The following is a 122,263-nucleotide window of genomic DNA, read 5'->3' on the forward strand; positions in this document are numbered from 1 at the left end:
TGTGCTTCTGCTGTTGGGTTAGGAGTCAGCAGGGAAGTCCTAAATGATGGGTGTTCTGAAAGACGGACATGAAGTGGTGGAGGGCAAGGTCAAGCTGGCACCCATGAAGATGAACTGGAATCTATGAAGACAAACTAGACCTCCACCCCCGCATTTCTCTCTCCCCACCTCTAAGCCTCCAATTTTGATGATGACCGGCAAGAGAATCTGGTGCCTTTCATCAACACACACCTACCCTGGAGCTGGAGAAGCTGGGGCGGGGAGGGGGTGCTGGAGGAGCTACGGCCCAGCCGCTGCCTTACACCGACAAGGGGAGCCAACAGATCAGTGAAAACATGTATGAACTGCAGCAGCACTTGACCCTGTACTAGCCTTCCAAGCGTAAGCATGTCTACAGCTTCACTTCCACCTCCTAAATCCTGCCTAAATTTCCCTCTGTGGTCAATTCTCATCCAAAACTATACAAGAAAAGGAACTCTGGGAAACATAGTTGCAGCTTGGTTGAGTTGACGTAATACAAAGCCCACCACACCAGATGAGAAATTGAAATGGCTTGGACCAGAGTATTGGCAACAGGGGTGTAAGAAGTGCTTGAATTCTGGAAGTATCCTGACTATCCCTCACTATCTGAATCTATGTGGTTTCTGAGCTTGGATGGTGAGCTCTGATGTAAGAGTGGTCATGTCACCTTGAGTTTGATGAGGGAGAAGCAAACAGGCCCACCACTCACTTCTACAGGGCCTGGGACAATGGTATAAATGGATGCTCACCTACCAGATGTCTAAATATTTAAAAACTCTAAATCAAGACAAAAACCTATTATTTAAGGTATATTCTATCTTCATACCTTAACAAATATAGTTTCATAACAACAAAATGAAAAATATGTATAGAAACCTATGGTTTTTATATGACTGAAAGTCTGTTAAAATGACTGAATATTAGTACATACCTGGGTGTTCTATTGGTGGACTGGAAATACTTGGATGAGGAGTAAGAAAATATGTACACAATTAATAAATTATGTATTTATTCCATTTAAGAAAGAAAAAAAAAAGGAGGCTGGCCTGGCACTCCGAGCTAGGTCATGTTATTGAACATAAATGACCACACAGAATACCAGTCTTAGACAAGATTGCTCTGACACCATGATAAAATGAGACAAAACAAGGCCACTTTATATTTTGTCTAAGCATAGACAACAAGTCAAAATATCAAACAACCCCACCTTAGCTAAAATGAGTGACTGCTACTTCTTACCAATTAGTTTTACCCTTGGGCTAGTCTCTTCCTTCTATAGATCAAACTTGCATCCCCAATCATAGCATTGTCCTTGCTTTCTATCTTTTTTTCTTTTTTAAAATATTTATTTATTTATTTGGCTGCGCCAGTTCTTAGTTGCAGCATGTGGGATCTTAGTTGTGGCAAGTGGATTCTTTAGTTGTGGCCTGTGAACTCTTAGTTGTGGCATGCAGGATCTAGTTCCCTGACCAGGGATGGAACCTGGGCCCCCTGCATTGGGAGTGCAGCATCCTAGCCACTGGACCACCAGGGAAGTCCCTGCCCTTGCTTTCTGACATCCAATCTAGAGCAATCCCTCACTTTCTTAGACCTTCCCCCAAGTCACTCAACCTTAGCCCAGATCCTATAATAGGTTCTTCCTAACACCCTCTGAGACATCCTATGATTCCCAGTGATGTGTATTCTCCCTCACTGCTGGGAGTTATAAATCCAATTCATTTAACTACAGGTGTGTTTCTGCTGGTCTTTGGCTGAAGGGTACTGACACACCTACAATGTATTTTTCTTGATTTTGTTTCAGCAAAATTACTAATATTTTTTCATAATTAAAAATTTCACATAATTTGTGTTCTCTTGACAGCACTGGAAAACTATAACCTGTGGACCAAATCAGGCCTTTTGCCCGTTTTTGTAAATAAAGTTTTATTAGAACACAGCCACATTAATTCATTTATGTATTGTCTATGGCTGCTTTCATGCTACAATGGCAGAGTAGTTACAACAGAGAATGCAATGACCAACAAAGCCTAAAATATTTAGTATCCCTCCCTTTACAGAAAAGTTTACCAACCTCTGATTTAAAGAATTAAAATTAAAATGTAGGGCTTCCCTGGTGGTGCAGTGGTTGGGAGTCCGCCTGACGATGCAGGGGACACGGGTTCGTGCCCCCGGTCCGGGAGGATCCCACGTGCCGCAGAGCGGCTGCACCCGTGAGCCATGGCCGCTGAGCCTGCGCGTCCGGAGCCTGTGCTCCGCAACGGGAGAGGCCACAGCGGTGAGAGGTCCGCGTACTACGAAAGAAAAAAAAAAAAAAATTAAAATGTAATTGTTTTCAGAATACACAAAATTTGAATATATTTTCATCAAAAGATTAGCTAAAAATTAATATTTTATTATATATTTTAAAATTTAAAAAATTACTTCAAAAGATTTAAATCATATATTACAAATAAAAAAGCAAGCTATACATATTAATATAACATTTTTTTTTTGCGGTACGTGGGCCTCTCACTGTTGTGGCCTCTCCCTCTGTGGAGCGCAGGCTCAGCGGCCATGGCTCACAGGCCCAGCCGCTCCGCAGCACGTGGGATCCTCTCGGACCAGGGCATGAACCCCTGTCCCCTACATCGGCAGGCAGACTCTCAACCACTGCGCCACTAGGGAAGCCCCTAATATAACATTTTAAATCAAAATTTGAAGCTGATATATTTTGTTTTGGTAAAGTTTATCAAATCTTATTTTTTTAAAATAAAACTTTCTACCATTTTAGTATTCAATATCTATCTAAATGCTAATAGAAAGAATTTGCTTCACATATAATCTAGAGCTATACATACCCAGGTGAGTAATAATTGTTTAATTGGAAAACATCCCTTTGCTGCCATGTGCAGCTGTTGTGAATGTTGAGGTAATTTATGGGTACGTCTCATTTGGAATTGAAACTGGAAGAGAAGCAAGAAAATGGATATTGGGCACTACCGGCAAATGATGCTTTGTCATGCAAGGATTTATAACTACATTCATGCTATCGGAGAGGAAGGATTTGGCAGGTCAACCAGTTTGTTGTTTCTCTTACCTAAGCTCTTCCATCTCTCAATCTTCCCCAGACACTGTAGCCGTGTCTGTCCCTGATGTTGGCAGCAACGCAACCTGTAAACTTTTACAGCAATCGACACAGTCAACTTTTGTTTTGAGGACATAGGGCAAGAGATTTTAGAAGCATTCCCCAGGGTCTGAATGGTGCTAGTCCTAGAGCGGATGTTTATGATTACGAGCTGTGCTGTGCCAGTGCTGGGCTTCGGATCCTGGGAGTCAGAGGCACTTGTGTGTTCTTTATTTGATGTGTGTTTGTGATATGCAGGGTCCCCTAAAACACAGGCCCTAGGTGGAAGGCTGGTTGTAGTAGTAAGGGCTCAGATACTGAAGGACTTTTCAAAATAGTTATCTGTGTCTTTTTGGTTTCTGAGTTTGGATAACAGGAGTTCAACTAGTGAGGGATACGTAGCCTTTACTGACTGTCCAGATGTGAGATATGAGAGAAAGAGAGGAGTAAAGGATGACACCAAGATTTTTGGCCCAAACAACTGGAAAAATGGAACTGTTGTTAAAAGAAAGGGGGAGGACTCCAGGACTTTTTCTTCCAGTTCAACTCTACATGAACTAGCCTGTGGAAGGAATCTGGGTGCCTGGATGACAACAGAGAGCACAGCCACCAGACGACTTGAATGTTAGTCCTTAGACCGTGATTGTCAGTTCAGGCTGCTATAGCAGAAGACCATAGACTGGGTGGCTAATCAACAACAGAAATTTATTTCTTACTGTTCTCTAGGCTGTGAAGTCCAAGAGCACGGTGCTGGCAGATTCAGTGTCTGATGAAGACACCTGTTTCCTGGTTCCTGTCTTCTGTGTCCTCACATGGTGGAGGGAGAAAGGGAGCTCTCTAGGGCCTCTTTCGTAAGGGCACTAATCCCACTTGTGAGGGCTTAGCCCTCTTGACCTAATCACCTCTCAAAGGCTCCACCTCCAAATACTATCACACTCAGGATTAGGTTTCAACATATGAATTTTGGGAGGACATATTCAGTCCATTGCAATTATACAAGAGAAAAAGAAGCTTCTATTTCGTTCAAGCCACTGAGTGATTGTTCATTCTCTTTGTAACAGCAGCCTAGCCTTAGGTCCTCACACCCAACCCAGTCCAGGAGCAGTGGAAAAGGAATGGTTGGAGAACGTGACTCCTCATGTTTGAGGGTGGCACCGGGAGCAGTGGAACATTTTCTCCAGTGGCCTTGAGCAGAGTAGGTGTGGCACATATTGCTGGCAGGCATGAAGAGGAGGACACAGTAGCAAGCCACATGGGCAGATGACTTCACACCAGGTAGGAAGGAAGATGTCAGTAAGGACAGATGACCAAGACTAGATATTCCTTACCCTGCTCCATTCCACCTGTGTTTGTGGTTCAGAAGACTCCTAGAACTTAGATGCAGGCCCTGGGAAGTGTGTGGGGAAAACTCTAAATTATTCCTCCTGCTATGCCTATAGGCAACTTTCAACTTATACACTGGATCCCATCCCCACTCACCTACTCAAAGACTTTGCTCCTGCAAGTTTCTCCTCCTTCTCCTGTATCACTAATTTCCCCTTTACTGTCATAACCCCTATTTGAGAGAAAGAGGTCAAACTTCCCTTGACCCCCAGGCCCCCCTTCAATTATTATCCTGTTTTTGTTTTCCACTTTTTCTAAATGCTTCTCTATACTCCCTGACTCCACTGCCTCACCTCTCATTCTCTCTCTTTCTCCTCTTCTCCCCCCATTCTGTCTTTAACCCATCCCAAGTAGGCTTTTCTTCCTGCCAACCCAGTGAAACTGGTCATGTCAGGCTCACCAAACACCCTTTACCACAGGTGATCACTTCTTTCTTGAAGCCATTTCTTCACTTGGCTTCTGAGACTCAAAACTCTCCTGGTTTATGGGGCTTTCCTGGTGGCGCAGTGGTTGAGAGTCCGCCTGCTGATGTAGGGGACACGGGTTCATGCCCGGGTCCGAGAAGATCCCACATGCCGCGGAGCGGCTGGGCCTGTGAGCCATGGCCGCTGAGCCTGCGCGTCCGGAGCCTGTGCTCCGCAACGGGAGAGGCCACAACAGTAAGAGGCCCGCGTACCACACCAAAAAAAACCAAAACAAAACAACTCTCCTGGTTTTCTTTCTTCCTAACTGGTTGTACCTTCTCAGTCTCATTTGCTTATTACCACTCTCTCCTTCCTTCATCCCATCCTCAGTTCCCAATCTATTGTTTGGAGCTCCAGGCCTGTCTTTGGAATTCTTTCTTCACTCTTCCCAGATGATCTCACGGCTTTTGAAACCATCTACATGTTCATGACTTCCAAGTTACACTTGCAGCCCTCACTGATACTCTACACCCCAGGTCTGTATCTCTAACTGCCTATTCATCTTATAATCATCTCAAAATTATGGCCAAAATGGAAGCTTTGATTTTCCCTTCCAAATTAGCACCTCCATGACTCTTCCCATCTCAGTAAATGCCATCACTTTTTACCCAGTTGCTCAAGCCAAAAACATAGGACACACATCCTTCATTCCTCTCTATTGTTCACACCAATGTCCAATTCCTTGGCTGGCCATTTAAGTTCTAGTCTCGAAACTTATCCCATCTTCATGATCTTGGATTTGGTAATAGTTTCTTAAGTGTCACAACAAAAGCACGGGCAACAAAAGGAAAAAATAGACAAATTGGATTGCACCAAAATTAAAAACTTTTATGCATCAAAAGACATTATCTTATTACTCAGCCATAAAAGAGAATGAAATAATGCCATTTGCAGCAACATAGGTGGACCTAGAGATTACCATATTAAGTGAAGTAAGTCAGACAAAGGCAAATATCATATGATATCACTTATATGTAGAATCTAAAAAAATGATACAAATGGACTTGTTTACAAAACAGAAGTAGACTCACAGACATAGCAAACAAACTTATGGTTACCAAAGGGAAATGGGGGGAGGGATAAATCAGGAGTTTTGGATTAACATATACACACTACTATATATAAAATAAACAATGACTTACTGTATAGCACAGGGGACTATGCTCAATATCTTGTAATAACTTATAATGGAAAAGAATCTGAAAAAGAATATACATATATACATATATATTATATATATATATATAACTGGATCACTTTGCTGTACACTTGAAACTAACACAATATTGTAAATTAACAATACTTCGATTTTTAAAAATGTTTTAAAAAGACACTATCCAGAGAGTGAGGAAAAAAACCCCACAGAATGGGAGAAAATATTTGTAAATTATATATCTGGGGCTTCCCTGGTGGCGCAGTGGTTGAGAATCTGCCTGCCAATGCAGGGGACACGGGTTCGAGCCCTGGTCTGGGAAGATCCCACATGCCATGGAGCAGCTGGGCCCGTGAGCCACAACTACTGAGCCTGCGCGTCTGGAACCTGTGCTCCACAACAAGGGAGGCTGCGATAGTGAGAGGCCTGCGTACCGCAATGAAGAGTGGCCCCCGCTTGCCGCAAGTTGAGAAAGCCCTCGCGCAGAAACGAAGACCCAACGCAGCCAAAAAATAAGTAAATAAATAAATTTAAAAAAAAAAAAGAACTACTACACGTTAACAACAAAAAACAATCCAATTTAAAATTGGGCAAAGGATTTGAACAGACATTTCTCCAAAGAAGATGTACAAATGACCAATAAGCACATGCAAAGATACCCATCATTAATCATTAGGGAAATACAAATCAAAACCACAATGAGAAGAGCTCTTCAGACCCACTAGAATGACTATTAAGAAAAATAATAGGAAATAAGTGTTGGCAAGGATGTGGAGAAGCTGGAACCCTTATTCATTGCTAGTGGGAATGTACAATGGTGTAGCTATTGTGGAAAACAATTTGGAGGTTCCTCAAAAAGTTAAACATAGAATTGCCATATGATCCAGCAATTCCACTCCTAGGTATGTATCGCAAATAATTGAAAGCGAGGACTCGAACAGGTACTTGAACATCGATATTCATAGCAGCATTATTCACAGTAGCCAAAAGGTGGACAAAACCCAAATGTCCAACAATAGATGAAAGGATAAACAAAATGTGATATAGACATACAATGGAATATTATTCAGCCATTGAAAGGAATGAGGTTCTGATACATTCTTCAATATGGATGAACCTTGAAAATAAGCCAGACACAAAGGGACAAATTTGTATGATTTCACTTATTTGAGATATCTTGAATAGGCAAATTCATGCAGACAGGGGTTAGAATAAAGGTTACTGGGGCTGGAGGGAGGGGGAATTGGGGAGTTATTGCTTAACGGGTACAGAGTTTCTGTTTGGGATGATGAAAATGTTCTGGATATAAATATATAGATGGGTGGATATAAATAGTGATAGTTGCATAACACTGTGAATATATTTAATGCCACTGAATTATAGATCTAAAACTGGTTAAACTGGCAAATTATACATATTTTACCACAATGAAAGAAAAAAAACTTATCCCAAATCTGGCCACCTTTCACCATCTCTACCTTTTTCTCCTGAGTCCCAGGCATCATCACCTCTGGTCATCTAACTGGTCTCCCTGCTGCCATTCTCATCTCAGATCAGCCAGAGTGATCTTTTAAAATGTAAATCAGATCGCACACTCTGCAGTTCAAAACCGTCCAATGACTTAGCATAACCCTCGAACAACATCCAAACTCCTTATCATGGCCCATAAACCCTGGAGGATATGGCTGCTGGCTGCCTCTCTAATCTATCTCCTACCATTCTCCCTTTCACTGGTCTTGTTACTTGGACATGCCCAGCGCTCCTAGCCTCAGGCCCTTTGCACTTACTGTCCCCTTCCTCTGGAATTCTTTCCCCCAGATCTTCACATGCTTGACACCTTCACTTCATTTAGGTGTCTGCTCATGTGCCACCTCCTCAGGGAAGCCTTCTTGACCATTCTATCTAAAATAGAGCCTTTCCCATCATTCTCTGTCCCTTTCTCCCACTTTATTTTATTTATTTTATTATTTCCCCCACTTTATTTTTTATCAGAGCACTTAGCATCACTTGAAATTATGTTATACGTTTGTTTACTCGTATTATCGCCTGTCTCTCCCCTCTCTGGAATGGAAGCTTCACAAGAGCAGGGACTTTGTCATATTCATTGCTGTCCTTCCAAGGCCTAGCACTAGATACTAGATGTGCAATTCATGTTTACTGGATAAATAATATAGAAATTAAATTCAGTTATATGTCAATTATATCTCAATAAAGCTGGGGAAATAATTAACTTTAAAAAAATTAATTAATTTATTTTTGGCTGCATTGCATCTTCAATGCTGCACGCGGGCTTTCCCTAGTTGCGCTGAGTGGGAGCTACTCTTTGTTGAGGTGCGCGGGCTTCTCACTGTGGTGGCTTCTCTTGTTGTGGAGCACGGGCTCTAGGTGTGTGGGCTTCAGTAGTTGTGGCACGCAGGCTCAGTAGTTATGGTGCATGGGCTTAGTTGCTCTGCAGCGTGTGAGATCTTCCCGGGCTGGGGCTCGACCCCGTGTCCCCTGCATTGGCAGGTGGATTCTTAACCACTGCGCCACCAGGGAAGTCCAATAATTAACTTTTTTAAAAAGAAATTGAATTCAGTTTTTTTTTAAGTGTGTTGGTATTTGTTTTCACACACACACTGTATTTTATTTTTACAAGAGATAAATAAACTGACACCAAGCATTGTAAATGGATGACCACAACAAAAGCAACAATGATTGCAATTACCAAACACGAAACACACTCATACTATGTCTTAATATTGACATTCACTCCAGTAATCCTCCACTGTAACAGGTCCTTTACTTTGCAGTGAAAATTGATTTGAATATTTTTTTGCCTCTGAGCCCTTGTAGGATTTTTCTTTTATTCAAAAAGAAAGTCACAAAAATTATAATCATCCTCATCAGTTTGCTCAGACCCATGTAATTAATTTTTTTTATCTTGATCTTTTGTTAGCACTTTTATGAATTCATCAGTTTTCCATTAGAGTTCTGAAAATGCTTATTCATTCAGTTCAGCAGTATAGTCAGTTACCAGAAACCTGTTCTTGTCAGAGTCTTTTCCATGAATTCCTTGAAGATGAAACCCTTTTATAGGAACATTTTTGCAAAAGCATCAGAGTACACCCAGAACTGTCTGTAAATGACAAAAGACTTTAAAATGACCACGTTAAAGATTTGATGAAAGTTCATAATAATGCAATTGACAAGGAAATTTAGTTATTTCTTAGATATACATTTTAAAGTAATAACTAGAATTATGACATAACATTATACCAGAACATATAAGATTTTTAGAAATTTCATGTAATGTCTGAAACATTTACATTAACATATTTCCATACAAATAACCCAAGGAAAGTTTAGTATGTTTTTTTGTTTGTTTTTTTATACTGCAGGTTCTTATTAGTCATCAATTTTATACACATCAGTGTGTACATGTCAACCTCAATCACCCAATTCAGCACACCACCATCCCCACCCCACTGCAGTTATCCCCCCTTGGTGTCCATACGTTTGTTCCCTACATCTGTGTCTCAACTTCTGCCCTGCAAACCGGTTCATCTGTACCATTTTTCTAGGTTCCACATACATGCGTTAATACATGATATTTGTTTTTCTCTTTCTGACTTACTTCACTCTGTATGACAGTCTCTAGATCCATCCACGTCTCAACAAATGACTCAATTTTGTTCCTTTTAGGTCTGAGTAATATTCCATTGTATATATATATCACATCTTCTTTATCCATTCGTCTGTCGAAGGGCATTTAGGTTGCTTCCATGACCTGGCTATTGTAAATGGTGCTGCAATGAACATTGGGGTGCATGTGTCTTTTTGAATTATGGTTTTCTCTGGGTATATGCCCAGTAGTGGGATTGCTGGATCATATGGTAATTCTATTTTTAGTTTTTTAAGGAACCTCTGTACTGTTCTCCATAGTGGCTGTATCAATTTACATTCCCAGCAACAGTGCAAGAGAGTTCCCTTTTCTCCACACCCTCTCCAGCATTTGTGGTTTGTAGATTTCTGATGATGCCCATTCTAACTGGTGTGAGGTGATACCTCATTGTACTTTTGATTTGCATTTCTCTAATAATTAGTGATGTTGAGCAGCTTTTCATGTGCTTCTTGGCCATCTATATGTCATCTTTGGAGAAATGACTATTTAGGTCTTCTGCCCATTTTTGGATTGGGTTGTTTATTTCTTTAATATTGAGCTGTATGAGCTGTTTATATGTTTTGGAAATTAATCCTTTGTCCATTGATTCGTTTGCAAATATTTTCTCCCATTCTGAGGGTTGTCTTTTCGTCTTGTTTATGGTTTCCTTTGCTGTGCAAAAGCTCTGAAGTTTCATTAGGTCGCATTTGTTTATTTTTGTTTTTATTTCCATTACTCTAGGAGGTGGATCAAAAAAGATCTTGCTGTGATTTATGTCAAAGAGTGTTCTTCCTATGTTTTCCTCTAAGAGTTTTATAGTGTCTGGCCTTACATTTAGGTCTTTAATCCATTTTGAGTTTATTTTTGTGTATGGTGTTAGGGAGTGTTCTAATTTCATTCTTTTACATGTAGCTGTCCAGTTTTCCCAGCACCACTTATTGAACAGACTGTCTTTTCTCCATTGTATATCTTTGTCTCCTTTGTCATAGATTAGTTGACCATAGGTGTGTGGGTTTATCTCTGGGCTTTCTTGTTCCATTGATCTATGTTTCTGTTTTTGTGTCAGTACCATATTGTCTTGATTACTGTAGCTTTGTAGTATAGTCTGAAGTCAGGGAGTCTGATTCCTCCAGCTCCATTTTTTCCCCTCAAGACTGCTTTGGCTATTCAGGGTCTTTTGTGTCTCCATACAAATTTTAAGATGATTTGTTCTAGTCCCATAAAAAATGCCATTGGTAATTTGATAGGGATTGCATTGAATCTGTAGATTGCTTTGGGTAGTATAGTCATTTTCACAATATTGATTCTTCCAATCCAAGAACATGGTATATCTCTTCATCTGTTGGTATCATCTTTAATTTCTTTCATCAGTGTCTTGTAGTTTTCTGTATACAGGTCTTTTGTCTCCCTAGACAGGTTTATTCTTAGGTGTTTTATTATTTTTGTTGCAACGGTAAATGGGAGTGTTTCCATAAGTTCTCTTTCAGATTTTTCATCATTAGTGTATAGGAATGCAAGAGATTTCTGTGCATTAATTTTGTATCCTGCAACTTTACCAAATTCATTGGTTAGCGCTAGTAGTTTTCTGGTGGCATCTTTAGGATTCTGTCTATATAGTATCATGTCATCTGCAAACAGTGACAGTTTTACTTCTTCTTTTGTAATTTGTATACCTTTTTCTTCTCAGATTGCCATGGCTAGGACTTCCAAAACTATGTTGAATAATAGTGGTGAGAGTGGACATCCTTGTCTTGTTCCTGATCTTAGAGGAAACGCTTTCAGTTTTTCACCATTGAGAATGATGTTTGCTGTGGGTTTGTCGTATATGGCCTTTATTATGTTGAGGTAGGTTCCCTCTATGCCCACTTTCTGGAGAGATTTTATCATAAATGGGTGTTGAATTTTGTCAAAAGCTTTTTCTGCATCTATTGAGATGATCATATGGTTTTTATTCTTCAATTTGTTAATATGGTGTATCACATTGATTGATTTGGGTATTTTGAAGAATCCTTCCATCCCTGGGATAAATCCCACCTGATCATGGTGTATGATCCTTTTAATGTGTTGTTGGATTCTGTTTGCTAGTATTTTGTTGAGGATTTTTGCATCTCTATTCATGAGTGATATTGGTCTGTAATTTTCTTTTTTTGTAGTATCTTTGTCTGGTTTGGGTATCAGGGTGATGGTAGCCTCATAGAATGAGTTTGGGAGTGTTCCTTCCTCTGCAATTTTTTGGTAGAGTTTGAGAAGGATGGGTGTCAGCTCTTCTCTAAATGTTTGATAGAATTCACCTGTGAAGCCATCTGGTCCTGGACTTTTGTTTGTTGGAAGATTTTTAATCACAGTTTCAATTTCATTACTTGTGATTGATCTGTTCATATTTTCTATTTCTTCCTGGTTCAGTCTTGGAAGGTTATACCTTTCTAAGAATTTGTCCATTTCTTCCAGGTTGTCCATTTTGTTGGCATAGAGTTGCTTGTAGTAGTCTCTTAGGATGCTTTGTATTTCTGCGGTGTCTGTTGTAACTTCTCCTTTTTCATTTCTAATTTTATTGATTTGAGTCCTCTCCCTCTTTTTCTTGATGAGTCTGGCTAATGGTTTATCAATTGTGTTTATCTTCTCAAAGAACCAGCTTTTAGTTTTATTGATCTTTGTGATTGTTTTCTTTGTTTCTATTTCATTTATTTCTGCTCTGATCTTGATTTCTTTCCTTCTGCTAACTTTGGGTTTTGTTTGTTCTTCTTTCTCTAGTTCCTATAGGTGTAAGGTTAGATTGTTTACTTGAGTTTTTTCTTGTTTCTTGAGGTAGGCTTGTAGAGCTATAAACTTCCCTCTTAGAACTGCTTTTGCTGCATCCCATAGGTTTTGGATCATCGTGTTTTCATTGTCATTTGTCTCTAGGTATTTTTTGATTTCCTGTTTGATTTTTTCAGTGATCTCTTGGTTGTTTTGTAACGTATTGTTTAGCCTCCATGTGTTTGTGTTTTTTACGTTTATTTCCCTGTAATTCATTTCTAATTTCATAGCGTTGTGGTCAGAAAAGAAGCTTGATATGATTTCAATATTCTTAAATTTACTGAGGCTTGATTTGTGACCCAAGATGTGATCTATCCTGGAGAATGTTCCATGCGCACTTGAGAAGAAAGTGTAATCTGCTGTTTTTGGATGGAATGTCCTATAAATATCAATTAAACCTATCTGGTGTATTGTGTCATTTAAAATTCGTGTTTCCTTATTTATTTTCATTTTGGATGATCTGTCCATTGGTGTAAGTGAGGTGTTAAATCCCCCACTATTATTGTGTTACTGTCGATTTCCTCCTTTTTAGCTGTTAGCAGTTGCCTTATGTATTGAGGTGCTCTTATGTTGGGTGCATATAGATTTATAATTGTTATATCTTCTTCTTTGATTGATCCCTTGATTATGTAGTGTCCTTCCTTGTCTCTTGTAATATTCTTTATTTTAAAGTCTATTTTATCTGATATGAGTATTGCTACTCCAGCTTTCTTTTGATTTCCATTTGCATGGAATATCTTTTTCCATCACCTCACTTTCAGTATGTATGTGTCCCTAGGTCTGAAGTGGGTCTCTTGTAGACGGAATATATATGGGTCTTGTTTTTGTATCCATTCAGCAAGCCTGTGTCTTTTGGTTGGAGCATTTAATCCATTCACGTTTAAGGTAATTATCGATATGTATGTTCCTATAACCATTTTCTTAATTGTTTGGGTTTGTTTTTGTAGATCCTTTTCTTCTCTTGTGTTTCCCACTTAGAGAAGTTCCTTTAGCATTTGTTATAGAGCTGGTTTGGTCGTGCTGAATTCTCTTAGCTTTTGCTTGTCTGTAAAGCTTTTGATTTCTCCATCAAATCTGAATGAGACCCTTGCCGGGTAGAGTAATCTTGGTTGTAAGTTCTTCCCTTTCATCACTTTAAGTATATCATGCCACTCCCTTCTGGCTTGTCGAGTTTCTGCTGAGAAATCAGCTGTTAACCTTATGGGAGTTTCCTTATACATTATTTTTCATTTTTCCTTTTCTGCTTTCAATAATTTTTCTTAGTCTTTAATTTTTGCCAGTTTGATTACTATGTGTCTTGGCGTGTTTCTCCTTGGATTTATCCTGTATGAGACTCGCTGTGCTTCCTGGATTTGGGTGGCTACTTCCTTTCCCATGTTAGGGAAGTTTTTCACTATAATGTCTTCAAATATTTTCTCTGGTCCTTTCTCTCTCTCTTCTCCTTCTGGGACCCCTATGTGAATGATGTTGCATTTAATGTTGTCCCAGAGGTCTCTTAGGCTGTCTTCATTTCTTTTCATTCTTTTTTCTTTATTCTGTTCCACAGCAGTGAATTCCACCATTCTGACTTCCAGGTCACTTATCCGTTCTCCTCCTCAGTTATTCTGCTATTGATTCCTTCTAGTGTAGTTTTCATTTCAATTATTGTATTGTTCATCTCTGTTTGTTTGTTCTTTAATTCTACTAGGTCTTTGTTAAACATTTCTGGCATTTTCTCGATCTTTGCCCCAATTCTTTTTCCAAGGTCCTGGATCATCTTCACTATCATTATTCTGAATTATTTTTCTGTAAGGTTGCCTATCTCCACTTCATTTAGTTGTTTTTCTGGGGTTTTTATCTTGTTCCTTCATCTGGTACATAGCCCTCTGCCTTTTCATCTTGTCTATCTTTCTGTGACTGTGGTTTTTGTTCCACAGGCTGCAGGACTGTCTGAATTCAGTTTTTTAAAGTTTTATTTCTGAGTTTGCAGATCAAGAATTTACACCTGCCAATAGAAGGCAGTTTCGATTTTTATCAACTCCCCCCTTCCACCCTGGACCTATACCATCCTCCTTAGCATGAAGATTTTTCTGGAGATTGTGAACAGGAGGCAAGCAGTGACACTCTGGGAGAGCTGACCCCGTTGAAGCTAAGTGTCCCCTCCGTGTACTTCCATGGTACTCTAAGCACAGCACAATTCAGTCATCCATTATTCTGTCCATGGTTATTCCCTTTTTGTCCCCCTTTTCTTTTGCTACCATGAACAATCCTGCTAGAAATACCCTTTTTTCCTACTGTTCCCACAGGGACACACCCAACTGCTGTTGCCGAAGACACATGGAAGGAAACTTGATAAAGGGAAGGAGGGATAAGGTTTGACAGGCTAGACATTCAGCAAACAGGTGTGTGTTCAGATCAGTTCAGGAAACATCAGTCACTGTCATCACTTTAGTCTCCCAGTAGCTGATGCCACTGTTGACTGATGTCTCCTGCTCTTCTCTTGGCTTCTGTGAAACTACTCTCCTCTCTGAACTCTCTTGCTCACGGCTCCTTTGCAGGCATCTCCGCATGACAAGATCTCTGTTGGATGGACTTTCTCTTGACTCAGGAAGGGGCACTGCTACCTTCTCTCTCTAGGCTTCCAAGGTAATATCATCCAGTCTCAGGGCATATATGCTGATCATTTCCCCAGAAACTCTCTTCATCCCAGACCTCTCCTCTAAGAGATATACAGACTAGAGCCGCCACCTACATAATGTCTCCCTCTGGAGGTCCCATAGGCATTTAGAACTTACTATGTCAAAAATAAAACTCTTGGGGATTCCCTGGTTGTCCAGTGGTTAGGACTTCATGCTTCTACTGCCAAGGGCCCAGGTTTGATCCCTGATCGGAGAACTAAGATCCCACAAGCCATGTGGCGTGGCCAAAAAAAAAAGCAAAGAAATAAAACTCTTGGTTTTGTCTCTGAAACCCATCCTTCTAGTCTTCCCTTTTGCTGGAAATGATACCATCATCTGCACACAGCTGGGCACATAGACCATAATTTCTTTCTTTCCCTCACCACTCCCTAAATCCACTCCACCCCTAAGTCCTGTTGACTCTATCTTCAAAATATATCCTGACTCTTTCCACTTCTCTCCACTGCAAACTTGTCATCATCACCTCTCACCTGGATGACTGCAATAGCCTCCTCACTGATCTCTGTGCATTTATGCTGGCCCCCTACAGTCTATTCTCCTCGTAGCAGCCAAGTAAATTGTTAAAAAAATTTATATCTGTCACTTGACTGCTTAAAAACTGCCTATGGCTTCTTTCCCATTATACTTCATACGCTGTACTTTGAAAAAAAAATCATATGCGCATCAGGGTCTACAGGCTTTGCACATCTGGGCCCTGCTGACTCCTGCCAACCTCTCCACTTGCCCTCTGTCCAACTAAGCCCCAGCTATACTGGCCTCTCCTCCATTTCTTGAAGATGCCAAGAAATATTCCACCTCAAGGTCATCACCTTTCCTCTGCCCAGAACATTCTTGGATAAGTCATATGTCTAAGTCCTTCTCAACCTTCAGGCCTTGGCATCCCCTGGCCTTCTCTCTACCCAAGTGACTCCCCCTACCTTCTCCCTATCCCAACTTTGTTGTTTATCCCTGCAGCATGTTTATTCATTCATAGTCTTTGCTATTTAACTGTCTTTGCCACTAGACTGTTGGCTTCACAAGGGCAGGGATCACATCTGTTTTACACACCAGCGTATGCCCAGCGCCTAAGCCAGAGCCTGGCACATAGTAAATATGTAAATATTTGTTGAATGAATGGGTTAATTAGCCCTGCACTGGATGAATAGGATACAGAGGACCCAGATATGGTCTTTCTGTTCCATAATGCCATAATCTGATGCATGAAAAAGAAGTAGATAGGTAATTGCAAAACTGGTAAATAATAGAGACCAGAACTGGAGGCAGTAGAAACATAGAGGGGCCCATACCCCAGTGTGGAGTATGCATGTGAGCAGAGAGGAGGCTGTGTTTCCACGATCGATGGCACCAGCATCTCCCTAGAAGAAATTCAGTTTCTCCTAATAGCATTTATTTAGTGTACCAAGTTCCATGTACTGTTTCTTGTTTGTTTGTTTTTAATAGGCCCAAAGTCATACAACTTCTAAGTGATAGAATTGGGATTCAAAGCCAGGCAGTCTGGTTCCCAAACCTGCATCTTTTAAAAATTTTTTTAAATTAAATTGTTTATTTATTTATTTTGGCTGAGCCACGTGGCGGCTTGCAGGATCTTAGCTCCCCAACCAGGGATCGAACCCAGACCCCCCTGCAGTGGAAGCGCAGAATTCAAACCACTGGACTGCCAGGGAATTCCCTGCATCCTTTTTTTTAAAAAAATAATTTGAGGTGAAATTCACATAATATAAAATTCATCATTTTAAAGTGAACAATTCAGTGGCAGTTAGTACATTCACAATGTTGTGCAACCATCTATCTAGTTCCAAAACATTTCCATCATTCCAAAGTAAAACCCCTTATCCAGGAAGCAGTTTCCCATTACCCTCCATGTACTGTTTCTGATCCCCACAATGACCCAATTGTACAATTGAGGAAAGAGGCTCTGAGAAGTTCAGCTATAGTGAGAAGTTCAGAAGTTCAAGGTTACCTAGCTAGTAGAAATGGAGAAGTGATTTTTGAACCTTTGTTTTCTGACCCCAGAGTCTAAATCTTTGATTAATACGGGTCTTTGGGCAAAGTCACAAGTAGCGGGCTGGATTTGGGTATCAAAGAGAGTAAATTGGGGGGGGGCACGGATTTATAAGCCATAAATGCGCCCTCGGTTGTTAAAAAACGCACGTTTAGGTAAAACTGCAATTAGCATCGCTCAGGCGAGCACAGTCAAAAGTAAGAGCAGGGTCTTCCCTGGTGGCGCAGTGGTTGAGAGTCCGCCTGCTGATGCAGGGGACACGGGTTCGTGCCCCGGTCTGGGAGGATCCCACATGCCGCGGAGCTGCTGGGCCCGCGAGCCGCGCGGGCCGCTGAGCCTGCGCGTCCGGAGCCTGTGCTCCGCAACGGGAGAGGTCACAACAGTGAGAGGTCCGCGTACCGCAAAAAAAAAAAAAAAAAAGTAAGAGCGGCTATAGGGCAGAGACCTGGAAAGGTCAGCACTGCCGGAAGCTTTGCCAAAGCCTCAACAAGTTTGTAATTCCTTGGGCAGCCCCTAGATGCACCACGCTGGGACCTGAAAAGAGGCAGAGTAGCTGGGAGGGTGTGGCTTGCCTTCCTGTGGCCGGACCTAACCAGGAAATGCCAGGGAGTTGTTCGACAGAGAAGCTGAGGGTGCAACTGGATTAGGCACAGTAGGAAGCAGTCCTCAGGCCAATTGCATCCCACTCAGAGTGGGCCTCCTGGGCACGAGTACTCTCAGGGGTGGAGGGCCTCGCCTTAGTACCCGTCTTCTCCTTCCGGGAGGAGCTGTCATCACTCTAGCACCCCTCTTCCACAAAATAGGGGTGCTCTCTCTGGGGCTTCTTTCTTTCTCTCGGGAAGTCAGGGACCCTGGAGGTCCCTCTTTTTTAGGGATCTCAGACAGAGGGCATCCCTCTAAGTTGCCTCTCACGTTTCCTCTCCTCCCTCGAGTGAGAGGGCTGTGCGGGCCCCTCCTACTCCGACGTTGGAGGCGTTTTCTCAGAAGCCCCCATCTCCTTCAGGCTCGGGGTGGCGGCCGAGTTCTAGTTCAACAATGCACCGCGCTCGGCTCAACCAGCTGCGAGAGGGCAACTCCATGGAAACCAAAACATCACAACTCCGTGGAGATATCGCGAGAAGCACGGTGGCTCCAGCTGCTGAGAGAGGAGGAGCGAGGGCGGGAACAGAGAGCGAAGTGGGAGGAGCCTAGGCACTTCAGAGTCCCCCGCGGGAGACCTTCCCTCCCAGCGGCGCCACCTCGTGACTGCGCTTTACATAATCGAGGCCGCGCGCGTCATAAGTGGCGTACTCCAGTCCAGACCGAATCAGAGTCGTAAGAAGCTCCGTGTTCCGCCCCTTCCTCCTTGATAGACGTCAAAATGAACCAGTGAACGGGCGTCCAGCGCCGCCGCGCCAGCCCTGGTCCGCTCGCACACGAGAACCCGCCCGCCTGCCGCAGCCCGCAGCCTGCCGCCGCCAGGTTGTGCTTCAGACTGTCAGATAAAGCGGCGGGCCGGGCCGGTAGGGTTGTGAGCACGGCCCGGGCCGGACATGGCGGCGCTCTACGCCTGCACCAAGTGCCACCAGCGCTTCCCCTTCGAGGCGCTGTCTCAGGGGCAGCAGCTGTGCAAGGTGCGCGGGCTGGGGCGGCAGCCGGGAACTGGGACGCTGGAGGCGCGGCCCAGAGCTCCCGGTTCTGTGGGAACGCCCGGCGGGGTCCCCCGGGCAGGGCGTGGCAGGCCCGCCTAGCTGCGGAACCGCACCCGCTCCGCCGGGGGCTGGCGGGGCACGTGGGGGAGACCCGGGCCGTGTCCAGGCCCCAGCGGCCGGCGTGTCCGGGTGCTTAGCAACAGCGAGGGATTGTTCTCGGACCCCGTGAGGTCGGGGGAGGGGACAGCTGGTCCCCCGCTCGCCCTCGACCAGCCGCGGCGGAGATCCCTTTTGGGCTGGCTTCCTCCCGCGTCGGGGTCTGCCGGGTTTCAAGCTTAGGAACCTCCTGCCCCGCCTGGGACAGAACTCCAGAGTTGGGTGCTGTCTGGGACGATCGTGTCGAACTGGGCGCTTCACGGGCACTTTTCAGCCAGTTCCAGAGTCGGAGGTAGCCAGGCTTTATAATAAAGCCCCACAGTCAAACGCACGAAGCAAAAGGATGATATTTCAGCTTCTAGTTAGTGACCTTCTGTCGTCGCAGTAACCAGCTGCTGATCAGTTTTTACCCCTGAAGGTCCAAGTTCTCTTTTTTTCTTTTAAGTTGTTTCATCTTGCTTTGCCTATATAAATGAATAGAGGGGCTGTGAAGCGACAGTTAAAAGTCACCAAGCCGGCTGGAGAGTGATGTTGAGATATCTCCAGATAATCCAGAGTTTGTGTCTCTGGTATGGCTAACTCATAATTGTGTGTCATCAATGCTTTCAGTGGCCATGACTTTGTCTCTTTTGTTTACTAGGTATGAGAGAACTCAAAAAGTCAAATGTCTGAATGCCTTTTTGGCCTTAAAAAATACATATTTGATTATATGTTTGTATATGTATATATTTATTGATTTTAAGGGAGTTTTATATATGTAAGCAATAATGATTTTAATTCAGTACTTTGATTTCACAAGTGAACCTGCTCAAAAATCACACAGTGGTGGAGGCAGAACTGGACTAGAATCCAGGGCTTCTCATTCCCTAGGTCTGAGGCTTATTCATACCTTTGTTTTACAATTTATGACTAGTTCCATATAAATTCTTACTTAACTCCCACATCAATGCAGGGTGGTGGTGCCAGTTTTACAGACAAAAAAAATTAGTCCCAGAAAGTTTAAGTGACTCACTCAAGCACAGTGGCTATGCTTGGAATAGTACCCAGGTCTTCTGCCTCCTACTGAAGACTTTCCATTTCTGACTGCCTTTTAAAATTATATCCTCATTTCATTTCAGGAATGTCGGATTGCACACCCTGTTGTGAAGTGTACCTACTGTAGGACTGAGTACCAGCAGGAGAGGTACAGTTTTCGTTGACCATGAGCTTTTCCTTTGAAAATCTGTAATCGATTGCATTTCAATATACAGATTTGTAATCAGTTGCATTGTAATATATAGATTTGTAATCAATTGCATTATACACAGATTCTGCCATTTCCTGTTATAACACAATGGAAGTAAAATACACATATTTTTCCCTAGTTATTCATTAATTGCTTAAATTATTAGTTACTTATTTTTCACATCCTTGATAATTTTATATTGTGGGGTTTTTAAAATAAATAAATTTATTTATCTATTTATTTTTGGCTGCATCGGGTCTTCGTTGCTGTGTGCGGGCTTCTCATTGTGGTGGCTTCTCTTGTTGTGGAGCACGGTCTCTGGGCACGCGGGCTTCAGTAGTTGGGGCTCGCTGGCTTCAGTAGTTGGGGCTCACTGGCTTCAGTAGTTGGGGCTCGCGGGCTCTAGAGCGCAGGCTCAGTAGTTGTGGCCCATGGGCTTAGTTGCTCCGCGGCATGTGGCATCTTCCTGGACCAGGGATCAAACCCGTGTCCCAGGGAAGCCCTGTATTATGGTTTTGACATTTTTGACACTAAGAAACCAATCCCACAACAGTAAAACATGAGCCTTGTGCTCTAGTATATTTATATGCAGAGTTTGGAGAACTTATAAGCCAAAAGAAGATACTTTTGAAAATGTGACAATCTGATAAAGAGTTTGTTAGCCCTAGTCACATTTGAAAAAACTCACTTGCCTTTACACTTGCCTTGTGTGAATCTCATTTTGAAAAGTGTGAAAAATATTCAGGTGTGAATGAACACACATCTTTGGGGGACTTTTTAATAGCAGCAAAGTGGTTTATTGGTATAGTAAGTTAAACTTTTGGGGAACCGTGGCTCTACGTAGGTAATATTGCCTTAAGCAGGATGGGGTCTGTTTGCCAGCTCACACATGGACCCAGAAGCCTAATTTTGGTCAGCTTCATTTCAATTCTAGGAATATTTTCCCTGATATTTCGTTATGTATATTTTCAAAGAAAAAAAAGCTAAAAAAACTAGATAGTAAACACTCATCTACCCACTACTTAGATTCTACAATTTACACTTACTACTTTTGCATCTATCCATCTCTCTATCCATCAGTGTATTAATCCATCTTATTTGTGATGCAGTTTAAAGTTGGGGACATCAGTGTACTTGACCCTAAACACTTCAGCATGCATATCATTAACTTAGAGTTCAATATTTGTTTATGGTTTTTAAATTTTTTTAGAGGTAAAATTTGCACACATTGAAATGCTCAAATCTTAAGTGCATCATTCAATGAGTTTTACAAACAGTATATATCTGTGTAACCCTAAACCCCATCAAAATATAAAACATTTCTATCACCCCAGAGATTCTAACCCCAACCCAGTCAGTCCCCACCCTCCTTGCTTTTTCCAAGCAACTACTGTTCTGATTTTCCTTTCCACCATAGATTAGTTTTACCTGTTCTAGAACTTCATGTAAATGGAGACACACAGAATATACTCTGGAAGGTTTATATTTTAGCTTTTACATTTAGGCCTATGATCCCTTTCAAATTTATTTCTGTGTGTAGGGTGAGCTTTGAAGTATAACCCTTAATTCACACCATACATAAAAATTAATTCAAGATGGATTATAGAAATAGGTTTTTTTGCATTTTTTTCTAAAATGTCAAGAGCATTTGTATATATTGATATATATGTCCCACTCCTTGAGTAATAAATCTAAAATAAACCCAAATGTTCAACATCACAGAATCACTGATGCTAATCCTCTTTCTAGAGGTCTCTTTCAATGTACTTCACTTCCTGAACTGCCTTTTTTTTTTCTTTTTGGCCACCCCGTGGCTTGTTGGATCTTAGTTCCCCACTAGGGATTGAACCCGGGCCACGGCAGTGGAAGTGCTGAGACCTAACCACTAGACCCCACTGGACCACCAGGGAAGTCCCTGAACTGCCTTTTTAAAATGGCAGAAAATTGCCCTGGGAAATATTTTGTTTGAATATCTCATTTTAATTTAATGATTTTTACTTTGAGGTTTTTCTTTTGTCTTTTAAGTTTGTAGTCACTTTGATAGGAACTGTATGGGAAAAAAATCACAAAGTAACAATATACTGGATTTTTATGTGATTTTGTTTTTAGCCCCCAAATATTGTTTAAACTGTTGTTAAACATGAAGCATTCGTTTGTACCTCCCTTTGTGAAGGGTTAGACTTTATTTGAAGATAATATTTTTTCCCCAAGGCAGTTTATCAGTTTAGGCATGTAGGTAATATTATGACTTGGATCTTCACAAGGGAAAGGGCGTGTTTATTTTTGTCAGTGCTTAGCTCTTAGAGAAATTGGAAATATTGAAAAAATATTTGGTGTTAGCATCTATTTCCCCACATCAGGGATTTTCACATACTTTTACTTATAGAGGAGAACATAGAGTAAGGTCAACATGGATAGAGTCTCTGAGCTTATATCCCAAACACAAATACTTTACTCCTCATCTCGAATTTCTCAGCTGCTCATCTGAATTGAGGAGAATTAATTTCTTTTTTGCTAGTCCATTTTGGTCTAACATAATATTCTTTTCAGGGTCCTTTGCATATCTGATAATTTTACTTAGTGGTACTTGGAGATGTCATAATCATAAATAACTCACTCTTCATTTTAACCAAAGCCTCCTTGTATTTGAGCTAATAAAATTTATAACTACAGAATAATTAAAAGAGTTACTGGCCAGATACTCACCCTTCAGTTAATCAAATGTCCAAACCATATTCCACCTTGGCACTTAGTAAGGAACAAATTCCTTGGACTTAAGGAAGAATCAGTTTTCAAATGTTGTAGGTAAAACGATTTTTTTCTTATAAAGCCTTGTGTCTCTTTCTTCCTTAACAGTAAAACCAATACAATATGCAAGAAATGTGCTCAGAATGTGCAGTTGTATGGAACGGTAAGTAGGGTTTCTCTGTACCTAACAGTCAGGTCTCTTGGGACCGTACATTCTGTGGACTATTAATATAATTACAATATTTTTATTAGAAGACCTAGTTATGTGTAAAAATGTTCTCAGAAAAATTTATGTAGTGTTTTAGCTTTCAAACTTAGCTAATACTTAGTATTAAGGAGTTCTGTGTTTATAGTCACTGTGGCAGGATTGTGATTATAATTTTCCTTGAGAAGCTTCAGTAACCAGTATGTAAAGAGAAGGGGAATGATGAATCCTATGACGTGACCTCTTTGTTTGGTAACAGTTGACTATTCATTTTGATGAATGATTTTTTTTCTTTCAGTGTTAGGGTTCAGCATACTGTGTCCTTGCAGGCATTCTCCCTACATGTTTATACACTGATAATGTCAAAGAGGCCTTTTCAGAAATTTGGACGCACTTGCTCATTTCTCCAAGAGCTGGTTCTGTTGAATTGGTTAGAGAAGTCCCAGCATATATGCTAATGGGTTTTTGTTATTTGTTTATTTATTTAAAAATCAATAGTCCTGTGCAGAAAAACACTTTACATGGTGTTAGGAATTGGGCTTTATTGGATCAGTGTAAAAGGAAATTTATGAAGTTGGGAATGCATTTTTACCATGACTAATGAACTGTGTATAATAGAAATCATTGCTTTAAAAAATGCACTGGAAAAAAAATTGCACTGGTATTTTACAACATACTTACTTGACACTTTTTTTTTTCTCTTTAAGCCCAAACCTTGTCAGTATTGCAACATAATTGCAGCATTTATTGGCAACAAATGCCAACGCTGCACAAATTCAGAGAAGAAGTATGGACCACCATATTCTTGTGAACAGTGCAAGCAGCAGTGTGCATTTGACAGGAAAGATGATAGAAAGAAGGTAAATCTCTGTGTTTTTCTGGATATTTTTTTCTTTCAGAGAAATTCAGGTGGGCCAATTGTGTTAAAAAGACATATAACCAAGATTGATTTCTCAGTTCCTCTCCAAATTCTGTTATTGACTTTGAAGAAGATATTCAGCCTTTGTTTTCTTCATTTATCAAATGTGGACCATTATATTATACATTTCATAGGTTAGTATTTCATGAGAATTTGAATTACAGTGTTCAACATCCCTATAAGTGAAGTGGTGATTGGCAAAATTCTACAAAACTCTTTAAAGGAGAGATTGTGACTTAAGCAGGATATAGTCTGTTACCAGTTTTACTGTCTGGCTCTTTAAATGTTTCTATCTGTTGAAGTTAAAGACCACAAGAAGATGATATAGATAAACCTCTATGTGGAATGATGGTACCTTGGTGGAATTAAAATGATTTAGATTTGGTCTGTTTAAAACCCTCAACTGGCTTCCAGTTGCACATAGAATGAAACCCAAACTCCTTCCATAGCCTGCAAGGCCCATACCTGACTCTCAGTCTCATCTTCCATCACACTCCCCTCCTCCTCCCTTGGTCCAGCCACACTGGCCACCTTTCAGTCCTGCAGATATACCAGTCTCATTTCCACCTTTGTGCCGGCTGGATTTGCCTGATACACAGCCTTCTCCAGAGTGTCATAACTTGTTCCTTGCGTCAAGTCTCAGCTCAATTGCCAGCTTCTCACAGAGACCTTCTTTACTAACTCCCCCGATCACTCTATCATAGTACCCTGTTTATTGTCTTCATAGCATGTAATGTTATGAGAAATTATCTTGTTTGTTTACATGTTTGTCCACCCCCACTAAAGTATGAGTTCTTTGTCCATCTGTTTTCATGCTGTATTACCAGCAGCCTGGCACATAGTAGGTACTCGATAAATTTTTTTTGAATGAAAGAATATAGTACAGAAACTCTCAGTTTCCAGAGATGCTTTTCAGAGATGCTTAGGCTCTCAAAAGCTGATTCGTGGTAACCAAATTCATTAATTTACAATGGGAGGAAGTAACTTTCCAGTGACCAGAATACTCCTGCCTGCCAACCAGGGCACCTCTTCCCTGAATCAAGATACTAGAGAAGCTGAATTAGTAATCAGAAGGTAACATATAATAATAGTTGGAGCACAAGCTTTTTAGTCCCATAGATCTGGGTTCCAGCCCACTTCTGGCTTAGCTGAATGATCCTGGGCAAATTATTTACTCCTGTTATGCATCAGTTTTGTCATCTTTACTGTGGGAATAACAGTAGCTACTTCACAAGGGCATAGGGAGATTTAATTGAGATAGGTATATAAAACAATTTTGAGCCTAGCATATACTATACTTCATTAAATGGTACCTATATTATTATTATTTGGATTACACTAGAATTCATTGTTTCTACTTTCTAGTTACAATCCTATCATAAGAGTTTGCGTATTTGTAGGCATCCTCAATCATCTATTTATAAACTTTAGGAGGACCAAGCTTAGGGATTGAGAGTGGATGATCTGGACTCAGAGTGCCTGGATTGAAATCTTTGTCTGTCACTTATTTGTTGTGTGACTTCAGGTGAGTTAATCTATCAGTGCCTCAGTTTCCTCATCCGTAAATGAGGCTGCTCAGACCTCATCGTTGTTATGAAGGTCAAGTGTAAACCCCTTCAGAAGGAATCTGGCACATGATAAGTACTCAGTGTTATCTATGATTATTTCTTTATGATAGTTTAATTCTGAGAGGGTGATTTTATATTTTTAAAGTTTGTGAAGGAGAGATCTGAAATAAAGTGTCCTGTGGTTCAGTGTGTGATTTTCATGTTTAATGTTGGCTCTCTTTCAGTGCAGTTGCTTTGTTTTCAAACCCTTCTTCAGTGAAAGCTCTTTCGTGGAGAAGGTCTCCTATTTTTTTTTTTTGGCTGCATTGGGTCTTTGTTGCTGGGCGCAGGCTTTCTCTAGTTGCGGCGAGTGGGGGCTACTCTTTGTTGCAGTGTGTGGGCTTCTCATTGCGGTGGCTTCTCATTGCAGAGCGTGGGCTCTAGGCATGCGGGCTCAGTAGTTGTGGCTTGCGAGCTCTAGAGCGCAGGCTCAGTAGCTGTGGCGTACGGGGCTTAGTTGCTCTGCAGCATGTGGGATCTTCCCGGACCAGGGATCAAACCCATGTCTCCTGCATTGGCAGGTGGATTCTTAACCATTACGCCACCAGGGAAGTCCTCCTAAAGTCAGACCTTCAGGCCATATCCCATAACCATGAAATGCAGCAAATTGAAGTTTGGTTTCAAAATTCATTTATACATTCGTTAACAAATAATTAGATGCTTATCATGTCTCAGACACTGCTCTGGGTGTTGGAAATACACTGATGAACTAAGCAGAAGAGACCTTATTCTCTCAGAGCTTTTATTTATGTGTGTAAGAGATGGATGAGAACAAACAAGGAAATAAATGAACACAGATTTTAGGTGTAAGTGCTATAAGGAAATAGGGTATATGGTAGAGAGTGACTGGGGAGGCCAGTTTTGATTGGGCAATCAGGAGGACCTGCATGGAGATAAAATCTGAGCTGAAACAGGAAAGATGAGAAGGAAGCAGCCATGGGAAGCCCTGGAGGGCAAAGATCCTGGAAAGAGAGACCAGCTATGAAAAGACCCAGAGGCAAGAATGAGCTTGGCAGATGGGAAGAGCAGAAAGAAGGCAGAGTGAACAGAGAATGAGATTATAAAGGCAGGCAGAGGCTACATTTAAGTCAACATAGGCTATGGTAAAAAGTTTAGATTTTATATTTTAAGGCGAGGAGAGACATAATCAGATTTACATTTAAGGAGCCCTCTTTGGCAGCTATGTGGAAATGGTTGATCTGGAGAAAAATAGTGAGATCATTTGGGTGGGTCTTGCAGTTGTGACAAGTAAGAATGGCTTTGCTTGGGTGGAAGCAGTGGAGTTGGAAAGAAGTGGGTAGATTCGGACGGATGACTTGCTAATAGGTTAGGAGAATAAGGTGCAAAGAAGCTTTTGCTAACAAGACAAATACTTTAGGTAAATGATGGTCTGGCTTACCCATGTTCAAGATGGGGCAGAAGATGTAATTTAGAGGCAAGACATGAAAACTAAGATTCCATGAAATATCAGCACACTCCCTCCTCAACCTGAGTAACTGCAACCAGCTCTGCTGCCCTGCCACTTGTACCAGGCCACCCCACAAACTTACTTTTGCCATCTGAGTGCTGTACAGAGGCACCCCAGCTTCAGAGGATTGTGGAAGCCCCATTCTGCTTTCCTAGCCCTGTGCCCTGCACCCTGGTACAGAGCTGCTTCTGCCCAAAGTGATCAACTTTTTCTAAATCAAACAAAGTGCCATGGTAGGCCACGACCAGGGATTGGGGCCCTGGAAGCTACTTGCCCATCAGTCTTTTTCTGGAGACATTTTTTTTTTTTTTAACAGAAGATATTGGGGGTAGGAGTTTATTAATTAATTAATTGATTTTTGCTGTGTTGCGTCTTTGTTTCTGTGCGAGGGCTTTCTCTAGTTGTGGCAAGCGGGGGCCACTCTTCATCGCGGTGTGCGGGCGTCTCACTATCGCGGCCTCTCGTTGCGGAGCACAGGTTCCAGACACGCAGGCTCAGTAGTTGTCGCTCACGGGCCTAGTTGCTCCACGGCATGTGGGATCCTCCCAGACCAGGGCTTGAACTCGTGTCCCCTGCATTAGCAGACAGATTCTCAACCACTGCGCCACCAGGGAAGCCCTCTGGAGACATTTATTTCCATCTGAGAAAAGATATCCAGCATACCATTTTATGAGCCATTTATAAGGTATTAAAGCTAAAGTATAGGGCTTCCCTGGTGGCACAGTGGTTAAGAATCCGCCTGCCAAGGCAGGGGACACAGGTTCGAGCCCTGGCCTGGGAAGATCCCACATGCTGCGGAGCAACTAAGCCCATGCACCACAACTACTGAGCCTACGCTCTAGAGTCTGCGAGCCACAACTACTGAGCCCATGTGCCACAACTACTGAAGCCTGCGCGCCTAGAGCCCGTGCTCCACAACAAGAGAAGCCACCGCAATAAGAAGCCCATGCACCGCAACAAAGAGTAGCCCTCACTCACCACAACTAAAGACAGCCCATGCACAGCAACAAAGACCCAATGCAGCCAAAGATAAATAAATAAAATAAATTTTAAAAAAAAGGAAAAGGAAAAGCTAAATTAGAAATTTTATGTTTCATCTTCTGTCTTCTCTTTTCCCTGCTGTGTTTTCCTTGATGAGCACCATAGAGATATTTGTGTCTTTTGAAATTCTTATGGGAACTTTGCTCTGGTCTGTGTTAAGTTGAAGAAAAACAAAATTAAAAAATATATATAATTAGCAGCTCATTTTTATTTTATTTATTTATTTAAAAAATTTTTTGGCCATACCACACAGCATGTGGGATCTTAGTTCCCCACCAGGAATCAAACATGTGCCCCCTGCAGTGGAAGTGTGGAGCCCTAACCACTGGACCGCCAGGGAAATCCCCAGCTCCTATTTTATTGAGCAATTTTTATGTACCTTGCACCATGCTTTACCTACATTATGTCACTAGATCCTTGCACCAGCCCTCTGAAGTAGGTTCTATTATCCTTCATTTTATAGATGAAGAAATTGACCCCATGAGTACCCAGCTGACTTCCGTAAGGTCACACAGCTTGTAAGTGGCAGATCTGGACTTAACCAGAGGTTCTAGCTCCTAATACCCATGTTCTCAGCCACTGCACTAGCACATTCCTTCTTTATCTTTGTCTCCTCATCTTCCAGGTAGATGGGAAATTGCTATGCTGGCTGTGCACACTTTCATACAAACGGGTCCTTCAGAAGACCAAAGAGCAGAGGAAGCACCTGAGCAGTTCTTCCCGTGCCAGCCACCAGGAGAAGGAGCAGTACAGTCGACTGAGTGGTGGCAGCCATTATAACAGGTAACCCCGAGATGCATGAGATAGGACTAGAGGTGCTGGGAGGTCAGATGTAATACTCACACAATTAGCCGTGGAAGATACCATTTTGTCTAAATTTTCCTATTTTCTCTCTAGTTATTAGTCTATAGAGGGAATCTCCTTTGTCGTAGTTTGTAATTCATGTATCATCCAAGGGCCAGAGAGACTTCCATAAGGCATCAGGATTTTCTGACTTGGTTTCTGTTGTGTCTTAAAAGTTTGTGGAACTTACTCCACTTCAACATGTAACGTTTTCCCCTCCGTTAGAGTGGGTTATCTCCCTAGAAGATTGGACATTTCGCAGTCTGAGGGATGCAGCTTTTTTATGCATATTGGCTAGGAGATTGATAGATATTCTAGGTTTGTCCTTGTGAGATCCAGTCAAAATGATGTCCTTTCATTATTGTCTTAAGCTTCTTTTCAGAGTATCTGTAGAATTGTTAAGAGTTCTGGCTTTGGATTGAATCCTGGGTCTGCCAAGTTTTCTGTATGGGATATTGGGCAAGTTTTTTCATCTGTGAAATGAGGGAAATAATAATATTACCTCATGGAGTTGTTGCAGAAATAAATTATATAGTATGTACATAGTGATTAGTTTTATAACCGGCATATAGGAAGCTTCAATACATTTTAGTTATTCGTTGTTATTATTACCATTGTGACTTTCTTTGTTCATTGTTAAGTACTTTCATGAGCCAGGTTCTCTGCAAGGAATGCAGAGATAAGTAAAAGACTCACGCTGCTATCCAAGAGTATGCAGTCTGGTAGGGAAGACAGACCTGTAATCAAATCATTGCAGGATAATTCGATGGGCATCACAGTGGAAACATGTCAAAATACAGGCATAAGAGGCAGTGGTAATTAACTGCCTCGGGAGGTTAGGGAACGAAAGATCAGAGAAATGCTGGTGTTGGAGCTAGATCTTAGGATGGGTCAGAATCATCAGATAAGGAATGGGCAGAGACATTCTAGGCTGAGGGAATAGCATTTGCAAAGACATGGAGGGCATGAGACCACACGGAACTTGGAAACAGCAAGTCCTTTTATTTTGCTGGAGCTTATGATTGGGAGCTGGAAAATGGGAGGAAAAGGAATCCAGCAGACCTGGTAAGGAGCATGAACTTGATCTTAGTGATCTTAACGGGAAGCCACTGAAAGGATCTATGCAGGGGAGGGGCCAAATCTGCATTTAAAAAAAAATTAACCCAGACTACTGGGGAGAATGCATTGGAGGAAAAAGAGGCTGGGGCCTAGTTAAGAAGCTTTTTTGGTAAGAGTCCAGATAAGAGATGTTAATAGAGAACCTCAACTTGAGGCAGTGACACTGAAGAGGCAGATTCAGGAAGATACTTTAGAAGGAGATTTTTGAGTAAATTAGATAATGTGATGAACAGATAGATGGGCAGGAGCTGGGTGAGTAAAGGACAATTCTCAAATTTCTTACTTGGGTGAATGGGTAGATCCTTATCTGAGAGAGAGTATAGGAAGGGGGAAAAAGAAGTTCAGTTTTGGAAAGTTGAGTTTAAAGCATCAAGAAGAATTATTTAGCTCTTTTCCGTAGCACCTTGGAGGTGAATGGCTGCTTCAGGATGAAGCTGAACATCTTTCCCAGCCACTGTCTGCCAGAAACTCACTGAAGTGAACTATGAACGCAAACTTTGTAACATCTGTGAGAAGTTTATGGCCATGGAAATTGCTGCTGATGCTCCAGGTGAAGAATGGACGGGTTATGTGGTCCAAATCAGTGGTGAGAGTGACAAACAAGGGACCATGAAGCCGGGTGGCACGACCCACAGCCGCGTCTGCTTGCTACTGAGTAAACAGCATTCCTGTCACAGGCCAAGGAGGACTGGAGAAAGAAAGTGCAGATCTGTACAGGGTTGCATTGTGGATGCCAATCTGAGTGTCCTGAATTTGGTCATTTTGAAAAAAGGTGAGAAGGATATTTCTAGATTTGCTGATACAACTGTGCTGCATTGCCTGGGGCCCAAGAGCTAGAATCCGCAAACTTTTTAAGCTCTCTAAAGAGGATGATGGGGCTTCCCTGGTGGCTCAGTGGTTAAGAATCTGCCTGCTAATGCAGGGGACACGGGTTCGAGCCCTGCTCCGGGAAGATCCCACATGCCGTGGAGCAACTAAGCCCGTGCGCCACAACTACTGAGCCTGCGCTCCAGAGCCCATGAGCCACAACTACTGAAGCCCGCGCACCTAGAGCCCGCGCTCTGCAACAAGAGAAGCCACCACAATGAGGAGCCCAAGCACCGCAACGAAGGGTAGCCCCTGCTCACCCCAACTAGAGAAAAGCCCGCGCGCAGCAACAAAGACCCAAGGCAGCCCAAAATAAAAATAAATAAATTTATTAAAAAATAAATTAAAAAAATAAAGAAGATGATGTCTACCATTATGTTGTGAGAAGGCCCTTAAACAAAGAAGGTAAGAAACGTAGGACTGAAGCACCCAAAATTCAGCGTCTTGTTGCTCCACATGTTGTGCAACACAAACATCGGCATATTGCTCTGAAGAAACAGCATGCTAAGAAAAATAAGGAAGAGACTGCAGAATATGCTACACTTTTGGTCAAGAGAATGAAGGAGGCCAAAGAAAAATGCAAGGAACAGATTGTCAAGAGACAGAAGCTGTCCTTGGTCAAAAAGAAGATGTTCTAAGAGTAACAAATAAATAGATACGACATCCAAAAAAAAAAAAGAATTATTTAGTGGAAGTTTAGCCTAAACTCACAAGAGAGGTTTGAACATGAGCCATTGGTAGCACATAAGAGTCAGTGGTAGCAGAGATTAGTTTAAAATGTGGATTTCTGTGGCCCTACCTCAGAGTTTAATTCAGTAGAATCTAGGATAGAGTCCAGGAATCTGCTTTGTTTTATAAACATCTCAGATGATTCTGATGCAGGTGATCTGGGGAACATCATTTCTAACCACTATGATAGATAGTTGTTAAAACCATGCTCTTGAATGACACGACTCAGGTTGGAGGCTGAGAACAGATTCTAGAAGCACTCAAGAAGGATGGAGTGAATATTTGAAAACCAAATATCTGATCAGGGTTAATATCCAAAATATATAAAGGACTCAACAGTATGGTGTTTCCTGAAAAAATTAAAAATAAAACTATCATATGATCCAGCAGTCACTCCTGGGTATATATCTGAAGGAACTGAAATCAGTATCTCATATTCATTATAACTTTATTCATAATACCTAAGATATGGAAGCAACCTAAATGTCCTTCGAGGGATGAATGGCTAAAGAAAATGTGTATATATATACAATGGAATATCCAGCCATAAAAAAAGAAGGAAATCCTGCTATTTGCTACAATAGATAAACCTGGAAGGCATATGCTAAGTGAAGTGAGCCAGAGAGAGAAAGACAAACACCATGTGGTATGACTTTTATGTGGAATCTTAAAAAAAATAAAGCTGATTTCATAGAAATAGAGAATAGAATGGTGGTTGCCAGGGGCAGGGGGAGAGGGAAATGGGGAGGTGTAGGTCAAAGGGTACAAACTTTATAAGAAGAAGTAGTTCTGAGGATCTAATGTGTAGCTTAGTGACGATAGTTAATAATACCATGTTGTATGCTTGAAAGTTGCTGAGAGTAGATCTTAAGCATTCTCACCATTAAAAAAAATAAAAGAGGGAATTCCCTGGGAGTCCAGTGATTAGGACTCTGTGCTTCCACTGCAGAGGGCATGGGTTCAGTCTCTTGTCGGGGAACTAATATCCTGCAAGCCACATGGTGCAGCCAAAAAATAAAGTAAAAGAATTAAGTATTCGAGGTGATGGGTGTATTAATTATCTTGATCTTGGTAATCATTCTATAATGTACATGTATATCAAATTGTCACCTTGTACACTTTAAATATGTACAATTATATTTGTCAGTTATTCCTCAATAAAGTCAGGGGGGGAAATGGATGGCATGGTCAGTGGTATCAAATATTGAAAAGAGGCCAAGTAAGAAAAGGTCTGAAACATCCTTTGGGCTTGGCGATTGGACATCCATCAAAGTAAAAGGGTTGCAGACTAGTTTTAGGGGGTCAACTTATTGGGGCTAAAACTGATCTTTAGTGTTGTTGTGGGACTCAGACACCAGAAGATTCACAGAAATAGAGTGAGGAAGAACTGGACTTGGAGTTCAAATATGTCAGCCTGGTGTCTAGTCCCAGCTTCACTGCTAACTAGCTGTATATCCCTGGGTAGGTCAGTTAACCTTGATGAGCCTCAGTTTATGCAAAATAGAAACAATCCCTTGTATATACCTCACGGTATTATAAGATACATGTGAGACAATGAATGTGAAAGTACTTTTTAAATTGTAAGATAGATTATACTTCTGAGGTTTTATTGACTCTATTCTCATAGTTATTAATAAAGCAGATAATATTTAATCAAGGCCAAGAATTTGGGGGAGGACTGTAGAAACGAGCTACCCATGCATCCAGGACCTATGAAATCAAGACTTTGGTGGATTTTGATGATCAAGAATAATTAGCTCTTAGATCTTAGATCAGGCCACCTGGACATTTGTGCTTGTTGTCTGTTTCATGCGGACAGCGTGCCCCACCTGACCTCAGAATTGAAAGCTTTACCCCCTTTAAGTAACAACACAGCTTCATGTGTGTTCCTTGTGTTATGCTGTATTTTTTTAAGTAAAATAAATGAAAGAGAAAAAAAATAATAATTAGCTCTTGCATAGAATGGGTACAGTATTACATTGGTCCCATTTGACAAGACTTTCATTGTGATGTTTTATTAATCTTTGATTTCTAAAGTGTGTGTGTCTCTCTCTCTCTCTCCTTTTTTTTTGCCACTAAAAGTCAGAAAACACTTTCTACATCTTCAATTCAAAATGAAATCCCAAAGAAAAAATCCAAGTTTGAGTCGATCACAACCAATGGAGATAGGTAAGCCAATTCAAGTGTGTGTGCATGTTCCTGTTTGAAATGCATACACAGTTCCTGAAACAGGAATACATTTTAGGGTGTGTCATGGAGCTAGTCTGTGGTTGTCAATGAACTTCTCAGGTTCGCTACACTAGCCACTTGATATCTTATAAATAAACAGTACTGATATTTGTTTATAAATCTAATCTTGTCTAGAACATATAACTGGATTTCATAGCAATTGAATTCTGCAGTCCACAAATAACTTCCTCACACGAATTCAAAGAAGTCAATAGCTAGATGCTTTTTATTGTGATCTGTGCCTGTAGCCTCCTCCAGGCAGGGCAGGAGTTGGTCTCCAGAGGCAAAGCAGAGACAAGTTGGGATTTTTTTTTTTTTGGCTGCACTGCACAGCTTGTGGGATCTTAGTTCCCCGACCAGGGATTGAATCTGGGCTACAGCAGTGAAAGCGCTGAGTCTTAACCACTGGACCGCCAGGGAATTCCCGACAAGTTGGAATTAAGGCAGTATTGCTCAGTCTGTGAGGGATAATCCATGCTTCCTTAGCATTAACAGAGATAGCCCAATGCAGATGCTGGCTCAGGAGAGAAGGAGATGTGTTTAAATATTTTTGTTTCATTTTAAGCCTTTCTAAATGCATTTTTATTCCTCACTTTCCCCTCTCCTTCTCAGTGATGCTTCGCTTACGAGCTACTTTCTCCTCATATCCAGGGTGCCCCATCCATGTTGGTGCAGTGGGCGGCTTCTCAGCAGAGTCTTGGGGCCACCTGTTTTCCTGTTCCTCCAGGCCTGGGCATCCTGAAGTGAGACCACCTGACACACTGTTCCCTAAAATCCTTGGAATCATCTCCGTTCTGAAAACTTCCATTCTTGGTTCTCCCTCCCAGGCAGTGGTGGGTATGGGAGCAGACCAGCATATAGGCTTACCAGCGCTGAATTTTATTTATTTAGCTGGTTACACAGCATCTATGAAGTTGGCTTTTTCATTAACTTGATTTGAGACTCTGCAAGCTGTCTTCTTAATGCTAGTATTAGTGACTTTAAACTTCTTGAATTGATCCTTCTAGAAATGCTTAATTTAGATATTCTGATTACATAGGGGAAGGAACCATAAAGACCATCTTTCTGGTCAGCTTTATTGTTTATTCTCTGAGCAGCTAGTTTGACCATTCTGAAGAAAATAGATGTGGCACTGATTGTCCCATCACCTCTGCCAGGATTCATGATCCTGTAAAAACTACTTTTTAAAAGAGTGAACCATTCTGAATGCCCTGCTTTATAAAGGCCTAAGCCAAGACCTACAGCCTTTAGATTCATCATTTCTGTTTTGTGCTATTTGTGACGCAGGCTATGTTTGAATGACCCAGAAAAGCTCATTTAGTTTAACTTTTAGTTTAACCAACAGTCCTTAAAGTTTGCCTTCTATTAGCTCATTTTGTTCTTGAGATACTGCCACTATTCTTTCTGACTATTGTTATGGATACACCAAGCCAAAGACTTAAACTTTCTGCTCTGTTTTATTGCATCCGGTTACCAGCAATGATTGTTTTCCTCAAGTAGGATGCCGATCCTTAACTTAGGTCTGTAGTCTTTCATAATGTCCTCTGGGAAAGATCTTTAAAAATAATTTTTCCTTTAAATGTACATGGTAATTAAAAAAATAACTTATCCTAATAACCTGAAAATTTGGAAAAAAATTTTCTGCTGCCAAAAAAATTATTTTCATATACAAGTTCCATTTGAATGTTCCTGTATTAGCAATCTTAACAATCTATTCCACTTGTTTACATTTCTGTCTTTTAAAAGTTCATATACAAGGTAAATTACATTTTTCCTTTTCTTTTTACTTTTTGTGTTTTTTTCCCTTGCTTTTCCTTCACTTAGAAAACATTCTGACAAGACTTTTTTTTAACAGTCCTTTTTTTAATGTCATGCAAACCAAAAATTTTTTCCTGAGTATCCATTTTGAATTCAGTTCTGTAGTAAATGTTACCAGTTTTGTTTCCTAACTATCTATTGTGACTGCCTCCCAGTTTTTAATTAATCACAATCCACTTTGCTTGTCCCACTCTTAAAATATCCATATACTTTTTATTTTACTACAGTAAAGTTGCTTTACAATGTTGTATTAGTTTCTGCTGTACAGCAGAGTGAATCAGCCACACGTAATATACATATACTTTTAAATTTATGCTTTTATTCTTTCATTTTTATCCCTTCATGTCTTCTGCAGGTTGCTCTCTAACAGTTTTCCATTGACCTTTCTATACTACCATATTGTCCTCTTTTTTTTTTTTTTGGCCGTGCTGCACGGCATTTGGGATCTTAGTTCCCCAACCAGGGATCAAACCCGCGCCCCCTGCAGTGGAAGTGTGGAGTTGTAACCACTGGACCATCAGGGAAGTCCTCTTTTTTATTTTTTAAATATCGAGGAATATTTGATTATTTTTTCTCGTCTTTTTCTTTTTTTTTTTTTGCGGTACGCGGGCCTCTCACTGTCGTGGGCTCTCCCGTTGCGGAGCACAGGCTCCGGACGCGCAGGCTCAGCGGCCATGGCTCACGGGCCTAGCCGCTCCGTGGCATGTGGGATCTTCCTGCACCGGGGCACGAACCCGTGTTCCCTGCATCGGACTCTCAACCACTGCGCCACCAGGGAAGCCCTCTTCTTTTTCTTTATTCATTAGCCTTCCATATCATAGAGAACCCATTACTTTAGGGGTTTTTTTTAAAAAATAAAACCATTCTTCTCATGGTTTTATACTTATAAAATGCCTTAGTCTTTTTATTTTTTAGTATCCTATAAAATTCACAGCCTCCATCTCAATATTTTATAGTTTGTCAAAATTGTAACGGAAACTCTTCAATTTGAAGAAAATCGGAGTTCATTTCTAGCTTTCCTTCCCTGAGAAATGCACTTTTTGATCATATTTGTTTATTGTTCTATGGGCAGTAAAAGCAGTGGGTGGCCTCCAGGCACACCTTGTGGTTTATTGTTTCTAAAGGACATTCTTTTCCTTTCCTTATAGTTTTATTTTATTCTCCCTCTGAAATATGCCTGAAAGATCAGACTTACTCTGTGTGGCCTTTGAGGACAGACCCAGGACTAATGGATGGGACTGATAGGGAGGCAGGTTTTGGCTCAACCTGAGGAAAGGTGTTCTCTTAAGCTTTTGGAAAAGACAAGAAGCTTCCTGGAGAAATAGTGAGTTCCCTGTCTTTGGAGGTATTTAGAAAGAGACTGGATTTGATTTTCTGCCTTGGTAACCTAGTTATCTTTTTTCATTTTGATACCCAGCAGTTCTTATTAATCAGGAGTTACAGAGTTAGAGAGGTCAGGACCTAACACAAGAAAGACACAACTAGTTTTGTCAACGATTTATTGGTATAGGAAGACTCCTTCCTCAAGAAGCAGGTAGAGCCAAAGCAATCTTGAGAATGAAGAACAAAGTTGGAGGTGTCATGCTTTCTGATTTCAAACTGTACTACAAATCTGCAGTAATCAAAACAGTATGGGATTGGCACAAAAACAGACACATGGACTGATGGAACAGAATAGAGAGCCCAGAAATAAACCCACACTTATATGAGCAATTAATCTACAACAAAAGAGGCAAGAATATACAGTGGGGAAAAGACAGCCTTTTCACTAAATGGTGTTGGGAAAATTAGACAGCTACATGCAAAAGAATCAAACTGGACTACTTTCTCACACTACTTACAAAAATAACTCAAAATAGATTAAAGACTTAAATGTAAGACCTGAAAGCATTAAACTCCTAGAAGAAAACATTGACAGTATGCTCTTTGACATTGGTCTTAGCAATGTTTTTTGGATATGTATCCTCAGGCAAGGGAAACAAAAGCAAAAGTAAACAAATAGGACTACCTCAGACTGAAAAGCTTTTGCACAATGAAGGAAACTATCCATAAGGTGAAAAGGCAACCCACTGAATGGGAGAAGATATTTGCAAACGATATATCCGATAAGGGGTTAATATCCAAAATGTACAAAAAAATCATATATCTCAACATCAAAAAAGCAAACAGTTCTATTTAAAAATGGGCAGAGGGGACTTCCCTGGTGGTGCACTGGTTAAGAATCAGCCTGGCAATGCAGGGGACATGGGTTCAAGCCCTGGTCTAGGAAGATCCCACATGCCGTGGAGCAACTAAGCCCGTGCACAACTACTGAACCTGCACTCTAGAGCCCGCGAGCCACAGCTACTGAGCCCGTGTGCCACAACTACTGAAGCCCGCCCGCCACAGAGCCTGTGCTCCACAACAAGAAAAGCCACCGCAATGAGAAGCCCACGCACCGCAACTAAGAGTAGCCCCCGCTTGACACAACTAGAGAAAGCCCGCACGCAGCAACGAAGACCCAATGCAGCTATAAATAAATGAAGTTTATCAAAAAAAATAAAATGGGCCAAGGACCTGAATAGATGTTTTTCCAAAGAAGACATACAGATGGCCTACAGTCACATGAAAAAATGTTCAACATCACTAATCATCAGGGAAATGCAAATCAAAACCACAATGAGATACCACCTCACACCTGTCAGAATGGCTATCAAAAAGACAACAAACAACAAGCGTTGATGAGGATGTGGAGAAAATAGAACCTTGTGCACTGTTGGTGGGATTGTAAGTTGGTGTAGCCACTAGTATGGAGGTTCCTCAAAGAATTAAAAATAGTACTGCCGTATGATCCAGCAATTTCACTTCTAAGTATTTATCCAAAGAAAACAAAAATACTAATTCAAAAAGATAGGGCTTCCCTGGTGGCGCAGTGGTTGAGAGTCCGCCTGCCAATGCAGGGGACACAGGTTCGTGCCCCGGTCCGGGAAGATCCCACATGCCGCGGAGCGGCTGGGCCCGTGAGCCATGGCCGCTGAGCCTGCGCGTCCGGAGCCTGTGCTCCGCAACGGGAGAGGCCACAACAGTGAGAGGCCCGCGTACCGCAAAACAAAAACAAAAACAACAAAAAGATATATAGACCCCAATGTTCATTGTAGCATTAGTTACAATAGCCAAAATAATGAAAGCAACCTAAGTGACCATTAATGGACAAGTGGATAAAGAAGCTATGATGTGTGTGTGTGTGTGTGTGTGTGTGTGTGTGTGTGTGTGTGTATGTATACACACACACACACACACACACACACACACACACACACAGTGGAATATTACTCATCCATAAAAAATGAAATCTTGCTGTTTGCAACAACATGGATGGATCTAGAGGGTATTATGCTAAATGAAATAAGTTGGAGAAAGACCAGTACTGCATGATCTCACGTATATGTGAATCTAAAAAACAAACAAAGCAAAATAAAAACATGCTCATAGGTACAGAGAACAAACAGGTAGTTGTCAGAAGGGTGGGGGTAGGGGATGGGCAAAATAGGTTGAAGGAGATTAAGAGGTATAGACCTCCAGTTATATAATCAGTAAGTCATGGAGATGTAATATACAGCATAAAGAATATGGTCAATAATATAATAATGTTATATGGGGACAGATGTTTACTAGACTTCCGGTGATCATGATATATGCAAATGTCAAATCATTATGTATGAAACTAACATAATATTGTACGTCAACTATATTTCAGTTTAAAAAAAAGAAGAAGCAGGTAGAGCAGAGTATTAGGAGCTGTGAGGACAAGAAGAAGTTATTTATACTAGCCCATTACTCTATTTCATTTGTTGCTCTGCTTATGGGTTTACCTAGATTCTGTTGGGTTGAGGGAAGACAGTCCCTTGGTGAGCATGAAAACCGGTGGAGACAATGATGGGTCCTTTCAATATTTTCTCCTGCATGCCTTGTTTTATTATTTTACATTTACTTTTTGTTACCCAGTAATTCTGCATGTTTATCAGTTAGAAAAGCAGTGATCCATTCTTCCTCTGACATTCTTCTCATATGCTTCGTGTAGACAGAGGGGGAACATTCTTATCAATGGAGTGTGTCTTCCCATTCTAGCCATAGAAATGTTTGACTTGGTAACTATGAGGAAGTTTGTCCAGTGGTTCACCTTGTTATTTGGAGTTTCTACCTGTGTAGAGAATTATTAGTTATTAGATGTTGTTTAAGATGTAGGAAAGAACCAACAGCAGGGGGTATCTAGAGTAGTTGCTATATTGATATAGGGAGTTGGGAATCAGTATTGCAGTATCTGTTAGGAGAAACAGGTTTGTGTTTTACTTTAAAGGTTGCCCTGGGAAAAGTAAAGAGCTTCCTTTGGGAAGTCTGTAGAGAAGGGCAGGATTTGACTCTCTTGGCCGTGATTCCTTAACTTGTTTGGGTCTAAGACACCTCTGACCAGCCTTAGAAAGCTATGGATCCTCACCCTAGAAACCATCCATTGTATGTATACATAGAATTGTACATACAATTTCAGAGCTTTACAGATTCCCTGAACGTGTCCTGGTTACTCTACTAAAAGGATGGAGTTCACCTGGCACTTTGACAGAGTGTAGTGCTCAGAGACTATTACTGGGAGGAATCTGTTGAAAACCCCAGGTTGTGGTGTGGCTTTGCAGTTTGCCACCTCTTTGTTCTTTTCCTAACTAAATATTGCAGAATTCTTGATATTGGAAGTGACAATGAATAGGCCAGTTGTAGTGGGGGAAGTTGGCTTCTTTCCTATTAATTTCATCTTCTTTCTATCACTTTTTAAAAAAGACTGACTGCTCCTGGGGCAGAACACAGCAGCTGCACCACATCGTGGGCTTTGGAGCAGAAAACAAAGAGTCAAAAACTCTATGGGTAGCTTTAAAGAAAAACGCATGAACTTACAATTGATAATTTATCCAGATTCTAGGGAAATTATCTAATCACAAAAAAATTATGACTCTCACCCATAAATAATCGGAGATCTTCAGTGAACCTGGAACAGAATATCCTTGGCTGTTGTGAGAAGGCATTTATTTTAGTCCTGAATGTGAGCAAAGATGCTGCAGGAATGCTGTGGGTTGTGGCTTTGGTTGGTATAATTATCTGATGGCTACCTTACCTGTGCAGTTTAGCAAATACTCTCAAGTCAGGTGTGTATTTTGCTTGATGCTGGGAATTCACGTAGTTGCTCCTGCTCTTGCACTTGCAGTCAAGTGGCCTACGATGTGTACTCAGGTAGAAAAAAGTTTATCAATCCAACTGATTTTCTCCCCCTCCATTTTTCCACTCAGCTTTTCCCCAGACCTGGCTCTGGACTCACCAGGCACTGACCACTTTGTCATCATTGCCCAACTGAAGGAAGAAGTAGCCACTCTAAAGAAGATGCTGCATCAAAAGGATCAAATGATTTTAGAGAAAGAGAAGAAGGTACTGTTTAGTTAGTGCTTCCCAGGTCAGAATGAGACAGGCGGGTAAGATATGTGGTGCAGGGCATGATGCTGTTTTTTTGGTTTTGTTTTTTATAAATTTATTTATTTATCTTTGGCTGCGTTGGGTCTTCATTGCTGTGCACGGGCTTTCTCTAGTTGCGGTGAGCGGGGGCTACTCTTTGTTGCGGTACATGGGCTTCTCATTGCAGTGGCTTCTCTCCTGTTGTGCGGTTTCTCTCTTGCACCTGGGCTTCAGTAGTTGTGGCATATGGACTCAGTAGTTGTGGCTCGCAGGCTCTAGAACGCAGGCTCTCAGTATTCGTGGCGCATGGGCTTAGTTGCTCCGTGGCATGTGGGATCTTCCCGGACCAGGGCTCGAACCTGTGTCCCCTGCATTGGCAGGCGGATTCTTAACCACTGTGCCACCAGGGAAGTCCCAAAAGTTGATTTTTCTTTCTTGCATTTGGAGGAAGCTTCCACTTCTAAGGGAGGACCGATGTTGACCAAGCTTACAGAGATGATGTGTAAAACTATAATGTCTGCCTCTTAATTCACAACTATAATGTCTGCCTCTTAATATAACAGAGTACTACTCTTTTCAGCATAAGCTGTCTAGGAAGCTTGTAATCAGAGGGTGCTGAATGAGCACGGAGTTGGGACAAGAGGAAGTAGTTACATAATTGGAATTTTTAGTGCTCTCAGGCTAGGAGAACCTGATGCCTCCGTCTCTATTATTGGGATGGCTGTGTCCAGGGGACAGTAATACTCAAAATATGTGGACCAGGTCTCTCTCCTCCCTGGACAGTGTTCAGGTAGGCCTTCCTCTGTAACTGCATCACTTTGTTTCTATTGCTGATAACTCCCTTCCTGAGTGACCTACTCTTTGAGCTCATTAATATCTTCAGTAAAGCCTTACTCTGGTCTAAGAGCCATCTCCCCCTCTTGCGGGGAATTTTTTATGTCCTTGTTCTGATTCATATCTATTGTTTCTTATTTTCAGATTGTTAGAGAATATCTCATTTTTGCCTTAATATTTTAATAACAATAAAAATAATAGCTAACTTTTTTGGAGGCTTACTGTGTGCCTGACGCCATTCTAAGTGCTTATATATATTAACTCATTCATCCCCATAACAACACTTGGAGGTAGGAATTATTATTTTCATCATTTCATAGATAAACAGTACCTTCAGTATTTTTCCCCTTAGGGTTCCAGTCCCTTCCTCTAGCTCTGTTTTCTTCCGGAGGCTGTTATGTTGTTTTGCACTGTGTTCGGAATGCTATGATTCATTCTGAATGGCTAACAAAGACATTTATAATGTTAAAATCTTTACGTGCATTCTTTGCATCTGATTTCTACCTCATCTTACAGATGAGGAAGTGGACCCAAGAGGATTAAACGACCAAATTAAATGTCCGAATCACACAGCTGATAAATGACAGAACAAAGGAATGAACCCAAATCTTCCTGACCCTACTGTGCTGTGTTTCTACTCTGCCAGTAAGGTGGAGATTCATGGGAAGAGACCAATGTTCTTTCCAATTTACTACATGACTGTCAGATGAAAGCAGACCCAAGTATATTTTCTTCATGAACTAGATCAGAATGACACATAAAAGGATTTTTGCAAAATAGAGACAAAATGAACACTTGTTTCTAGTGCTTTGCAATTGCGGGATCTTAGTTCCTTCACCAGGGATTGAACCTGGACCAGGGCAGTGAAAGCACTGAGTCCTAACCACTGGACCGCCAGGGAATTCCCACAAAGTTAAGGTTTTAGAAAGAGCAAAAACAAGTAGTAGATTATTTCCCATAACTTTCAGGATCAAGGTCACACTCTTTGGTTGGAACACAGGCTCTTCCACATCATGCCTGCCTATCAGTAGCCTCATCTCCTGACACTCTCATCAGTCATTTGAACACGCTCTCAATTATCTCGCACTCTGCCTGTGCCATACTGTTCCCTTTGCTCGGATGGCCTTTTCCTTACCTCATCTACCAGTTGCTGCTTGTACCTCAAAACTCAGCTCATACATCACTTCTCTGATTTAGATACCTCTTCTGTGTGTTCCTTGAATAGCATAGTCAATAGAAGGCCTGGAGTTTGAATTCTAGCTCTGCTACTTGCTAACATGTATGATCTTGGCCACTTTACTTAACCTTTTCTAAGGCTTTGATGTTCCCATCTATAAAATGGGAAGAGTAACATTACTGTCCCACAGGGTTGTCATAGGATTGAATGAAATAATATAATCAAACAGTTTGCCTGGAACAAGGTAAAAATTCAGTAAATGGCAGCAGCTGTTATTCTCATGGCTTCTCTCAAACTGTCAGTCATATTTGTTATAATCACTGATTTATTTGGAGGTATTTGAAAGATTATTGCATATATTAAATACATGAAATATCTAAAACCTTCTAGTAAGTGGTTCAGTATCAAACATGCTATTTCAGGATTTTGTGTAATTTTCAGGAAATCATTAGAAAGAATAGGATACACAGTTCCCTGGCTTTGATTTAGGTATGAATCTTTAGGAGAGCCCTGGATTTCATTAATTTGGGGGACCATTTAGCACTCTGGTACCAAAACATTTCTCATTGCACAGAGATTTCTTCTGGTCACTCTGCCTTTTTTTCCCTCAGATCACAGAGCTGAAGGCTGATTTTCAATACCAAGAATCTCAGATGAGAGCCAAAATGAACCAGATGGAGAAAACCCACAAAGAAGTTACAGAACAATTGCAGGTGACTCTTCCTATTTAATATGGTAACTCTGGTTTATTTAGCTGATGGTATTTTAAGTGGTCATCTCTTAGATTTCTTTTTTCTCAGAGAATTGACAAATCACATTAATCCACCTTATAGATGTCTTTTAATATTTTCTCTTGGATGTGTTCTGATCTTTTTCTCTCAAAAACAGTGGAATTAATAAATGTATTCTTTGATTTTTGGGTAAACCAGATGTGATTCCAGATGTCTGAATTGTAAATTCTGTTTATCCAGCACATTAAGGCACTCCACGGTTCGTTTGTGTTGCATAAAGCATCCTTTTGTGATAGTGGATCCCAGGAGATTGAAGTACACTGATTAATCTCCAGCAAATACTTTCTTCCCTCTGAACCAAACCCTAGAGCTTTCTGTTGTTTTCTGCCTCTAGAATTTGTTCACCTCTTCCTGACCTCTGCATTGTCTCCCTTAGCATCTGCATGAAAAACATAGCCTATCCTGCTAAAACGTCTTGTGTGCACTGATTTTTTTTTTTTTTTTAAAAGGCCAAAAACCGAGAGCTCCTGAAGCAGGCAGCTGCCTTGTCCAAGAGCAAGAAGTCAGAGAAGTCAGGAGCTATAACCTCTCCATGAGAGACCACAAGGACGCTCCTGGCAATAGCAATGGATTCCTGGGTTAGGGTGGCAACGTAGCTGTTCTCTGGGAATTGCAAGCTTTCTTAAGAAATCTCTATTTTACTATAGTTATCCTTCTTTGTGCGATTGCAGTGAGGCTGAGTGGAAACACCTGGTTTGTGCTATATTATGACTGCATGCTTGAATGTTTGGGGTTTCAGGCTCTCTCTCTCTCTCTCCCCCACTCTCTCTCACTCTCCCTCACTCCCCTCTCTACCCCCAACCCTCCTCTCAGTACTACTGTCTCTCTGTCTGTCTCTATTTTGTTACTTTTTTATGTGTGTGTGGTGTTCACTGCTCAGTGTTATGTGCAGAATGGTTTGGTTTTTTTTGTTTGGTCCATCATGGCATCCTGCCATACCCATGAGCAAATAGTTGGCATTAATTACATATCACTGCCACCCTCTGAACTTTGAAAACTGCCACCTTAAGACTTGGTACAGTGGAAGAGAATTTTTCTCTCCAGTAAACCTTTTGCTTCAGGGTATACTCTTGGGTTTTTTTCCAGGTGTATTATGTACTTTGTACTATGTATAGCCAGAGTTTTATTTATTTTTTAAAAAAAGAAACTTTTTCTTGATAAAGGAGTAATGGTAGCCTAGCGTGTTCTTCTTGTAAAAGTGATGCCTCTTAAAAAAAAGTCCTACTCTCTAGCGTTTAGTAAAAGAATCAGATCTTTTCTTTCTTGTTACCTTGGAGTCTTAAAAACTGATTGCTAAGGTGAAACAATTCAATATATAAGTATGGAGTTAAGTGCCTTTTGGAGGATTTCTTGGAAGACCATGTAAGAAGATACTTAAGGAAGGTAGCAAAGATTTGGGCAGTCTGTCTTTCTAAGTAAAGGCAGAAAGAAGGGTTGTCCAGGTTGTACTGGACACTTCTCTCCCCCACCCCTTTCTTGATTGTTTTACGTGACTGATTTTAAATTCTCACACTGCCACCTCTTTTTTAAAAAATGCCCTTTACTTATATCAGTTGTCATACTGGGCCATTTTCAGGTAACTTTTTTTTTTACATGATTCAAAATGGGATAATACTCAGACTACAGAGCATTTTGGAGGTTAGTATGAGCTGCTCAAGTATGGACTGTAAGTCCTGGGAGAATGATATCACTGTACCTTTTCCCCACTCCTCCTCACCCACCCCAGCCTGTACACTCCCTGCCTTTAATGGAAATGTGTTGAAAACAGCTGCTTCTCAAAAGCAGCTTGGCCGCAGCCTGAACTGTGTCCTGTTTTCCCTTCTTGACCCAATAGGCACATGGATTCTCTTTTCCAGGTGAGAGGATAGATTTGCATTTCTAGCTGTACTCTCAGGTCCTCTAGATGATGTTTGTGAAAGGAACTAGAGATGTGTAGTGTGCCATGAAACAGTAAAACCAGCTACCTTGGAATCATTGATGCAGGGGGTGGTACTAGAGTTAGAGGTAATCATAAGGGCAGATGACATTTGTACCTCAGTCTACCAAAAGTGTAGCAGTAAGTTTAACTTGCTAGGCATTTCCTAGGAGCAAATGCTTCTAATCTGTGAGCATTCTCACAAGTGGAGCCATGCACATAATTGGACAGAGATGTGGCAATGAGTGGCTTCCTTCTGGTAAGAGGAACAATGGACCATGTTACTTATCTATCACTCTAGTAGAGGATGTAATTTTCCCTTCTAAGCAAGGGAAATGGCGTGCTAAACAGTTTTGTAACTTTTTGAATGAGAAACTTTTAGGTAAAGATAAACTGTCAGATAATATTTTCAGTTGCATTTACATTGACTATGGGGAAAAGATTGTGAAAATAGTTACAGTCATTTTTTTTTTTTAATTTTAAAGACTTGAGAAATTCTGTTACGTGAAGTGACAATGTAAAAACACATTTAGTTTTATACTAAATCTTTTTTTAAGGTCTTGGCATTTAATATAAAGCAAATCCACACATTTTCTAACTTTCCACAAGTTCCAAAAAGGGAAGGAAGAAACCTCAGTCTTGAAATTTTGGTTTTTAAAAATCATGACACTGTTTTACCGTGAAATTGAGTAGCTAACTTTTGGTAACACCTTTTGTTTATTTGTATGTTTGTAATAATGGACCTTTTAAAACACAGGAATGTTTTGGTTTGTACAGACTTTGAAAAATGTGTGTTAATAAAAATTCATATTGACTTAAGTATAATTGTTTTTTTTTTCATTTCTTGCTGGTTCACCAATAGACATATCTCATAATCCCCTTCAACCTAGAAAAGAGTCAGTTTGTCTTGCTTGTAGAATTTAAACAATTAAAAACCTAACAGTGCTAATAGGGAGTTTTGTGTCCATAAAATCATTCTCTTTCTTCTTTGAGTTTATTTATTCAGTTTAAGTGCTTGCTTTGTTATAAGCACTGGTAGGCAATGAGGATACAGCAGTGAAGACAATTGACAAAGTTACTCTCCTCATGAGGCTCCCATTTAATGGAATATTGGACTACACCATTGTTCCTTGATTTTATATTTACCATTATTACTCAAAATTAATACGGGATGAATCTTTATAAGGTATGAGTGAAAGGTTTTTGAGATGTCATCTCAAGGAGGAAATGTATTGGTTTGAAACATTGGTGCTAGTAGGTTTCTAAATAACAGGTGCCTTTCAGACATTATTACTGTCACATCCTGGTCATTCTGTTCTATAGGTGCAATGACAACTTACTTTCTCTAAATAAAGATAGTTTTATAGGTGCTATGGTCTGAATGTTTATTGCCCCTCTCCTCTCTGCCAGATTCATATGTTGAGATCCTAACGCTTAGAGATGGTAGTGTTAGGAGGTGAGGACTTTAGGAGGGGGCTTAGGTTCTGCCCTCATGAATGGGATTAGTGCCCTCATAAAGGATGCTCCAAATAAATCCCTTGCCCCTTCTACCATATGCCAGCTATGAATCTGGAAGAGGGCCCTCATCAGAATGCTGACCCCTTGATCTTGAACCTCCCAGCTGCCAGAAATGTGAAAAATAAATTTCTGTTGTTTATAAGCTACCCAGTCTGTGATATGTTGTTATAGCAGCCCAAACAGACTACAACAGTAGGTTATGTTTATGACCGCATTTATTGTGTGAATTACCTTAATTTACCCATTTACACAGCCGTATGAACGGCTGTAGGGGAAGGATATAGTATAAACAGAGAAAGATATCTAGTTCTTCAGGAAGTTCTTCAACCACTCTAACTAACCTTAAAAGCAACTTAGCAGGATTTTGGTTGCATCCTTTTCAGTTTAAGACCGTATGTTACCTGCAGTATAGCTATCTTCAGCTAACGGTCAGTTCGAGGATTTGGGGGGAGGGGCCATTTTCGGGAAGGTCCAAACTGTCAGGACCTACAGAGTGTTGTGGTTATTATTCCTGCATAACAAATTACCCCCAAATTTAGGTGTTTTGTTTTTGTTTTGTTTTTTGGCTGTGCCGGGGGCTTGCGGGATCTTAGCTCCCTGACCAAGGCAGTGAAAGCACTGAGTCCTAACCACTGGACCGCCAGGGAACTCCCCAAAATTTAGTGTTTGAAAACAACCATTTTAATATGCCCACAAACTCTGTTGATCAAGAATTTGGACAGGGCACTGTGGGGACGACTGGTCTTTGTTCTTTAATGTCTGGGTCCTCAGCTGGGAAGATTCAAAAGCTGAAGGAAACTTATTGGAACTGAAATCATCTCTCTGAAGGCTCTTCTTACTTGTGTATCTAGTGCCTGGACTGAGATGACAAAGTCTAGTAATGCTGACTGAAGCACCTATGTAGGGCTCCTCCATATATACCTTGCCTTCTCCAGCATGATGGGCTCAAGGTAATCAGACTTCTTCCATGGTGGATCAAGACTCCAAGCACAAGTGGACAAATCTGAAGCTGTGTTTCATCATCTGACCTGTCCTCAGAAGTCACATTACCTCACTTCTGCAGCATTTTATTGGTCAAAGCAGTCAGGAGTCCATCCAGACTCAAGGGGAGGGGACATAGATCCCTTCTCTTGATGAGAAGGTGACAAAGTAGAAGAGCATGTGTGATGGAAGCTACTGTGGAGGCTATTTTAAAAAATATAATCTGCCAGACTTCCCTGGTGGTGCAGTGGTTAAGAATGCGCCTGCCAATGCAGGGGACACGGGTTCGAGCCCTGGTCTGGGAAGATCCCACATGCCGCGGAGCAACTAAGCCTGTGTGCCACAACTACTGAGCCTGCTCTCTAGAACCCGCGAGCCACAACTACTGAGCCTATGTTCCACAACTACTGAAGCCCGTGTGCCTAGAGCCTGAGCTCCGGAACAAGAGAAGCCACCACAATGAGAAGGCCACGCACCACAGCGAAGAGAAGCCCCTGGTCGCTGCAACTAGAGAAAGCCTGCACGCAGCAGCGAAGACCCAACAACGAAGACCCAACGCAGCCAAAAATAAACAAATAAATTTATTTAAAATATATATATATATAAAATCTGCCACATAGAGAATGGATTTTGGAAACAAACCGAATTTAAGAGAACAAGGCACAAGGCAGAAGCTGCAATGACTTTCATGGCCTATCTTTGGATGTCACACTGCATCATTTCTGCAATACCCTATTGGTTACAGAGGACAAATTACACTGGACTTCCCTGGTGGTATGGTGGTTAAGAATCTGCCTGCCAATGAAGGGCACACGGGTTCGAGTCCTGGTCCGGGAAGATCCCACAAGCCATGGGGCAACTAAGCCCATGCGCCACAACTACTGAGCCTACATGCCCCAACTACTGAAGCCCGTGCGCCTAGAGCCTGTGCTCCGCAGCAAGAGAAGCCACCGCAATGAGAAGCCCGCGCACTGCAACAAAGAGTAACACCCGCTCGCTGCAACTAGAGAAAGCCTGCACACAGCAACAAAGACCCAACGCAACCAAAAATAAGTAAATAAATTTTTTAAAAAATTACTGACACTATTCAATGTGGAATGGGACTACCCATGTGCATTCATATCAGGAGGCGGAACCACTGGGGTCCATCTTGGAGACTGGCTACCACATTGACCTTTGACCAATAAGATTGATTAACAACTATGTGAATCTCTGGATTTTGAAGGCAGGAATGACAGTTGGCATTTGGGGGAAAGGAGTTCATATTTCTTAGTTATGACTGGAGTCAAATAACCACTTTGCCTGCCAGTGCTTGTCAGGCTGTCACTGAAGCAGATTATCAACTCTACTTGAAAAGTGAGACTGTGTCAGGCTGTGGTTAGCTCTAAAGTCAGACTGCCTGTGTGTGAGTTCTATCTCTGCTTAGGGTTGTTGTGAGGATTAAATAATGTATGTAGAAGTCTCTAAAACAGTGCTTGGCACATAGTAGGCACTCGATTTTTCAAGCTATTATTATCACAGAATCTACATTTTCTGTTTCTTGAGAGAGAAAACAGTGACAAAATAGAGTGAACATATATGTTCACTTTTTTAAAATTTATTTTATTTATTTTTACTTTTTTGGCTGCATTGGGTCTTCGTTGCAGCGCACGGGCCTTCTCCAGTTGCGGCAAGCGGGGGCTACTCTTCGTTGCAGTGCGCAGTCTTCTCATTGCGGCGGCTTCTCTTGTCGCGGAGCATGGGCTCTAGGTGCGCGGGCTCAGTAGTTGTGGCTCACGCGCCTAGCTCCATGGCATGTGGGATCCTCTCAGACCAGGGCTTGAACCCGTGTCCCCTGCATTGGCAGGCGGACTCCCAACCACTGCGCCACCAGGGAAGCCCTGTTCACTTGTTTTTTGTTTCCAAAGTTACTTTATCTCCAGATCACTTTATCCCCAGATTCACGCAAGACACAACTTTTATATCTTTTTTCAACTCCACATTACCCACCTCATGCGTGCCACTTCATTACACTGATCCTTAGAGTGCCATTTTTCTTTACGTTTAATAAGATATAACTTGCATATGGTAAAATTTATCCTTCTCAGTGTATAGATCAAAAAGATTTTGATGGATGTATGCAGTCGTGTAGTCACCACAATCAAGACATGGAACATTTCCTTCAGCACAAAAACTTCCCTTGTGCCCCTTGGCAGTCAGTTCCCTCCCCCAGCTCCAGCCCCTGGCAACCATTAATCTGATTTCTATCCTTATAGCCTTGCCTTTTCCAGAATGTCATATAAATGGAATCAAACAGTATGTAGACTTTCATGTCTGACTTCTTTCATTTAGCATATGCGTTTGAGATTCATCCACGTTGTTTCACGTCCCAGTAAATTTATTCCGTGTTTCAGTAGTTTGTTCCTTCTTATAGCTGAAAAGTTTTCCATTGATAGATGTACCACAATTTGTTTATCTATTCAGCAGCTGACGGATATTTGAGTTATTTCTAATTTTTGGTTACCATGAATAAAGCTAACACATTTGCATATACATCTTTATATGAACATGTGCTTTCATTTCTCTTGGGTAAATACCTGGCAGTGGGATTGCTGGATTGCGTGATAAATTTATGTTTAATTTTCTGAGAAACTGACAAACTTTTCCAAGTGGTTGTACAAGTTTGCATTCTCACTGGCAATATATGATGAGTGCTAATTTTAACACAGTCTTCTTTGCAAACTTCTTTGAATTTCTCCACTGACTCTTCCCTACGTTTCCCAGAAAGCTTGTTATATTGGTGATAATGATACTTTATTTTTAAAATATGAGATGTATTTACTGAAGTGTAGCATATATACAGAAGAGGACACACATCACAAATGTATGACTTGATGAATTTTCACAAAGTAAACACAGTTATATAATCACCATCCGGATCAAGAAAGACTGCTACCAGCACCCTAGCCCATCTCATGTGCCCATTCCTAGTCACTCCCTCTCTTCCTCAAAACTGAGAGTTCCATGGTGGCCTAATGCTTAGGATTCCAGGTTTTCATTGCCGTGGCCCGGGTTCAATCCCTGGTCGGGGGACTGAGATCCTGTATAGCTGCACAGTAAGGCAAAAAACCAAACAAAACCAAAAAACTAACTACATGCTACTCTGAATTTTAATAATATAGATTCATCTTGCTGGTTTTGAACCTAATAAATATGGGATAATACAGAGTGTACTCATCTTTGTCTGCTTCTTTTGCTAGACGTTATGTTGGACAAGGTCACCCACATTGCTCACATAGCAGTGGGCCATGAATTTTCATGCTCTATGATACTACAATTTATCCATCCTACTGTCGATGTACATTTGGGCTGTTTCCAGTTTGGAACTTGTGAAAATAAATGCTGCTCTGGCCATCTTCATAATAGCTTCGAACTGGAAACTATCCAAATGCCCATAAATAAGAGAATGGATAATCAAATTGTAGTAAGATCATATGATAAAATACTACTCAGCAATAAAGACCAAACCACTGACATATGCAATATCATGGATAAATCTCAAAAACATTATGTTAATTGAAATAAGCCAACACTAAAGAATACATAACGTATGATCTCTTCTTGATGGAGCCTGAGAATAGGCAAAACTAATCTGTAATGATAAAAATCAGACAGTGATTTCTGGGGATGAGGAGAATTGATTAGAAAGGAACACAGCCTGGACTTCCCTGGTGGCGCAGTGGTTAAGAATCCAACTGCCAATGCAGGGGACACGGGGTCGAGCCCTGGTCCGGGAAGATCCCATATGCCGCGGAGCAACTAAGCCCGTGTGCCACAACTACTGAGCCTGCTCTCTAGAGCCCGCGAGCCACAACTACTGAGCCCATGTGCCACAACTACTGAAGCCTGCGCACCTAGAGCCCATGCTCCACAACAAGAGAAGCCACCGCAATGAGAAGCCTGTGCACTGCGACGAAGAGTAGCTCCTGCTCGCTGCAACTAGAGAAGCCTGCGTGCAGCAACGAAGACCCAACAGAGCCAAAAATAAATAAATTTAAATAAATAAATAAAAATAAAAAAGACATTGGTGACTTACAAAAGAAAAGCATCTCTTAAAAGAAAAAAAAGAAAGGAACACAGCCTGAGGAAACTTCCTTGGGTAACAGTGAAAGTGTTTTATTTCTCAGTTTGGATGGTTGTCACGTGGGTATATACAAATGTCAAAATTCATTGACATGAACACTTAATACCTGTGTACTCTATTGTGTGTTAATTATGATGAAATAAAAATTAATACAGAGAAATGCTGCTTAGTCGTAAAAAATGCTGTCATGAACTTTCTGATACTTGGTTTTTGGAACACATATGGATGCACATCTGTTGAGTATACAGGTAGGAGTAGAATTGCTGGGTCATAGAATATGTATGAATCATGGCTCTGCAATTTAATAGCTGGATGACATTGGGCAAGTGCCCAGAACCTCTAGAGAACACCAGTTTCCTTATCTGTTACCAAGGAGCTAATCTCACCTTGATGGGTTCGAACCATGAAAACTGTTTTTGTCAGTTAGCAAAAAGACATAATGCTGAGAAACCTCATTTTCTAAAAGCACTGCTTTTTCAGAAAATTTGCTATTTGAAATATCAGTAAGAACGGAATATTCCACTCTCGCCTGGAGGATCTGAGTAACTTTGACACAGAGAAGCAGCCTCAATTTCCAACCCAGGTGCAGAGCTTCAGATAAGGGGTTTCCAGATACAGCATTCCACATTTATCTTCACGGGGTAGTTTCCAAGGAAACAGGATTCTGAATCTTCTTGTTAGCTCAGGCCTGACGATAATCCCTTTACACATAGCCTGGTGTGCTTTGAGGCTATCAAAAACACTGCTTCTTTTAAATTTTACCTACACTCCATCTTTCCAAATCCTGGAATAATTCTCTCTCTCCTGTGCTTGGTGAGATACCCCATGATTCCTCTGGTGTGTAGTCCCCCTTGCAGCAGTAAGTTAATAAACCTAACTTTGTCAGACCATATAAAGATAAAGCCACTTTATCAGATGGGCTTTATCTTGGGTATTACCAATAACTTCGTAAAATGTGTTCACATTACCTGGATGGACATTAAGAAATGATAGTTATTTTTTATTATTCATGTATAAATTCAATATATGTTCATTTGACATCTAGTATTTGCGAGGCACAAATGTATTGCTATGAGAGATAGCACAAGATAGCCATGGCACAGATGGAAAACCACTTTTTATTTTAGCTGGAGAAAGAAACCAACAATAACAACCACCACTATGTTTTCAATCCTAGGAGAAAAATACCTTTACTGAACTTCACTTTAAATAGAATCAAATGTAAATGAAAACATTCTCAAGACTATTTTATAGGTAAAAAAGTACAATGTACACGATTTACTATAAGATAGGACATAAAACTATGGATTCTAAGAAATCGTATGGTTTTAATAACCAGAATGAGAGGACCCAAATGTCGTCTGACCTTTTCTAAAGAGAAAAAATTGCTCTTATAAACGCTCCAACGAAAAATAGAGGCAGCATTGCTTACAAAAGCTCTAAGGCTGAATGCAGGCTCATTCACCCATTTAGGGTCCCCTCCTACACAGGCAAGCAGCTTCCTCTCTTGGTCATTCCCCAGAGATTGCAAAGCAGACTGGAGTGAAGTGGGGTGGAGAATACAGGAAACAAACACTGCCAGTTCCCCTTCACTTCTCTCTATCTTGATCTCCTCCCAAAGCAAAATCCTACTCTTGTCTTTCCATCTAACATACGCTCACAAAATGCAGTCTTCTATGGGAACATTGAGGTCATACACTCCAAATTACTTAAGAGAATGATTTTAAAAATTTGACAGTCTAGTTCTCCAAGAAATCCTGGTTTGGGATATAGATGAAGAAGTTATTTGGGAGGGATTTAGATGGAGAATGAATTTGGTAATATGAGAATGCGTTTTAGGGACATAGCAAGATGACAATACAATTAGCTTAGTGTTTGGGTTTTGCAGTCAAATCTCAGAAAAACAAATTAACCTCTATGGTCTTAACTTTCTCAACTGTAAAAGGGAAAATAATAATGCTTGCTCTGTCGAGTTACTTTACTTCAACATTAAAAAAAATCGATTGTCCGTTATCTAGTCTGAAGGTAAAAATATAGTTAGAACATCGTCCCTTGCTGTGAAAGAGCTTATGAACAACTGAATTGCAGTGCTCAAGAAATCTTATTATTATCATTTTATTGTTTAGACTAGAAGAGGGGTGGAGGGAGAAATGAAAGTAATTTGTAAACCATAAAAGTGCACTCCGATAAAGATGTAAAAAAATAATAATAGTAAAAAAAAGTGCTCCACAAATCCTAACAAAGCCCTAGAGGATGGAAGCAGAGTGAGGAATTTCAGGAGTTTGGTTACGGATCTGGGTTTCAAGGCTGTCGAATTCTCCATATTTGGGCCTGAATGCTCAGAATAGAACAGAATAGGATGTTAGGGCTGAGATCATCTGGTACAATTTTATGCTAATCGAAAAATTCTTGCCTTCTGTCACCGTGCCCTGGCGATAAACAACACCGCCACCTCAGATTCTCCAATCCGAGCCCCAATGGTATGATGTCATCGCCCCGCCCCGCATCCCCAAGCTCCAGGGCGTCACGTCTCTAAGCTACCGTGCCTACACCAGTTCCAGAGGCGCCTGCGCAACGTGGGGGAGCCAGGGCGGACGTGTGCGCGCTGCGAGGGGGCGGGGCTAGCGCTCACGCAGCTTTAGCCCCTTCCCCGCCCTTTCTCTTCCCGGTTTCCCTGTCAGCCTGCTGGTCGGGTCTGGCGGCTGCTTCCGGTAGGAGCGCGGTGCAGGGCGAGTCGGTCTCGGCTCCTCGTCATGTCCTACGGTCCCTTAGATATGTACCGGAACCCGGGGGCCTCGGGGCCCCCGCTCCGGGACTTCAACAGCATCATCCAGACGTGCAGCGGCAACATCCAGCGGATCAGCCAAGCCAGTGAGCCGGGGTACCGGGCTGGAGGGCGGGGGCCGTCCCGGGGACAGGCCCGGGTGAGGCTGCCGGGACGCGGAGCCCGGCTAGGGCTACGGCCAGGGCCACACCTGAGGCCGTCTTGGGTGCTCTACTCTGGGTACGGCGGGCTGCTATCCCCGAGTCTGCCAGGCCCAGGCACCCCGAGGGTCCGGAGCCCCAGCTGCAGCTCGAGTTTCTTAGGAGTTCTGCTCTTACCGTGTTGGGGCCAAGACAGCAGTCCTGACAGCCGCAGGGTGGGAGGGTGTGTGTGTGTCCCCTCCAGGCAGTGAATGAGTCGACTGGCTCCAGTGGTCAGCCTAGTTTTTCCTGTCATCTGCCTCCCTCCACCCACCTCTCTTTCCTCTTTGGCCAGCTTGGATCGGGAGCTGTTTACTGGTTTAGACTTTACATTCTGCTGAGCTTCTGGCTTCTTGGAAGTCAGAACCTTTCAATTAAGGGAAGTGGAGAGTGCATGTGTTTTGGTGACTTTAATACAGTTCTTCCTGTAAGGAATTTGGAAATCAGATACAATGACTTGGATTCGAGGGGTGAGATGACTTCTACTTTAATAAAGAGAATTCACCAAAAACATTTTAGTTTACATTCTTTTGTCTTTTGTAGCAAAAGATTTGCATATATTTTTGGATTTCAAGCCAATGAGGCTTTTGTTTTCCTTCCCCACCTAGTTACTCTTTTGAACAAGCATGATACACAGAGAAGCTCAGGGACATGGCCACAATCACATAGCAAGTAAGACATGGTAGAGGTGGTGGTGGATTTCAGAATGTCATTGCTTGTCTTAAAACTCCCTCCCCACCATTAGGGTCTGAATGATACTATAGTTGAATGAGTCAAATACACGTTATTCCTTGTGCCTGAAAATTAGCTCAGAGCCTTATAAACAGGAGGTCAGCAGCAGCAACTACTTGGAAAGAATGGTATCATGATCCTTGTTGTTTATTATTGTGTTTTTGTGAGCTTGGCTGTACCCTGTTAATAGGTACAACTAGTTGGTCCTGAATTACAATTATGTTCTATATTTTAAAGAACAATCTATCACTTAGCTTTTAAATTTAAATATATAATGAGAGAGGGAAGTTTCTGATGGAAAGCGTTTGAATCTGGGCACTTTGGAAGTGGAAAGAAGAATATGTGGTCTGTTAAATCCAGAAATTTGAAACAAAAATTAATGTGACCACTGGTTAGAAAGTATAGTACTTTGTGTTCCAGTTTCCTTTGTGAGGGAGCTGTAATACAGGTTAGATCAGAATATTCTGGTTCAATACTGAAAGTTTCTTATTGAGGCCAAATATAATTTTAATGTCTATTTGTGAAATTTTCATTCTGCATGTATTTGAGTATGAGGCATGTAGTATGTATAGGAACTGACATGGATTCCTTCAACAGGGAACCTGTGGCGTACATAATGACTGAAAGCGATCGCTACTATAGAAGAGATATAATAAAATTATAGATATTCAGGAGAGAAAGACACCTTTTTCACTTGGGAGAGGCCAGGGAAATGCATTATTGGCATTTGAGCTAGGTCTGGAAAGATGGTGGAAAGTGTTTGAACTTTCGAGAGTAAAGAAGGGAAGAGCATTCCAGGAGGGAATAAAATGAACAAGGCATGGTAGTGGGAAAGCATGTGGTGTGTATAGAAAAGTAGAGTGATTTAATTTGGCTAGACTGGTGGAGTCCAGAAAGTAGTGGAAAATAGGATTGGAAAGGTAAGTTGGGGCCCAAACATGAAGTGCTTTAAGTGCTACACTAAGGGGGTTTGGATATAATTCTTTAGAAATGTGTAAATTGAGTTGGAAGGGAGAGAGACTGGAATCAGAGACACCAGTTAGGATCTGAAAATGAAAAGAAGGAAAGGATAGGAGAGGTGTCTGGTGATAGAATTGTTAAGGTTTAGCTGTTGATTAGGCATCAGGCTCAAGGGATAGTTGGATTCATTTCATTAATAACATTAATAGCTAACATTTGAGTACATACTGTATGCCAGGCAATATAAGTGCTTTACATGCATTCTCTTAATTTTGTAACAAACCTGTGAAGTAATTACCAATATTATTTCTTTTTACGGGTTAGGAAACAGGCTGAGAAAGGTTAAATAATTACCCAGCTTACAAATGGCAATACCTAAATTTGAAACCAGATCTGTCTCTTATGACCAGCATTCAGCCTTTTTATAATTTTTAATTAATATTACAGTTTTATAACAGTTAACACTTCAAGTTACAAGTGACTTTTCTTTCTTTTTTTTTTTACTCTTCATAGGAAGCTATGGGGAATACCTGAGGCTGTGGAACTTTCTCTTCTTGTGGTGTGTCTGCCTCTCCTGCTAGATTGTTAGTTCCTTTGAAGAAATGGGACATGACTTATTCATCTTTATATTTCTAGTACTTCTCTCAGACCCAAGTATATGTTAGATTCATTCATTCACTGTTCAACAAATATTCTATGAGCACCTGCTGAGCACTGGGGCTGGAGTGATGAGCAGGACAGACAAAACCCTGCCCTGATTGTGTGTATGTGTGTGTGTTTGTGTATGTGTACGTATACACACATATGCATACATGCACATATATAAACAATATTGAGAAATAATAAGTGCTATGAAGAAAAAAATAAGGGGACAGAGAGTGAGGAGAGCAAGAGGGTGGGTGTGCTATTTTATATTTTTACATCAGTTGGTCAAGGAAGGCCTCTCTGAGGGGGTGATGTTTGAGTAGACACCTGAATGAAGTGAGGGAGGGAACCTCGTGAGTAGCTGGGGGAAGGCATCCTAGGCAGAGAGAATAGCAGGAGCGAAGACCTCAGTGCTTTCAAGAATAGCAAGGAGACTAGTGTGGCTGGACTGCAGTTAGAGAAGGGGAGCGTAGTAGGAAAAGAGGCCAGGGAGGTAGCCAGGGATCATATCATTTAGGGTCTTGATGCTTAGTAAATTGTATTTAGTAGATTTGAATGAATGAGGTTTCTCCACCATCTTGGAACTCTTCCTGACTCATTTACCTTGTGCTGTGTGGTTCCTACCACATCTTATGACCCTAGTCAGTGTGAGTTGGAATTCTCCCCTTGGGATTGTTTACTGAGGCACTGGGAATTTGAAATTGGTAGGGTGACATTGCTTCTACCCACTTATCAGGCTGGTGCCCATCCCCCAGACGTGGCCAGCATACCTAAGTATACAGTCTGAATGTGACCTCCCAGACATATGCCCACATCCATAAAGTCCTGCAAGGACCTGTATCTATTGAAAATTTGAGAGAATAGCTATTCTTTTTTTCTCAACTGTGGGTTTTTTCACATACGTGGGTTTGGAATTGCTGAGCATATCAGCCTGAAATACGGCAGGCCACTGCATGGGTTGTTATAGGTACAGCTAAGGTTGACTGCCTGGTACAAGGGGTTGTTACCAGTATGTGTGGGCTACAGAAGAAAACTGCTTGACTCTGTCTATTGTGAAACAAAGGGTCTGGGCAAGTATTGCTGAGGCAGATATAAGGAAATAACCTTAACAGGCGCCAAGTTATCTCTGAAGAGATTTAAAGAACATCATTTCTGTTCTTTAACGTTGCTAATTTTTTAAAAAAATTTATTTATTTATTTATTTTTGGCTGTGTTGGATCTTCGTTGCTGCGCGCGGGCTTTCTCTAGTTGCGGCGAGCGGGGGCTACTCTTCGTTGCTGTGTGCAGGCTTCTTATTGTGGTGGCTTCTCTTGTTGCGGAGCACAGGCTCTGGCGTGCGGGCTTCAGTAGTTGTGGCACGCGGGCTCAGTAGTTGTGGCTCACGGGCTCTAGAGCGCAGGCTCAGTAGTTGTGGTGCATGGGCTTAGTTGCTCTGCAGCATGTGGGATCTTCCTGGACCAGGGCTTGAACCGATGTTCCCGGCATTGGCAGGTGGATTCATAACCACTGCACCACCAGGGAAGCCCAACGTTGCTAATTTATTGATATGGTTCTGTTTACTAAAAAGATGAAAAGCAGTTGAACTTTTAAAACTGATTATCGTGTGCAATCCTCTGGGTTGTTCTTTCAGAGTTATTTTCATATTGGCCCCTTGCTCTTTATTTCATTGTCCTCCTCATAAGTCTTCATGATCTCAGCCTCTGTCGTCCAGCAGCATAGTCTCAGTGTCTCTGTTCCCATTCTAGTTCATCCTGATAAGGCTATCAGCAGTTTGTCTAAAGTCCTGTTTTCATTATACCACTCACCTCCTCAAGAGCCTATGGCTCTTGTCTCTGTTGTCTGCTGTATCAGATCTTAACATTCCACCTTGCTTTCACTGTCTCTGTCATCTTAACCCAAATTAGCCATATTTTCTACTTCTCTTTGTTACAGGCAGGCTGTTTTTCTTAACATCCCTAAACACGGGGTTTTGCTGCAAGTTTTTGCTCTTTCTGTTCCTCCTTTCTTTAATCTTTCCCTATCTCACTAGCTACCTAAATTATAAAAATGCTTTGAGTTGCGCTTAAATCCTGCCCCTTGTAACTAAGCCTTCCTTTGCTTTTGAAAGAGTGAAGTCAGGAAGAGCCTGGGTCTTAAGCTCAGTAGATCTGTGACTGAGTCCTTGCTCCTCTGTGTTGTACTGTTCACCTTGGGCAGGCTAGTTCCCCTTTCTGTCTGTTACCCCATATGTAAAATGAATGGTGTTGTTAAAGTGGGATGTTTGAAAGTGCCTAGTCTAGTGCCCGGTACATAGTAGACATTCAGTAAATGGTGATATCATTGGTTGAGCCCCCTGCTCCACTATAGTTTAGTAGTTAAGTGAGCAGGCTCAGGAGTCAGACTGCCTGGGTTTGAGTCCTAGATCTGCTTCTTACTAACTATGTAAACATATTGCTGTACCTCTCTATTTCACAGCTTCCTCATCTATAAGATGGAGTTAGTGATAGACTCTACTTCACAGGATTGTGAGAATTAAGTGAGGTAATTTATATAAAGTGCTTAAAGCAGTGCCTGCAACATTGTTTAAGAAATGTTAGCTATCATTTTGGTTTTTTCCTTTGAACTTGCAAGCTTAGCACTTACTTTATTCTGTAGTCTTTAATTCATGCTTTTTGACCTTGTTATTCCAACTGAGAGATTACTATTAGTTTTGCTGTGGGGATAGTGATCACACATTGTACAGCTGTCTTTAACTTCAGTGCCTGGCACAGCAGTGGATATGTAGTTAGCATTCGATATGTACTTAATTGATTTTATCATTGCTAAGTACATTTTTCTTGGTCTCGAGTTTGATAATAATAGCTATCCTTAATTGAGTTCTTTTAAGTGCCAGACGTGTTATAAATTTAGCTTCATATTATCTTAGGTCATCCTCACAACAACCATATGAGGGTTCTCTTGTTTTTCCCATTTTTTAGGTGAGGAAACTGAGGCACAGGGGAATAGAAACTTTTGCTAGGAAGTGGTGGAACCAGGAATAGCACACAGCAGTCTTAACTGAGAGTCTCTGCTCCTAACGAGTTCGTGTCCTGTCATGGGTATGGTAAATAGAAGATTATACCTTTGATGTTTAGTATTCATGTTCAGTTTAGTTTAGAGCTTTACTATTGTAGTATAGTGGCTACTTTTTTTTTTTAGTTGTTTTAATTTTTTAGCTGCATTGGGTCTTCGTTGCTGTGCGCGGGCTTTCCCTAGTTGAGGTGAGCAGGGGCTACTCTTTGTTGTGGTGCGCGGGCTTCTCGTTGCTGTGGCTTCTGTTGTTGCGAAGCACGGGCTGTAGGCGCATGGCTTCAGTAGTGCGGCACACGAGCTCAGTAGTTGTGGCACGTGGGCTCAGTAGTTGTGGCTCGTGGGCTCTAGAGTGCAGGCTTAGTAGTTGTGGCACACAGGCTTAGTTGCTCTGTGGCATGTGGGATCTTCCTGGACCAGGGTTCGAACCCATGTCACCTGTTTTGGCAGGCGGATTCTTTTTTGTTGTTGTTGTTGCTAGAAATCTCTCCTGTCTTAGGAAGTTGACAGAGAGATGCTACTTTTTTTTTTCTTGAATTTTATTTACTTATTTATACAGCAGGTTCTTATTAGTTATCCATTTTATACATATTAGTGTATATATGTCAATCCCAATCTCCCAATTCATCACACCACCACCCCGTGGCAGGCGGATTCTTAACCCCTGCGCCACCAGTGAAGTCCTATAGTGGCTACTTTTAAAAAGTCAGGTCATTTTCATCGTAGCTTTGCAAAAGCAGTGCAAACCTAATTTTCAAAGACACTGAGATGACTTCATTGTAATAATGACCACATAGGCTATCACTTTCTCATTTAATGTAAATATTGCTCTTTCTTTTTTTTCTTTTCTTTTTTTTTTTTTAATGCTCTTTCTTTGAATTTATATTTGCTTGTTTAATATACTGAATTAGAGCATTCGAGTCTCTCAGATGAAGAAATTTTTACCTGTATGGTAGTTGCTTTTGATATGACTAGACGTTGATTTGGATTAAGGTTCATTTGGAGATTCACATTCTGCCTATATCAGCTAAAAGCACACGAAGAGTGTTCAGTTTAGAGTAGTTCCTAGTGTGGATGTTAGCTGTAATGTGCAATAAATTGATTTGCTTCGTAGTCTTTTAAAAATTTTAGCCAGGACATGCTTTTAAAAGTGAGAGGTCAGTGATAGGAGAAATTGAGGCCTAGTTTTAAAAATAACAAAATTGCTTACACGGAACTGAGGCCTAGTCATCTGGTTTCCAGGATTATGTAGCATTTCATAGAGAATAGATACCCAATTATTTTCATCCAAAATATTGTGACAAATCAATCTAAAGTAAAACTTTTATTTACTAGAATGCTTAGAAAAGGAGTTTTCTCATTAACCAAGCTGACCAGAAAACCCTTTTAGATGTAGCCCATTTTGGTAAAAATTGTTCCAAGAAGTATCACTGTACTTTTTGACATTTTAAGTACATTCAAGTGAAAATAAGCATGTATGTAAACATTCACACTATTCTATTTCTTTTTGTGCTTTAGGTTTAAGGGATACATTTCTTAGTTGTAAAACAGATGGGTCATTAAGTCACTATTTTCAAATAAACCTCTGATGTTGGTGGTTATGGAGGGCGGTATACAAAACAATTATACTTCCAGTAGATGTAGACACCACTGTCTTTATCGTTTGAGTTTTGGGGCATCTGATACCTGAGTCTTGCTGGAAACTTTTAGGAAAATATCAATATGCAGGAATTTAGATAGAATTGATGGAGGCTTGGATTCATTCTGGTGCTAAACTAGTAAGTGACCCTATAAAGTCCTCCTCCGCCCCACCCCCCATCCCAATTCAGGTAATCTCTGCAAACAAAAGAAGTCAGAAAAGTCTAGATAAATAAAAGTTCTCAGCTGAGAATATACAAAGAGCAGCTGAATTTCAATTGATTTTTTCCCCCCCAAAGTCTGTAAAGTCCCCTTTGCTCTCTAGGGCATTTAATATGGTTTGATAGATGATTAACAACTTGAAACTTTGACATACCTGTAGAGTTTCTAAGGAGAATGCTCTATATAAAGACAGTCAGTAAGATGAAATGTTTCCTTGAACTGCCATACCAGTAACATTTCCCTTTATATGTCGCCCTGTAACCAACTATTTTCTGGAGGGGTATGTATGTGTGTGTGGTTATGCAAAAATGAGTAGAATGTGGTCAGTGCCATCAGAGGCATATAGTCAATCCAGTCCCATTTGTACACAGGCAGAGTCTCTCTAAGCCAAACTCTGGCTTAAAAACACTGCTTGGTTACACAGCATCATTCTGGGACTAGAGCTTCTTCATTATTGCTGAATTTTAGCATTGAGCAGTGGTGGGAGTACTTAGAGATCATTTAGTCCTTACATAGTTGTAATAATTTAATGAATACAAAGCCCCACACAAATAGTAAGTACTGTGACAAATAGTAAGTACTCAATATATGTTAGTTAAACCTGAATATCATATACAATTGGTGAAAGAGACCCAGCAACATGAAATGACTTGTCTGGTGCCATACATGTAGTTAGTGGTCGAATCTGGCTTAGAGTTTAGGTCTCATTATTCCTAGCTCATGTTTATTCATATCTTCTGCCTTGAAAGTGGCATGACATAAAACAGAGGCTAACTCAATTAATCAGCAGTTACTTATTACCCGCTGGGTGCTGGCACTCTGCTGAACTCTGGTGAGTACACAGGAACCTTACCAAAGGTGGGAGGGAGTCCGGGAAGGGAGCAGGTTAGAGCAAGGGCATCAGCCTATCTGGAGCAGAGAGCTATTAAGGAAGCTATCAGATAAGCAGGTGGGGCGAAGTGGAACACTGGGAAACGGAGGCCTGCCCTAAGTCACTAGTTCTGTGTATTTCCTTTAAGCGTCAGCCTTTTGAGAGAACCTAGTGTGGCATAAAATATATAGTCATTGGGGGCTTCCCTGGTGGCGCAGTGGTTGAGAGTCCGCCTGCCGATGCAGGGGACACGGGTTCGTGCCCTGGTCCGGGAAGATCCCACATGCCGTGGAGCGGCTGGGCCCGTGAGCCATGGCTGCTGAGCCTGCGTGTCCAGAGCCTGTGCTCCGCAAGGGGAGAGGCCACAACAGTGAGAGGCCCGCATACCGCAAGCAAAAAAAATAAAAAAAAAAAAAAAAAAAAAAAAAATATATATATATATATATATATATATGGTTATTGGAATTAGCCCTCCTGGGTTTGAATTCTGGTTTTTATGACACTCTGCTCAAAACCATCAGTGGCCTCACATTTCTTTAAAATTCGAAGTCCTTGCTCTAGTTTACGAGGCCCTATGTAATCTGGCTCCCCTCTCTCTCTTACCTCTCTTTTGCTCCCTCTAGGCCTCCTGTGCCTCCATCACAAGTGCTCTTGCCTTGGGGATTTTGTGCTTAATGCTCTCTGCTACAGAGCTCCCCCAGAAATTTCGCATGGCTTGATCTTTCACTTCCTTTAGGTCTCTGCTCTGTGTCACCTTATCAGAGAAGTCTCTGACCGCCTGTGTAAACTAGTACCCCCTCCCTACCAGCCTTTATCTGAATTTATTTTTCTTTATAGCACTTATCACCACCTGATATATGCTTATTATCTCTTTTCCTTAAAATGTAAGCTTCTCGAAAGCAATATCTTATAGAGCATATAACAGTGTAGAGCAGGTATTCTAAATGAATGAATGAATGAGTTTTGTAACACTCAGTGTGAGCCTCAGTGTGCCCATCTGTAATAATGCTTATTTAATAAGATAATACTTATCAAGTGTGAAGGAAACACACTTCTGTGTTTCCTCCACTGTCAATACTTCTGACACCACATGTGTGGATTTACCACACACCAAGCAATTATCATATTCTCTGGACTTCAGTTGGGTGTCCTCCAATTTAACTCAATTCTGACACTACCTGGAGTTAGCATCAGATTCCACAAATTAAGGACTTAGTCCCACAAGACTCCCCCCACCCCACCCCCTTCAGATGCCAATTGTAAGTCCAAGTTCTTATCTGTGCTTCTGACCAGTGAGCCATATTGGAGGTTCCCATGAGCCCCTCCTCAGGTTCAGCTAGTTTGCTAGCTCAGCTCGCATAACTCAGGAAAACATTTACTTACTAGATTACTGGTTTATTATAAAAGGATATCATTCAGGAGCAGCCAGATAGAAGAGATGCATAGGGCAAGGTATGTGGGAAGAGCTCAGAACTTCCTTGCTCTCTCTGAGCGCTGACACCCTCCCCGCATCTCCGCCCCCACCCCCCCCTGCCTTTCCAGAGGTTGATGGGTGGAACTGAAAGTTCCAACCTGATAATCACTGGATCTTTCTGGTGACTAACCCCACCCAACCTGAGCCTATCAGGAGCCCTACCCTAAGTCACTTCAATAGGTAAACTCAGTATGCTCCAAAGGAACCCTTTATGAATAACAAAAGACACTACTATCACTCAGGAAATTCCAAGGGTTTTAGGAGCTTTATGCCAAGAACTGGGGACAAAGACCAAATATATTTTTTATTATACCACATCAAGTATGTAGCCCAGTGTCTGGCACATGGTGAATGCTCAGTAAATGCTAACGTCTGTCCTCTTTCTTAAATTATTTGTTTGGCCACCCAGTAGATAGCTTTGACTCTGATTCCCATTTGACTTAGGTAAGAAGGACATTATACATCTTAGTGATGAAAAATGATTATTTATATCTTACATAGTGTTTTTTTTAGCAGAATGCAGTATTTTATAGTGCTTACATTTTCCAATGGAACCAATAAGCTAAAAACCCTCATTTAATAGAATAGATATATTTTAGGAAAGTTTGTCAAAAGGCAACTTTTTAATCAAGTGAATTCTATATTTCTATTGTAAAAGTGGAGTTATAGTTTTACTTAAAAAATGGCCTCAAAATAAGATAAAATCATAATTTGAAGTGTTAAAAACCAATATATTCTTGACTTTGCAAAATTTTGCTTTGTTACACCCATGATGACACAGGGATTTGGGCTAGCAAGTGTTGACCTAAAACAGAGACTGCTAGATATTTCTCCAGCAAAGAGGGGTTTATTCACGGTCAGCAGAGAGTTGCAGTTTGGGGTCTGCAATCATGGCTAGCCAAGTGGAATCCCCCTCCTGGCAAGGGAAGGGGAAAAGGAAGTTGGGAGGGGTATAGCAAACAAAGAGTCCGTGGCTTTTCATTGGCTGAGAGGAGTCTTCTTCATAGCAGTTGGGCTTGGCTGTTGTGGCAGGGTGTGCGAGCTCCCCCTTCTGGTCTCCCAACTCTGTTTAACTGAAGTTTCTGTTTATTAATTTTTTACAGGAGAAATAACTTGTACATGCTGCTAAGGACTAAGTTGTTCAGTTTCTACTTAGGAGAAGAGTCACTCAGCAATCACCTGGGAGATTTTGCTTAATTATTGTTTCTTAACAGACTTAGAGGCTATTAACACATCTGTGTTTTTGTAAGGTAACTGGTACTTAATAAACTTCGGCTTGCCTTTTTACTACCCTTGGTGACCGAATAAGGGCCAAGGTTATGACTCTGACCCCCAAATTTTGTTATTTAAGAAGCATCTTATCATAAGAAACAATTAATTTTTATTTATTAATTTAAAAAAATATTAATTTATTTTGGTTGTGCTGGGTCTTAGTTGCGGCAGGTGGGCTTCTTAGTTGCAGCTCACAGGCTCCTTAATTGTGGCACGTGGGCTCCTTAGTTGCGGCAGATGGGCTCCTTAGTTGTGGCACGTGGGCTCCTTAGTTCTGGCGTGACAACTCTTAGTTGCGGCATGCATGTGGGCTCTAGTTCCCTGACCAGGGATCGAACCTGGGCCCCCTGCATTGGGAACACGGAGCCTTAACCCCTGTGCCACCAGGGAAGTCCCAGGAACAATTAATTTTTAAAATTCTAATAAGTGCAATTTCATTTTCATTGGACATTGAAGCTTTGTTTATATATTGTTACTATGAGATATATACAAATGATACAGTACAGTGGTTTCCTCATCTTCTTCCACTAAGCCAGTCATTTAGCAGTCTGGTGTTTTACAGGTGAAACTTGGGCATTAATCCTGAGAGGGTAGGAAAGGCCCTCACAAAGGACACTGTCTTTTGGCTAGAGGAACCATATATTACCTATTGTGTTATAGTATCTCTTGAAGTTCTAGTGAAACTTGAAGATAATTAATTGTGTTTCCCCTGGGCAAAAAGTACTCTATTATTGTGTTCTGTATTACAGCTACTTGCAATAGAAGACAGGGAATGCTCTTAAAATGCAAGCGTGTAAACAAACAAAAAGGTCGTACAATAAAATTCCAAGCTCTGCAAATGAATGAATGAATGAATGTCCCTCGTCCTCCCTGCCAACCAGAAAAAGAAAATAGAAAGCAGGACATGGGAAATCAGGGGCTCTGTTCCTGTTGCAGAGGTCAGTGAGGGACAAGGGTGTTCAGATTCCCAGGCAGGCTGGTGTTTCTCCTTATTGAGAGATAATCCATTCCTCTGCTTTCCTAGTCCAGGACTAGGGGCTTAAACATCTAGGATTCAAACATGACCATTCCAAATCTTAGCACAATATCTAGGTAGAGTAATCTGAACAAAACGATACACTGTTTGTCTACAGACAGCGTAGTTAAAATATAGGCATTGCAGTCTGATGTACCTGGGATTGATTTTTTTGCCCTGCTACTTTTTGTGTGCCCTTATATAAGATATTTAACTTTTTTAAATATATTTCCTCATCTGCACAGTGGAGATACACCTACTTCAGACTGTTGCTGTGAAAATTAATAAGATTATGTATACAAAGCTCCTAATATAGTACTTGGCACATAGAGGTGCTCAGTTAGTGGTAACTTAATAATAAGTGTACATTGTCTTTCCAAAAATGTTTGCCGTATAAAATATTGTGTATGAGTGAATTTAAATTTTTATTGTTGTGAATTGATATTTGGTATCAAGGCCATTCCAAAAGCAATGAACATTTTAACCAGTGCCATGGGAAATCTGGCAAAATGTGGGAGTTCTTTGGGAGTGACGAACAAAACCACCACCCTCTACTTAGTGGCACAGTTACTCTAGAGGAGAAAGGCGGACCTTATAAGTAGCTTTAGACGGGAATATATATGCCAAGGTCTTGATCATAGCATGCTTTCTATTAGTTGTATGTACTTATTCAGGATGTGGAGAGAGACCAGTGATCTGAGAATTAGGATGCTCGTGATGAATGTATTTTTCTTTTTTTAAAAAATTTATTTATTTATTTTTGGCTGTGTTGGGTCTTCATTGCTGAGCAGGGGCTACTCTTCGTTGCGGTGCACAGGCTTCTCATTGCGGTGGCTTCTCTTGTTGTGGAACACGGGCTCTAGACGCGTGGGCTTCAGTAGTTGTGGCACGCAGGCTTCAGTAGTTGTGGCTCACGGACTCTAGAGCGCAGGCTCAGTAGTTGTGGCGCACAGGCTTAGTTGCTCCACGGCATGTGGAATCTTCCTGGACCAGGGCTCGAACCCGTGTCTGCTGCATTGGCAGGTGGGTTCTTAACCACTGTGCCACCGGGGAAGCCCTGTGTTTTTCTTTTCAATAAATCTTTTTTTCTTCTCTCCCCAGCTGCTCAGATAAAGAATTTGATGAGCCAACTAGGAACTAAGCAAGATTCAAGCAAGCTACAGGAAAATCTGTGAGTAGCTTCCTAACAAGGTTGGGATTTGTGAGGACCTTTTGGGGACACACTTAATACCCTTGCTGCCTGGCAGCTGAGGTTTCAGGCCTGTGAAATCAGAATGAGAGGCAGTGGGATATGAGGTCATAGCTGGATCTAGAAGGGGAGCAACAAAATATATTAATGGGCTGTGATCTCCGTTGCCTCGCAGAGTCCTTGAACGCTGCTTCTTTCCTCCCTTGGGCAGTTTAGCAGAACAATTTAGGGAAGCAGAGAGGGAATCCCTACCACTCATAAACTACATTCTGCCTAAATGAGCTTCCTTGTTGGCAGAGGCCTCCTGATGAGCTACAGCGCTCGTCTAATCGGGTTGGATTTCCAACTGTCTATCATATTAGAAAAATGTATTCAGAATGACCCGAGGAGAGTCTGAGGGAGAGAATAGTGCAATAGATTCTTTTTATTATGTCCTTCTTGACTCCATCTCTGCTTTTAGAAGTTCTAGTTTTCATCTTTAACACGCACTGAACAATATTCTTTGTTTCCTGTCCTAGACATTGTGAAGTGAGAGAATGACTTACTACTTTGAGCTTTTTCCAGGGAGATGTGAGATAGCTCTGGGTATGTTAGTACTGTCTACGATGCTCAGGCTTCTGATTGACTTCCCTCTTGGGGTTTTTTTGTTTGTTTGTTTGTTTTGTCTCCCTCTTGGTTTTCACTACTTTGTTTTATTTATATTTTTATTTTTATTATCTTGGAGGCCCCTTTGCAGTGAAAAAAACATTAGTAATTAGTGGTGTGGTTTCCCTGTCCTCCCTTAAACCCTTTGTACAAATGGCCAGGTAGTAGAGGAAACCATGACTAAAGGAGCCTTTTTTTTTTTTTTTTTTTTTTGCGGTATGCGTGTCTCTCACTGCTGTGGCCTCTCCCGCTGCAGAGCACAGGCTCCGGACGCTCTCCCGTTGCGGAGCACAGGCTCCGGACACTCAGGCTCAGCGGCCATGGCTCACAGGCCCAGCTGCTCTGCGGCACGTGGGATCCTCCCGGACCGGGGCACGAACCCGCGTCCCCTGCATCGGCAGGCGGACTCTCAACCACTGCGCCATCAGGGAAGCCCTAAAGGAGCCTTTTTTGTATTTCTACTACCTTTCAATCCTACTTAATATAGCACACATTCTTCCCTCTTTAATTTCCTTCCCCCTCTGCTCGTTACATTTTTTTACACAGTATAGGGCTTCTTCGTTTTGGAGGGAAGAGCCAGAAAGTCAGGCCTAAGGGACAGGTAGGGAGCCAAGGATAAAGCTGAAAAAGCATGAGCTTTAAGCAAGAGCGTGGGAGTAGGTCTTTGGAGGTTGTTCCCTAGGGTGGACGCTGTGCTTCTAATGCACATTTCGTCCAACCTCCAGTGCCTGGATTCTGTCACTGGTCAGTGGACTGTGACAGACAGTACCCATGCAGAACTCCTGGGCAAATCAATACGAGAGTTTTGAGAGAGCGTTCAGTGTGTTAAAACTCTTAGATTGAGGTGTGGGGGCAGCTTCTCCTTCCTCCCCGAGGAGTTAAAATACCCAGTCAGCAGGTTTCCTTGAGGCAGGTTCTTTCTACTCAGTAACTTGAAGACGACTTGAGGTGAGTATGACTGGGTAGTATTTCCGGAATTTTGTTGTGAACCTGGGCATCTAGGAACCCATTTCTTCAAGTGCCCTTTCATTCCCTGCGTTGTGAGACACTGAGAATGAACTGATACCAACAGCTCTCAAGAAGTGAGAATATCCTAAAACATATCTTTCTCTCTTAGGCAACAGTTACAGCACTCTACAAATCAGCTTGCCAAGGAAACAAATGAATTACTGAAGGAATTAGGGTCCTTGCCCCTTCCTTTATCTACTTCAGAACAGGTTGGTATTTTGTGGGGTTTTGGCTTGTTTTTTAATAAGAAAGGACTTTGTTTTTGTGGAGAGGCAGTGTGTGAAACAAAAAATAACTTGGCCTTTGGTTCTAGATAGACCTTCTCTGAACCTCAGTTTCCTTATTCATAAAATGGATAAGTGTCTTTTGTGACAACAGAAAGAACGCATGCACCAGATCTTGCAAAGTGCCTAGCATTTAGTAGGTACTCAATATGGGTAGTGGCTGCTGTTATTAGTAATAATATATTAGTAAAATGGGTTTAACTGGAGAAGAATGTCCATGTTTGCATCTTGTTGGGGTTTGACCTGCAGCTTTATGCTTTCAGGCTTGATCCTAGTTTTCTTGTATCCTGTATCTATAAATTTCAAGCAGACGTCTTTTATATTTTGTAGTCACTTTCATGTCGCATCATGAATCATTTATAGGTCTCAGGTTGAGGAAATGCTCAGGGAGATAGATTCCTCTATTTAAGTCATTTTCTTCAGTGGCCAGTTAAATCCTTTAAAAACACACAATTTTTACTGGAATTCATTGTTCCCTTGATATGCGTGCCTTTTCTTCAGACCTTCCTGAAGTCAGATGTGCCCCCTCCATTGTGGCTTGACTTTTTAATCTATTATTCATGGTCTGCCTCAGGCCTCAGATCCTCTCTCTTCCAGGGCAAAAACCTTCTCCATCTATCTTAGCCTATTATGATTCTATTTTGCTTTTAGTTTCTGTACCATTCATGGGAGCACTTAACTTACATTTCTTTTTATTATTGAATTTTTTTAAATGATGGTATCCTATCTCTGATGGCTCTAAAGATGAAGCCTACCACCTCCCTATCCCGGGTTGTCTGTGCATTGTGACTATTGGAACATAAAACAATTTTAGTGTGTTATGATCATCATTTATAAAAATGAAACAAAGTAGAAATATCAGAGTGTGTAACCATGTAATAAGGGTAAATACTGTTAATGAAACTTTCATACATATGTATATATATGGTGCTAGGTCAAGATGTCACATTCTTATTCTGTGTCTCCATCAAAAAAGTTTGAAAATCATCAGTTTAACCCATTCCTGGCAAGTCATTTAATGAAGTATACGTTCAGTCTTTGGAGTTTTGGCATCCCCTTGCACAAAAGAAAAGAACCAAAACTAGGTGCTTTTGTCATCCTGCTACAAAGTAGTAACCTTAATGTAATCACCCTTTGACTATCCTCATGTGCTGTTTGTTTTGTTACTCATCCTGATATTTCACCTATGGACCAGTTCCCCCTTGCCATTCATTATCTCAAATTGTTCCCAAATCACCCCTTTCCTCCTCCCAGCTGTGCACTTAGGGAATACACACTTGCAGATAGTTTTAGCAGTAATAAAAAGGGAGTCTAAGAGTCTGATGTAAACAGAGTATTGAAAGTACTTAAGTGTTAAATAGTAGCCTAAGCAAAATATAAAGTTCAATCTGCTTAAAAATAAATCTAACGTATTCCAAAATCAAATAGAATTTAGTTTTGGATTATGCATGCTCTTGTTCCCTTACGTTATCTTGGATCATTAAGAACATGAAATAAATCTACAGACATATTCTCTCTGGTGAAATACAAATCCTTGATTCCCTTCCTCCTATTGTGCTGAATATTCTTTGCACTTTCAATTGTTTCTTTAATTAATGTTAGCCCTGTCACCCATCTTTTTGTTACTGGACTATCAAACCATACATCCTACTCTCAGCATTTTTCTCATACTTACGTGCTATCATCAGTAACCTTCTAGTTGCTAAATCCAGTGGGCTTTTTTGAGTTTATTCACTTTTCTTTGTTTCATTTGATCCTCTTGCCCATCCTGTCTTCGCTGAAACTTTCTTCTTTCCATGATCTCTGTAGTAAAGCCTACAAAGTAGTTTTCATGTCTCCCAACTCTGGTGATCCCTTTCTGGCCTATTTTCTCTTACCCCAGGTTGAGTCTCAGCCTCCTTCTCTGACTTTATATCTTCCTAGAAATGGGTGTGCCCCAAGGCTCTGCCATTGATCCTGTAATTTTATTACTCTATGCTTTCTCCCTCAGGAGTCTTTTCTACTGTACTTTTATGAGCTTCCTGTCACCTTTATGAATGTGATCCCCAGATCTTTTTCAAGCCCTAGCCCCTAAACCTCTAAGTATTTGGCCCATATTGCCAATTCCTGCTCTAACATCTCCTCTTGAATATGCTGCCTTCATCTAAAATTTAATGTGTTGTCTTATACTGAATTCCTCCTGTTTCACCCAAACCCCTTAACTAAGCTGATTAACAATGCTTATTGTCATAAAAACGTTTGTGCCTTTTGACCTAATGTTCCCACTCATGCAAATGTGTCTGCGTTCTAAGAAAAAGAAACCAACTATATACTCTGGAGCCAAATTTCCTGGATTTAAATTCTACCCCTGCCATTTACTGTGTGATCATAGGCAAATTGCTTAACCTCTCTGTGCCTCATTTGTCTGATCTGTAAAATAGATACTATAATAGTACCTAATTTATAGGTTGATGGATGGATCAAATGAGTTATTATATAAGGTACTTATAACAGTACTGGTACATGATAAGCACTGTATAAATATTAGCTGTTACAATGGGGCTCACTTTAGCTTTATTTATAATGGTTAAAAATGGAACAGTCTAGAAGGAATATTTACCTAAAATTTACTAGATCAACTTGATGGAGTATTATATAACAAAGACCATAATTGTGAAGAGTATGGTAACATGGAAAATGTTAATGATATACTTAAAAGATAGTACTTTTGTATAGTGAGATTGGGGAGTGATGGGTTTTTTTCCCCCTATTGTTATAATGTTTATGTAAAAATTAAAATCCAAGAAAAGGGATAAAAAGTCCCTTATCTAAATTTGCTTTTCAGTATTACCATCGCTCTCCCAGGTGTGAAATTTGAGTCATCCCTTGACTTTATACCCCTTTCCCCACAGCCAGTCACATAATATTCCTTAGATTCATTTCTTTGTGTTCCCATTACTGATACCACGTCTTCCTAACCTTAAACCTAGATTATTGCAGTCATCTTTTTGACTTGTTTCTTTTTCCCATTCCATCGCCATCACAGACTAATTTTTCTAAGTTATCATTTTGTACCCATCGTGTTCTCCACACAGAAATCTTCGTTGCTCTTTGTTCTGTAGAGGTTGAATCCCAAACTCATTATCTTGGCATTTAAAACCTGCCGTGGCCACCCCCTTTCCTCCTTTTCCAATTTTATCTTTTAGCTATGCTCATGAAAAAGCCTTTGGTTCAAGCCAAACTATCTTTTTCTAGATCCTCTGCAAATTTCTGCCACCATGCCTTTGCTCACACTGTTGCCTTGCCTGGATTCGCCTTACCCCTTCTCTCTGCTCTTCACGGCTTACTCTTCCTTCAGTGCCCACCTCCTCTGGAGGCCTTCTGATCACTTAGATTCTTACTGATCATACTTGCCTCTGTATAATGTGTACAGTACTCTGTATAGTACTAATTGAATATAGCAATTATTTGTATTGATTTGTTATTTGTATATCTAAATTCTTTATCTCCAAATAGATGATAAGCTGTTTGAGGTCAGGGGTGACTTTTTACTTCTGTGTTCTCAGCACCCAGCAAGTGCTCTCAGTATGTGTTTTTTGAGATGTAGCATCAGTAAGCTTAGTAAAGGTAGCTTGTAACTCTACAAAGTAGTTTTCAGGTTCTCAAAGATTTTGAACCTCACTACAGTGTGAAGGAAAATGATTCCATGGTTTTCAGGTAAGCTGCGAACTCAGTATAGATGAATACAGTTTTAACATTTTAGCAAGAAAACAATCTCTGTTGGGTATTCTGCTTTTAGATTCTCCTGGGAGCTAACATTTTGAATTGTGGTTCCCTCTGAGATTCCCTTACCAGGTAAATGATACCCAATTCCCAGGTTTGTCAGAATGAAAGAAGGAAAACTCTGACTTGGCCTATAGTATTAACCAGGGATTTGAGTTAGAAAAGGACAAATTTATTAATTTAAGGAAGAGCCTATTTCATAGTAATTTTCCTAGTTGGAACTCTTTAGGAGGTATAATTTTGCTTTTAATGGGAATTAAAACCAAATGATTCTGGGTTAATGTGAAATTTCAAGTTCTTATTTAATTTCCTTAGCGCCAGCAGAAACTTCAGAAGGAACGTCTCATGAATGACTTCTCTGCAGCCTTAAACAATTTCCAGGCTGTGCAGAGAAGGGTATCTGAAAAGGAAAAGGAGAGTATTGCCAGAGCAAGAGCTGGATCTCGTCTTTCTGTAAGTTTATTTCCAAAAGAAGACCTTTGCAAATTTCAGGATGTTCTTTCCTAAGTTTTTAAAAATTTTTTGACCATTTTCTTTGCTTACTATCCCTCCAAATAATAAACATAGACATTAGCTGCTGTGAAAATGTCAGATTGGTTTACCCTTCGTTTAAAAAAAAAAAGTGTACATATGGTCACTTTGTACACTAGACTAGAAAAGAATGTGCCCAAAGATTTACAAAAGTGACAGGTAGAATTGTGTGTAATTTTCTTTTTCCTTTTTTCTTGTCATGTTGATCTTATGTTAAAAACTTGAAAAAAGAATACATCTGTTTCCTAGAATATCGCAGGCTAGGTTATTTGGACAAGCCTTCTCTTTGAAAAGAATTAACAAATACTAGACTTTAACAACCCAATTTCTTAAAAATATTAAGAGCCATGAAAATATTAAGGTCAAAGTCTAAGAGAAGGTGTGAACCCATAGACATGAGCAGAGCACTGAAACTGCTTTTCCACTGAGTGCATTTACTGAGGGCCAACTTCAGTTTTGATGTCCTCATGGCATGAAGGGGGACAAAAGTCAAAGCCAAGGATCCATGCATGGTGGATAATCTAAAAGAAGGTGCTCCTCAAATTAAACTGGGCCCTAAAAACTGAAAAGTAAGCCCTCCTTTCCCCTAGCAGACTGCAAAAAAGGTCGCATTAGCACTGAGGATGGCAGGAGGGGGGGGAAATCCAGACAGTAAGTTGTACCACAAAGTAACCTTCAGGCAGATTTACTGCCCAAATTCTACCTGAATGGTCCAAAAGCCTAAAGCTTCAAGTAGTCCTGGTCTGGTTGAGTACCTACATGCCAGACAGAAGCAAATAGAAATCCTTTCTGTTTAGAGGCCTTTATCCTAGCCCTAAAAGAATACCCTCAAATAATTTTTGAAGTGTAATGAGCAGCCCAGGGTACACAAATAAACAAATAACCCCGGACAAAAACTAGTAGAAACAAAAGTGAGGTGAAATAGACCTATAAAGACTTAATGTATTAGAATTATAAGCTAACTATACTTATTGGGTTTAAAGAAATAGAAGATCTTGAACACATCTACAGGAAGAAGGAAACTACAAAAAGCTTTGTAAAGAGTCAAAAGATTTTCTAGAATTGAAAAATATAATGTGGAAATTAAAAACTTAACGGGTGTGTGGTTTAACTGGAAAATAGGTTAGAAGATATTATCCAGCATGTAGGACAGAGGGTTAAGAAGTTAAACAGGGAAGAAAGGTTATGAGAAATGGAGACTGAAGTAAAAGGATCTAAAATAGTTTTTTTTTAAATAAATTTATTTATTTATTTATTTATATTTGGCTGCGTTGGGTCTTTGTTGCACATGGGCTTTCTCTAGTTGTGGCGAGTGGGGGCTACTCATTGTGGTGTGCGGGCTTCTCATCGTGGTGGCTTCTCTTGTTGCAGAGCATGGGCTCTAGGCACACAGGCTTCAGTAGTTGTGGCACACGGGCTCAGTAGTTGTGGCTCACGGGCTCTAGAGCACAGGCTCAGTAGTTGTGGCAAACGGGCTTAGTTGCTCCGCGGCATGTGGGATCTTACTGGACCAGGGCTCGAACCCGTGTCCCCTGCACTGGCAGGCAGATTCTTAACCACTGTGCCACCAGGGAAGTCCCTATAATAGTTTTAATTAGAGTTACAGAATGAGAGTAGAGCAGACATAGATCAGAAGTCATATTTGAAGAGATAATGGCTGGTAATATTTCAGAACTGATGAAAGTCACTAATCTACAGTTTCAAGAACCCCAACAAATCCCAAGAAGGATAAATTTAAAAACTCTCATTCTATATCAAAGAGAAACTTCAGAACACCGAAGACAAAGAGAAAATCATAAAAATAGCCAGGGAGGGCTTCCCTGGTGGCGCAGTGGTTGAGAGTCCGCCTGCCGTTGCAGGGGACACGGGTTCGTGCCCCGGTCCGGGAAGATCCCACATGCTGCGGAGCGGCTGGGCCCGTGAGCCATGGCCACTGAGCCTGCACGTCCAGAGCCTGTGCTCCGCAACGGGAGAGGCCACGGCAATGAGAGGCCCGTGTACCGCAAAAACAAAACAGCAACAACAACAACAAAAAATAGCCAGGGAAACAATAGAATATCTTCAAAGGTGCAATAGTTAGACTTCTCAGCAGCAACACTTGAAGCCAGTAGAGTGTTGTCTTTAATGTTATGAAGGACGATAATTGCCTCCCTAGGATTCTAAACCCAGTGAGAATAGATAACCAGAATGAGGGCTAATTAAAGACGTTTTCAGTCAAAAGAGAGTTTGCTATCAGCACACCTTACTTAAGAACATTCTAAAGAATGAACTTCAGGCAGAAGGAAGGTGATCGCAGATAGTAAGCCTGAAAAGCAGAAAGGAGTAAGAATAAAGAAAGTGGTAAATATGTGAAAAGACAAATCACAAACAGGGAGAAGATACTGCTGTTTGTACAACTGACAAAAGACTGGTATCGACAATATATAAAGAATTCTCAGGAATCAATATGAAAAAGACACAACCCAACAGAACAATAGTTTCTTAAACTTTTTGATTTCAGGGCCCCATTATACTCTTAAAAATTATTAAGGACCCCAAAGAGCTTTTGCTTGTATGAATGATATCTATTGATATATATTGTATTAGAAATTAAAACTGAGAAGTTTTAAAAATGTTTATTATTTCATTTACAAATAATAATAAACCCATTACCTACTAACATAAAAATATAAATGAGATTTTAATTAATACTACTTTTCCAAAACAATAAAAAAAGTTTTAATGAGAAGAGTGGCATTGTTTTCATTTTTGCAAATCTCTTTAATATCTGGCTTGACAGAAGGAAGCTAGATATTCATACCTGCTTCTGTATTCAGTCTGTTACGATATGTTGTTTTGGTTGAGGTATCTGAAGAAAATCCAGCCTCACAAAGGTAAGTAACTGGAAAAGGAAGGAGTATTTTAATTAACCTCTTCAGATCATTGTTGATATTTTTCCTTGATACTACATCAAAACTGGACAAAACTTAGTTGCATTGTGGAATCGAAAACCATTGTCAATGACTTGTTCATACTCTGACGCATTAAAATCTTGGTCTGTCTTATGCTTTTATTGGATCTTTTATCCGTGTATGATTTTTATAACATCATGTATTTATCATTTGGAAAATATTGGTTCCCTGACTTATGCAGGTCTTCTAAATGTTGATATATTTCATTTTACAATATCAAAAAATCATGTATTATCTTCAGCTTGACCAGAAAAGTCTTTAAATATTGAGAATCTCTCAAGTTCACAAGCAGTAGATACAAGTTTTCCAGAATTATTTTTTTTTTTCTATTTGAAAGCTAGATTTTTATCACTGGCAACAAACACTGTGCATTATTTTCCTTGAAGTGACAGGCTCACATTGTTTATCTTGAAGACCTTGTCTTTTGAATACCCATCTGAGTAACCATAGATTGTTAGTTATTCTTTTATATATATCATATATAATATATGTTTGTGTATAATATATATGTGTATATATATATACACAAATTGTATTAAAAGTTTATATATTTTAAAAGTTTTATATATAAGTATAAACTATATTGAATAAGCAAAAATGCTATTCCCTAAAAAAAGTAGCTAGTTCACCCAGCAACTCAATTACACAAGTGCTTTTCCTGGAGACAAACATCGTATTGCTGTTTGTAGCAGGAGGGCTTTATGTATACTTCCCATTTCATCATACAGAATATTAAAAAGACGTACTAAAAAAAAAAAAACGAGACATGTACTGAGATTTAGTTAATTAATACATTTAATGGCTTCATTAAGGACGAACTGGCTTTTATCCCCCTATGTGTGGTGATAAAGAATAGAAAACTAGTATGGTTTGGTGCCACAGCCTTGATTTGTGTTAAAGTGCAAGTGGTAGTTTTGTCCACCTTTGTTTTTGTCAACACAGTGAAAAAAGCAAATAACATCTTAGTATTGCTTTGAATAATGGTCAAATGGACCATTTTTAGTAGTCATGGAATTACAGATTAAAACCACCCTGAGATACTATTTCATGTCCAAAATAAGGGCAGAAAAAAAAAAAAGGCAGAAATTTTAAATTCTGTGAACAAGGAGGGTTGTTGCCATGGATATGATGCACAGGAACTTTCCTATCTGGCCAGTGGTAGTATGAGTTGGAACAACCACTGGAAAACATTCTGGCTGCAACTTCAGAACACATGCACACCTTATGACCCAGCAGTTCTATGCTAGAGAACACTGTAAGTCTGTACCAGGGTATATGTACAGGAATGTTCATAGCAGCATTATTTGTAGTACTCAAAAATCGGAAACATCCAAATGTCAATTAACAGTAGAAGAGATAGGGCTTCCCTGGTGGTGCAGTGGTTAAGAATCCACCTGCCAATGAAGGGAACACGGGTTCGAGTCCTGGTCCGGGAAGATCCCACATGCTGCGGAGCAACTAAACCCATGCGCACAACTACTGAGCCTGCTCTCTAGAGCCCGTGAACCGCAACTACTGAAGCCTACGCGCCTAGCGCCCATGCTTTGCAACAAGAGAAGTCACTGCAATGAGAAGCCCGCGCGCTGCAATGAAGAATAGCTCCTGCTCGCCGCAGCTAGAGAAAGCTCGTTGCACAGCAACGAAGACCCAAGGCAACCAAAAATAAATAAATACATTAATTAATTTTAAAAAACATAAAAAATACAAGAAAATGATGATCACAAAGTCAGGATGATGGTTACTCTAAAGGAGAGGGAGGTGGTTGTAACTGGAGGAGGGCACATAGGTAGGCTTTAGGACACTAGCAGTGTTCTGTTTCTTTTTTTTTAAAATTTATTAAATTTATTTATTTTTGGCTGCATTGGGTCTTTGTTGCTGCGCGTGGGCTTTCTCTCATTGTGGCGAGTGGGGGCAACTCTTCATTGCTGTGCACAGGCTTCTCATTGCGGTGCCTTCTCTTGTTGCGGAGCATGGGCTCTAGGCGTGCGGGCTTCAGTAGTTGTGGCACACAGGCTCAGTAGTTGTGGCTTGTGGGCTCTAGAGCTCAGGCTCAGTAGTTGTGGCGCACGGGCTTAGTTGCTCCGCAGCATGTGGGATCTTCCTGGACCAGGGCTCAAACACGTGTCCCCTGCCTTGGCAGGCAGATTCTTAACCACTGTGCCACCAGGGAAGCCCTTGTTTTGTTTCTTGATATGGGGAAAGAGTAAAAATGTTTTTTAAAAAAACCCACAGTGTTCCTCTGGGTGGGAAGAATTTTGAAATTTTCTTTATTTTGCTTATCTTTTTAATTATTGTTATCATAAAAAGGGACGGCTTTTTAAAAATAGGAAAAGATTGCTCTTTTAACATTTTTTCTTGGTTGTTAAATTACAAAAGTAATACATAATTAGACTGATTTTTTTAAGTCAGTTTGCCACTTTAGTACCTAATATGCTTTAAATGTCCATTTAAAAAAATCTTCACATATTCTGAAAATTTGTTTCCTAGCAAATTTTCAACTCCTTCCCTTAATCCACCTGCCTCCAAATTTTAAGATAGGTTATCATTATTATTAATTTTTATTCCTTTCTCCTATCCATGTTTTCTCCGTCCTACTTATTATGGTTTCTGTTCTGAATCCAAATTGGAATGCAGATTTGCTTTCAACTACTTCACACCCATTTCCTGGTCCAGTCAGATTGCCAGAGCCCTGTGTCATCTTACAGAGTCTGTTGGAGCCAAGGGATGTTACTTCTTTATACTGTAGCTAAAGGAAGCCATTGTGTGTGTGTGTGTGTGTGTGTGTGTGTGTGTCTGTGTGTGTGTGTCTGTGTCTGTCTGTCTGTGACATGTTTCTGGATAACAGCAGCAATAATACCATCTGCTTTCTAGGTGGAGGAGAGGCAAAGAGAGGAGCAGCTCGTCTCATTTGACAGGTAAAGGAATTATTCTAATGTAGAGAATCGAGATGGGATTTTATACTTAATTTTAATTTTAAAAATCAATGAGAAAAAAGGAGGAAAAAGAAAGGGAGTCCTGGAGTAGGTAATTTATAATCCATCAAATAAAAAAGTCAAAACTGTGGGCTTTTCCAAGATCTTTGAATTATGGAAGGAATAATTTCAAAGTGAATAAAAAACTTACAAGAAATCTCTGATGTCTATGTGTTGAGGAGAGGGTGTGGCTCAATAAGAATAAGTATGAGCCCCCAAATCTACGGATTCGGAGGTCTAAATAATTTTACCTCAAATTCAGATTTAAATTATTCAAAGTTCTTGGGTCTGTGTTTACTCATCCCTAAAATGGAGGCAACCCATCCTTCTAGGAGTATTAAAAGAAGAAGCAAATAATTTGTATCTGAAGAACATCTCCTTTCTTAACTTCTCCAAACTGAATTAACATTCCATAAAAATGTACTGATGGTATTAGTTGAGAACATAAAATGTTTTCTTATAGGTATGTATCTATCTCCCCCCCACTATACTGTGAGCACCTCAAAGGCCTGGGGTGCTGTCTTATTCAGTTTTGTATCTCCAGCACATGGAGGAAATTCTTTAAATATTGTGGAGATGATTTGTGATTTATGTGTACTGTTGGAAAATGCTTCATACTGAATTTTCAAAGTGTTACATTTCTAGTATAAGATGTTGTATGCGTTTCTTTTAAATATGGTACCTGAAAAGAAGAGTTATAACATTTCACTAGCTTTTTACTTTGGCTTTCTGTTAAGAGACATTTAACCTAAAGCATAACCTCAAAGAGATTCTCGAAAACCAGGGTGTGTGATTCTATCGGACTAATTGGTGAAGCACTGACTGGTCACTTAACCTGCTCTCCTCCACCTGTCTAGTATCTGAGATACCAATACAGCTTGCACTTTGAGAGTGCCCTGGGAGAGAATGGGCCAGTGTACTTTGTTGATTTCAAACCTCTGTCCACTTCTGTCTAGCAAGCCCTAGCAAGATTGTAGAGTGTACCCCTGAAGGGAAACAGCAAGGAGTCCCATCCCTTATAATTCTGCTTCCTCTTAGTTTTGCCCAGGAAAGCTGAGACTTTGTTTTCTTGGTATTACCAACTCTTTGTCTCTGGATGTGAAGAATGTGGCCTCTGACACTTGTATTAATACCAGAGGAGTCGGAGCCCTGGTACTGTCTTTGGGCAGGCTCTGCTGGCAGCAGAGGTGATGAAGGTATGTCTTATGCACACCTTAGAGAGGAGGAATCAACTAGTGTGCTTGTCTCCCTGCAGCCATGAGGAGTGGAACCAGATGCAGAGCCAGGAGGATGAGGTGGCCATCACTGAACAGGATTTGGAACTTATTAAAGAGAGGGAAACGGCAATTCGGCAGCTGGAGGTGAGAGCCAAGTCATGTTTTTTGTTTAACTCAATGTAGATGCAGTCTCTTAATTCACTTGGTTTTTCTCGCAGTGATTATGAAAAAGGATGAAATGAGTTGTTGTATGGCTAATGAGACATATTATGTCTCAGTGTAATCACAGTGAATTTGAACTACTCTTATGTTGATATTGGCCATGGCACCTGAGAATACCCGAATCCTCTCCTCAGTTACTATATCTTATGTGGTCTCCATGAGACTATGCATAGAGAACAGAGCAAGGCCAACAAATATTTTATTGCTCATTAAGACTTTGTCCCCAAACCTCAATGCCAACCTCTAGGTTAGGTAGGGCTCTATGGAGAGCCCTTTGCTTAGTCTGAACAGCCCAGAATAAAGATAGGCCAAAAAGGTTTGCTCCATTTTTGTGTATCCCAAAGTCCACTCCCAAGTTTTGGATATCACGTCAGTGAGTCAGAGAAACAGGAAGAGTTTTTGAGGTGGGGGTTGAGAGAGCGGTCTCGAGGCCTCTCTTCCCTGAGTTCCCAACTTTAATCTTGCACAGTGACCAGTAAGATATCCTTAAACCTGAGTACTTTTCTCCTCCATGGAGGTAGAAAACTGCCATCCCTGGGGGCAGTGGGGAGGGGAGGCTTGAGAGAGGAGAAACTTGGAGCTCCTCCTTGACCTTCATCTGTGGCAGTCGTTCTGAACCATGACTGCACTTTAGAATCACTTGGAGATTTTTTTAAAATTCCCCAGCTCTCCTCCTCCACTACCAATTACTATGTTTGGACTATATGATTTGCCTATTTCTCGTAGATTAAAAATGGGCAAACATCCACAAGAGGCCCTGGCCGTGGACACTTTTCGCCTTACAAACTTCGCAGGTGATTACAATGTGCATCGAGGTTGAGCCCCACTGCCCGAGAGCCCATCAGTGTCAGTTTTTTTGATGGGACAGCTCATCCTCAAGTTTGATTATTACCTTCAAAAATGTCATGTCTTTTCTCTGTTTCACCTATTGCTACTGATCATTGACTTGGTTCTTTAACATGAGAAATCCTGTTATAGCAGGGAGTAGAGTGAGATACATGGAGCTAAGGAGAAGAATGTAATGTAGTAGATGTCAGGAGTGTAATGGGCACTTCATTCAACAGAATTAAGGCCAAATTCCTTAGCCGGGGCTGGATTTTCATATCCAGTCATTTCCTGCATCTAACATACAAACCCCATTCTAACGGTGAAGCATCACACTCCTGTGTGTCTCTTCTACTGTTACACTACACTTCTGACACTTCTGGCCCCTAGATGTGTGGGCTTATTCCCACATCAAGCAGTTCTGCCACACCATCGGGATGTCCTACAATTCAACTCCATTCTGGCACTATCTCCCTGGAGTTAGCCTCAGATCCCACAAGACTGACCCCCCTCCCTGTGACTTCAGATGCCACTCCCAAATGCAGGTCGTCACCTGTGCTTCTGACTGACAGGCTGGAAACTGGAGGTTCTCACGACCCCGTCCTTGGGTTTGATTAATTTGCTAGAGCTGCTCACAGAACTCAAGAAAACAGTTTACTCACTAGATTACCGGTATATTATAAAAGGATACAGCTCAGGAACAGCCATATGGAAGAGATGTATGGGGCAAAGTATGTGGGAAGGGGTACAGAGCTTCCATACCCTCTCCAGGCGCACCACTCTCCCCAAATCTCCATGTGTTCACCACCCAAGAAGCTCTCTGAACCCTGTGGTTGCATGAGCATGATTGATTAAATAATTGGCCCTTGGTGGTTGATTTAACCTTGAGCCCTCCTCTCCTCCCCAGAGGTCAGGATTGGGGCTGAAAGTTCCAACCATCTAATCACCAAGTTGGTTCCCCTGGCAACCAGCCCCCATCCTTACTGGTTTTCCAAAAGTCAAGCCATTAACATAAACTTAGCAGTGGTTGAAAAGGGCTTGTTATGAATAAAAAAAGACATCTTTATCTCTTTTATCACTTAGAAAATTCTAAGGTTTTTAGAAGCTCTGTGCTGGGAATGGGACAAAGACCAAATATATATTTCTTATTATGCATCACAATATCACACCTTATGTTATAGCCAAACTGGGCTGTTTGTTCTTTAACCCAGTTACCTTTCTGTGTATATGGCTTCTCTTTTGCTGTAAGGCACAACTCAAGTCCTACGTCTTCTGCCATAGTCTTCCTCCTCTGCTAGACTTCCTATACCATTTATTAGTCATTTACCATGTAACACCCTTTCTTGTTATTTATCTTATTGTATACTGATCCCTCCCCGCCCGCCCCCCCCCCCCACGTTAGCTATTATTAAGCCCTTTTATATTCACAGCAATTAGCAGACTCTCCCAACTATAGTAGACTCTTAGCAAGTAATTGAGGTTCTGGCAAGAACTATTCTTGCAAGTTATGATTAGGAAGTCATTGCTTTGAAGACATCATTTTTTATTATAGCATTCTGAGAGGCAGTACACTTTGAAAGAGCGTGGGCTTTAGGGATATAATCCTGGCTGCAATGCTTAGTTTCCTCACTGACGAGTTGTATGACTAGACAAGTTACATAACCTCTCTGAGCCTCATTATCCTCAAAGATACTTAATTCATAGAGTTACTGAATGATTAATTCAAGTATCAAGGAGGCATAGTAACAAAAGATCATGAACTTTTAATTCTCAGTTCTGCCACTTGCTAGCTGTGAGACCTTGGGACAAGTCATTAAACCTCTTTGAGCCGTGATTTTCTCTTCTGTAGAATGGGGATAATACATGTCTCATTGGGTTGTCATGAGGGCCAATTAAGTAATAGTTAATAATAGCTGACCCTTATGAAGTGGTTATTTCACAGTTCTAAGAACTTTTTATTTAGTACTTCTGAAAACCCTATGAGATGGGTACTGTCATTGTCCACATTTTAGAGGGGAGGTCCAGAGAAGTTCTTAATTTAAGGTTGGACAACAAAACTGGAGGATTAACAGTCCTCTGTAGCTGACAGGCTCCAAGAGACTGTGCTTTTAATTACCTACCTGGTATAGTACTTGGCACATAGTAGTCATTTAGTAAATGTTAATAATTAACTATTTTTCATTTTCTGTTCATGGAGAAAACATGATTTATAAGCTTTAAAAACACATGTGTTGTTACTAGACAAAACTTTAGGTAAGTAGAGGAAATGAATCTTCTAACATGTTGCTTAATGTTAATTGTTTTTTTGTGTTCCTTAGGCTGATATTTTGGATGTCAATCAGATATTTAAAGATTTGGCGATGATGATCCATGACCAAGGTGATCTCATTGGTATGTATTACTGATACCTTTAACATGAAGGTGAGTTGACAGTATTTGTGTGCAAAGAAGTCAGTAAGATGTGTCTTAGGAATTTTGGAATACCATTTAAAAATCATTAAATTCATTTCCTTAGCAATTTTCTTATGTTGTCAAATGTGTAAGTTAAAATGAGGCTTCCGTGAATAGTCAGCTCCATTCACTTGCCATAGCCTCTTGGTAAGTCTTTGGCTGTTTAGGGAAATATTAGCTGTCAGCTTCCCAGTTTTTATCTCCAGAAACTTGCACAACTATGGGCTTAGAAACCCTTTTTTTTAAAGCTTTTTATTTGGAAATAGTTTCAAGTTTATAAAAAGTTGCAAAAATGAAAATAATAAGGAACTCCTTGGGCTTCACTGGTGGCTCAGTGGTTAAGAATCCACCTGCCAATGCAGGGGACATGGGTTCGAGCCCTTGTCTGGGAAGATCCCATGTGCTGTGGAGCAACTAAGCCTGTGTGCCACAACTACTGAACCTGCGCTCTAGAGCCCGCGAGCCACAACTACTGAGCCCATGAGCCACAACTACTGAAGCCCACGCGCCTAGAGCGCCTGCTCCGCAACAAGAGAAGCCACCACAGTGAGAAGCTTGTGCAACGAAGAGTAGCCCTCGCTCGCCACAATTAGGAAAAGCCTGTGCACAGCAACAAAGACCCAACACAGCCAAAAATAAATAAATTAAATAAATAAAAAATAAGGAACTCCTTTATAAACTTTACCCAGATTTACCTCTTGTTAACGTTCTACCCCACTTGCTTTTTATTTGTACTCACTCTTTCTCACTCTATGTATATACCTGATTTTTTTCTGAACCATTTGTGGGTAAGTTATATACTTCATAACCCTCCACCCCAGTATTTATTTCCAAAGAATAGGGCTATTCTCTTACGGAGTTAGTAACTTTTGATTTCATGCCTGGATAGTTGGAATAATGATGGTGAACCAGGACCCATAGCATCATAATTGTCTTCAGTTTGCAGTCTTGAGACATCTGAGTGTGGTAAAACATCCACTGCCCTTCTTTTTTGCAGACAGCATAGAAGCCAATGTGGAAAGCTCAGAGGTGCATGTAGAAAGAGCCACTGATCAGTTACAGCGAGCTGCTTACTATCAGGTAAAAGCAGGTACTAAAGAAAGTCACTGTGTGCTGTAGACTTTTTGAGAGCAAGCTGCAGCCTTTTGCTTAGACTTAAGCTGGAGACAGGTAGTCATAATTGCAGTCCCAGCTCCATTTTTAGTATTTTTCTTTGCAGAGAGATCTACAAAAAGGCATCAAACTTTGAATAAACTGACATAGAAGCCTCTTAGCTGCAAAGCTAACCACGTAAGCTAGCATGATACCTAATCTGGTATAAGGCTACGTTTATAACCTAAACAGCTGAAGTTTGTTTCAATTAGGATAGTAATAGGTACAAAGTAGAACTTTGCAGATGGTTTATGTTGACCTTTGCCACAGAGGATGGACAAAGAATCAACTCCGACAGCTATTTATGAATTAATAGGGGCTTATCATTTTGGGGTTATTTCGTATGAATAAATAGGGGTTAATCGTTCCACTTTCTGTAAAGTGATATTTTTCTACATATGAGTTGAAACCCTAGTTTTATGACTTTTATTTGGGTCTTTACCTCAGTTTACAAATATTGTGAATGAGGTCCCTCTCATTTCTCCTCAATTTGGTGTTGCATGGCTTTTTAGAAATAAATAGCATTCAGTCAGTTACATGTTCCTAAGATAGCTGTATTTCACCTGGGACTGTTCTTAAAGAAATTCATATTTAATAATAGTGTTTCCCTTTAAAACTGAATGATGACTTTAATATCCAACAGTAAAGGAACAATTAAGTAAATTATATACATCCACTCAATGTTATGTGGGAATTAAAAGAGATGTTTATGAAGAGTTTATAATATCAAAATTTTTATGCTAAAATATTAAGTGATAAAAACATCAAACATCATACAATATGGTCCCAATTATGTCAGATAACAATATGCATGGATAAAAGATCAGAAGGAAATACAATCAAAATGTCAACTGTTTTATTATCTGTGGGTGATTATTTTCTCTTCTGCTCGTGTGTATTTTTTACAGTGAACAAAATTTTATACTAGGTATAAAACCTTTATTAAAATACACATGTACGGATAACTTATTTTATTGCAAATAATGCCTAGCAACATAGGTATAAACAGTTCCTTTGCAAAATTGTATTTGGGAGCCTGGAATTAGAACTTGCGCTGCTGCCTAGCACTGGTAATTAGAGATTTTTGAGAAGGTGTCCGCATAGTCATACATGGATAGAGTTAATTTTGAATTACCAGGAGGCAGATTGATGAAGCACTCTTGGGGTCTTAGACTGAAACATTTTTTACTTGTTTCATGAGTGTCTTCTTTACATATTTCTCTCCTCAGAAAAAATCTCGCAAGAAGATCTGTATCCTGGTGCTTGTCCTGTCAGTGATTATTGTAATCTTGGGACTTATTTTGTGGCTAGTTAATAAATGAAGTGATTGCCTCCGAGCCTTCTCCTGCTGAGCTGTTTTCAAGGGCAAGTGCTTGCTGGAGTCTTGCCAGAACAAACTGATCACAAGAAGACAGAATACACCAGAATGTCCTGTAATAATTTAGTTAGAAACTAACTACTAACTAGTCCTTGGAATTAGTGACCTGTGGAGACAGTATTTATCAATTTATGTATACATTTTATTGATTTCTCAAATTAAGAATTAATTTATGTGGATTTTGCTTTCTCTTATACTCTGATTGCCCTTCGTCCCAAGTGTTTACTGAAAATTACATTCTAGATATTCTTGTTTTGGTAGGTAACACTATAGTCTTGTAATAATTGTCTTTCTATGTACATACAAGATTTACCTTTTTACTAGCAACTGAGATAGAATTACTTTCTGTCACCCAGCATATTGGAGTCTGTCAGAAACTGTATAATAAGCCAGCAATTTTTATTATTTAATATTTGTTTGAATTTCTAAGAAGCCTGCCCCCTATATGCTTTGGAAGGTTTGGGCAATGTATTTAACTAGAGAATAAAAAATTGCACAGGTGATCCAGATTAAATGAGAAGTAACTATTTGAGCTGGTCAGCTGTTGGGGTGTGTGTTAATCTGGGTTTAAGTTTATTATCTGCTAGTGTCATCGACTGCAATTCATCCATATATACACTAAATGATCTTGTTCACTTTTTGAAGAGTTTCATTTAATTAACATTATGATTCTCTGTGGGGTTCCTCTCCCACCTGTCTGTATAGAAGGGGAGAATTAGACAAAGCGTTCTTCTGGAGAGCAAATAGGAATTGTTTGGAATGATTTAATCTTTTGTTGTTGTTGCTCAGTTGTGGTTCTGCATTCCTGGTAAATGATGAATGTTGCCATCAAAAGGCTGCCCCCTACCCTAATAAGGTTTGCTGGGCATTTGATGGCAGGAAGATTTTAAAAGCTAGACTGAAGTTGGTTTAAAATTTAGTCCTGTGAACCTGGCGATAAAGCAAAGGTTCTTTTTTGTAAATAATACTGGTTTGGAATAGTGATGTTAGACTTATCCTAATTTATGAACAAGAGATTAATCTCTCCATGAATAGTTTTAGACAAAAAATGTTTCAATAAAAGATTGCTGTCTTGTAACATAAATGTTGTCCACTCCCCTTTTTCACAAGTGTAGGGAAGTTAAAGGGAAAGTAATTTCTCTAGGCTCTCACATAAATGTGAATTGGGCCGACGATTTCAGTTCATCCTTTAGTGAATCAGAGGATCTCACTACCCTGGATATATTTATACTTATTTCTTCCATTCCCTTTAATGTTACTTAATCTTCTTTTACTAAACTAATGTGAACAGCAGGGAAACAGGGCTAAATGCATAAGTTTCTTTGCACTCTTGCAGCATTCCACCCACATAAGACAAATAAACACTTGAAAAGCTTTTGTAGTAAGTTTTTATGAGTTAACATCCTAATGCAGTAGATATTGGGTAATGTGCTGTCCAGAGAAAAATTGAGACCTGCAAGAAGACTGGAGATCAGGTGAGGATTGGTTTAGGGGTGGAATAGGTCCTTTCCTTGAGGAACAGGATAGAGCTATTGGGGCATCAAGTGGCCCAAGCAGCAGCTTCAGAGGTAATTCCTTGGTTATACAATCACTGCCCCTTCAGCTCTAAATTATGGTTGGACTTGAATACATCATTTGTAACATTCCAGGCAAGAAAAAAGTCTTGACTGTAAAAAAATACCAAACAAACAACAAAAAAAACACGAAACCTTTCAGTTTGGGTAAAATGAAGCCACCATAGTTCTGTTCTGTGTTATCCAATGGTGGTGGTAATAGTAGTCATGGATAGCAAATATGACCTTGGCCTAGAATTTCAATGGCCTGGAATTTGTAGTAGTCACCAAGAGGTTCTGCTAAGTGGTCCTAACAAACCTGTTCACAGAATCCTCCTTGACTGTGCTTTGTCCACCTTTAGGGCACCATGGTTTAGGGCAGTGGCTCTTAACCATGGCTTCACATTAGAAACTAAAAAAATACTGATACCTAGGTGACCGTGCCACAAGATTCTAATTTAGTTAGTTTGGGTTATAGCCTGGGTATAGAGACTTCTAAAAGCTCCAGATAATTCTCAGGTATAACCATGGTTGAAAACCATTGGTTTGGAGGTCAGAAACTAGACTGGGGTACAGAAGGCCTGGGGAATCTTAGCTCTGTCATTAACTTGCTGTAGGTATTTGGACAAGTTATTTAACGCATAGGCCCCTAGTTTCCTCAGTAGTTCTCTTAAAGCTATAAAATTCTTTGATTATAAAGACCATAGGGATGTGGTCTGAACATACCAACTGTATGTTTGTCTCTGTATTCCTTTCCTTTTCTCTTTCTTTCTCCTTTCTTTATAGAATGTTTTCTCTTCAAGTGAATTAAAACAGTAGTACTGTAGTATAGGGTAAAGTAGAGGTGTCACGCTGTCCACTTCCTCTGCGAATGTTCCAGAACAAGAACTTGCTAGCTGCTAGACCAATGCTCCCTGGGTAGGTTTTGTTTTGTTTTGTTAAGGGGTGGTGATACACTGCCTTGCACCACTGGGGAAAAAATACCAAAATGAAATCATGCTTCAGTCAGTGCAAACTAAAACATACCGAGCCTCCTCCATTCAGTGTTTTTGTTTTTTGGGTTTTTCCCCCTTCTTTTGTTCAGGGGCAGTTCTCAGTCATGGGAATGAAGCTTTTGCTTTTGGTCACTAAATGCAGACCAGAACCTCACTCAGATTTCATTCTATCCTGTTTCCTAGGGCTAGAAATCTGCTTCCTCCCTTTTCTAAGCATGTTTAGCGTATCCCTAGGTTTCAAGGAATTTTTCAGTATTGCTTTCCAGTACTATGAATTACATCTACTGCTTTAGAATCTCCATTTAGCCAGGAAATAGCTTGAAAGGTTTTAATTCCAACCCTTGATCCTGCTTTTAGGCCAACTGAGTAGTTCATTTTAATACGTATCCAAAATGAAATTTGATTAACAATATACTACTTAATTTTTAAAAGATAAACTTGAAATAATAGAATTTTTAATGTGGGACTCTGATTAAGGACCAAGTTTTTACAGTCCATGGAGAAATGAGAAAAATAACATAGTGGGCTTTTTAAAGTACCATCTTTGAATCTGAGCTAATGGCCTTCTCACTTTTTAAAAAAATTATGAAAAGGTGGTGATGTTAGGTGACAGTCTTCATTTAAAAATCTCAGTTGGCAAAATAAAAGTTGACACCCCTATAATACTTATTTTCCCCTGGTCCATGACATCTCGAATATCTGAACCACTCATCTATAGACTAGCTGCATCGCTTTACAACTGAAGAAGCTGAGGCCAGGAATGGCAGTACACTGCAGGAATTTAGAGGCTTGAGGAAGTACTCTGTATGTGAATGGTCATTTGTGGGGTAATACTGGAGCCCTCACTACAAGCAATTTACTATGCTGAATGTTTTACATTTATCATCTTACACTCACAAAACTATCGAGGAGATATATTTTTCTCGCCCTCTTTTTATGGATTAGGAAACCGAGGCATAGTAAGTAAGTGACCTGGCCAAGGGCACACAGTTTAGGAGCAGTGGAGCCAGGATTTGATCTCAAGCACACAGACTTCAAAACCACACCTTTAGACACTATACACTGTCTCCATTCATCACTGATACAAACTATCCTGCTCACCACGTCTTTCATGAAGCTTTAACAATGCGGAGTAGTGGCAATTTCTATTCAGTTTTCATGAATATCTTTTCTTTTGTTGGCACCTTGTAAACTTTTCATTCACCACCCTGCTAAATGAAGTCTCCTGCTGTACCATCTCTACACAAACACACAATTTTTTCAGTGTCTCCATTTGATCACTCATATATAAAAGATGTTCTAAGAAGGTTTTTGATATCAATATGCTCCTTATGTCTTTAGATTCTATTCTAAGGAAGTCTCAAAGTCTAAGAAATTAATGTCTTTGTTGAGATACCAAAATCCAAAGGCAGCTAGCCCATCAGTCTTTACATTTCAAAAGGTTCATGTCCTAGACTGCTGTCCTCCAGTTTGCTGATCTCTATTGACATCATTGGTGCCCAAAGAGCATTTTGCTTTATAAGGCCCAGGAAAGTGTAAGGTGCCATTACATCAGAGGTCAGTGTGAATATCAGCTATGCTGGAAACAGGGAACATGGCCAAGGAATAAAACATTATAAGGGTAAGAATATAGCTTAGGTTTCTTGGGTGTACATTCAGCATTATAAGGGATTAAATAATAGACCACCCACAGAAGCTGAGAAATTGAAAGGCAAAGCTGACATAAGATGGTATTAGGTCCCTGATAGTTAGACATGGCTTCAATACCTCTTCATGCCTGGAAAGGGCATGGGACCTTAAAGGCCCACACAACTCTGTAGATACAAGCACCTTGCTCCTTTCTGTTACACTCAAATGAAACTATTTAATTCTTTCTTAAGAATCAAGTCCTTGTGCTCAAAGGAGGAAGCTATAGCCTGGTTTCCTGAAACCAAGTTTAGAGCTATCAGCCTAGTCTATTTTTGGAATCACAAAGCTGGAAAGTAGGATATTAACCAGTTTGTGGGATAAGTGATCTGAGGGAATTCCCTGACAGTCCAGTGGTTAGGACTCCGCGCTTTCACTGCCGAGGGCTGGGTTCAATCACTGGTCCGGGAACAAAGATTTGCAAGCCCCGAGGCACAGCCAAAAAAAAAAAAGTGATCTGATCAGTTAACATCCTTGCTGGATGAGTTCACTGTGCATTTGAAGACCAGGAGAAAATGTGATCCTCCTGCCTAAGAGTTGATGATTTTAAATTCTAAGTTAATATTATGCTGCAGCTAAATCTTGATGCCTAGAGATGTCACCAAGGGCAAACTCTTTTGAACAGGCTGATGTTCGATTTAAAATCTAGAGGAACAGTAGCAAGCAATCAAGAAAAGAAATAACTCCACCATAGAAGGAGATAACTTGCTGTGCAGTCAGTGCCTCTTTATGGGTGAACAATAATTTTGCATTCGGTTTCCTTAAAAGAAAGAAAAAAAAAGGTCAGATAATCCTCCCATGTTTTCTACAAAAGTGAAAAAGTGTTGGGCTTTAGTTGCATGCTAATATGATCACACCAACATCAAAATGTGACAGATAGCGATGATTAAACAGCATGGCCTTTGGCATCACACTGATTTAGATTTGAATCCCACTCACCACTTGTTCTAGGGTGAGGCTGGGTAGCTCAATCTCTCTGACCCACCCCTCAGGAATCATAATACCTATTTCAAGAGAGTTGTGAGAATTAAATGAGATGATTCATAGAAACTATATACTTGCACAGATAAGTAAGCACTCAATAGACATAAGCCATTACAACCAGAGGACCTGCTGCTGGTCTCTTTCACCCAGCTGTTGGCCTAAAGCATGCCTGAATCCTCATTCTTCCTTACACTATCTAGTCACTGTGACCAAAGTTTTAAAATCCAAAGGGGCCTCAACTTGATTAACCATTTCATTCATGCACACTGAAGATCTGGACGCCTGCCATCTGGTTGGATCCGTCCCTGGCTCCTGTTTGTCCAGAGTTTAGATGACCCCCAAAGGTAGCTTCCCAGATAAACTACAGAAGCTCTCAAGTGCCGGATTTGGGTTACAATGGGGAAGGGAGTACGGTGCATGCAGCTCTACGCAGAAGGACCGGAAGAAGAGAAACAGAAAAGTTGGAGTTCTTCCAATCTCTGAGCTCTACCCTCTAGCTTCTCTCCAGACTGGGGTCGAAAGGCTGAGGGGGCAGGCCCAGAGCAAGGGTGGAGTCGCAACATTTTAGAGCCTGGGAGCGTGTTTGCAGAAAGAACGTAGAGGGAAACCGAACCCCTCCTTACGAGCCCATTTTCCTCAAACAACTCCCGGCCAAGGAAAACCCTGACCTCTGTAAATAGCGAACTATCAAGCACTGAAAAAGACCTCAAAACCCTATCCCTGTTCCCCCCGCTACTAGAAGCGCCCTGTGCGTCTGCGCGTCCATGCGTCCGTGGGTGGGCGCGCGCGCGCATACGCACAGGCTGCTGGGAAGCCGCCTCTCTCCTCTGGGTCTTCCAGTTTCCCGGCGTGCTTCAGGCCCGCCAAATGGGAGGGGGAGAAGCAAGATGGCAGCAGCCGCGAACTCCGGCTCTAGCCTCCCGCTGTTTGACTGCCCGACCTGGTGAGTGGCGGGGCGACCAGCGCTGGAGTGGCCTAGCCTACGCTGGCCAGGGCTGGCCGGGCGGCTCGTTTCTCGTAGCGAGCCGAGCGGCCCAAGGATCCTGGGACTGACTGAGGGAGAACTGTCTGTAGGGCCGGGCGGCGTGTGGAGGAACCGGGAACCCGGAGCCCGGGCCCAGGAACTGGGGAAACCCAGAGTTGGGGGCTCTGAGGCGCTCGCTTAGGCAGCCCCTCGGGCAATCAGCTGGTTGCCGGGGCGCTTCGGGGCCTTGACCCCGAACTTACCCCAACTCCTGTCTGGTGCTCTTATGGAGCATCGTATCTGCCCCCCTGCTCTCTGTCCCGAGCGCGCACGAGCTAGCTTCCCGGCCCCGGCGCCCCGCTCAGAGCCCCGCATCCCGCGGTTGTTGATGCAGCCTGGGTGCGGCACTTGCCTGTCTCTCGCAGACTGGGAGCTCCCTGAGGGCAGGAACGGCTCTGACCTACCCCCAAGCTCGCCTCAGCGACCAGCGCGAAGCCGGGCAGCAGAGGGCATCATTGCTTGTTAGGATGAACCCCTTTCCTCCTTTCGCAAGTTCTTGGGAATAATGGAATAATTTTAGTCTTTGAGTAGAGTACACGATGAATACGTATGAATTGCCTTGCAAGGAGACCCATCCGAGTTGGGGCTATTTCTGCTCATCACAGTGTATTGTTTGTGTTACTCTCTGGCCCTCGTTATATAGAGATCCTCAAAGGCAAGGGCTGCCTAACGCATCTTTATATTCCGAGTTCCTAGACCTGAGCCTGGCACGTAGTAGGAGTTCAGAAAGCGTGTTTTAGACATAACTTGGCTTTCCCTGTTTTCCAGACAAAATGGGCTTTTGTCCAATGCACTTGTCTTACTGACAACCTCCATAGAGGAGTTGGGTCAGGATTGTGAGATGACTGTGTTGCATCTTAAGTTAGATGTAAACAGGTGCATTTTTGTGTGTGCATATGTAGGGACTCTGGCAAGATTGTTCATCCTTCAAACTTCAAAGGAGCAAACACAGGAAGCAAGTGAATGTGTGGCTATTTTCTGGGTCCCTCTGCACTTTTGTAACACCCAGTTGCTTCAGTCTACAAATTCTGTGTCCATTTTGGTTCCTTGCTGCATTGATTTCAGAAGTTGGGCCAGGACAGTAAACTTATAGTTAGAAGAGGCTGTATAAGATCACCTACCATTTCCTCAGCGTCTGTTAGGCACCGGGCACTGTGTTAGGTGCTTTGACATACATGTATCTCCCTTGGATGGTGTGGTTACAGGAGTGTAGAGAAAAGTTCCCTTACCCATGCCATTGTAGAATGACCTGTTCAAGGTTAACAAATATGTCTTGTATTTATTGGTACCTGGTTTCATGGGCATAGTTTTGGATTGCCTTAGCTCCCTAATTACACTTCTCTGATTTGGACTCAGAGCTCAGGACAGTACCCTCTGCTTATTCTGTGATGAGTCTAGTCTTGATCAGCCCCAGACACCAACTGATTTATTCTGCCTTTATATGGTATTAATTAATGGTAGTGGCAAATCTTAGATTCAGACTCCAAGTGACCAGACAACCCCAGCTATAGTACTTGCAGTCTTTGTGCTGCTTTCTCTCCAAGGTGGATAATCCAGTGCTAAAATATGGGTTTCTTTGGTGCTGCTCTAAATACAGATCCACTAAAATATGTTTCAGAGCAGTTGAATCACTGGGGAAGTAAGTGTCAAATGTAGAAAGGAGCTATAATAACAGTGAAGTAGATGGCATTTCTGCTTGTACGTGAACTAATTATAGGCTAGTAAGAGAGCTACAGTGTTGAATGGGATAATGATTGTAAATAGCATCTACAAACTCATCCTGAAAATGTTTTTTCACACTTACTTTTCAGGGCAGGTAAACCCCCTCCTGGTTTACATCTGGATGTAGTCAAAGGAGACAAGCTAATTGAGGTATGGAAGTAACATGTCTTCCCTTTTTTTCCCACCACACTAAAGATTTTTGCCAGTGACTCACTTTTCCACCTCCTCTCCTGTGCTTTGTTTTACAGAAATGCTACTTTCGTTCATCCTGATTTTTTTTTTCTATTAAAAGCACATGGTGATATAACACATTAAAACCATGTATCTCCACAGACACTCAGTTTTTTGTGACTCCTCTCACCTTCCAAATGAAGGGTTTTAGTAGATCATGGCCTTGTAGGCCTCAGTCAAACTGGATGCCCTATAACTTGGTGAATTCCTTCTCTCTGAGTATGTGGAGTTGTATGGAAGGTGCAAGATCTGTAGTAATTGAAGAAGACAGTGAATGATGTAGATTGAATTTAACTTTTAAGTTGCTTTTATGAGATTCAAGCCAAAACTCTTCAAAGAAGATAGTAAACTACGATACTTGCTCAAAAAAGAGAATGGAAATGGTGACAAAATTCATTCATTCATTCAAAACATTTACTGAGTACTTATTATGTGCCAGTCATTGTGCTCGGCATAGGACTATAGCAGTGAACAGAACAAATGTGGTTCCTGTCCTCAAAGGAATCATCTGATGGGAACAACAGAATCAAACAAAAATTTGCATGATTATAATTGAAATAAGTACTATAAAGGACAAGTTGAGCAGAATTCCAGCTTTTCTACAAGTCTCTAGAATGAAAACCACATAGAACTTCAAGAGAACATGAATTTTGATTAGCTGTTAGGTTGTGTACTTTTTTTAAATCCTTATGTTACCATTTATTTACCAAGAGATGGAGATTAAGCCCACTCTGACTGTGGAGTTGTGAGTCTCTGTGTCTTCAACCAATTTTATGTTTGCTTGCTCAGATAGAATTTAAGTTCAAGGCCCTATTATTGAGTGCAGTTATTTTTCTTTGGTATATATAGTAAAAACATTGCACTCCATAATGAAAAGCTGTCTTTGAGGTCTCCTGCAGGATGTTCTATAAATACAGTGTTTTCACTTTCAGGATGTTGTAGAGATACCCACGTATTTTGCAAAGTATTAAGGCATGAGTTGTGATGAATTCTCTTATTAATTCATCAAGCCCTGAGCCAGTCACTTAGAGCCCCTTTGTCATGTGTTCTTCTGTCTTAAAGATTACAGAGTACCAAGATTATTCAAGGGAATAAGTTAGCTAAAATATTTTTTGTTTTGTTTTGTTTTGTTACACTGTAGACTGTTCCACACATATAAAATATTGTTGCTAAATAGACATATAGGAGTCTTTTTTTATATATAACCAGAATTTAGTAAATCTTTACTTTACTACAGGAAGAAACAGACAAGGAGGGCTAGCTTTAATGATAATGTCATATTCCTCTGCGAAATAATTTATACTTTCAAAGCACTCTGACTTGTCAAACATCCTTCTAATTACTGGTTTCCATTAAGTGATAATGTTCTCTTTCAGTGCTCTTAGGTGTGCTGAGTTGCCACGGAACTGTCATGTTACAATACTTAGACATCACTGTATTGTTTCCGAGAGGAATAGACACGAGATGTGCTTATTTTTTAAGGATTTAGGCAGCACTTGATACTAACCGAGCTATCTATGTCCTAGCCTTATGTCAGAGGCTTGTGATGTGTTGTGATAGCTGGGTTTAAGAAGTGCAATATTAAAACAAAAGCCATGAGTCTTTTAAGCCCAGTGTGTAAAGATACACTCTGAGTTATAACTCAGAGGCACAACTGAATAATGGTACTAGCCATAGCTAGTTAAGAAATTGTGGCTTAGTGGCTATTGAAAGACCAATGCATTATTTCATTCACTTGGACAGAAGAAGCATATTGTCTAAGAATTCACACATTTTCTTGCTTCTGAGGCATACTTTTTTTTCCCCTACATTTTCACATTTCTATAATTGAGATGCCTTTAATAGTGAATGTATATATTTAATTTGGAGGCCCTTTCTTTTTTTTCCCCTCCAAACACCTAAATCGCTGGTACTGGCAGCTTAGAATCATAGAAATGTGGTCAATTTTATATTAGAGCCCAAGTGCTGGTGATCTTATGTACTGTTTCTTTAAGTCTAGCCTGTGAACACTTTGGTTAGCAAATTTAAGCTTATGAGGACATAATCTATGTGCACATAAATATGAATGAGAAATGCAGTGAGATTCAACCTGCATAGATATTATCTAGAGAGAATAAGATGCTGAAATTTCAGGGCTCTCTCAATTCTGAAGCATTGTCTTATTTTTAACCCAAATCTTAATACTTGGGTCTGAGCAGACATGGGGATGCTTGTGTGACTGAGCTGTCAGGCTGTTGTTGAATCTTGGTGCTCCCTAGCACTAGGGGCCTGGGACAAGCTCTGCCAGCAGCAGGTGGGCACTGTTGGACAGGGTTTCCCAGAGGTGACCCCCATACCTATTTTGAGCCTTAAAGGCTAAGCTGGGAAGGAACTGGGTAAGTGATTGTTTAAAAAACAATTAAGAGTGTGACCCATAGTACTTGTTCATTCCTTAAAATGTTTTTTGCCATATGGTGGATTTTTTGACGCAGGAAGAGTGAAGAAAATATATAATGTAGTGGTTTAAAAAGCTTAGACTCTGAAGTCAGACAAACCTGAAATTTCTAATCCAGTTTATAAATATCTAGCTGTGTGAACTTGCGTATATTAATTAATTTCTTTGTGCCTCACTTTTCCTATCTATAAAAATAGGAATAATAGTGCCTGCCTACTTCACAGAGTGGTTGTGAGGATGGAATGACATAGCATAAAACTCATAGCATAAAACTCATAGCACATAGGCACATAAGTACTCAGCAGTTGTTAACTGTTATTAGTACGTGAGGTGTATTTCTGGTTTTGTAAGAACCAGAACCAGCTACATAAAGCATAGGGGAGAATTGTAGCCCACTGTGGATTCAATGACATAGCCAGGAATGAAATATAAGCCTCTTGATTCCTAGCCTGGTACATCCTAGTTTGACTATACTTCCCTACTCAACTTTGTGTTGTCTTCTCTCAGGGATTTTAGAAGGAGCATAGTGTGAAATGTGAACTAGAGCTTAGTGAGACCTTGTGTTTAAAGGAAAAACAGGGAATTCCCTGGCGGTCCAGTGGTTAGGACTCGGCACTTTCACTGCCGAGGGCACTGGTTCAGTCCTTGGTGGGGGAACTGAAATCCCTGCAAGCCGCGTGGCACAGCCAAAGAAAACCCCCAAAACTTAAAGGAAGAACATAATGTATATGAATGAGGGTTATTCTTCAAGTACTCATATTGTAGACTTTAAGAACTGAAAGCAGTGTTAGCGAAAATTTATCCAGAGTCCTTCATCTATGATGGCCCAGTCTACAACCAGTCTGTGGCAAAGGCTTTACTGATCATGGGCTAAAAGAAAAATAAAGACAGTGTAGTGAGTTTTTCATAAATTCAGCACGAAGAGTGGTCCTTTATCCCTCTTCTTACTTATTTGTTAAAATGACCTATCTTTCATAAAATGATTATAATACTGATTGGTGACAATTAAAAAAATAGTTCTCATATGGCAAAAGAAAAGTTAACAATACTGTGTCACCCCCTACAATTTTTAAAATAATAGATTGCTGGTCTGCGAAATCCTCTTTTCTGCTATTATATTGGGGCCTTATACAGTTTTGTTTTTTCCAGTACCACAGCAGTGGCTAGAAACATTTTGGACCTCTTCTCAGAATTGTTTCAGACCCATGGCACTGTTGTTTAGAATGTTAGCATTGCAGGTCATTTCACACCTGAGTTTAAACCCCAGATCTGCTACTTAACCAGCTGGACTGCCTTGGATACGTGGCTTCATCTCTCTGAATCTATTTCCTTATGTTTAACAGTAAAGGTGATACTTGGTTCACAGAGTTGTTTTGAGGATTAGATGACATAATACTTAAAAATGCCTAGCAATAATAGTTCTTCAATAAATGTTTAATCCCTACATCCCCTAACCCCCAAACCTGGAAAATCTTTGCCCTGTGAGGTTGTTCCGTATTTGGACACAGCAAATACTCATTTAGAGTTAACTTTGAGTAATGCTTTTTTGTGGGCAAAATGAAATGGGACAATAAAGTTAGATTTAGAGGCTCATACAATGATGTCTAATGTAATTCTAGTTTCTAAAGAGGGTTCCAGAAATACTCTGGGTCTCTGGCAGCATGATTAGAATATAGATAGGTGTTTCTATCCCCTTCCTTTTTGAACCAATTGATAATCTTCATTTGAATATATATTTTTCTAAAAAGCGGTCTTATTACTTTATAGGCATGCTTTGTGTTTCCTGCTTGACCTAAAATTAAGATTCAGTGAAATCTTAAATTTCCAATGGTCAGAAGACAACCACTCTTGCATGCCATTTACATCTAATACGATTAGGAAAGTTCTTTTCATATCAACACTAAACATTTGACCACTACATTTGGGGAGATTAATTGCCATCCATCCCCCAATGTTCATAAATTATTCTGAGCTCTTTATCTTGAAGAATAATAGTAAATATAAATATTTCCTTTGACAAGGAATTTTATCTTAAGATGCTCTACTTAGTTTATTGGAAGAATTTTTGCTAAACCCTGTTGAAACAAGCTTTAAGTAATATTTAATTTAATTTATTTAGAAACTGATCATTGATGAGAAGAAGTATTACTTATTTGGGAGAAACCCTGATTTGTGTGACTTTACCATTGACCACCAGTCTTGCTCTCGGGTCCACGCTGCCTTGGTCTACCATAAGCATCTGAAGAGAGTTTTCCTAATAGATCTCAACAGTAGTAAGTAACTCATATCCCATCCTATTTCACACATTGTCTTTTGGGCAGTGTGAAAATGCTCTTTGGGTTCTTCAGTTTTGAAATTGTGTTTTGTTGCTTATCAAGGAAGTTTATGTTTGGTTTTTAAATTAGTTGTTCTCCATTCCTGTGATATTTCCTATTTTACTGGAATAATTGATGACTGGAGAGAGAAGAGGGTTTTGGGGAGCACTTTCCTGGAGAGAGCAATAAGTATATACAGAGAACAGAAAAAGCATCTAGGAACTAAGGAATGTGTTTATAGGCCCATGATAGATTGTGGTCCAATTTAAGCAGAAGCTGTGATTAGCTCCATTAATGTAGTAGAGTTGTAGTACAGTAGGACATTAAAAAAAAAACAAAACTTGTTTTGACCAAAAGTTAATTTTTTATAATGGGCTCTTTATCCCAGCTACATTTTGCTGTGATATTAATAATATCAATTTTAATTCTATGAGCATACTCCAACTAATAAGATTTTCAAGTTTGTCAAAGATAATCCCAGAAATGCAGTTGAGACTTGACTGCATGGGGCCTTGAAATTTGTTCATTTTTGCCTATGTATAATTACAGCTTGAAATGTAAAGGATCTGCTTCCTGGGTTGATCGTGTTTTACTCCTTTCCCCGCTCCCCATACACACGCACACATCACCCCAGTATGCTTATATAATGGTTTTGGAGAGCATTGTCTCATAAGTACTTACTTGCAAATTTATCTCATCTTTTCTCTCCATTTCATAATATGCAGAATGCAGACATGGAAAGATATCCAGACTCTCCAGTAGGATTTTGGCTTGCCTTGCCATTGATATTGCACCTGTTTCAGCCAACCTCATTTCTTATCCTGGGGAAACCCCAAACATAACTGCCACCAGGCCAGCAATTTCTATGTTCCTTAGACTTGGGGCTGGAGAGGTCAGACCATAGCAATTCCTGTCTCCTGCCTTAGCGGGCATGCCTATTGCTGGGTTGGAACCATTCCTGCTGGACCCAGAATGGAGCCAAGCCTGTCTGGCAGCAGAGAGCAAGCAGTGGTATTTGTTATGTGGGGTAACAGCAGGTCTGAAGATGTGTAAGAAATCCACTGAAGAGATTCAAGATTCAGTGAAGGAGTTTCCTTTTCATTGTGACCCATGACAAGGGATGCAAAGTGGACCCAGTGCCATTTCCATTTTAAAAAGCAAAACTGATGTGCTGGCAGGAGCTACATTCCCTTCTACAACTCAGGTTTGTTTGTTTGTTTTCCTCTCTTACATTTCTGATTTGGTTATTCCCAGCACACGGCACTTTCTTGGGTCACATTCGGTTGGAGCCTCACAAGCCTCAGCAAATTCCCATCGATTCCACGGTCTCATTTGGTGCATCCACAAGGGCATACACTCTGCGTGAGAAGCCTCAGACATTGCCATCGGCTGTGAAAGGAGATGAGAAGATGGGTGGAGAGGATGATGAACTCAAGGGCTTACTGGGGCTTCCAGAGGAAGAAACAGAGCTTGATGTAATTCCATTGTCTATGTCATTGTTATGTCTTTTGGGACGCTGGCTTTTGCAGTGTGTAGCTGTTCTGTGTAGTTTGAAATGCCAGTGACTTAGCAACTGGAGGTTTTCTTGAGCCCAGTGATAAGCCTTTGCCACTTTGGCAGTGTGGTGTGGCCCTTGGAGAGCTGCATTGTGTGGGTTTGGTTATGTATAACCAGGGCTAACTAGGAGACTGGGTCTCCTGCCAGTAGACCTTTATGGTTGTCTTGTGCACTTTCAGTGGATGTTAGAAGCCAAGGCTGGGAGTTACATTTCTCTAGAGCTGCACTGTCCAATGCAGTAGGCACTAACCACATTCCAAGTTCTCAGTAATCACATTTGGCTAGTGACTAACCATATTGAATAGCACTGATAGAAAACATTTCTATCATCCAGAAAGTTTGTTTGAACAACACTAGCTCACAGAGATTGAAGCTTTCATTCATTTATGTAGCTGTTTTTGATATTGTCCAGTCAGCCCAAGAATCTTCTGAGTAGAACTTGATTACTTTTGCTCTGGGCCTGGCTGCCCTGAAGGCCATGAATTTTACAAGATTTAATTTTAATGTGCTAAGGTTTTCTTTTCTAGAGCTGACCCCAGTAGTTTGTGATGTAGCTTTTGTCTTCACGTGTCTATCACTGCATTGGTGTGGCTGGTCTATCCAGGTAGATCAAACGCCAGCCTGTCCTTAACCACCCACATGCATTTACTATTCTTGTATACCGAGACAGTTTCCCAGCCCTTAGGAAGAAAAGCACAGTAGCAGTCTTACAACTTAGAAGTTATTTTGTTCTAAAGAAGTAGCCTGATAGCCAGGGACCTGGTTGGCAGTCACTCTTGCACATTCTCTTCCAGGCTGCTTCCATGCCTTCCTGTCTTTTAGTTCAGTATGTTAGGTCATCTCTGGGTCCTTGTTCTCAAGACATTTGGGATGTCTCAAACTGCAGTACAGATTGGAATAAGTCCAGGTGATTGGGAAGAGGCAGGCAGCAGTGATGAGGCCAAGTTAATCACTGAGATGGATAGATAGTTATGAGTAGAAATGGGGCCAGATGAAGGGATGGGGAGTGACAAAACATTAATGCCAGATATTCAGTGCACTGGTAACGTCCTTACAAGTTTTAAAGGAGAGAGCTACTGGGAAAGAAGCTGTCAGTTGTCCTTTCTCGTCTCTGTTACTTAAAAACAATTCTTGGATTTCTTCCCAGTTGTATTCTTTTAATTCTCAGCATGAAGACATGATAAACTTTATTCAGAAAAACCCAAAACCTCAACTCAAGGGTTTTTGCACAGATGACCTGTCTTCATCTCAAGGTCCTTCACTCCCTTTTGAATATCACTGCCGCACTAGTCAATGAAGATGTTCCACATTCTGTCAAATTGAGGCTTGCTGGTATTAGCTGTCTAGGGACGGTAATGAATCTTTTCTGAATGCAGAAAAGAATCTCATCTGTGTGGAGAGGTCAAGGTTAGCTCCTAATATCTTCCTGCCCTTTATTTGGTAATATTCTCCTTCAAATTCCTTGTGTACTTATTCCTGTCTTTCCTGTGTGAACCCTGTCCCAGAACCTGACAGAGTTCAACACTGCCCACAACAAGCGGATTTCCACTCTCACCATTGAGGAGGGGAATCTGGACATTCAGAGACCAAAGAGGAAGAGGAAGAACTCACGGGTGACCTTTAGTGAGGATGATGAGATCATCAACCCAGGTGAGGTATCTTCCTAGTTTTTTCTGATGAAAAAGCTGTGATGTCAGAGAGTAGTGTACACAGCCTGTAGGTCAGTTGTAATGTTTCTGTACAAGGTTTAGGATAACAGGTGCTATGTTGAGGGGAGATATTTTTGTACAGAACAGGCATACCTTGGAGATATTTTGGGTTCAGTTCAAGCATTGCAATAAGGCAAGTCACATGAATTTTTTAGTTTCCCAGTACATGTAAAAGTTACGTTTACACAACTTCAGTCTGTTAAGTGTGCAATAGCATTATGTCTAAAAAAGACAATGTACGTACCTTAATTAAAAAATACTTTATTGCTAAAAGATGCTAACCATGCTAGTCTGAGCCTTCATTGAGTTGTAATCTTTTTGCAATAGTAACAACAAAGATTGCTGATCACAGAGCACTGTTACAACTATAGTAATAATGGAAAAGTTTTAAATATTGTGAGAATTACAGAAATGTAACACAGAGACACGAAGTGAGTGAATGCTGTTGGGAAAATGGCACTGATAGACTTGCTTGATGCAGGGTTTCCACAAACCTTCAATTTATAAAAAACTCAGTATATGTGAAGTGCAGTAAAACCAAGGTATGCCTGTACATTGATGGAGTGCCCTGAAACTCAAGCATTATCCAGTTGCAGTGTGAAAGAAGTAGATGAAGGAAGGCTGTAATTCTCCTTTGCTGATCCAGGTATAGTGGAGCTTAAGTATAGGTCAGAGCAGACACTATTGTCATGGGGTTCCATGTATGATTGGTAACTCTAAGATTGGAGAACTTTCTGCTACTATTAATCGCATTGAAGACTTGCCTCTGTAAGGTCCTAATTTATAGATAGTTTGTATGGAAACGTCAGCAAGATGAGAGCATCAGTTTCTGGGAAGGCCATTGAGTTTACCCATTTGTTCCGTCATTCACCATTCGTTTATTGGGCTCATGTTATATCTCAAGTACTCTGGGAGGTGGATGGCATGGAGCTGGGAGGTGCAGTTTATACAGTGAAGATGGAATTGGGATTCCAAAAATCTTGTTTGAAAATAAACCTTCATGGATGGAAACAGGGATCCCAGACTAACAAGTTGCTTTTATATCCCAAATTGAAATGCAGTGAGAATAACTTTCAAGTCCTGCATTTAGTTTCAGAATGTCAGTTATTTAAATGGAGAAAATCTGCTCCAGTGACAGCTCATGTTAAAAAAAAGGTATAAGGATTTTAGTTAGTTAAAAATGCAGTCTGAGTCATCAGGGGGATATGGAAACTAATCAAGTACAGTTTAAAATTGCATTAATAGGGGCTTCCCTGGTGGCGCAGTGGTTGAGAGTCCGCCTGCCGATGCAGGGGACACGGGTTCGTGCCCCGGTCTGGGAAGATCCCACATGCCGCGGAGCGGCTGGGCCCGTGAGCCATGGAGCGGCTGGGCCCGTGAGCCATGGCCGCTGAGCCTGCGCATCTGGAGCCTGTGCTCCGCAACGGGAGAGGCCACAGCAGTGAGAGGCCCGCGTACCTACAAAGAAAAAAAAAAAAAAAAAAATTGCATTAATAGAATAATGGGGGACAGTAACCCGGTGGCCTGTGTTCTGAGCAGAACTCACCCAAATGTGTTACTAAATGCAAGCATGGCCTTAAGTACTAAATGTGTTATGTAGTCTTGAGGGAAGGAGACTCCCAGCTATGGAAAGTGGTCCCTAAATGCTGGGAGCTGTACGTGAGGGAGAGTAGATTGGAGGGAGGCACCCTGAGGTGGATGTTTGCAAGGCTGACCTTCGGGAGGACGGAGGAGGCGAAACCAGAGCCTGTGAGTAGCAAATATTTGGCTCAGCATGAAAAGCAACAACGAATCCTTCTTATATTTAGAAGAAGAATTAAAAGAATTCCTGTGAAAGAGATTGGGGCATTCATTCTAGTGACTTTTGTTCACTTTTTGATGATGTGTGAAGTGGAATGAATTACTTCTCAAGGTACTGAATGCCCAAGGGAAATGTTTGGGCAGGAGCTGGATGACTAATCTGGGAAGTTTATTTCTGAGTGCCAGATAAGAGTTTCTAGGGGTTGGACCTAGACATTTGTAGTTTTAATAAGCTCCTGTTTGTACTGATGAACAGCCAACAGTTTGGGAATCACTGAACTAGATAATTTGTTAAGTCTCTTTCAGGACTCGGGGTCTGATATGTTCTGTTTTTCTCCTTGAAAATTATTGTGGGACTTCCTGGCGATTCAGTGATTAAAACTCTGCACTCCCTGGTTGGGGAACGAAGATCTCACATACTGCACGGCATGCCCAAAAAAAAGAAAAAGGAAAAAAAAGAAAATTATTGTCTTGCAGCTTTATTAAGGCAGTACGTTCAGACAGAGTATGGCATAGTGTTTAAGAGCGTGGGCTCTGATCAGAGGGCCTAGGTATGAAATCCACCTCTCTGCTTAGTAGCTCTTTGACCCTGGCCAGTGACATGACTACTGGTCTCAGGATTGGTGGGGAGATTAAATGATTAATATATGTGAAAATACCTCATATCTGTGCTTGGCACTCAGTAGCCCTTGGTAAGTGTTAGCCATTGTCCTCATCATCATCCGCCACCCCTTTTGCCTTTACCTATGCAGACTTTCCTATACTAGAAGTAGACTTAGCAAGAAACTTCTCGGTAGATCTTCCAGGAGCAGAGATTTCCTGCAATGGGCAGACCCCCTCTCTAGGAGTCGAATGGCTAGAGAATGAGGAGAGGGTGAGAGGCCTGAGCACCGTTCAGCCAGCACAGGACAGGGTCCCCCAGATGGCTTAGCCCCCACTTCCGCAGGCCTCTTGTGTTTGTGGGCCACATACCCCGTTAGCCATGCCTCTTGGGCTCCAGTTGCTCTTGCACTTGATTTAGCTTTCCTGAAGGGATGATTGGAGCAGGGCTGTTACGGTAATGAGAGAGAAGATAAGGGTGCCTTTTTTAGAGACCTCTCCTTCCTGATGAGCCTGGATATCTTTTCCTCTTTCTTCTTCCATATAGAAGCTATTCATTCGTTGAACATCGATTGTTTGTGAAAATAATTCCAGGGTATGTTCCTTAGAGGCACCCTAATATGTGAAAAGCCAGACTTAAAACAAATAAACCAGGGACTAATTATTCAAGTTAAATAAGGAATCTTTGTATTCCAAAGGGACTCACAAGAGTGTTTCTTAAATAGCAAGTGCCCTCAACACATTAAAATAAGGTGAACAACATCTATTAGGGAAGCAGCTCCTTTCCTGCCACTGCATTAAGATAAAAGGGCCCTCGAGTAGTGTTTCTAGTAATGATAATAAGTCTATGCTTGCCTGTTTCCCCACACTCAGTCTTCAGTGAGAAAACTGTTCATTCTAGGTGATCCAGCCCAATCTCCCCTCTGTGCTCCAAGAAAACTATTTTTGCACCACTCTTCAAGCACCTCCATTGTATCCTAGCCTGTCTGGCTTTACAACTGTGAACTCCTTACAGGCAGGACGGTGTCTTGTTCTTTATTTCCGTGCCTGATGTCCAGTAAATGAGAGACTGACTGACTACAAGCATGTCCCTTACTTGGTCTTAGTGCATTCTTCTGGCACAGTGAATAAATGAAGCTAGAAGCTTCGTAGGGTTCAATAGTGTGTGTATAAGCTGTGAAAAGGGAGCCGCGGTCCCACCCTGCCTGGACAGGGGCTTCAGATCCTTTAGTGAGTCTTAATTGTACAGGCACACCTTGGAGGAATTGTGGGTTTGGTTCCAGACCACTTCAGTAAAGTGAATATCAAAGCTAGTCACACATATTTGTTTGGTTTGTCAGTGCATATAAAAGTTATGTTTACATTATATTGTAAACTGTTAAGTGTGCAGTAGCATTATGTCTACAAAAGCAGTGTACTTGTTTCTTTACAATGCCTTAATTACAAAATACTTTATTGCTAAAAAATGCTAACCATCGTCTGACAATGCACGGTTGCCACCAACCTTCAATTTGTTGTTTTTTTTTTTTAAAAAAAACAATATCTGCAAAGCACAGTAAAATGAAACTCAATAAAACAAGGTATGCCTATATACAGTTGTTCAGGTTGAAAGGCGAAGTTAAGCTAGAAGCCTTGGGTCTGAATCCTAATTCTGTTATTTGCTAATGAGCGGGTGTTAGCAAGGTATGTGGTGTGTGACCTCTTTTTATCACTAACATGAGATTATTGATGTCTTCCCTCAAAAGAAGGAGGTATGTGGAATGGGAAAGAACCTGGGGGAGCCGGTGTAGCACATAGTCCGGAGCACAGGCCTGTTTCTGGCTGCTTAGATTTATATCCTGGCTCCTCTCCAGCAAGGTGACTGGGCCGGTCACTTTCCTTCTCCAAGCCTGAGTTTGTTTTCTCATCTATTAAATGTTTATTGTAGTGGTACTTACCTCGTAGGGTTGTTGTGAGGATTTAACACAGTACCCAGTAAACACTTGAAGTGTTAGCTGTATTTTACTGTTTTAATATGAATGACTGTGATTGCTTTATTCGCATTGAGCCCTATAACTTTAATCCTCCCAGCTGGTTACTGAACTAACCCTGCCCTCGTGTCTTTTTGCAGAGGATGTGGATCCCTCAGTTGGTCGCTTCCGGAACATGGTGCAGACTGCAGTGGTCCCAGTCAAGGTAGGAAGCATGTTGTGACAGTATTTGAAATGTCATATAGTCTGGTTTAAAAACCCACTCTTTTATATGTAGGTACGTGTTAAGTGTGTGCTTAATTTTAAAACATTCTCTGCTCCTTTCCCATTTTTCATACTGTGGAAATCCATTTACCCCATCTATGTGTAGGGATCCTGGAGTGCCATAGAGAGGCTGCAGGTGACCAGCTAGCTTGATCCTGCATGTAAATTATGGTGTGATGTGGGTCTGTAAATTTACCTCCCAGCAGGGTGCAGAGAGACCCACCTTTCTTTAACCTTCCCTTCTTGACTCAAAGTAAGCTATTAGGCAAAGAAGAGACATTGTTGCATTTCTGCATGGCACCTCTGGCCTTTACCACATCTTTATTTTGTGAATGGGGATGGCACAGATAGGAAAGCCAGCCCACATTGGATTAGGTTTAAAGAGCAGCTCTGTTGAAGAACCAAGAGGTGGAAGTTACAGAGGTGTTCTGATTGCTCAACATGTGGAGAACCACCTGCCAGCTAGGGCTCCAAAAGGGAGCAAGTGGCCCCTGGAAGTAGATCCCTATTAGTAGAGGTATTCAAATGTGATTGGAAGATGCTGGTCAGAGATGCTATAGGGAGTTTTATTTTTTTAAAAATCTTTAGAATATATTAGAATAGATTGATAAAATGTGTCAAGTTCATGCAAAAGGAGTAGAGGGGTGAGGGAGGATCTTTCATTGAACTTTAGTCCAGTGTGAAAAAGTATAAGATGAAATTTTTCCATACAACTCCATAGTATTTGTGTTACATTTCCCCTTGGGCACTTTTCTCTTTTTTCTTCACCCTTTGGAATTTTCTGTTGCCTTTAAAGTATAATTTGAATTTTGACAGATACATACACCTGGGTAACCACCACCATAATCAAAATACAGATTTCCATCACCCCAGAAAGTTCCCCTGCGTCCCTCTGCTGTCGGCTTCCTCCCGCTCCAGGCAGCCAGTAAGCTGCCTGCAGCCACCACAGATTTGTTCTGCTCTCAGATTAGGTGCCCAACAGGAAGACACTAACTTTTTACTTTCCCCCCAAAAAAGAAAAATGGAAATACTTACTCCATCTATTATCACCTCTGATTCCTGAAAGGGCATTTTAACATTGAAAACAAGAGGGAGGAGTATGACCTTAGGGTAAAGAATGGTCACTTAAACTGGATAAATCTTACTTTATGGAAAGTTCACACACTAGCCTCATTTTTCTCAGTTTGATGTAGGATGGTGACCACTTTGTGTGGGGCAGTGTTCGGGAGCCGTGATGTTACATGACCACTGTAAGGTCTCTTCAAACCCTGAGATTTCAGGACAGTGAGATGGGTTGTTTAAGAAACAAAACAAGTTAGAGGTTTAGGGGCCTTCCCCAGTTTTTCGAGGACTGCAATAGAACAGGCTAACAGCACTCTTGTGTCTCACTTCTTGTCTTCTCTATAAACCACAGAAGAAGCGGGTGGAGGGCCCTGGCTCCCTGGGCCTGGAGGAATCAGGGAACAGGCGCATGCAGAACTTTGCATTCAGTGGAGGACTCTATGGGGGCCTGCCCCCCACGCACAGTGAAGCCGGCTCCCAGCCGCATGGCATCCACGGGACAGCACTCATCGGTGGCTTGCCCATGCCATACCCGAACCTCGCTCCTGACGTGGACTTGACTCCCGTCGTGCCGTCAGCAGTGACCATGAACCCTGCACCAAACCCTGCCGTCTATAACCCTGAAGCTGTCAACGAACCCAAGAAGAAAAAATATGCAAAAGAGGCTTGGCCGGGCAAGAAGCCCACACCTTCCTTACTGATTTGATATTTTTGGTAATGGAGGAGGGTGGGATTGGGTGGGAACAGGGTGGAAGGGTGATGGGGGAGCTAATGAATTAGGGAGAAAAACTTTCCATGTGTGCAGTATCGTCTTTCAGAATGTCTCCTGGGGTCCTAACCATGTAATATTAAAACTGGGGGTGGGGTTGAAGTATCCCAGAAAGACCTGTCTTCAGAACACTTTCATTGAAGAGAAATGTTTCATACATCCTTTTAAATAGACTGCCCTGGCTCTTTTGCACTCTTTCCATTATCTCCTTTTTTCTTTTCTCCCTCTTTCTAGGATCACTTTTTAAAAAATTATTTACCCCAGGGAGAGACTCCAGGCCCTCAGGTTGAATGTAGAGCTGTGGAGGTGACAGTAGCATTGCCAGCTTTGTGGGTTTAGCAGCCTGATTTATATTTACTATCCTGCAAGTCCCAGGTAGCAGAAGGGTTGCCACGGATTCCAGGTTAACAAGAGGGTTTAGAATGCTTCAGTTAAACTAAGGTTTAAAACAACTCAGAAGTTTTCCTGGGTCGGTGGTTTTGAGGTCCAGTAGTTAGGCTTTTCTCTTTTGTCCTTTCTGTTAGAATGAGAACATTTTGATTTTTCTTCATCTGTGACCAGTGCCATAGACACAGGTTGATAGTTTTAAACTTACAGTATTGTTTGAACTTTACCTGTTTTTCTTGTCAAACCTGAGTACTCTACTTGCTGAAGTTTCTCATTTGATTCCAGAGTACTGTCCTCTACTCTCTAAGGCATTACTTTCCTTTTCAAGTGTGTTATGAAGGCAATATAAAGGATATGACCAGTTAGAGCAATTTCAATTAAAAAGGAAAAGATTTTACTTTGAAGTAATGGATATCTCGAAGAGGACATCTTCAGATGTTGATTTGGAGGCTCTTTCCCCCCCTTGACTGAGAGCTCTCGTTGTCCAGAGCTCCAAGACTAGACCTGGTTAACAAACATAGGAGACGAAGGTAGGACACATTGATGTGAGCTTTGTACAGAGATTTGTACATTTGTGTAATAGGCCTTTTCACGCTTTATGTGTAGCTTTTTACCTGTAACCTTTATTACATTGTAAATTAAACGTAACTTTTGTCATTCGGGTGCAGTCTGTGATTCGGTTGCCATCACCTATTTCTACTGCCATTAGGGAATATTTGTCAATACAGCTGTCAGGCTTGGGAGGTGATGCTCTGTCCCCATTTTATTACTACAAATAAAGATGCCCCCTGATGAACGTGGAAATTCTAATTAGAGATTCCAGTCCCCAGACTGAAGCCTCAGCGAGCAAAGTGGGTTAAGAAGTGCTTGCTGCCCTTCATCAGGAGGCAGAGCCGCAGGTCTGACGAGGAAGACTGGGCTTTGAGGCCCTTGTCCTGGGTGTAACCATTGCCCTCTGGTTACAGCTGCATGCATTTGCGCTATAGCTCAGGAGGCACAGGAGTGAAAGGAAGCTGAAGATGAGTACATTTAGAAGGGATTTCAGCCAGAGTTTGGATTGGATGGGTGGGTTTTGCATACTAGAACCTCGTGTGCAGGAAGCGCATTTGTGTGTGGTGAGACTTAATATATGTGGCTTTGTGGTGAAAATGCCAACTAGGTTCCAGATCCCTTAGATTGAGAGTGTGGACTCACGGCAGGAGCAGCCTGTTAAAGAACAGATCTGTAAAATCACAGACAAGTTAACTTCTCCACTGGCCTCCGCAACAGTGAGTGTCCTCGTCTTCATGAGGGTGCCTTCCTCTCATCACAGCGAAGGTTACTGTTAGTGCTGGTTAACTGTCACTCGTTGAGCACCTGCCTACTGTGCCAGCCATCTACAAGCATGTCATTTAATTTTCATAGCCCTAAGAGGAATACTGTTTTTATCCCCATTTTACAGATGAGAAAACGGGCTCAGAGCTAAAGTAAACTTCCTTATGATTTCGTGTAGTAAAGTCAGGATTTAAACTGTAGCCTGAATCCAGAGCCTGAGCACAGGTTTACACGGCCTCCGGGATGAGTTAAGGGGAAGGATGTGCCGGTCTTAGGTGGCTCGTCATTGTGCTCCGTAGACTGGAGCTAGGTGTTTGTTCTGAAGTTTGAAAAAAGTATTTTTGGGACTTCCCTGGTGGCACAGTGGTTAAGAATCCACCTACCAATGCAGGGGACACGGGTTCGAGCCCTGATCCGAGCCCTGGTCCAGGAAGATCCCACATGCCACGGAGCAACTAAGCCCGTGTGCCACAACTACTGCGCCTGCGTGTCACAACTACTGAAGCCTGCGCGCCTAGAGCCTGTGCTCCTCAACAAGAGAAGCCACCACAATGAGAAGCCCACACACCACAACTAGAGAAAGCCCGCGCAAAGCAACGAAGACTCAACGCAGCCAAAGATGAATAAATAAGTAAATAATTTTTTTTAAGAAGGGGAAAAAAAGGTTTTTTTCCAAACTGGACAACTTACTAGAAGGTATAATAAGGGATTTAGGTCTAGTTTAGATAATAAAATAAATCCTTCCTGGTGAGAGAAAATAAAATCCTTCCTGGTGAGAGATGTCATGCATTATTCGGTTTCAGAATTTGAGTTGCAGAGTAAAACGAATTGGTGTCTCAAAGAAGGCTCAACAGAGAATATCCAAGCCTACAAAGCTCTGTCTTTCTCTTCAAAGGTCCATTTGCCTTTAGTGGAAGCAGGACTGGCTGAATTTGGTGGTTACACAGCATACGGAGGCATGTGTGTATGGAAACCTGGCTCTCCTGGCACCAGATTTCTGATTTATTCCTATCATGTTTTAGTGCCCCTCAAAGATGAACACTGCAGGAAGGGGCTCAGCTGTGCCTCGCCCCTAATGCAGCTCTAGACGATGACTGTGGGTAGGTAAGCCCCTGCTGTTCACCACCAGGATCAGCAAATGGTCTCTATCACTCAGGTGAGCACAGTGCTGCTGAGGGATGCAGGGATGAGAAGCAGCTGTTGGTTTCCCCAGAGTCCTATGCCCCTAATAGACCACCTGCTAAGGAGGGAGGAGATGACTCTTCCCCTCCCCAGGGTGGGAGAGAGTGATGAACCCCATGGAGAAGGACCTATTGACAGAAAGCAATAGGTGATCACAGCTCAAGCTGTTTGGTGACTGCTTGCCTAAAATATGCTCATCATTATCAACTCAGAATTTTGGAGTCTGGAAGGGTTTGTAAGATCCTGTCTGGATCCCTCATTTTGCTTGCAAGCAAACCATGGCAGCGGGGACTGACTTCTACTTCTTTCAACTAATATGGATTGAACATGTGTGAGTAGAGATGAGTGAAACCCGGGGTGTCAGGGAGGCTTCTAGGGAGATGATGTTTGAGCTGAGCATTGAAGATCAAGGAGGGATTTGCTGCGTGAAGGACTGTGGGCCATGGTTCTCCAGGCAGAAGAACCAGTGTGAGAGGCATGGAAGGAGGACGAGGGGATGGCTGGGGGGTGGCAGGAGGGAGGAATCAGAAAGGCAGAGTCCAGGTCCCACATGGTGAGCTCTGCTGGGGAATTTGAATCTACCAGGGAGCCAATGAAGGATTTGTTTTCCTTACTTAAAAAAAAAAAATGTATACAGACATTCTTATACAGCAATATTGGAAAATCCAGAGACATATACCTCACACAGACACACACCCTCCTCACCCAGAGTGGGGAGACTTCCTCGGGGAGATTTCAGGCAGGGCAGCGACTGATCGGATTCAGATGTTAGAAAGTCCCTCTGGCAGCAGCTGAAGGTGAGTCTCGAAGCAGGGGAGACAGGTGTTCTAGTGTACTCTCTCACACAGTTTAGCAAACCTAGAGGTAAGTCCAGATGTAGAGAGAATAGGGAAAAGAAAGTTCCTTAGTAGTTCTATCTGTGAGAGGGAGGGGTGCTAAGAGGAGAGGGTCATGGAAAGCTTCAGACCTTTGATGTTTCCATATGGCGGAGGTGGGGGCACTCCAAGCAAGGGCAGCTGCAGGAGTAAAGGGGGTTGGGGTGGATTAAAGGCCCTGGCGATGATGTTGGGGGTGGTAAGAAGGCTGGAGTGCTCACCTACCGAATTGGGGTAGTATCTGTAGCCATGGAATGAAATTGCTGGAGGAATTGTATGTGGAGGCTTCTACCTCTGAACTGGGGTAGAGGTGCAGTTCCAGAATCAGCCAGCAGGCAGGGCCCTGCTCCCATCCTTGCAGCCGCCGTAGGAGCCAGTGTGAAGACCCAGGGTTGTGGGTGGCAGAAGATAGGAAGGGAAAGCATCTGGCTCCTTGTCAGGCACCTGATGGCACTTTACGTGTTTTACCTCCCTAAATTCTCCCAACAGCCCCGAGAGGAGGTTGGTTGAGTCCGACTTTATACCTGGAGAACTTGAGGCTCACAGAGTGCACAGCGGGCAACTGATAAACCAGCAGTTTGAACCTGGACCTGCTGTTGAGGATGACGAAAAACACAGGGGAGCTCCTGACTCAGGTTGCTGTCCCTGCCTGTGCCTGGGGTCTGTGAGAGACTCTGGATTTTGGTCCCTTTCTGATTTTTCTCTTTCTCAGTTTCCTAACCCTTCTATCTCCATCTCTGGTCCCTTTTGGGGTCCATGGAGCTCCAAGTGCTGTCTCCATACCTGGGCCAGGCTGGGTGACTGAAGCCCCCTCCAGACACTATTGCACTCATGGTCTGGGGACAAGGTTACTGACAGGAAGTGCAGGTGAGATGTGGAGAGAGGCTCTCAGGAGAGAACCTCTGATGACCAAGTCCCCCAGCCTGCCTGCCTCGGCCTCCCCTCCACCCCCACCATTACCACGGTCTTCCTCCACAGCCAGACCGCCACTTGGGCCTGGAGCCTGTTTTTCTGCGGTTATGCCCTCTCCAACTGACACCATCAAGACAGTCTCTCCTCCAGACCTTCCTCAGCAGTGTTCTGTTCATCGTCACTGTTCTCAAAGGGAAACAAAACCAAAACCTCTTTATTCCGCTTTCTCACCAGGTACCACAGCTTCCTCCTGTTTCTCTCTTCCACCTTGCACTACAACTTCTGGAAAGAATTGTCTCATCTGTGTCTTCATTCTCCACTTGCTTGTGAATCGACTTCAGTCAGGTTTTTGTCCTAACACTCCATCAAAACTGTGCCTGCTGATGACTCCAGTCCGTCTTGTTCACTGCTCTGCTCAGAACGCTCCAGAGGCCCCTCATTTCCTCTGGCCTGAGAGCCAGTCTTTTCACTGCTCTGCACCCCCTCCCATTGCCTCTCTGTCCTCCTACCTCTCTCCCCCTTGCTCATTCTGCTGCAGCCACCACGGGGTCTGGCTGGCCCTTCAGCCCTCAAGGCACACTCCCACCCTGCCCCTGTGGCTGGAACTCTTCTCCCAGATGGCTGCCTCCCTCACTGCCTTCAAGCTGAACAAGAGGAAGGCAGGCCCTGACCTCCAGAGGCTGGCCTGGCTCACACAGCTGGGCCTTGGTGCTCTCCTGCTGAACATATACAGTTTCACAGAACATCAGTGTCAGACAAGGCCACTCTGTGACCACGATGGATCAAGACAAACAGGACCACTCTGTAATGATGTCTGAACACAGACAAAAACGTGAACATTGTCCAAACCACAGAAAGGAATAATTACCTTAAATGTCAATGGACTGAATGCTCCAATTAAAAGACATAGAGTGGCAGACGGGATAAAATACAAGAGCCTACGATATGCTTCCTACAAGAGACCCACCTTAGGGCAAAGGACACATAGATTGAAAGTGAGGCAATGGAAAAAGATATTTCATGCAAATGGAAATGAAAAGAAATCAGGAGTTGCAATACTCATATCAGACAAAATAGACTTTAAAGCAAAGTCTATAAAGAAGGACATTATATAATGATAAAAGGATCAATACAAGAAGAGGATTGTACACTTGTCAACATATATGAACATAATTTAGAAGCACCCAAGTGCATAAAACAAATACTAACAGACATAAAGGTAGAAATTGACGGGAATTCAATAATAGTAGGAGAATTTAACACCCCACTTACATCAATGAACAGATCTTCTAGACAGAAAATCAACAAGGCAAGAGCGATCCTAAATGATACAATAGAACAGTTAGACTTAATTGATATTTTCAGGACATTACATCCAAACCACAAAAAGGACCAGCCATCCCTGTACTGGGTTGACTTGTGGCCCCAAAAGATACGTCCACCCAGAACCTCAGAATGTGACCTTATTTGGAATAAGAGCCTTTGCAGATGTATTTAAGGTAAGCATCTTGACATGCGATCATCCTGGATAAGAGTGGGCCCTAGATCCAATGATGAATGTCCTTGTAAGAGACAGAAAAGGGAAGACACAGAGACACAGAGGGGAAGCTTGTGAAGAAGGTGGCAGAGACTGGAATAACATGTCTATAAGCTCAGGAATGCCAAGGGCTGCCAGCAGCCACCAGAAGCCAGGAGAGAGGTATGGAACAGATGCTCCTTCAGAGCCTCCAAAAAGAACCAACCCTGCCAACACCTTGATATCCAACTTCCAGCCTCCAGAATTGTGAGAGAATAAATTTCTGTTGTTATAAGCCACAAGTTTGTAGTAATTTGTTATGGCAATCCCCCTAAGCTAGCTAATATGGGAGACTTGCTTTTTGCTAATAACAGTGGTAGCCTTGGTCTGGTCTTCCCTCCTTCTAGCTAAAGTTAATTAAGATCCCCAGTCATGAAAGTAAGGGGATGGAAAAAATATTCCTTGCAAATGGAAATCAAAAGAAAGCTGGAGTAGCAATTCTCACATCAGACAAAATAAAGACTTTAAAATAAAGACTATTACAAGAGATGAAGAAGGACACTACATACTGATCAAAAGATCAATCCAAGAAGAAGATATAACAATTGTAAATATTTATGCACCCAACATAGGAGCACCTCAATACATAAGGCAAATGCTAACAGCCATAAAAGGGGAAATCGAAAGTAACACAACCATAGTAGGGGAATTTAACACCCCATTTTCACCAATGGACAGATCATCCAAAATGAAAATAAATAAGGAAACCCAAGCTTTAAATGGTACATTAAACAAGATGGACTTACTTGATATTTATAGGACACTCCAACCAAAAACAACAGAATACACTTTCTTCTCAAGTGCTCATGGAACATTCTCCAGGATAGATAATATCTTGGGTCACAAATCAAGCCTTGGTAAATTTAAGAAAATTGAAATCGTACCAAGTATCTTTTCTGACCACAACACTATGAGATTAGATATCAATTACAGGAAAAACAGTAAAAAATACAAACACATGGAGGCTGAACAATATGCTACTAAATAACCAAGAGATCACTGAAGAATTGAAAGAGGAAATCAAAAAATACCTAGAAACAAATGACAATGAAAATACGATGATGCAAAACCTATGGGATGCAGCAAAAGCAGTTCTAAGAGGGAACTTTATAGCTATACAAGCCTACCTCAAGAAACAAGAAAAATCTCAAATAATCTAATCTTATACCTAAAGGAACTAGAGAAAGAAGTACAAACAAAACCCAAAGTTAGCAGAAGGAAAGAAATCATAAAGATCAGAGCAGAAATAAATGAAATAGAAACAAAGAAAACAATAGCAAAGATCAATAAAACTAAGAGTTGGTTCTTTGAGAAGATACACAAAATTGATAAACCATTAGCCAGACTCATCAAGAAAAAGAGGGAGAGGACTCAAATCAATAAAATTAGAAATGCAAAAGGAGAAGTTACAACAGACACCGCAGAAATACAAAACATCCTAAGAGACTACTACAATCAACTCTATGCCAATAAAATGGACAACCTGGAAGAAATGGACAAATTCTTAGAAAGGTATAACCTTCCAAGATTGGACCAGGAAGAAATAGAAAATATGAACAGACCAATCACAAGTAATGAAATTGAAACTGTGATTAAAAATCTTCCAACAAACAAAAGTCCAGGGCCAGATGGCTTCACAGGTGAATTCTATCAAACATTTAGAGAAGAGCTGACACCCATCCTTCTCAAGCTCTTCCAAAAAATTGCAGAGGAAGGAACACTCCCAAACGCATTCTATGAGACCACCATCACCCTGATACCAAAACCAGACAAAGATACTACAAAAAAAGAAAATTACAGACCAATATCACTCATGAATAGAGATGCAAAAATCCTCAACAAAATACTAGCAAACAGAATCCAACAACACATTAAAAGGATCATACACCATGATCAAGTGGGATTTATCCCAAGGATGCAAGGATTCTTCAATATATGCAAATCAATCAATGTGATACACCATATTAACAAATTGAAGAATAAAAACCATATGATCATCTCAATAGATGCAGAAAAAGCTTTTGACAAAATTCAACACCGATTTATGATAAAAACTCTCCAGAAAGTGGGCATAGAGGGAACCTAACTCAACATAATAAAGGCCATATACGACAAACCCACAGCAAATATCATTCTCAATGGTGAAAAACTGAAAGCATTTCCTCTAAGATCAGGAACAAGACAAGATGTCCACTCTCACCACTATTATTCAACATAGTTTTGGAAGTCCTAGCCATGGCAATCTGAGAAGAAAAAGAAATAAAAAGAATTCAAATTGGAAAAGAAGAAGTAAAACTGTCACTGCAGATGACATGATACTATACATAGAGAATCCTAAAAATGCCACCAGAAAACTACTAGCGCTAATCAATGAATTTGGTAAAGTTGCAGGATACAAAATTAATGCACAGAAATCTCTTGCATTCCTATACACTAATGATGAAAAATCTGAAAGAGAAATTAAGGAACCACTCCCATTTACCATTGCAACAATAAGAATAAAATACCTAGGAATAAACCTACCTAGGGAGACAAAAGACCTGTATGCAGAAAACTACAAGATACTGATGAAAAAAATTAAAGATGATACCAACAGATGGAGAGGTATATACCATGTTCTTGGATTGGAAGAATCAATATTGTGAAAATGACTATACTACCCAAAGCAATCTACAGATTCAGTGCAATCCCTATCAAGTTACCAATGGCATTTTTTATGGAACTAGATCAAAAAATCTTAAAATTTGTATGGAGACACAAAAGACCCCAAATAGTCAAAGCAGTCTTGAGGGAAAAAAACGGAGCTGGAGGAACCAGACTCCCTGACTTCAGACTATACTAAAAAGCTACAGTAATCAAAACAACATGGTACTGGCACAAAAACAGAAATATAGATCAATGGAACAGGATAGAAAGCCCAGAGATAAGCCCACACACCTATGGTCAGCTTATTTTTGATAAAGGAGGCAAGAATATACAATGGAGAAAAGACAGCCTCTTCAATAAGAGGTGCTGGGAAAACTGGACTGCTACATGTAAAAGAATGAAATTAGAACACTCCCTAACACCATACACAGAAATAAACTCAAAATGGATTAAAGACCTAAATGTAAGGCCAGACACTATAAAACTCTTAGAGGAAAACATAGAACACTCTATGACATAAATCACAGCAAGATCCTTTTTGACCCACCTCCTTGAGAAATGAAAATAAAAACAAAAATAAACAAATGGGACCTAATGAAACTTAAAAGCTTTTGCACAGCAAAGGAAACCATAAACAAGGCGAAAAGACAACCCTCAGAATGGGAGAAAATATTTGCAAACAAAGGAACTGACTAAGGATTAATCTCCAAAATATACAAGCAGCTCATGCAGCTCAATATCAAAAAAACAAACAACCCAATCCAAAAATGGGCAGAAGACCTAAATAGACATTTCTCCAAAGAAGATATGCAGATTGCCAACAAACACATGAAAAGATGCTCAACATCACTAATCATTAGAGAAATGCAAATCAAAACCCCAATGATGTATCACCTCACACTGGTCAGAATGGGCATCATCAAAAAATCTACAAATAATAAATGCTGGAGAAGGTGTGGAGAAAAGGGAACCCTCTTGCACTGTTGGTGGGAATGTAAATTGATACCGCCACTATGGAGAACAGTATGGAGGTTCCTTAAAAAACTGAAAATAGGGGCTTCCCTGGTGGCGCAGTGGTTGAGAGTCCGCCTGCCGATGCAGTGGACGCGGGTTCGTGCCCCGGTCCGGGAGGATCCCACATGCCGTGGAGCGGCTGGGCCCGTGAGCCATGGCTGCTGAGCCTGCGCCTCCGGAGCCTGTGCTCTGCAACGGGAGAGGCCGCAACAGTGAGAGGCCCGCGTACTGCAAAACAAACAAACAAACAAAAAAACTAAAAATAGAACTACCATATGACCCAGCTATCCCAGTACTGGGCGTATACCCTGAGAAAACCATAATTCAAAAAGAGACATGTGCCACAATGTTCATTGCAGCTCTATTTACAATAACCAGGACATGGAAGCAACCTAAGCATCCATCGACAGATGAATGGATAAAGAAGATGTGACACATATATACAATGGAATATTACTCAGCCATAAAAAGAAACGAAATTGAGTTATTTGTAGTGAGGTGAATGGGCCTAGAGTCTGTCATACAGAGTGAAGTAAGTTAGAAAGGGAAAAACACCATATGCTAACACATATATATGAAATCTAAAAAAAAAAAAAAAATGGTTCTGAAGAACCTAGGGGCAGGACAGGAATAAAGACGCAAACGTAGAGAATGGACTTGAGGGCACGGGGAGGGGGAGGAATAAGCTGGGACAAAGTGAGAGAGTAGCATGGACATATATACACTACCAAACGTAAAATAGATAGCTAGTGGGAAGCAGCCACATAGCACAGGGAGATCAGCTCTGTGCTTTGTGACCACCTAGAGGGGTGGGATAAGGAGGGTGGGAGGGAGACGCAAGAGGGAGGGGATATGGGGATATATGTATATGTATAGCTGATTCACTTTATTATACAGCAGGAACTAACACAACATTGTAAAGCAATTATGCTCCAATAAAGATGTTTAAAAAAATAGATCCCTAGTCATAGAATTGCCCCCACTCCTACAGCATCCAATCCAGAGCAAAGTCCTACTTCCTGAAGCCCTCCCAAATCATCTAACCGAAGTCCAAATCCCATAGTAATTCATTTCTAACACCCTCTTACTGAGTGACCCCACGGTCACCATGGAGTACGCTGTCCCTCACTACAAGTCAGAAACTCAACTTGATAACTGCCCTTTCTGGTGGTTTTTGGCTGGAGGTCCTTCACAAAGTCTTTACCCAGAGGTTACCATCTCCAGTGAAAACTGCAGCCTGCCCCACCCCCCAAGCCTCCCCATTCCCTTGCTCCGTTTCCATCATAGCATCCATCGCCTTCTCCCACACTGGATCGATTTCTTATTTGCTCTATATTGTGTGTGGTCTCTCTCGCCCGTCCCCAACCCCATCTGAATGGGAGCTCCACTAGGGGCATGGATTGCTGTCAGGATTGTTTCAGGTTGTATTCAGGATGGCTAGAACAGGGCCTAGCACATCGTAGGCACGTGGTAAATATTTGTTGAATGAATGAACCATTGCTAGGACCAGAGGTCCTAAGCAGCTTGGCCATCAGGAAGGCTTCCCTGGAAATGGGCTATGAAGGCTGGGATCTGATGGGTAAATAGAGGTAATC

The 122,263-nt window shown here is 41.2% G+C and overlaps 3 protein-coding genes, 2 non-coding genes and 1 pseudogene across 6 annotated transcripts; 5 read left to right on the forward strand and 1 right to left on the reverse strand.

Moving 5' to 3' along the window:
- Positions 1-1,482: 1,482 nt before the first annotated feature.
- TRNAG-CCC (transfer RNA glycine (anticodon CCC)) lies at positions 1,483-1,555 on the reverse strand. The gene has a single exon. It is a non-coding gene; the product is annotated as a tRNA-Gly (tRNA).
- A 17,120-nt stretch (positions 1,556-18,675) lies between these two features.
- On the forward strand, positions 18,676-46,851 carry FAM76A (family with sequence similarity 76 member A). Its single transcript, XM_060017118.1, has 9 exons — positions 18,676-18,856; positions 20,149-20,213; positions 23,112-23,166; positions 23,916-24,068; positions 28,869-29,026; positions 33,884-33,970; positions 41,161-41,296; positions 43,943-44,044; positions 44,572-46,851. Exons 1-9 carry the CDS (start codon positions 18,776-18,778, stop codon positions 44,656-44,658), a joined length of 924 nt encoding a protein of 307 aa, XP_059873101.1. The 5' UTR covers positions 18,676-18,775; the 3' UTR covers positions 44,659-46,851.
- LOC132428924 (small ribosomal subunit protein eS6-like) lies at positions 30,634-31,803 on the forward strand (annotated as a pseudogene).
- Positions 46,852-55,273: 8,422 nt separating the features above from the next.
- On the forward strand, positions 55,274-89,479 carry STX12 (syntaxin 12). 2 transcript variants are annotated; one of them, XM_060017142.1, is made up of 9 exons: positions 55,274-55,530; positions 68,602-68,671; positions 70,452-70,551; positions 74,704-74,841; positions 80,742-80,785; positions 82,098-82,203; positions 85,425-85,497; positions 86,555-86,637; positions 86,777-86,847. In XM_060017142.1, exons 1-9 carry the CDS (start codon positions 55,413-55,415, stop codon positions 86,804-86,806), a joined length of 762 nt encoding a protein of 253 aa, XP_059873125.1. In that variant the 5' UTR covers positions 55,274-55,412; the 3' UTR covers positions 86,807-86,847. The 2 variants fall into 2 exon arrangements, with proteins under 2 accessions (XP_059873125.1, XP_059873116.1); XM_060017133.1 differs by lacking the exon at positions 86,777-86,847 and adding an exon at positions 87,939-89,479 and having other exon boundaries at positions 55,275-55,530.
- Positions 89,480-94,160: 4,681 nt separating this feature from the next.
- PPP1R8 (protein phosphatase 1 regulatory subunit 8) lies at positions 94,161-110,714 on the forward strand. Its single transcript, XM_060017154.1, has 7 exons — positions 94,161-94,248; positions 96,141-96,201; positions 100,836-100,989; positions 102,286-102,506; positions 104,094-104,238; positions 108,808-108,872; positions 110,346-110,714. The coding sequence occupies exons 1-7, from the start codon at positions 94,193-94,195 to the stop codon at positions 110,697-110,699; spliced, it is 1,056 nt and encodes a 351-aa protein (XP_059873137.1). The 5' UTR covers positions 94,161-94,192; the 3' UTR covers positions 110,700-110,714.
- LOC132416594 (small Cajal body-specific RNA 1) lies at positions 97,773-97,938 on the forward strand. Its single transcript, XR_009517658.1, has one exon. It is a non-coding gene; the product is annotated as a small Cajal body-specific RNA 1 (non-coding RNA).
- Positions 110,715-122,263: the final 11,549 nt, after the last annotated feature.

The sequence above is a fragment of the Delphinus delphis genome, chromosome 1 (assembly GCF_949987515.2).
Source record: "Delphinus delphis chromosome 1, mDelDel1.2, whole genome shotgun sequence".
NCBI lineage: Eukaryota > Metazoa > Chordata > Mammalia > Artiodactyla > Delphinidae > Delphinus > Delphinus delphis.

Coding starts and splice junctions, on each gene's coding strand:
- FAM76A (XM_060017118.1), top strand. CDS start 18,776: ATGGCGGCGCTCTACGCCTGCACCAAGTGCCACCAGCGCTTCCCCTTC. Junction 18,857..20,148: donor AGGGGCAGCAGCTGTGCAAG/GTGCGCGGGCTG, acceptor ATTTCATTTCAG/GAATGTCGGATTGCACACCC. Junction 44,045..44,571: donor AAGTTACAGAACAATTGCAG/GTGACTCTTCCT, acceptor TTTTTTTAAAAG/GCCAAAAACCGAGAGCTCCT.
- STX12 (XM_060017133.1), top strand. CDS start 55,413: ATGTCCTACGGTCCCTTAGATATGTACCGGAACCCGGGGGCCTCGGGG. Junction 55,531..68,601: donor CCAGCGGATCAGCCAAGCCA/GTGAGCCGGGGT, acceptor TTCTCTCCCCAG/CTGCTCAGATAAAGAATTTG. Junction 85,498..86,554: donor TGACCAAGGTGATCTCATTG/GTATGTATTACT, acceptor TCTTTTTTGCAG/ACAGCATAGAAGCCAATGTG.
- PPP1R8 (XM_060017154.1), top strand. CDS start 94,193: ATGGCAGCAGCCGCGAACTCCGGCTCTAGCCTCCCGCTGTTTGACTGC. Junction 100,990..102,285: donor CCTAATAGATCTCAACAGTA/GTAAGTAACTCA, acceptor GGTTATTCCCAG/CACACGGCACTTTCTTGGGT. Junction 102,507..104,093: donor AGGAAGAAACAGAGCTTGAT/GTAATTCCATTG, acceptor ACCCTGTCCCAG/AACCTGACAGAGTTCAACAC.